Source organism: Paramisgurnus dabryanus, chromosome 20 (assembly GCF_030506205.2).
Source record: "Paramisgurnus dabryanus chromosome 20, PD_genome_1.1, whole genome shotgun sequence".
Lineage (NCBI taxonomy): Eukaryota > Metazoa > Chordata > Actinopteri > Cypriniformes > Cobitidae > Paramisgurnus > Paramisgurnus dabryanus.
In genome coordinates this window covers 31600640-31744818 of record NC_133356.1, presented here as the reverse complement: position 1 = coordinate 31744818, position 144179 = coordinate 31600640, and the positions used below count along the sequence as shown (strand labels likewise).

Sequence of the window (144179 nt, the reverse complement as noted above, 5' to 3'; positions counted from 1 at the left end):
GGCTACACATGCTTCGTTCTTCCATAAACGAAATTGGCTGGCTCTGCCTAGGTTATTTGCATAAGGCAATCTGATTGGCTGACGCACGCGTTGCCGCTTGAAAAGTTGAGAAATGTTCAACTTCTGCCGCGAGCAACGGCACTGACGCGGCGCCGACAGATCCCCAAATTCAGTTCGGCAACGCATGACATCGCCCATTAAAAGTGAATGGGAAGCGTAAACGCTGACGCCCCGTGTGAATGCGCCGTTAGTTCCTGCATTCATTGGTGTAGCTTGACATTTGAGTCTGGGGGCAGACTGATCTTTCTTTCTTTCTTCTTTATGCCATTCCAGCCTCTATGGCTATATTCATGGTGAGAACTACATACACAAGTTAATCCAGACACAGGTTGGGGGAGGGACAATTTGGCATCTCCAATTTGCCTAACTTGCATGTTTTTGGCATGTGGGAGTAAACCGGAGTAAACCCACGCTGGCACAGGGATAACATGCATATCATAGTATCTACACCGGTACATGTGCTATGATTTTTACCACAAACTAGAAACATTTTGATTGATTACATTAAAATAACCTGAATGTTAGATACAAAACATGATAATGGGTTTCTGTTTGCGCTGCCATCTCAGTTAGAGCTTTGTAACCGGTCACACATAACGAAGGATAAAAGAGTTACGACTCAGACATGATCTGGCGTTTAGCCTGCACACCCACACAAGAGAGCAGACATTTTATTAATGATTGCACACCTGTGTAAGTTAACTCCGCCCACTTCATGAGAATAAATCACAGTCAATTTAGAGAACATATCATTTACATAAATCAACACCCCCACTTGTTGACAGAATATAACACAGTGCATCACATACATTTCCAAATCACAGTTAATCCATCACACTCCAAATAAAAAACACATACATTTATCCATTTTTGCTTTAGACACAGATTTTGTTAAAATGTCTGCCACCATATGTAAATGATATGTTCTATAATTGACTGTGATTTATTCTCATGAAGTGGGCGGAGTTAACTTACACAGGTGTGCAATCATTAATAAAATGGCCGCTGCTCTCTTGTGTGGGTACAACAATAATGAAGTGTTATTTTGCCATCATTTAATGCAGATCGAACAAAATGATACCTTATGTCGATATGCTTACACCTTTGTCGACAGACCGGATTCTTTGAAAGTGCAATGGCACCCTGATTGTCCTCAAAAATAGTCACTGGTGCATATTTAAGTACATTGTCCAATTCATTGATTCAATTGGTCAGATACAAGCTTTCTTGTGCAGTAGCTGATAAAGCCATATATTCAGCTTCACATGTGGATAAAGCAACAGTTTGTTGTTTCTTAGTCTTCCAAGAAATAACAGACCCATTTCTAGACAAACTGAAACAGTAGCCAGTAATACTATGCCTGTCATTCAAGTCTTTGTCCCAGTCTGCATCGCTATAAGCCACAAGTTTAAGATTTACATCACTTCTCTTATAGCATAGTTCCCAGTCTGCCAATCACTTCTCGATACCTGTTTAGATCAACAGGTTCACATCACTGTCAAATTTCACTTTGATTTCACATGGGGTTGATCTTGGTTTGCAGTGAGTCATATCAGATCTCTCCAAAATTTTTAAAATTTGTCTTTCCTGATTCATTTTAACTTTACCATGTTCTTGCGTAAAGTCAATGCCTAAGAAATGTCGAAGTTTTCCCAGATCTTTTACCTTGTATTTCATTCCCAACATTTCCTTCGCATCACAGAGTATTTTGATACATCAAGATCATCAACCCAAATAATCAGTATGACTCTTTCTTTGTCAGTTTGTTTACTGGAAACACAATAATCTGCTGAGTTTTGAACAAAATCATTTTCAATTAAGAAATCATGCAACATCTTGTTCCAATTTCGTCCTGATTGTTTCAGACCATACAGTGATTTATTGAGCTTACACACTCGTTCTTCTCCTGTTTTTGACTCAACTTCAAATCCTTCAGGTTGCTTCATATAAATTTCACATTCTATAGGAGCATGCAGATATGCAGTTTTAACATCCATCTGATGTAACTTCAAATCATATTGTGCTGCAAGCTGCATTAGAACACGTACTGAAGTTATATTGGCAGTAGGTGAAAATGTCTCATTATAAATCAATACCTGCCACTTGACTATAACCCTTTGCCACATACCTGGCCTTATATATTCTCCCATCAGGATTTTCCTTCACAGCATAAACCCATCTCCCCCCCACTGCCTGTTTATCTTCTGGTAGAGTTGTTAATGTGAAAGTATTATTCTCTTTCAGAGAGTTCATCTCATCCTTCATGGCTTCAACCCACTGCTCTGATTTTGAAGAGCTTAAGGCTTCATTCAGTGTCTGGAGAACATCACATGCAACACGATAGCAATAGTCAATGGCTGTTCTGCATCATCTTTGATCTCAAATTCGGAATCTGCAAAGTACTGAGGGGGTCTTCCTTCCCTTTTTGGATATCTAGTACCTTAACTGCTCTCATTTTCACCCTTTGTGCTGACTTTACACTCAACTTTTATATCTTGTGGAATTACTTTAGTCCTGTTCAGTTTTGGTACTAAGGTTTCAACCTCCTTCCTGTATTCCACATATTCATCCACATCCTCCACTGTCTGAGTATCCCTTTCATTTGTACTTTTTTGTGACAAACTTCACCAGTCTACTCTTAAGTACTCTAGAAAAGCAGGGCTATTTTTGTCATAACCAACAAATATACCCTTTTCACATCGCGCATCCAACTTTTTCTTGTCATACTTGTATGCACAACACTCTAACCCAAACACTCTCATTTTGGATAGATCAGGCTTTTTTCCAGTTATCAGATAGTATGGAGTTTGTCCCAGACGTCTATTATAACATCTGTTTCTGATTATAGCAGCGGTTTCTACCGCATATGTCCACAACTCCTTTGGTAATTTACTCTCAATTACTGTAGCATACATCTTTCCATTTCAAACAAAGTCCTCCAAGCTCTTTCAGCTGTCCCATTTTGATGAGGTGAATAAGGAGCTAAGGTTTCATGTCTAATGGCATTTTTGCGGAGCAATGCCTGAAATACAGAGGATGTAAACTCTGTTCCATTATCTGGTTGTATACATTTACACCTTTCTGAAGAGATGTCAACTCCATATACAAACTTATCACACGTGGCTTCCCCTTACCAGCGTAATGATCTCTCAAAATATGTAATGCCTTCATGCCATCATCCGCGGCCTCTAATCACAAGCGACAGACTTTTATCGTCTAATAGTTGCGGATCAGGACTGCGTATGCCTCTTCATTTTTACTGTCGTCGTCTTCCTCCTCCGCACCTTCATCATCCACAGCTGATGCTTCACCCAATATGGTGGATTTCAATCCCAGAAGACGCAAATGTGCAAGGAACTTTGCTTCCCATAGTTCGTCATTTTTTCCTCTCCGTCTAAATATAATCAATTCCATCGGTTTCCAAGTCTTTACTGGGCCCATAACTTGTTATCTCAGTTAGAGCTTTGTAACCGGTCACACATAACGAAGGATAAAAGAGTTACGACTCAGAGAAGGATAAAAGAGTTACGACTCAGACATTATCTGGAGTTTAGCCTGCACACCCACACAAGAGAGCAGCGGCCATTTTATTAATGATTGCACACCTGTGTAAGTTAACTCCGCCCACTTAATGAGAATAATGCTGCGTTCCAGGCAACCTGTAACCCGTAACTCACGACTTAAAAACCACGACTCACGACTCTGAACTGGGAGTACATTGATCCAGTACGAGTTCACGGGTGGGAAGTCACGGGTTTGACTGCCGTTCCAGTGCACTTTCACCGGTAGAAGGTTGTAAAAACACGAGTTACAGGCTGCCTAGAACGCAAAGGGTCGTGAGTCGTGGTTTTGAAGTCGTAACTCACGGGTTTAAAAACCTGCCTGGAACACAGCATAAATCACAGTCAATTTAGAGAACATATCATTTACATAAATCAACAGTTTCTCTTTCCCTGCAAAAAAAAAACGAGTTTTGGTTTTTAGATCCACTAAGTGGCGCTCTTACACAACCTATAACACACTTACTTTGTGAAAATCATAAAAATTTAAAAGTAAAGAATGATGACAATTATTTGTACGTTTTTATTTATAATATGAATACTCTAATCAGTGAAATGACTCCCACTGTATTTAGAAACTGTTTTTCTTATAAAAAGTGATCAAATATTGAAGCAAAATCATAATAAATTACAGTTTATAAACAAGATTTATATTAAAGTTAACATAGCTTACCCAAAAAAAATTACAGGGTTAAATTTTGGACATTTTCTTCACTTCTAAAACACAACAAAATTCAATGCCTAATTTAATATACAAGTTAAAACTAAACGGAAAATGTATATGCAGTGAACAGTACATTAGCCAATTAATTTCTATAATCTTGTGAGGATAAATAAACTCCACCGAAGCCTCACACGCCAGGCGCTGTTCTAAAAATGACCGCTTGAGGGCGCTTTAGAGGCGCTTATGTGCGTTGGTTGCTATTATTCAAACCTCCGCGGAAGTACTGTTTTATGAGTATCAGATTTTGCAGATAATTTGTTTAATCAATGCCTACCTATATTAAGTGTAGCACGGACTGTTATATGTTGTAATCGACAAGATATATTAACTTTTATGTTTTTCAGTAGTAGAGGAAGGATGTTTCCGATTGGTCGATGTACTATTTGTCCCGCCTCTCTTCCATTGTGATTGGACAAAATCGATTTACAGCGCGCCACTTTTGATAAATACACACTATTAGCAGAATAACAATTGTTTTACGAAGCATCTTAAAAAACGTTTTAAAATGTATAATGTAAAATTAATATGTATATTTGTTGTGGAATATCATTTATTTTATAAAAATAATTTTAGCCAATGAGGGGCCTGCTTCACTGCAAGCTCCGCCTATGCCTGCATTGAGCTCATTTTCTATCTTTAGATATTTAACAACAACAAATTGTACCTGCCTTAAAATGTTTAACACATGTGGTTTTGCATAATTTCTAATTACATTTTAACATAAGTGCTGTTATATCATCATATAGATATTTAACAAAATATCACTAAAATCATGAAGTCATCTTCAGGTCATAATGGAGTCAATCTGTCTGATAGGACTAAACTTTTCCTGCTGGTTTTGTCCGCCTCGGTTTGATTTCTTCTTGGAAATCTGAGCACTCTTAGGATGAATTGTAAGTACTGTTACTCATGAACAACATCCTGAATTACAATACTAACAAACAGACCTGTGTAGTCTGTGTACATGCATGGACACCAAAAGTGGTTTGAGCACCTCGAGAGAAATGCGTTTTATTTTACAACACTGATATGCATGTAAATGAGAAGTGACGTGTTTATTAAAAATAGAGAGCATGACCTTTCATTTGATATTTTCTCCAAGTTATTTGGCACATTTTGTGTGTGGGTTTTAAGATTCAAATCTTTTAATTTCCTCTTATTTTTAGTGTCAGATCCTGACAGAGAACTGATGGAAAACTACAGCAGAAATCAAGAGCGTCTCTCTCCTTATTATGGTAGGATTTTACTTTTAGACGACTACATATTAACAATGTTCCTATATATGTAACATGATGCATACAGTATCAGTTTGTGATCATAACTGTATTTAATACCTTAAAACACAAGTTATTTTAATAATTTCTTTGTTTTCATTTAATTAATAGATACTCTAGGTTAACTGATTTAACTATTTGCTACTTGTGTTTTATTCCCTTGGGCATTTATGAATTCTGCTTAAATGTAAAAAATTATGCATCAATATTTTTTCCACTTTAAACAAGACAATCTTTTAAGACTACTTCTGCCTGCACCATACACATCAAATATTAATGTTAACCCTTTATATGCCAGTTTGTTTACATTAACCCATTTTTCTTAACATAAAAAACAAAACACTAAATATTTTCAAAAAAATATATAATTTTGAACTACCATTTGATTATTATTATGATGGGTCAAAGATTGGTAGCAACATAGATTTTGATGCATTGTTATTTTTTGAGCAGGGCAGATTTTATTCCCCCTTACCCCTCAGACACATTTTTTTTTACACACACGCCATTTTTCACATCAAATGCTTATCTTTTCAGTAGCAATGCACCCGCAGAATTTTTTTAAATGTGATGCATGGATGGAATGGTAAAAAGTAGCGCCACCTGGTGGACAAGTATAAAAAGGCCAGTAGTTCAAAATATTTATCTTGACATAAAGATATGCATTAGTTTATGTTAAAATAAATGGGGGGGTCAAAATGGTAATTATAATGGTTTTCAATGGGGCATTTTTTGGCCCTAGGATCACATGTGCTTTAGCCATTTTAAGCTAATTTGAAAAACTGAAATCAAAAACGTATCAAAAATGATTAACCTCTGCCAATTTAAGATGAGCATCGCAGACATTCTCTATTCAATCATCACAGTCAAGATGGTTTAAAAGTAAAAATCAGAATGGCACAAAATGTCTCTATAGGATCTTTTAAGGGGTTAAACTGATACTGATGAGTTGCTGCATTACTTTCCTGTTTTGGAATTAATATTTTTCTAAAATGTTACATTATTTACATTGAAAAGCTATTTGACTCAGTTGCATAATAAATTAAGAATATTTATTTTTTTGCACTTTCATAAAAGTGTAGTTTTCCATCTCAGATTCATTAAATTAAGCTCTAAGTGTAATATTATTAAGTATTAATTAATTATTATTTTTATAAAGTTTCATTCTCTTTGCTACCTCCATTTGCATGGATAACAGCTCTGAGTGTTGTATTATTCAATCCAATTTTATTTATATGGCACGTTTTACAATTGTTCAATTGTTTTAAAGCAGCTTTACATTTATTAAAGCAGGAAAAAACAGGATGAAAAAAGTAGCAGAGTACAGCGGCTAATATTAAACCGTACTTTTGTAATGTCTGATGAGGTTGAAGATTTCATGTCAAGTGATCTTAGATTATTCCTCCATACAGAATTTATCCAGACGTTTCATATGTTGTTGCTCTCCACTCTTCAGTTGACTTTAGTTATCTTCTGCATGGTTCAGGTCAGGGAACTGGGATGGCTGTGGCAGAACCTTGATTTTATAGTCACCCATTTTTTGTTGATTTTGATGTTTGTCTTGATGAAAGATTGAACCAAAACCCATAATAAGATTTCTAGCAGTGTCAGGGTTTTGGTTAGCCTGGGTGCCAGCCGATCTTAGCCCCGCCCACCACATTTTGAACCTGAAGGAAGTGAATGTAAGGGGGTAAAAATATGTCCCCATCCATCCGTTGGCCCAATGGCGGCAACCAACGGCATGGTCTTAGGATTCTAGCGCGTTCAGTCTTTTCCGGTAGCCTGGTAATACCATCCTCTGCTATTTTGCTTCACTTCATAGACAGAATCTGGCTGGGCATAATTGACAATCATTTTCCTTCTCATGGGAGGGGCTTGTCTGAAGTTTAAAATCATTGGTCTAAACGTAAGCCAATCACATAACGTTTGGATATGATGTGCGTTCTGCGCCGGCTCAGCCGCATCGAATTTCTTCTGTAAAACACACTTATGATGTGAAAACAAACCCATCGAGCGAAATACCGGTAACATGGCTATGAACGACTTTTGCAGATTATGTAAAGTAAATCGGGCCAGAGCTAGTTGAACACTATCCTAAAGGTGTCTTTCCACTCACGTGGAGGAATGCCCCTCTCTCCTCTCAAACTCTTCCACCAGACAGCCATAACCAAATGTCAATTAAATCTTCCTGCCTTATTTTCTGGTTAATCAGGAACGTCACCAAAGAATGTTTGCCCACGCCTTCCTCCACCATTAACTGTGAACAATGAAATTCCCTTCCATGATTTCTCGATCGTTGTGCACGTCAAGCTGTGCTGCACACAGTTTCTCGCTGACGATCGGTAATAGTTGATAAATTAAACTTTTCCCAAAACCTGTCAGGAGTAGGGCAACAACATAATCTCCATTCAAAATGTTTAACAAACACTTTTCTGGTTCGGGCTTCACAACAGAGCAAATAGCTTTCTGTGCCTCCATGTCAACTACAAACTAACCGTACATTCGGCGCTTAGCGTCTACGTCACGGCTCTCAGCCCGCCCTCTGTTCGTCTTCTTCTTCTTCTTTTCCAGTTTATTGGCAACCGCACTTAACAGTGCATTACTGCCATCTTCAGGTAGCATGGAGCTTGGACCAGAAACCTTTCTTTCTCTTAACCTTTCTAACCCCCTCCCAAGTAAATTAATAAAAAAAAAAAAAAAAAAACACAACAACAACACTTTACTTTCCCTGATTCTCTCTATACTTCATCCACTACTTAATTCTATAATCCTATCCATATTTAATCCTACACTCTTTTCATTAACCCAGTACTATTCAAAAACTGAAACAACACATCAACCGTACTACTTCCTATACCTAGATCTAATATATTCTTTACTGTTAATTCTTTCTTCATTGTTCCACACTCCTTCTCTTAACACTTTTCTTTCTTCATCATATCCATTACAACTCATAATCACATGTTCTACTGTTTCACTCTGTCCACATTTCTCACACAAACCTGTTGGGTGCTTAGCTATTAAATGCAATGTTTTATTCAAACCTGTATGCCCCACTTTCAATCTCGTAAATATACTTTCCTCTCTTCTATTTCTTCCTCTTTTTCTACCTTTTCCCACTTTCTCTTGTATTGCATATAAATGTCTTCCTCTACTCTCATTATCCCAATATTGTTGCCACTTTTCAATCACTTTCTCTTTTATTACTGATTTTATTTCTTTTATACTATGTGGTAACTCAATTTCTATCCTCTCATCATCTGCTTGCTTAGCTAACTTATCTGCTTCTTCATTACCTTTAATTCCTACATTTGCTGGCACCCACATAAACTGTACTTCTATCTTGCTTTGCCTCAACTCATAAAGATTTTGAAAAATTTCAATGATTAAATCTGGCCTTGATTCTGATTTTTTATTTTCAATGCTGACTATTGCTGAATATGAATCTGAGCATATTACTGCATTTTTTATTTCCCTTTCCTTAACTACTTGCACTGCTAACAGCATAGCCATTAGCTCACCTGTATATACTGAAATTTGGTCACTAATTCTGACTTTTTTCCTCACCATTAACTTTGGCACATTGACTGCCACTCCTACTCTTCTTCCTTTCTTGGATGCATCTGTGTATATCTGTACATTGTCCTCATACGTACTACTCAAATACTCTTTTGCTCTTATTACTTCCGTCTCATAATCTCTTTCGCTTTGTCTTATCTTCAGTAATGTTAAATCTACTACTGGCTGAGGGAGAATCCATATTGGGATATGTGGATATATCACTCTGGGTACACATCTATAATTGTTAATCCCCATCTCCTTAATGTCATTTTCTACCACCCATCCAAAACTCTTATATTTCTTCATTCCTTTTTCCCAACATACCCCCAAAATTTTCCTTGTTGGGTGTACCTCGTTTTGACAATTCAGATTTGTCCAATACACAGCCATTAACTGTTGTCTTCTCATATTAAGCGGCATTTCATTTGTTTCTACTTGCATTGCTGCAATAGGTGTTGTTGGATAAGCTCCACAACAGATTCTCAATGCCTGCGCTTGAATTCTATCCAATTTCTCTAACTGTGTTTTTGCCGCCATCCCATATGCTATACTTCCATAATCTAGTACAGATCTTATCATTGCTATATATACTGTTTGGAGCGCCCCTCTATCTGCTCCCCACTCTTGTCCTGCCATACATTTCATTACATTTAAGACTCTTTTGCACCTGCTCACTATCTTATCAATATGATTTTTCCATGTAAGTCTAGTATCAAACCACATTCCCAAGAATCTAACTAATGTTACTCGATCCATTACCTTGTTATATATCCTTATCTTCAACTCATTGGGTACTTTCTTGTTTGAAAATATAATTACCTGCGACTTCTCCACAGATAACTTAAATCCCCATTTATATGACCAATTCATTACCTCATCCACAGCCTTCTGCATTTTCCCTATAATGAACTTATTATTTCTTCCTCTGAACCACAAAGCTCCATCATCTGCAAACAGTGATCTACCAACACTCCTATCCACCTTACTAAATATATCATTTATCATTACTATAAAAAGCACTGGGCTTATTACACTTCCCTGAGGAGTGCCATTTCCTATTATTCCTTGAGAAGATATAGAACCTCCTACTCTCTGTCATGACTGCTGGGTGATCGATGGCTGTGTGATCTGTGTGTGTGTGTTGTTTACCTGTGGTGCCGGTTCCTCGTGTGTTCACTAACTCCGCCCCCTTGTTTCAGTGATTGTTCACCGGTGGTGTCTCGTTTACCTTTCCCTTTATATTGCACGTAGTCCTGTCCTTCGTTGCGCGCTCATTGTTTTTTTTCACAGTCCTGCTGCCCTGCCTTGTCTTGTCAGTCGCTCTCTGTCTTCTCCTCTGTTACCCCAGGTTTGGTTTCGGCGTTCGGAGACGCGTCTTCACCCGGACCGCTCGCTTGTGGAGCATTGGATTATACTGACTTTGTTTGTCTCTCGATACAGCTGGTTCGCTTCGTTTCTAGGCGGTATACCAGCATTCTCTCTCTCTCCGGTTTGCATCATCACCCGTGAGTGGAGTACACCCATTTTTACCTTGTGGATTATATTGACTCTATCGACTGTTGTTTCTCGGAACCGCTGGTTCGCTTCGTTTTTAGGCGGTGACCAGTGGTTTCCGGGTGGTCCTTCTACATCTGGATTACACAGTGGATTACCCGTCTGAGAACTTGGACTTCCATCTCCGCCTGTCATCCACCTTCAGGGCGGCGTGTTTCATCCCTCTGTTGCGTGTGGTGACGGTGCTGGCGTTCTCGACGGAGCGCGTGGGTGGCTCTCTCTCTTCCTTTGGATCTGTACTGGATTATTGTGTTGTACGCCGTGTGTGGATCTACCAGTGACTTTGCTCTCCTGTTTTCTATTTTTTCTAAATAAACTATTTAACTTGCACTTGACTCTGAGTCCGTTTTCCTGACAGATGAGCGCGCCAAAAATGGAGTCAGCAAGTTTTGAAAGTCTGGAGGTGCAGACCGCCCTTCACCAGCAGGGGGCGGCCATCGACCAACATTCGTCGTTATTATCTGCTGCTGCCAGAGGTTTCAGCACCCTGTCTGAGCAACTGAAAGAGCTCAGCAATCGCTTGGACCAAGTGACTCCTCACCATGAAGCCCCAACCTCATCCGGAGGAGCCGCTTCATTTGAACGGGAGCCACACACGGCTACACCCCCCACCTACAGTGGCGATCCCAACACCTGCAGATCCTTTTTACAGCAGTGCTCTCTCGTCTTCGCGCTCCAGCCCCGTCGATTTTCTTCATCCACTTCCAAGGTGGCCTATGTCCTGACTTTACTCACTGGAGGGGCGAGAGACTGGGGTATGGCAGCCTGGGGGGCTAAAGCTCCTTTTACTTTTTCATTTGAGGCTCTCGAGGAGGAGATGTTAAAATTGTTTGACCGCTCTCTCAAGGGAGACATGGCAGCGGCTGAGTTGGTGAGATTACGGCAACGTAATGACTCTGTGACAGATTTTGCCATACAATTTAAGACGCTCGCTATTTGCTGCAACTGGAATGACGCGGCATTAAGAACACAGTTCCTCGAGGGTCTCACGCCAGGTATTCAAGATGAGATTGCTCTGAGGGAGCCACCCACGTCCCTGGAAGCTGCCATCGATCTGGCTCTGAGGGTCGAGTCTCGCCATCGGCAGAGAGATCTGCGTCGCTCATTTCGCCAGCTGATGTCGGAACCAGGGGAGACCGCTTCAGAGACGCCCCCCGAGGAGCCTATGCAGCTGGGCAAGTTCCGGATTTCTGCTGGAGAGAAGAATCGTCGGCTGTCTAATGGCCTCTGTTTGTATTGTGGCAAGCCGGGGCATCTGGCGGCCACATGTTCCGGTAAAAGCTCACGCCCACCGATGAACCTGGGAGTCTCGGTGGGCGCATCGTCATTTAAATCTCCCGTAAGCAGCACCACACTACCTGTCATGATTAACTCTTTCTCGTCACAGGCGTTGCTGGATTCCGGTGCGGAGGCGTGTCTTTTGGATGCTGGGTTGGCCAAGTCCTGGGGTATTCCATTCATCCCTCTCTCCTCTCCTTTGTCTGCCTGGACATTGAAGGGCCAGCATATGGCTGTGATCACGCACCGCACACCCCCTGTGAGTTTGTTTGTTTCTGGCAATCATCGTGAGGAAATTGAATTTTACATCTTAGAGGATTCACAATCGCCAGTCATTTTAGGTCATGACTGGCTATCCAAACATAATCCTCACGTTGATTGGCAGAACAATGTTGTGTTATCGTGGAAGTCTTCGTGTTATGTTTCTTGTCTTGGTCCTGCTCCCTCTCTTGTCTCTTGTTCTGTCTCGCAGGTCCCGGCTATCGATCTCTCAGGGGTCCCGGCGGAGTACTCGGATCTGTATCAGGTTTTCAGTAAGTCCCGGGCTACTTCTCTGCCTCCTCATCGGTCGTATGATTGCGAGATCAAACTACTTCCCAACACTTCTCCGCCTAAGGGTCGTATATTTTCCCTAGCTAAACCAGAAAGAGAGGCTATGGATAAATACATTAATGACGCTCTTAAAGCTGGTCTCATTCGCCGCTCCTCGTCTCCAGCTGGTGCTGGATTTTTCTTTGTAAAAAAGAAAGACGGGTCTCTTCGTCCGTGCATTGATTATCGAGGGCTGAATGACATTACTGTTAAGAATAAGTACCCCTTGCCTTTAATGTCATCAGCATTCGAGTTATTACAGGGAGCGCGCGTATTTACCAAGTTAGATCTGCGCAACGCTTATCACTTGGTACGTATTAGAGAGGGCGATGAGTGGAAGACAGCCTTTAATACACCTTCTGGACACTGGGAATATTCCGTTCTGCCGTTCGGTCTTTGTAACGCTCCAGCTGTCTTCCAGACCATGGTCAATGAAGTGCTGGGTGACATGATTAACAGATTTGTCTTTGTGTATCTCGATGACATTCTCATCTTTTCTCCCTCCATGCAGATACACACTCAGCACGTTCGCATGGTTTTACAACGGCTATTAGAGAATCAGCTATTCGTTAAGGCGGAGAAGTGCGAGTTCCACAAGAAGTCGGTTTCGTTTCTGGGTTTTGTCATTGCCGAGGGAGAAATTCGTCCCGATCCCGCTAAGGTTAAGACGGTTGCCGATTGGCCAGTACCCGACACTCGGAAGGAGCTTCAGCGATTTCTGGGGTTCGCCAATTTTTATCGGCGTTTCATCAGAAATTTTGGTCAGATCGCTAAGCCTCTCACCGCTCTCACTTCACCTAATGTATGTTTCCGTTGGAGTAGAGAGGCTCAGGAGGCCTTTGATGTGTTAAAATCCCGGTTCATCTCTGCGCCTGTCCTCTCTATTCCCGATCCGGCTAAACAATTTATAGTGGAAGTGGATGCATCTGATGTCGGGGTAGGCGCCGTTTTATCACAGCGATCGTCTATTGATGGGAAAGTACATCCGTGTGCTTTTTTCTCTCACCGGTTAAACCCAGCAGAACGTAATTACGACATAAGGAATCGGGAGCTGTTGGCGGTTAGACTCGCTTTGGGTGAATGGCGTCACTGGTTGGAGGGAACCTCGGAGCCCTTTCTGGTCTGGACGGATCATAAGAATCTTGAATATATCCGTTCGGCCAGAAGACTAACATCTAGGCAGGCTCGTTGGGCACTCTTCTTTGATCGTTTCAACTTCACCCTCTCGTACCGGCCTGGCTCGAAAAATACCAAACCTGATGCTCTCTCCCGTCTGTTCGAAAAGTCCGATTCGGAGAGGACGGAGACCATTCTCCCGGAGGGGAGGGTGGTCGGCGCCCTCGTGTGGGGAATCGAACAGCGGGTGAGAGAGGCCGGCCGGGAGGGGGAAGTTCCGGAGGGGTGTCTAGCGGGTCGCCTATGGGTTCCTGAGCGGTTACGTTCCGATGTCATCCGGTGGGGTCACGAGTCCAAATTTGTCGGCCATCCAGGTATTCGGAGAACGTTGGCTGCCGTCCGTCAGCGTTTTTGGTGGCCTTCTATGTCCACTGACGTCAGACAGTTTGTATTAGCCTGTTCGGTTTGTGCTCGTAATAAAGCATCTAATTTACCACCCGCTGGTCTGCTTAAATCTTTGCCCGTGCCCTCCCGCCCCTGGTCTCATATAGCCCTTGATTTTGTCACCGGCTTACCGGCATCTAATGGTAACACTGTTGTTCTAACTGTGGTGGATCGTTTTTCGAAGGCGGTTCATTTCATTCCCCTGCCCAAGCTACCTTCTGCAAAAGAGATGGCTCAGGTTTGATTAATCACGTTTTTCGGTTACATGGTATTCCGACTGACGTAGTATCAGATAGGGGTCCTCAGTTCATCTCTCGTTTTTGGCAGGAGTTTTGTAGACAAATTGGCGCCACGGCCAGCTTGTCTTCTGGTTATCACCCGCAGACCAATGGGCAATGCGAACGGGCTAATCAGGATCTCGGTAGAACGCTCCGCTGTCTGTCGTCACAATATCCGAATTCCTGGTGCGATCAGCTCCCGTGGGTTGAGTATTCTCATAATTCTCTTCCCGTTACGTCTACCAATTTGTCCCCGTTTGAACTTTCCATCGGTTATCAACCTCCCCTGTTTCCATCACAGGAGCCCGAGGCAGCGGTTCCGTCTGCGTTAGCTTTCGTACGCAGGTGCAGACGCACCTGGAGGAGAGCTAAGACACTGTTATTATCTAATTCCAGACGAACCAAAGCTGCAGCTGATCGTCATCGGCGACCTCCACCCCGTTACGTTTGTGGTCAAAAGGTATGGCTTTCTACCAAGGATCTGTCTCTCCGTGAGCCTTCTCGTAAGCTGGCTCCGAGATTCATTGGGCCATACAGTATTTCTAAGGTCATTAATCCGGTGACGATTAAGCTTAAGTTACCTCTTTCTCTTGGTCGGGTTCACCCTGTTTTTCATGTATCCAAGGTTAAACCTGTGATGTTTGCTCGCTATAACCCCCCTGTCTCTGCCCCCAATCCCCCCGCCCCTCGTCTAGTGGATGGTGCCCCTGTCTACACTGTTAAGAGGTTACTAGACTCCCGCCGCAGGGGCAGAGGATTTCAGTATTTAGTGGATTGGGAAGGATACGGTCCTGATGAGAGGAGCTGGGTTCCGGGTCGGGATTTGCTGGATCCTGGGCTGATCGAGGACCTCCGTCGGCGACAGGGTGAGTCTCCCGGTCCGTCTGGTGCCGGTCGTGGAGGGGGGGCTACTGTCATGACTGCTGGGTGATCGATGGCTGTGTGATCTGTGTGTGTGTGTTGTTTACCTGTGGTGCCGGTTCCTCGTGTGTTCACTAACTCCGCCCCCTTGTTTCAGTGATTGTTCACCGGTGGTGTCTCGTTTACCTTTCCCTTTATATTGCACGTAGTCCTGTCCTTCGTTGCGCGCTCATTGTTTTTTTTCACAGTCCTGCTGCCCTGCCTTGTCTTTTCAGTCGCTCTCTGTCTTCTCCTCTGTTACCCCAGGTTTGGTTTCGGCGTTCGGAGACGCGTCTTCACCCGGACCGCTCGCTTGTGGAGCATTGGATTATACTGACTTTGTTTGTCTCTCGATACAGCTGGTTCGCTTCGTTTCTAGGCGGTATACCAGCTGTCTCTCTCTCTCCGGTTTGCATCATCACCCGTGAGTGGAGTACACCCATTTTTACCTTGTGGATTATATTGACTCTATCGACTGTTGTTTCTCGGAACCGCTGGTTCGCTTCGTTTTTAGGCGGTGACCAGTGGTTTCCGGGTGGTCCTTCTACATCTGGATTACACAGTGGATTACCCGTCTGAGAACTTGGACTTCCATCTCCGCCTGTCATCCACCTTCAGGGCGGCGTGTTTCATCCCTCTGTTGCGTGTGGTGACGGTGCTGGCGTTCTCGACGGAGCGCGTGGGTGGCTCTCTCTCTTCCTTTGGATCTGTACTGGATTATTGTGTTGTACGCCGTGTGTGGATCTACCAGTGACTTTGCTCTCCTGTTTTCTATTTTTTCTAAATAAACTATTTAACTTGCACTTGACTCTGAGTCCGTTTTCCTGACACTCTCACTCTTATTACTCTTTGCCTGAGGAAATCATTGATCCAATTAAACATTCTTCCCCCTACCCCCATCTCTTCCAACTTAATCATCAGCCCCTCCCTCCATAACATATCATAGGCTTTTTCAATATCAAGAAACACAGCCACTACTGACTCTTTATTTGACAGTGCTTTCTTTATTTCCGCTTCTAAACACATAACTGGATCCATAGTTCCTCTTCCTATTCTGAATCCACTTTGATAATGTGTTAATTTCCCTTCTTTTTCTAAAAAGTATACTAATCTATCAGTTATCATTCTTTCCATCACTTTCCCTAGATGAGATGTAAGGGCTATTGGTCTATAACTAGCCGGTTTACTTGGGTCCTTCCCTGGTTTCCTTATTGGCAATATCAATGCCTCCTTCCAACTATTCGGTAGCACCCCCATTTCCCACACTTTATTATAGAACTCTAATATTACTCTCAATGATTCCTCACTTAACTGCTTGATCATATAATAGCTAATTTCATCTTGTCCCGGACTACTTTCTCTCATTCTCCTCAGTGCACGTTTTAGTTCTGCCATTCCAAACGGGATATCCATTATATTATCACTTTCCTGTCTCTTTTCCAGCAGATAAGGATGCTCACGTAATGTTTCCTCCCTTTCTCTCTTAAACTCTTCTGTAAGATTTTCCATACTACTTACTTTTATAAATGAATTACAAAACATTTCTGCTTTATCACTGTTTCCAATTGCTATTACTTCCCCTTCAATTAAAACAGGATATTCCATATCCTTCCTTATTCCATTCATCCTTCTAATCATGCTCCATACCTCTCCTATTGGTGTACTTCTCCCTATTCTATCACAATAATCTCTCCAATATTGCCTTTTTGCCCTTCTTACCACCAATTTTACTTTCGCTTGTTCTCTCTTATATTCAATTAAATCTGGATAACTATGCATTCTTCTTACCTTCTTATATGCTCTCCTTTTCCTTCTAATAGCTTCATCACATTCCTTATTCCACCATGGTACCATCTTTGTCTTTCTACTACCTTTACTCTTAGGGATGTTACTCACTGCTCCATTTTTCATGACTCTTACAATTTCCTGATTTATATTTTCTATATCATCTGCACTTCTTACTTCATTTATGTGTAATTCCTCCTCCACCCTTTTCACAAATTCAGTCCAATTAGCTTTTTCGTACTTCCATCTCCCTTCTCTTCTCTCACTTCTTTCTACATAGTTATTCATACACATTTCAATCAATACAGGGAAGTGATCACTACCTATGGTACACTTCCTTAATACCTTCCATTGAATTATTCCCCCTAACCTACTTTTTGCCAAAGTTAAATCCAGCACCGCTTCTTGACCTGTTCTCATGTCTACTCGTGTACCTCCCCTATCATTCAAACAAATTAAATTCTTCTCATCCATTAAATCTTCAACCACCTTCCCATTTCTGTCAGTTACGCTTCCACCCCACACACTACTATGAGCATTAAAATCCCCACACCATATCACCCGCTCTCTACTTTGCCCTTCTATCTGCAACATATCTTCCAATGCCATTTGTTTACATGGATTATAAAAATTTATTATTACAACACTCTTTTCATCCTTCCATACCTCCACCACCACATACTCCATTCCTCTTCCTTTCCCCAACATTCTATACTGCATTCCAGACTTGATGAAAGTAACACACCCACCCCCATTACCCTCTTTCCGATCTCTTCTCATAGATACATACCCTTTAATTACAAAATCAAAACTAGGTTTCAGCCAAGACTCTTGTACACATATCACATCTGGTTTTACCTCTATACTATTTAGATAACCCTTAAACTCCAATCCATTAGCCACCAGGCTCCTAGCATTCCATTGCAATATTACTAACATCATTATTATGAACCATCCCATATTTCTTGACTAGGCTGTACTTCTAAAGTTAGACCATCTCTAACCATTTCCCATGTCAGCCCTTTGATATCCAGGAACCTCTCTGCTGCTCTCACTATTATCTGAATCTTTTCTGTTCTTCTTTCAGTCTGTGCTGAACAATTTATGACCTCTGCAATAAATAACACAAAACTCTTTTTACTTACTATCATTGCATCTTCCGATTTGTTTCCTTCCTTTACTTCATTACTGTTTCGATCTTTCCCCTCCTCCTCACTTTCTCTCATTTTTTTCCTTGAGTCCACTTTGTTCACTGCCTCCGCATATGACAATTTATTTCCATCTCTCTCCTTCTGGATTTCTACTGCTCTCTTTCTCACTTCACACCCACCAAATGCTACATTATGGGCCCCTCCACAATTACAACACTTTGCTTCCACCCCTCTTCCACATTTTCCATACTCATGTTCTTCCCCACAGTGTGCACATCTCTTTTTGGACTTGCACACACTCGCAATATGACCATATCTCTGGCAGTTATAGCATCTCAGCGGAGCACGAACATATTCTCTCACCCGAAAGCTAACATATCCAACCATCACTTTACTTGGTAGCATTCCTCCACTTTCAAATCGCAACATTATAGAAAGACTTTCTTCCTTGTTACCTTCCCTATTCCTTTGCAATCGTTTTGCTTCAATTACATTTCCTCCTTTAATATTTCCCACCACCTCTTTCATATTAACCTCCAATGGTACCCCTGTAATTACTCCACATACCCATGAATTTCCCCCAATTTGATTACAACTTGAAATCACTTGTTTACACACCACCTTCATTTTCATTACTTTATCCCTCTGCTCCTTATTATCACATATAACCATCAATGCTCCATCTTGAAGCACTCTTGCACCACTTATCTCTCCTAACTGTATCTTCAATTCATTTGTTAATTCAATGGGATTTACTCCTTTTACTCCCTGTCCTTCTTTAAATCTTACAATCATTTTAATTTCCTCTCTCCTTTCACTTATTACTTCTCTTTCACTGTCCTCTTCTGTGCTTACTGAATCCTCTTTCTTTCTCTTATTATTTCCTTTTTCCCCACTTTTTATTCTCCCTCCTTCCCTTTGAGTCAAATCCATCTCATATTCCTCTTCAATCTCTGATTCATCTAATCTAGAGCTTGTTTCTGGTCCTAATTTTTCTTTTTTCTTTTTCTTCAATTTCCCCATCGTCTTCTTCTTAAATCAACTTATTATAATATACTCAATAGTACTCAAGTATATATATTGAACTCAAACTTCTCCGTTACTCCTTTCTGCACGCTGCTTTCTACTCCGATCCAGACGCCGCGCTCGGATATGACGTCGTCCTCTCCCGTCTTCACCACAACTCCTCCTCCGTTGCGGTTCGCTCCGCCCTCTGTTCGTTGATTGGGCCGTCGGTCTTAAAGCCGGGGGACAATGGTTAGAATTGGAGGTATCTCAGACTGAGTACAGAAGCGTAATGAAATTTAGCGGAAGTACAAAGTCTGATGTAGTCAGGCTACTCTTTCCCCGCCACTGATGAGTTATCTTATAGGAAGGATGTGCCTGTAAAAGCGATTTACAGAGGGTCACTTTTGATAAATACACATTATGTTTTACAAGCATCTTAAAAATTAACATTTTAAAATGTATAAGAAGCAAAATTAATATGTATATTTTATATATTTATGTGGAATATAATTTATTTTATAAAAATCCTTTTAGCCAATGGGGGGCCTTCTCCACCGCAAGCTCCGCCTATGCCTGCATTGAGCTGCAAGTATTCAAATGTCGTAATTTTTTATCTCTATGATAAATGTTGCTGATTTTACTTAAAAAGATGCATCTGGCAAATACAAGAAAAAGTTAATCTGTGAAAAATAATTCATTGCAGTTCAGTGATGACTATAATGACATTGTGCATTTAAATCATGAATATTTAATAATAGGCGGTCTTTTATATTTACAGTATACAGTATAAAATACACTGTAATCTTTTGTGACCCATGCTGGCAAAATGAAGTTGATAGAGTCACCAAAGTCAAAGTTGAGTTAAAGATTGAAGGTTTGAAAACAAAATTACTCTATAAATACCTTAAAATCACTGGTAAGATATTATAAATATATTTTTATGATATTATAAAAATATTAATGTGTGTTCAACTTTTTTCTTTCTTTTATTGTTTGATTGACATCGACACAGACAGCTTAAATATCTGTAATGCAAGGATCTAATATAAATTATATTAGATATATTAGATCAAATGTCACAGGTCGGGGCGAACCCCTTCCAAGTTCCCACCTCGAGGAGGTCCCAAAGCCACCCCAATGACCAGACACACGACAGAAAAGTTATAATTAAAAATAATATTTATTTTATACTGTACAAACTGTTATATTCTATTCCCCTAACCTACCCCAATCCCTAACCCCAATGTCACAAAAACCTGTTGCCAGTCTTTAATCTATGAAAAACTACCATTTAGTATGTTTTTTTAGCGTTTCAGTTTATGGGGACACTTCCTGTGTCCCCATAAACCATGGTAATAGCATAGTTAACATGTCATTATACACTATTCATGTCCCTGTAAACCACATTTGCAACCCCCCCCCCACACACACACTCTCTCACTCTCCCCCTTCTCTCTGTTTGTCCCTCTTTCAATTTGTTTTGCCTATTTCTCTTTGCATTCTTTCTTTTCTTCAATATGGCATCTTCAGGTTTTGACCAGTTATGCCAGGAAGCTGCAACTATTTCAAAGCATCTTCACATGAAAGCTGACAATGCTGAACTTGAAGCAGCTACCAGGGAGCCTAAAGAAATTCTACAAATGTTCAATCCTCCACTGGTAAAGTTAATTACATTTCAGTTTTCTTCTTCATTTGGTTATTTTTTTATTTACACTTAAGTTACTTTAATAAATGTATATTTTTATCTGTTCATAGATTTCCAAGTCCTTACTTTCAATCACTTTTAGCATTTTATTTTAACATGTTTATTTTCAATTTTTTTTCACCTGAAAAAGAAGACCAAACGAGCCAAACTTTGCACTGCATTTCAAAGGTAATATTGGTTATATAAAATATCCGTATATCCACAGAAATGGACTCAGGTAGTGCAATAATATAGTTTTATAAAATTGATTGTTGTCTGTTGTTACATCTGTAGCCAGCTCCTCAGCCGCAAACCCGAGAACCAAAGTTGAGGTCAATGTACTGCTAAGAAAAGTGCAAGATCTGTTTAACCAAAAATATAGTAAGCATATGTTCAAACACTTTTTAAGTCTTGATAACCTAATATACCTTCATGTTTTCATGGCATTATTATCAAATCAATAACTTATTTGTGTCCATCAACCATAAGATTATGACACATTACCAAAATGACTGTTTACAGCTGATACACTGGCTGTGTTACAATGTGTAACATGTACATGCGTTTGCCGTGTCTTTCAGAGGATGCCGGAGGTACTGGAAGGCTCCCCTGGTAAATCAAGGCATGACAGTTAAAGTTGCAGGACTGCCCAACAGCCTCAAAACGCCATCCTATTATGGAAGGAACCGGTTGGAGGCCATTTTGCAAGCGGCTGAGGAGATTTCATTTGAAATCAATAAGTGAGATTAACAGTGGTTTTGTTTCTCCAGCTGAGTTTCGGCAGATCATTTGGCTCTATGCAAAGTGGGAAAAATAAGTTAACTAAACAATTATACGGGCCTACATGTGAGTCTTTGTATAATGAAGCACTGGTTGGGTTAATTTTTGACCCATAACGAGTAAATATTGAATAGATCAAATGCTGGATTGTTGTTATGCAACCATGGGGTATAATAACCCAGCAGTTGGGTTAAAACAACCCAGCATTGGGTCAATGTTAACCCAGTAGTGTGTTCTGTCCAATATTTACACAACATGCGTAAAAAAATAACCCAGATATTTTTAGAGTGTGGGCCACTGTATTTCTCCATGTCCCCTCACCCCAACCAGTCGAGGCAACTGAAATGGCTACCCATTCTGAACCATGGTTCTGCTCGAGGTTGCTGCATATTAAAAGGAAGTTGCCACTGCGCTCTCAGAAAAAAAAGGTATAAAAGTTTTGTCACTGGTACACTATCTTTTAAAAAGGTCCTAAAATGTACCATTTAGGTACAGATATGTACCTATGAGGTACCAGCATGTAGCTTGGCGGTACCAATGTAAACCTTTTAGGTACAAAAGTGTACTTTTTGAAAAGGTACTGCCCCAATGTCAACTTTTTTATCTTCATGTACCTTTTTTCTGAGAGTTTGTAGCCTAATAATATAAAGAGTACAGTATGGCCTAGACCTACTCTGTTTGAAAAGTGCTGTGAGGTAACTTTGTTATGAATTGGCACTTTAAAAATTCAATGTAATTCAATTGAAACAGATTCAGGTTATAGATTCTGTATGTGTCTATGGCAGTTTGTAAGGGATGTAACACTATTTCTCAGTTGCAGTTTCCTCATTACAGTGGACACATTTTCTAAAAAGGCACCTCTCCAGAATATCCTATAGCTGTTTAGTTGAATTTGACTAGTGATTGTGATGGCCCTTTGCAACAGTTGAATTTTATCTATAAAATTATATTTCTTCATTAAAACTGCTGTGTGATGCAGAAAGACCAGTTATTTGTTATGCTTCTTAGTGATTTTTTTCCCTATACATTAATTAGATGCAGCACAATGCAACTCCACTGACAAAGCAGAAGGAATGTCAGAGGCGATGGACGCAGAAGGTACGCTGAGATGTTTTCATTTTATCTTTAAATAAATGTATAACATTAAACTTAAGAAGCATAGTTTACTAGATATGTAATTGTGGTCATTACACTGTACATTTCACCACTGTACACATTATTAAAACAATAATCAAATCAGAAGATGAAATCTGTGTGTGATAGTTTAACATCTTCAAATCAACAGATACATGCAGATGTTGCCCAGAAATTTTAGAGGCTATGTGTGAAAATGGTATTTCTTTTCATTGTAATACATTTTGAATGGTATTGCTTAAGTTCAAGCTTAATTTAAAACTACTCTTCTGAAAAGTCTGCCACTGACATTGGACACAAAGAGAAAAGCTCACTTGTATGAAAATTACAATTTAGATATACAATATTTATTCAGGTGACATTTTACATCTTTTATAGACCATTTTGCAAGATGTAAACAACACTGGTCCAGAAGCACTTCCCGTATCAGTTTTTTAACACAACATAAACGTTGGGATAAAAACAACCAACAGGACATATAAAACTTAATCAAAAAGTTAAAGAAACATTTTTAAGATGTATGTGTGAAATAAAAAAAACAGTTACAAAGTGAAACAGGAAGTGTTTCTGGACCAGTGTTGTTTACATCTTGCTAAATGGTCTATATGGTTGGTATTCTGATCATTTTACACTTTGAATTGGCTGTTGATATTTAGATGCAAATAATGAATGGTACTGTATCTGTATTTAACCTACAATCTACATTATGAATTTGTAATTTAGATTCAAACATTGTATTAAGAAAGTTGTTATTATGTTTTATGTTCTACAGAGCTGGAAGAACAGTCCTCAGAAACAGCCACTACTGTAGCTATCGTGATGACGGCAGATTATAAATTGTGCTGATTTTTATGTCCCATTGAGAATAATAAGCTCTTCCTCATAGTAGACCAGGCCAAGTAGACCTGGTTTGGTAGTTTCAACAGATTACAATACTTTAACAAGAACAGATATTGGAACAGAACCATAGACCAATCCACTACACAGTGACACATTGTGACAAATCAGCCTCCAATTGTTTCATTTAGGATCTGACAGCATTAAACTAGATTCACTTTGTAAGTCTTTCAACGGGCAGTTTCCAGGCAGAACGTGCAGAATACATAAACAGAGTTCTGTACATACATTTGGGACCTAATGTATAAAAACATCTTAAAGGGTGTTGTCCAGGACATTGTCTTAAATTACAAACAGAGATAGAAGGTGAGCACACCAACAATTGCTTTTAAAATGATAATGTTCCCATGTACAACAGGCCAACCTACGACTGTATGAGTTATGGCATTACAGTTAGTAATGCTAAAAAGTGGTGGTGAGATTTTTTAGAATTGAGTTACACTTCTGAATCATGTTTGATTTACATACATTTCTGAAATGGAGAACCCAGAGTTTTCCTTGTTTCCGCTTTCTGAAATGTGCCCCAGGAATTCTTCTTTGTTGACCTGTTTGTATCTTATGATTGAGTGTCAGCAATACCCACATTTTAATTTGACAATACTTACAAATGAATAAACTGCCTTTGAAATGTTACTTAAAATATGCTCATGAGTATTAATTTCAACTAACTGGCTTGACTTAAATATATTTGTTTTGATAGATGGAGGCCATTTGTGCTGTGTCTGCCGCATCCTTTTCGATGACAGGAAGAAGAATGCTTCAGAGAAGTGGCGTTAATCGTCACAGTGCACAGTGTGCCAATCATGTTCACACACTGCATGTCAAGACACCATGCAAACAGCCTGTAGCGCTGCATCAGTGATAGGAAACATGCTAGTTACACAAGATGTTTTATGTTTTAACTTTGAGCTGTTTTTACTTTGTTCATGACCCCATCCCTACAAACACACACATATTTTTTATTTTTATGTATTAGGTGCCATTTAATCTTTTTCATGCAAATGTATTGTAATGATTACACTTATAAGAATAAAACAGATTTTTAATTCACTCACTTAATTTGTATTAATTGTTGTCATTTGTTGGCACCATAAGTGTGGTCCCTCTACCTGGGACATGTGGGGACCAATTAATATCTATTGTACTGAATTTAGGCCACAGGTTGTAAATGATAAGTACCCTATTGTTTCATCTTTTATCAATGCTTCGGTATGGTTGGGTGTTGGCAAGGACCTCACCATACTTTTCAATACAGTGAGTCAAAGATCGATTTCACGTTATGATTAAATTCTTTACATAACTTTCACTTCTTTTTCGCAGTCTTGCTGTCACTGAGAGGTATTTGGCAAATTTGATATCGAAAAGTTGGTTTATGTCAGACCAGTAGTGATACTTGTGGATACTTTGATATACAACTGAACAGTACAATTTAAACAACTTTAAATATAATGATGAGGATGATGATGTTATGTGTATCTGCTTTATCAAAGTGATTTTCCTCCATCATACAGATGAAGTTGAAGCAAATCTCTATTACCACATTTAATATTATGAAAAGAACCATCATGACAGAAATTTATATTTATATATGAATTGAAAGTAATACAAAAAAATTAGACCAGAAACCCATCATGAGTTAAAAAACTGGCTATGCTCAGTCGTAAGGAATTTCTTGGAATGATTAAGTAATTTCACATTATGTGTCATTTTGTGTTTTAAATTAAAGTGACAACACAAGTTTACAAAATTTGGTGTTCCAATAATAAAACTGATTGTGTTGTTTTAACACATCTGTTTTTAAATTGTATTTATTACTCTACAGTATGCTGTAGCATTCATTAACAAAGTTTTAAATAATATATACTGCATACTACACTTTACTATAGTATTGGTATTTACTATAAATTACTTTAGTACTTTTTATGTGTGCAGAATTTTTATGACTGGACACACCTGATCCACATACATTCACGATATAGTTTGCATACTGCTCAGGCCTGTCTTTCTGCTTAGAAAGAAGGAACATGAAACAATACATAGGCTTCCTATACTGTATTTGGCACACATAGCTGAAATGTTTCTCAAAGTGACAGGTTTGAAAGGAGGGGAATGGTACTCTAATGGATAAACTAAGTAGGCCTGTTTGCCATTTTTAGTTGAGCTCAAAAGAAAACATTTAAACAAAAATAAATAGGCTACAAAAGATGCAAGAGAGCATACATTATGTACATTATGTAGCAAACATTGTGTATAATGTTTGCTAATCTGGGTTTTGACAACCAATAGGCCTAATAATCATCTACTAGCCTACAATCGGAGATGACTACCCATCAGACTATGGTCTTATTTATTAATGGTATGTTTTTAATTTAATTATCATAGCAGCATTAACATAAATAGATAGTCTATGCATATAAGCCCAAACAGAAATGCACAGTTTGTGTGTGTGGCCAACACCAGGTATTCATCAAGGTGTGGGGTCTGTTTACACAGCCAGAAACAAACCAACAGCTTTATTTTATCTAACCCTAACCTTATTGAGCCTTCAAAGTGCTCTCTGAAACTATACCTGAGATGGCTTGTGTACTTGAAATGAGAACATGAAAAATTTGTTGTAGAGCTAAGCCAAATACATCGTTAGAAAGGTCTTGACCTGCAGAATAACATATGTCAGTATAAAGAATCTACATGGCTCCTGCTTTGAAATACAGACCTTTGAAACATCACCTTGGTGCATTTTTGAAGGCTTATAATTAGGCAACAAAAGGGGCTATAGACATGGGACAAACTCTTAATGAGAGCTCTTGGCCTCAGTTATAATGTCAATATAGTCAACAACTTGGGACACTGTCAAATATGGTTAAAATTAATTTAAACCTATTTAACAATTAAATATTAAAAATCTGATTGTATAAGTGTGTTAACAATCCCCCTAAACACCTTACTGTACTCTCAACTCACTATTTACAACCTCCAATTATAAGAAAAACACAAATGTTTAAAAAAAAAAACTACAATTCCCTACATGTGTGTAATGCAGCTTGATACAAATTAGCACTAAAATTGTAGTTTTTCTGGTTTTCAAAGTGGGGCTGTATATCTACTGAATATATACACACCTAGTTCAGACAAACTATTAATTATGCTGCATCTAGATTATCTACGTTAAGAAAATGTAAAAAAGGATAGGATTAGGATAATAACAGCGCTCATCCGCGAGATTTTGCTGTTGCTGTATCCCTTCTAGCCACAACGTCGAAACAGCAGAACACGCAAACCCCGCCTTCAACACAATGCACTTCCGTAACCTTCTGCTACCAAAAAACTAATTTCTCAAAATCGAGAATGAGAAATTGTTCAAAATGATCATATTGTTGAGTTATCAAATTTTGTTTTCTGTAGGAAAATGCATGTAATTTAAAAAGAAAACACGTCATGCAAGCTACGTGGTTTCAGTGATAGCAGCCTCATAGCAACCACCATAGCAACGAACTATATAATACTAAATGTAATATAATGGGAAGAAAAAAGTATTAATCCACATCAACTTAGTTCGGGAGAATTTCAAGCCAATATAATGGTTATGTAAGAACCTACTGTAGTATGTGGCAGTCTGTCTTGTGGATTATGACTGTAAAATCATTGTATAAGTCATTTATTAAGTTAATCACTATTCATTGACCTCTAAAGTGTGCTGTGACAATAGCTGAAATCATGACTATAACTCATTGTGGAAAACTTTAACAGTATTTGTTTCAAAGGATTCAAGATTCAATACTTTGTCATTTTAACTTAGCTCACAAAAACAAAACACCTTACACACATTGACCACATTTGTACATTACAGTAAATAAGTAACACCACAATGGTAAACACACAATTTTGTCCTCACACAGACTAGTGTGAATATGTGTGCTTAAAAACAGTACCTACGCTTTAAAATAAATCAGATTTAGTAAAACATCATGTTTGCACAAGTAAGGCGAACATTATATTACACCACCAAGGTTTCTATGATATGCTGCAACATATACTATACATTTACATCATTCTTTTTACAGAATACAATATCAGACTAGAAATTAAAAAAATATGTAGTGCTAGTTATCATATTTATCCACATTGTCATAATTATCACTCTTATCATTGTATACCAGTGTCTGTATGCTTGGCATGGGGAGGGCCTGACACAAGTGGGTGTTGTCTGCAGGAACAAAGTCTGATACATGTGGGTGAAACATCACCAATGGCTTGATGTAGTTTTCTTTCCAGCTGTTGGAGGTGTTGAATGAGAGCAGCTTTTGCACCAGGCTGCTCAGTGTCTTTGATGTTATAGCACAGATGTTAGAGGCCTGCTCCTGATGGGGTGTTTAGTTAGACTTTTCATTTCTTGGTAAAGCATGTGCTTTCCTCAGCTGCCCGAGTCTTCATATGTAAGGCATCAATCCCTCGCCTTTTTAGACTTCTCGAAACATCATCTTCTTCAATCTAGAAGACAAAAGAAAACGAAATGCTATGTTATGTAACCAGGTGGTTTCTAATATGATTTGCAGGTAGTTAGTTTGTCAGATGGTTACTAGTCTACACACGAGTGACTGCTGTGTGGTTACTAGGTTAAGTAACTATACTTACAGTGTCATCAAAGCAGAAGTAGACATGCCAAGAGGGATCACATGATTCCTGAAAATCAATTGTCGCAAGAAAGAAGCTCATCGGCGGTGACCATTGAATGCTGTTGTATTCTTATATTGCCTGTCTCAGTCTATTGTTGGAGCTGGCTACCTGCTTGGAGAGTCTAATGGCAATGTCCTGCCCATCTGAAGCAAAGCTAGGAAACACGCATGCAGAAAAATGAATGTATTAGTTTGTATTATAGTCCTTTTAAGTTCAAACCTAATGTCATATTGTATCTACTTATCCACTTATAGCACTATACCTGGATATATTCTTCTCAGGTGGAGGAGGACTGCTCTCTCTCCCTTGATTCAGTTCTAGCCTTGCAGTTGGACTCTGAGCTCACGGCCCACATCTTTAAGGGTAGACTGGAAGTTTGAATCAGACTCTTGCCATCTTCTCCCAATACGGTATTCTTCCTTAATGTTCAGCAGAGTCCTCAATTCTACAATGGTCAGCAAATAATTAGTATTAAACGTTGTGTACACACTTGATCAGAGAACAGTAACAGACAGATTACTGCTTACTCTCTTTCACCCTTTTTGTGTGACTCACGAGTCCCATATCTACACATATCTAACATTACAGCACAAAAGTTCAGTAGCTAGCAAGCAGAAAGCATTACCGTGGTACACCTGACCAAACATATGTTACCAGTAAGGCCTTGGTGGTAATAGATTACTAATTACACCACATGAAGATTTGCAATAATGCTGCAATACTTTAATTTATAACCACTGGTGACAGTTTCCTTCAAAACTATGCCATTACTATAATCACACGTTGAAGCACATCAGCAAGGCACTTAAAGGAAAACACCACCGTTTTTCAATATTTTACTACAGGGCTATTCAGATCTTACCCTGGAGGGCCAGAGCACTGCATAGTTAAGCTCCAACCCTGATCAAACACACCTGAGCAAGCTAATCAAGGTCTTCATGATCACTAGAAAATCACAGGTGGTTAATGGTACATAAACTCTCCAGTGTAAGATTTGAATAGCCCTGTTTTACTTTGTTCTTACCTCAACTTATAAGAATTAATACATAACTATCTTTTTTCAATGCGTGCACTTTTAATCTTTGTACAGTGCCTTGTGAATGTATTAGCGTTTAGCCTAGCCCCATTCATTCATATGGCTCCAAACAGGGATGAATTTAGAAGTCACCAAACACTTTCAGGTATTTAAACGAGTAAGTATAGTGGCACAAAATAAAACTTTTGTTTGGAGCCATAGGAATGAATGGGGCTAGGTAGGCTAAATGCCAACACATTCACGAAGTGCTTAACAAAGACTAAAAGTGCATGCATTGAATAAAGATAGGTATGTATTAATTCATCTAAGTTGAGCTAAGAACATAGTAAAATATTGAAAAACGGTGGTGTTTTCCTTTAAAGACGTCTGTAATACCATAGTCTTACATAAAAACATTAAACTCTTACTTGAACTTGTAGAACTGAATCAGTCTGATGATGTAGTCCCTTTTCCATCTACAGACAGTGTCTGAAGAAAAGACAACATTACTACCACTCTAATAAAGTAATTCATTTCATGTTACTTCTTAACATGAGTATATTTTATTACTGTACACGGAAAGGTAAGTATTACATTGGCAATATTCTTTGTTAATAGTATTCATGACATTCTTACAGTATTTAAGACTTTAACTTCAGTTCCTTACTTATTGGTTTCTGTTGGGCTAGCTTTTTTCCATCTCGCCATGTCTCCTTCAGAAATCAACACTATACAACAACAATAACAGAAAACAAGACACCCATCAATCCTAAATACTCTTGTGCAAAATGCACTTATAAATGGAATGTAATATTCTCCCATCTACAACTAATTGTTACCTTCTTCTTATATGCATTGTTTACCTGGTGCCTCTCTGAAGACATGAGATATCTTCTTGAGCAAGAATCAATATTTTCTCTGCTTTGTCTACTCTTTGCAGGAGCTGCACCTCTGAAAAGACAGTTTAATCTACTTATAGTATGCTTACCATTTTGTGTGTGATCGGCTTCACTCCAGAAAATATAAAATGTATAAACAGTGAACCACCAGCACAGAATTTTCGAAAGGTTATACAGCAGTAGACACACCTAGGTCAGTTGATTTCCACCGTCCATAATGCAAAAGGGCATCAGTCAGTAAGTCAAGGCGATGAGATGGAGTCATCTCCTTTGTGACTCTGGCAAATCTTTGGAGGAAAGACCACAGCCTTTCCATTCCTTCCCCATCTGTGAGCCCAAACCCAACAAGCCATCTGGTACTGTACTTGATCTATGATTAAAGCAAAGTGGTAAAATATCACATACTGTACACAAAGCATGACCCTACTGCTTATAGTGATCTTATGTTATTTTATCTTTTAATTTGTAAAATTAGCAAAGCTATTCTTTTTATTACTTTATATTAATGTAATTATTATACAAATTAGGTAATCTGCATAAAAAGAAACCAATTTGGTTATAACAATCCTCTGCTTATAGTGATTAGTTTGACCCAGACAGATTTGAGATAAATGGTTTCCACTGGATTGTCTTACACATTGCATCTCTGAAACAAGTTTAGACAAACGTCAGGTTGGAAAAATTTTAGATTAAAGATTATTTTAGGCATTTCTGGCTAATTTGAGCTTTGCAGTGCATAGACAGGAAAAATTAAGGCCAAACAGGGAGTGAATGATGTGTGTTATATTGTCCTGATATCCCTATAAAGTCAATGAATTACCTGGCAGGGCAATTTGTGTCCATCAACATGAAATGCTGGTACGGGCAAGGCAATGTTGTGTGGTATGCCCTCCCCTGATTTCTGATTAAACATAGTATGACATAAATAAGTTAAAGGTCTTTTCTTAAAAACAATAATTCAGTTTTACACAGAAAAAAGGGTACTTACCTGCAAATGTGAGGCAATAACACAGGCAATGTAACAGACTACTCGCAGGTGTATGTTCTTTTCCTCACATCTTTGAAGCAGCGCATCGATGACATACAGGGGATAGGCTAATCTATTTCAACACAAAAATGTGAATGATAAAACACTTTATACTGAGGAAAAGTGAAAAATAATTATACAATCTCCAGCATCACATTCAATACCTAAATACTCAAATCTAAATTGATCTATGCCCAGCCCATAATTTTGCCCACTGATCATCAAATTTTACTTTTGGGGCTTCCAAGTTTTTTCTTTTGTATAATCTTTACTCCACTGTATTTGTAGGTTTTGGAGGCACTGCCAATTTCTTTGTAGCAAACACTATGGCGTGTTCTGGATCCAGGTGCCATGTGTGTGTCAGTAAGGTGAGTGGGTGAGTGAGTGAGTGAGTGAGTGAGTGAGTGAGTGAGTGAGTGAGTGAGTGAGTGAGTGAGTGAGTTGGAGAGTGAGTGAGTAAGTTGGAGAGCTTTTGCAAGTGATGGCTATTAAAAGAGCCGTTGGTTTAAATGTTGTGGAGCGTGTAGATGGAGCAGTATGAGATGTATGTGAAGAAACTGCAAGACAAAAAAAATTGTGAATTACAAACTTTGGATATTTTTTAAATTCTTTATTTACTAAACATTGTGTGTATAACTATTTACAACAAACCCCAAGATCCGCCCACTATCATAAGACTATATAATAAGCTAAATAAAACGGCAATAGAATAAAACTGACCAAAAAAGAAGGATCTGAATGTCTAAAGATTTCTGAATTGTACATCAAATGTATTAAAAGCATGGTGTTGTTGTTACTGTTTTTACTATGTATAAAAAGGCTGAACTACTGTGGTAAAAGCATAAGGTTTGCTGTTACTGTACTACAAAATACCACAGTAGAAGTAAACTAACTGCGGTAGAAACATGGTACGATTTGTGTACTATAAACACAAAATACCACAGTAGAAGTACATTGGTAGTTAATTCCAAAAATATGAATATAATAAAATGATCGAGGATCTGTCACGTTATGTTAATGGTGACTAACATAACTTGACTTTTAATCACGCGCTAATCACTATTTTGAACAAAAAGAATGTAATATAGATGACCAATACAATTCAGACAACATTTAGAAGCCGATCTGGATTAATAAAAAACATATAATGAATTTAATATCGAACAAACAGAAATTTAATGATATACTCACAAAGATGTGGCGACTGGCGACGTTTGTAAATTGATGATAAACATCGCGATGATGTGCGAACGAGATTTGGGTCACGGCAGGGGCGTAGCCACGGGTGTGCGGGAGCCACCCACAGTGGCACACCTAAAATGGATGCAGAATATTTATTTATAGTTTCAATAAAAAAATGTTTACTAAACCTGGGCTGTTGTTTACTTAGAATATATATATTTTTTAAATCAACCATTTCACGCATAAGTTAAAAATATTTAACTTTAAATATCCGACCCCTTGTGTCCATGGCGACGGGTCATGATTGTCACGTGACACACCGCAACAACAATAATGTATGCTATTCGTCTTATTTCGTTTTTACTTTTTTTTTATTAAAAATATTAACTTGCTTACATGTCAACTATCTGATATTCCGACCCTTCGTTTAAAGATCTTTATAAATTATCTTGATCTATAACGAGATGAGTCCTGTCCACCGGATTTACAGCACCTGAATTCCTCAGCATTGCTGGTTATCTTGCCTGCCTGTGACACACACAGATTTTCTGATGCACACCCAGAGGTTTTTTCTGGCTACGGGTCACGCTTCTTGAATGCGATGAACAGTATCGTATGGTATAGTACGATTTAATCTATGCTTTGGATGTATATGTTCAGGACAAACGTAATAGCACTGCAATAAATTGGCTATATTAGGTTAAGGACCAACGCAATAGCACTGCTTATATGTTGGCATGTAACGTAATTGCGATTTGCAAAATAGTTTCCTCAGAACGTATTTCATGTGATAAAGGGTTGAATCGGACAGCATCACCAGATCCAGAGAAAATAACATTCTGCTTTACAGATGTTATAACTTATTTGATGACATTATTGTTTGTATTATCATGTTTATTTTGTAAAAATGAATAAACACATTTAATGTTATTAATGCTTTGTCAATGTTAGAACTTTTCATTGCCATATCAAAACAAAAGTCACCTCAAATAATTTTAGTATGATTCTTACATTAAAAATTACCAGAGAAATATTAGATGGTTTAATATAACTTTCCGTAGAAAGGAATCTTGACCGGTGAAATTCCTCCCAATGGCCAAGTGCAACGTCTGTCACATGTGCTTCATAATACATCTCTAGTCAGGTGGTGAAAAGGTTGAATGCCTAGGTGTCTTTCTGTGTTTGCAACTTAAATTTTGTGTGGATGTATTTACAGAAAAACAAACTCCGACACATTGTCATGGATGTGTAATATCCCTTTCAGTGCCTTTCTGAAAATAGGATATAAATCATAAATTTTTTTATGTATTATATAAAGCTTTAAACACGTGTTTCATCTTTACCCATTTACATTAAACTAAACTGAAAATAATAAACATCGTATACTTTCATCTTAATATAAATAACAAGTTTCAGTTCCATTGCTGTTTATTTATAAACATTTGGTATGCAAGCCAACACAGAGCATAAAAGTATACTTTCATTTTTTTTACAGATGGATCATAATAATACTACAGTCGGGTACTTTTGTAACTTTACATCCAATGTACAACACAAGTTGTTTAGACATGTGAGACTGTAAAAATATCAGCAGCAAAACTAATCTGCAACAATTCATTTTCACATGTTAAATACATCATAAAAATTAATCACACCAGCGAGAGATTTGGCTGAAGGTCATCAGTGTAGAAACAAACATCAGGATGTTTTTCTCCATCTGACAGGACTTCATTTGGGAAAAATCATTATCATATTCATACAAAAATATTGGAGCGAGCATCCCTTTATTAAAATAAAGATTTTCATCTGTTCTGCATTCATTAAACTCTGTTTCAGAGGCTGCTACAAAATATCTATGGCATGCAAATGTAATTAAATAAGCGAAATATATGCTTCATGGACCAGCTAGTACTTTTTAAAGAGAACTGATTTTCTAACAATGTTTCTTCAAGGTTGCCTTTAACCTCATCTAATAAAAGATTATCATGGATAACAATGTACAGTCTTGTTCAAAATAATAGCAGTACAATGTGACTAACCAGAATAATCAAGGTGGCAAACAAGTTACCAGTAGGTTCAGTAGATTCTCAGAAAACAAATGAGACCCAGCATTCATGATATGCACGCTCTTAAGGCTGTGCAATTGGGCAAGTAGTTGAATTAGTTGAAAGGGGTGTGTTCAAAAAAATAGCAGTGTGGCATTCAATCACTGAGGTCATCAATTTTGTGAAGAAACAGGTGTGAATCAGGTGGCCCCTATTTAAGGATGAAGCCAACACTTGTTGAACATGCATTTGAAAGCTGAGGAAAATGGGTCGTTCAAGACATTGTTCAGAAGAACAGCGTACTTTGATTAAAAAGTTGATTGGAGAGGGGAAAACCTATAAAGTGGTGCAAAAAATGATAGGCTGTTCAGCTAAAATGATCTCGAATGCCTTAAAATGGAGAGCAAAACCAGAGAGACGTGGAAGAAAACGGAAGACAACCATCAAAATGGATAGAAGAATAACCAGAATGGCAAAGGCTCAGCCAATGATCACCTCCAGGATGATCAAAGACAGTCTGGAGTTACCTGTACCTTGCACAGCCTTAAGAGCGTGCATATCATGAATGCTGGGTCTTGTTTGTTTTCTGAGAATCTACTAAACCTACTGGTAACTTGTTTGCCACGTAGCAATAAAAATATACTAAAAACCTTGATTATTCTGGTTAGTCACATTGTACTGCTATTATTTTGAACAAGACTGTATATATTACATGTATTTCCTAAAGTAATGTACTTTTAATCAGCTCTTAACTTTACAACAAAAATAATAGCCAACAGTGATAACAGAAATAGCTGCAGAGTAGCAGTTTAATTTATGCATGATTGGTGAAATGTTCAAATCCACAGATTTAAATAAAATAAGTTAATCAAAATGTCTCGATGATTGAGAGAAATCATGCAAATTAAACTAAAACACAGAGTACTGAAGGGTATATGTTAAGGTTTAGGTATTTATTTGGGTTAAAACAGCATCAGGTTTAACATTGTTAACATTGTGATTTACTACGTTAACTCCCAGAATTTTATACCAAGGTCAAGGGTTTGATATTGCATATGAAAAACATGTACATAAGTAACCCAAGTTAATCAGTTTGATCAAAGTAAAAAAAGCAAATTAAAACATCTGCTAAAGAAAAGTCTTCCATATTCAATTCAATTTTATTTATATACTGTAGCACTTTTCACAATTGTTTAATTATTTCAAAGCAGCTTTACATTAATAAACCTGACTCCCTAAACCCCTAGGAGAAAAACCCTATGAGCCAGACATAGCTGATTCTATAGAGCAGGGGTTCCCAACCTTTTTTGTGCCAGGGACCAGCATATTCATAAAAAAATTCCAGGGACCAGTTGTCAATTTGAATGCCTCTATTTTAAGATGCATCGTTTGAAACATATCACTGCGTAAAAACAGTAACAGCCTATCATTTAATTGCATATAATGATCTAGGTGGCAACACTTGTATGAATATACCAATCTTTTAAAACTTTCAGACCGGTTCACAAAATGTTTTGGATTAAATAACATTACATGTCATAGCATTTAAAAAAGACAATTATTATTATTATAAAAATATAATTTTGGGAATATTCAGGGAATATTTCAAGGCCCGGTCCTAACGGGTCCTCGGACCGGCACCGGTCCGGGGACCGGGGGTTGGGAATCACTGCTATAGAGGACATACTATATTAATTAGATAGTTTATTATACAACTTTAAAATATAAAAACATTAAGAATTAAAACATTTTTTTATGTGTTCAAGGATGAGACAGGATCTGCATCAGACATTCAGCCAGCGGTCTGTGGTCATGACGACTGAGGCTGAAATAAAACCTGAAGATGAGAAAGAAAGGAAATGTCAACATTTAATTATTAGTCATCATATTTATAGTATATCTAGAACCTTAACCCTCATAAGCCCCTATTTTCCTGTATACGTTAGAGTTCCGTGGGGGTAAAAATGACCCCAGAGATTAAAAGCGTGATTACAAAAAATATATACATTTTTTATGATACAAATAATATATCATTTTTTATGTTTACTTCCAGTCTATACATTAATGCTGTGTTTTGGGAGATATGAAGTACTTTTGTACCTGTTTACCACTCAATTCCTCAACTATACCATTAGCTTGCCTGTAAAATATAACATTTTTATGAAAAATTCACATAAATTATGATCTAAATTTGATTAAGTTTGTTTTTAGATATTGATCTAGATGTTATGTGTTATGTGAGAAAAAAACACTTTTATACAGTTTAGGAAATAAATCATTTTAACCAGCAGATGCCCATAGAGACCCATTCATTTTACTGTGTGTGGCCATATAAACATTAGAAAGGACATTAAAAATAAATATTATTTCAAAAAGTAGAATTTTTTGTAGTTTTTGATGCATTTTGAAATGTGTGTTTTTACAAAATGCCACAGAAATTTGACTAAATGTAAGGGTGTTTGTCTGTGTGTGTGTGTGTGTGTCTGTCTGTGTGTGTGTGTGTCCGTGTGTGTGTGTTTGTGTGTGTGCCTGTGTGCTCGCGTGCGTGTTTGTGACTTTGTCTTTTTGTGTGTGTAAGTTTCACTGTGTCTTTGTGTGTGTGTGTGTGTGTGTGTGTGTGTGTGTGTGTGTGTGTGTGTGTGTGTGTGTGTGTATGTGTGTGGGCATGCACACACCTGTGTGAGCATTTTACATCTTTGTTTTGCATCTGTGGCTGTTTTTTGACAAATTCTGTAAAAAATACTCTCTGTGGCAGTCATACCTTTGTGTGTTTGTGTGTGATTGAGCATGTCTTTTCTATATTGCATTTGTTCTCCAGTACCAGGCCTACCTTTCTGTGTCAAAATGTTCAGATTTATTCTGGATGCATTGATTTTATTTGATGAATAACAAGAAAAATTTTTTTTTTTTTGCATTTCCCATTCATTTCAATTGGGGTCTTTTGGTGATTTTTTTTACACCTCTTTAGAACGACCGAATCAAGCCCAATTTTTTTATATGAATCTTGACAGATATTCTGGAAAAGTCACAAAATCTTATTCCACTGAGATGAAGGGAACCATGTTTTTTAACTAAATAAAAGTGGCTTGGGGTTAAGATTGACTTATTAGGGTTAAAGCCACAATATCAGTGGCGGCTCGTGACTGCTCATCCGAGGGGCGCTACTTCAAAATAAGTGTTCGGAGTGTCATATGTGTTGCTTGCGTTTTAAAAATATTTGTTTGTTGTGTCATGTGAACCATGTGCATCACGTGTTTGTCAAAATAAGTGCCTGCTGCACACGCCTCAAAACTCACGTTCACAAAATACACCCAAGACACTCCTTTAACAGTAAACTTTGATTACGCTTGAGATTATGCGAGTATCTGGCAGAGGCAAGTGTCTCTTTTATCATAAACCCTTTAGACGCGTCTGCAGCAGGCACTTATTTTGACCATACATGTGATGCATCAAGAGCCTTCGGAAAAAAGAAGTCACCGGCCGCCAGTGCACAATATGTATGATTTTTGTAATAAAATATACAAAGATAAATGCAGTTGTGTACTTACATTATGCAGAAAGTGTGCAAAAATGTGTTACTCCTGAGAAATTGTGGCCCTTTTAATGTCTGTGCTATTCTCGCTTTCTGGTTATAGAAACTAGAGAGACACAAGAGGACAAATGCAGAAGTGTTGGTTAAACAACATCTAACACACGGCTGTTAACTTATTCATTATAATGCCATAAAGTATTAATTTATTACCTTATTTATCCGTAAACATGATTAGCAAACTCCATATGTCTCAGGATGATGAAAACAACATCTCCAATCATTCCCCTCTTCTTCAGTCATTCAGCTTCATCCTTTTTATTTTCTGTGGATAGTGCCCTGTAGTGATGAAAATGTACATTTAAAACAATCTTACTATACAACTAACTACAGAAAATAAAAAGCATGTAATCTGCAAAATGTAGTTTCCTAATTGGTCTGTTACCTCATTTTGTATACGAGTAGCTCTTCTTCGTCAGACTCAGTTTTAAACCAGTCATGATCTAAGATCTGCTTGAGCGTCGGACGATCACTTGGATTCAGGGCCAGGCAACCACTTAACAGATCACAGATTTCTGTACAAGTTTTAGGAGAGAGCTGGTTAGTCATCATGACACACAAATGGCAATAATGATCATGGCATAAAGAGACGCTTTTGTTGTCATTTAATAATACTGCAAAAAAAGTCTGTCTGTCTATCATCTAAAGCAGGGGTGTCAAACTCAAGGCCCGCGGGCCAAATCCGGCCCGCCCCCTCATTTCATCTGGCCCGCGAGAGTTTACAAATTATGTTAATTATGTGGCCCGCAAGAGTTTACAGATTATTTTAATGTTATTATAAGTTTTATTTTTTGCAGGTTATTTCCTACATTGATTTTATTAGCAGCCACCAAAACTAATTTTTGTCCCGTCAAAGTCTTTTTGTAATGTAATTATAGTGATAATGTTGATGATTGCATGATAGAGAATGAGCAGTGCCCCGCACGCACGCACTACTAGAGTGGGCGTGTCTGAATGCGAACGCTGCAGCCTCCGGAAGTCGCATATCCAGGCTGCATACGTCATCAAGACTGTCTTGTTTCAGAATATTAACAATTATAAAGTAAAATATTATTCTTTGTTTATAGTAAATTGTTGTAATATGCGTATGACTTGCGAATGTAATGGTGAGTTAACTTGAATAAACCAGGCTTGATGACGCTGCATATGCGACCTCCGCAGGCTGCAGCCTTTGGAAACGGACAGTATCTGCTCGTTCTTTCTCTCCCTCTCTCGCGCACCCTCACGCGGATCCAGCGAGAAAATGTGTTCCGTCTCGTGTACAGAAATGTTTCGCGATGTCCAGCTGGGATTAGTTTACAACGCGTCTATTCCCGCTAAATACGCGAACTAATGACTCATCTGAACCGATTACGTTTAATAAACGATTGAAACTATTGATCTGTAGCCTACAACACTGAACTCATGAGACGTCAGTCAATCAGTCAGACACTCAAAGCCAGGTACAAAATCACAGCTTTTTTGTAAAGAGGGCAAGAAATGACAAGCCAGAGTATATGTGTCTAATAAATGCATAGGCCTATTGTGGTGGAGATTGTAAAACTCTTTATTAGTATCTTAAAATGCCACTCATTTTCTTACCTGCACAATGAAGGATAACAGAACATTTTGAGTGCACTCACATACATACTACATGTGTTTTTGTTACCACAATTATTTTTTAAATAATCTATTCTGTACTCTATACACTTTGTCATTATTTGCCTGGGCTTCTAAGCTAGATATTAATTGAGGTATTTAAAAAAACCAATAGTAAGCAAATGCAGAGAAAACTATGCAATGTACAGTAATAAAAGAGTTGATACATTCATATAGTCATTCAAATACAACCGGCCCTTTGAGATTAACCGTAATGCTGATGTGGCCCGGGATGAAATTGAGTTTGACACCCCTGATCTAAAGGGACCCTGGTCACAGACAGACAGTACCTCAGGTTAAGATGATGGCACAGTGATGTAATAAATTGGCGAGCCACTAAATGACTGTTTAGCTAAACACAATCAAACTAACATCTTGCCAGACAGACCGTATCCTCTGATAATATTTATTGTGGACTTGATCAGAGGCTTTGTGTGTGCATGTTGATCAGTCATTTTCACTCACCCTTTGATAAATCCTTTTCAATTGTCTTCAGATTCCTGGAATTCAATTCGTATAAAGCACTGGGGAAAGATGCAAGCACCATGAAGTACAGCACAGAACCTAAGGCCCAGACGTTTGCTGGCACGGCGTGGAATTTCTCAACCATGTAGATCTCAGGCGGGGTGCAACATCGAGCTCCTGTACACAAAACATCATGTTGAGTCATTTTGTAAAAGAAACAGCAGGTTTCAATACTCCTCTATATGACAAAAAATTCAGCTCACCCATAAAGTCACGGGAATCATATGCCTCATGCGTCAGATAATGTCCAACCCCAAAGTCAATTAACTTCAGGCTCATTGTTGATTGCTGCACCAAGAAGTTTCCGGGATGGATGTCAGTATGGAAAACTCCACAATCCAGACAGTGTTGCACTGCCAGTACCGCCTGACGCATGAGATGTCTTGCGGTATTTTCACTTAGTCTTCCATGATTTATAACAAAATGCAACAAGGATTCGCTGTGCAGTGGGTACTCCAACACGAGCGTGCAAAAGTATTTAGTCTCGTACCAGTCATACATCTGTATGACATTGGTGCATGAGGGCGCATCTCCTAACTTAAGCATCAGCGCCACTTCTGTAATAAGTGGTTTGGGGGATCCAGGCTGGAGAAAAAATGGTCAACAAATTACAATTAGATAAAACAAATATCTTGTATTGGTGCGTAATCGCTATACTGTCTATTTTCTGTTTAGTTCACTTCATCAAATTTTATGACAACTTACAATCTGAAGAGTCCTTTCATTCTTTCGTTTGCTTATTTGCTTGATGGCAACCTGTAAAGAGAAAAACAACAAAAGTTAATTTCTCTTGAGCTGACTGAAGCGGCTCACCTGACACTGCACACATAACTTTAAGGTTTGAGAATCTACAAACTTTAAAGGAACAGTATGTAGGATTGTGGCCAAAACTGGTATTGCAATCACAAAACTTGTGGCTAAAACTGGTACTGCAATCACACAGCTGGTGGCCAATTTACCAAACGACAACATAAACATCAGTTGAGGGCTGCAACTCCACTTTTTAAATGACAATATCCTGGCTGGACCGCTGTTGTGAGTGATATAAGTATTTGAAATGAAAATGATTTCTTAATGTCTAGTGACATTTCAGGGCCATTTAATGATTTATTGATATAAATTTCTTACATACTGTTCCTTTAAAACATGGTTTAGATCAAGTGGACATACAAATTTCAGCAAACATTGTGTTTGATATAAATACGAGTGCATTACCTCACTGCCATCCGATTTACGGATCCCTTTGTACACTTTGCCCCAGCCACCGGACCCAAGCACTTCATCCTTCAAGAGTTGATATTTACAATATAAAGGCTCTGAAAAACACACAGAAAAATGATGAGGTGACAGTACATGTTAACACTCATATACTCACAGATGAAAGGTACAGCATACATTTCCAGGTACAGAAGAATATGTTGAAGAAACCATTTCACATATTGGTGCAACCCACCATAGGAGTAATGAAGTCAGTACACTCACCTTTAGGCACTGAGGGATCAGCTGGTTTCTTCTCGCTTGACGGTTCAGAAGCTTGTTGAACAACATTTATAACTTTTGGCCTGACAACTTTATCATCTTCTGGCGAGGGATGTCTTGGATTTTCAAAAGCTTTTGGGCTGACAACTTTATCATCTTCTGGCAAGGGAATTTCAAGGGCTTTTGCCCCAGGATCTCCTTCTTCTTTTGGTCCAGGAATTTTAGTTATTTTTGCTTTAAAAAACCAAGGAAGTCTGAGATTTCTAAAAGCTTTTGGCCTGGGATTTTTACCACCTTTTGCCTCAGGATTTCCATCATCTTTTGACCCAGGATTTTTAGCTTTATTTGGGTCGGGATTTCCGCCACCTTTTAACCCAATATTCTCTGGAATGGCACCTATCTTCTGTAGCCTCCCATTAGCTGCAGTGATGCCACCAAAACTGGCCAGATCAGCACCATCCATGGCATCAGGAATAGCTGCATCTGCATCTTTTTTCACTTTACTCTTCCCTTTTTTTCTCCAAGGGTTGTGAAATGAGCGGCTCTTTGATGCCTTTTGTTTGTGTTTCTTTAAGCCAACACTCTTCGATTGACAATCTGCCAGATCAACAACTTCCCTGGCATCAGGGATAGCTGTATCGGCCTCAATCTGTGAAGTCGGCATTGACTCCACTTTGCCCCTCCGGAAGCATCCAAGGAAGCGTTGCTTCAATGTCTTGCGTTTATCCGGACGAATCTTTGGTTTTGATTGGGGGCAGGCCAGATCAGGAACATCCATGCCAACAGGAATATCTGAAATGGCCTTGGGCTGTTGAGTTGGCACAACAGTCACTTTTTCTCCCTGGAGGTTAGATTTGCGGCTCTTTGAAGCCTTTTGTTTCTGTTTCTTCGGACCAACATTTGTCTTTGACTGTGATGCAAGATCAACAACTTCCCTAACATCAGGGATAGCTGGATCCGCTTTAAGCTGTGGAGTCGGCACTGACTCCACCTTGCCCCTCCAGAGACAGTCAAAGAATGCCATTCGTTTGTCCGGTTTGATCTTAGTGTTTAATTCAGAGCTGGCCAGAACAGCATCATCCTTTAGATTAGGATTTGTTGAATCAGCATTAAGCTGTGAGGAAGACCAGAGGTGGGTCAGACAGACAGACAGACAGACAGACAGATAAATGTTTCCAGCCATGTTTAGAAGCCATGTTTCCATCCAAGGCTTTTTAGCAAAAAATGCTTTAGTGCATAAACGCAATGTCAATACCTCAAAAAAAAAAATTTTTGGAAACACTTTGAGGCTGTTTACACTTGGCATTAACATGCGTTTTCGTTGATCGGATCACAAGTGGACGACGTTAATGCCAGGTAAACGTTTTGAACGCGTCCACTTTCGACCACTTTCAACCACATCCAGAGGTAGTCGAAACCACTTTCGATCGGATCGCTTTGGAGTTGCGGAACGCAAATGTGGTTGAATGTGTTCGAACAGCCACACGCGACCGCCTTCTCTCCGCTCATTTATCTAATCTGAGGTATTAATCACAAGTTTTACGTCTTTTCTGACTTCTGGCGTGAACATACGGTGAACAGCGCTATTTTTAGCCTTTCATTGATAAAACTACTGCGGGTGTTCTCTGTAGTTTTGTTTTGAAAGCGTGAAAGTTGCGCGATCCTATTTCATTAATTGCGCTGAAAATTCAGAGAAAGCTCTAACATACACACGTACAAAACACTGTGCAGCATGTATACTTGCTAAGCAAGCAGCGGACTCCGACATAATATTAGTTTGCGTCCATATAAACTCATCATTACTCCCGCTCGCGTTTGAATGACAGCAGAGAGACTCGCCCACCGTCTCACAGACCACCCCCTCACAATATTCACAGACAGATGCGGTCGAAAGTGGACAAAAGAGACGGATTTAAATACCAGGTGTAAACGTAATGTGTCTCTCTCGTCCACTTGTGATCCGATCGATGAAAACACATCTTAAAACCAAGTGTAAACAGCCCCTTTGTCAAATAATAGCTTTAACGCAAATAAATGTGATGTCACATGATAGATCTTCATCACACGCAACCTCTGAAGGGCATGACAGAAAACAATAGGCGCTCTTATTGCAGCCTGAGACTTTCTGTTTTGATTTGCAGAGTCGATCCTCCCTATACACAGAGGCAAGCTGCACTGAACTTAAACTTAAACCGCTCTCACTTCATAAAAATATTAAATTTTTTCTCCTCATAATCGGGTCCCTTAGGTGAAAGCAAATTTATTTTAAATTACCAGAAATGTTTGAGATTTGTACGGTCCAGTGCGCTAATAGGATTCTACAGGACCCTTTACATGTCTTGCACTCAGAATATACATTGATGAACTCTGGCCGGAGATATAGGGTCCCATTGTGCAGGCATAATCGATACAAACATTCATTTGTCCCACTGTCAGTCAAATTGATTAATAAGCAACTGCAATAGAATGGGTTCTTAGGAATTAATGAGTTTATGTAATGAGTATAGCCACATATGCTGGTTGATAATATGTGAACCACCGGGTTCTTACCAGGAATATAGCTACAGGCCGGTTGTTAACCTGTGTGTGAACTGGAAGCTTTTGCTATGACGCCAAACTATGCAGTTGCTGGTACAACTGGCTTCTTTCTTTTACCTATTTTGTTTTTAGATAATTTATTGTTATATTGTGATGTCTGTTTGTTATTGTGTTGTGAGTACGCTGCAGCGGTTCTCTTGTCTGAGACAAATTTCTCCCAAGGGAGACAATAAAAAACTACCTACCTAAATTACCGAGACCACAAACATCAGACTCGACCTGGCTAAGCTTTCATTGTAAGAGCATTAGAGAAATTAGGTAGATTATTTGCTCATGGTGAGATTTTTTGCAATACAATTTAGGTGACAATTCGCTTTCATCATTCGTGACATCACCACAGACACCATTTTAGCTCCATTTGAATAGAAAACCTTTTTTACGCATTTTCACTTGGTCAATAACAAAACCTGGATGGAAACATGTTTATAAATGGACAGATAGTTGTAGTAAATGTAATGATGTAACAAACCTCTGAAGGAATCAGTGTTTCAACTTTATCATTATTCAGGAATGGGTGCTTTACATTCTCCCATGCCTTCTTTAATGATTTAAAGAATGTATTCTTGCATTTTTCTACACCAAAAAACAAAAACAAATGATAAACTATTAGAAAATTCATTATGACAAAAGAAAATGACAAAGAACCGTTGTCAGTAATAATACTTAATAAACACATTTAACAAACTGTCCACCCAGATACTATTTTATCAAACATGTATATGTAATTTAGTATCTAATTCTTTATAATAAATTCCTAAAAATACAGCAATGATTATTGCATTAATAATGCTGTTAAAATATGAGTTTAAAACACACTAGAAAAATGGTCTAAACTTAATTTCTTATTGTAAGATGCTTTATTTTACTGAGTTTAATGTAATAAGATATCAGTATCTGCAAGGGCCAACAAAACTATTGAGGAACAAACATGATACAGATTTAAAGATTGTCAAGAACACAAAATTTCCATCTGACCTGTGGGGCTGTTCGCCTCCTCAAATGCAGGAGTAAACTCCTTTACTCCTCCTCGTGGATGTGAACTCCCGGCATGTCTGTCTAACAAATGTCCGTTGTTTGGGACATTGTCAGGGACGGCACTCGGAAGCACAAAATCCATTCCACCATCATCACATTTCCATCCCAACACTGCAATTCAATAAATAATGTTATGAAATGAATGCTTTAACTGAAGTGATCAATATGTGTCTAAAACTTGTCACTTATTTAAATGTATTATTTATTCAACTGTAGAAAATAAATACCACATTTGCAATCATGCTGATATATATAAGACCTCATACGGTGGCAATTCTTATTTTTAATTTGGGGACAATTTATGTTAATGTCTTGTTATGAAGCTGTTGTCAGGGCATTTTAGATACATGTATTTAAAATCTGATTTTTAGTTAAGTACTTTTGCATTTTCAAAATACAGAAAATATCTTCGACAGCAGAAACGATAAACATCACACAGTAACATACAGGGATGCAAACAATGACATGATGTTGTGTATTGTGTTATTGTAAATCAGATGAGACAATAACATTAACAAAGCTGTTTTAGCATACTAAACATAAGATAAAGCGAAAATGGTAAAAAATAGCAAAAAATTTTAGAAACCAATAAATAAAACGACAAAAAAGATGCACCGTTTAGGTGAATGGGAAGGACTGGCTTATCATATGCACGCCAAAGTGGAATTTGGCATATGTATTGCACGAGTTTTACACTTCGTGCTATTTATACGCATCTTCAGGAGACTGGGCTGGTGTAGCTAATAATTTCATATAGACTAATAAATAAATAACGATTGGGGCGGTTTCCTGGACAGGGATTAGACTAGTCTGAGATTTAAATTAATTTAAAAGCTGTCCAAACTGATAAGAACTTGCACTGACATATCTTAAAATACATAAGTGCCCTTTGTTTTGCCTATAAATGCACACAAGTAATGTTTTTAGTAAGGCATGTTTGTTAAAACTAGTTATTTTCCTAAATAAATTAAGGCCTAGTCCTAGTTTAAGACAATCTTTTCCCGGGAAACCACCCCATAATGTGCGTGAATTTAGGGACCATCTTTAATGTAATAACGTTAACGTTTCTATTTTCAATTGTATTTGACAGTTTATATTAATAAAAAAAATAAAAGTGTACATTATAGCTGAAAACCATATGAACACAGTTGGGTTTGTAACTGTTTGTTGACTAAAAGTCATTTCATTTAAATGCTATAAAAAGTAGAAACGTGTATATTAAGGAGTAACTTTACAGACGGTCCCTAAATTCACCACTATCAACTTCCCAGCTACATACTGACGAATCAATTTCATCTTAAGCGAATCCCTGATCCAAGTAAAAAGTAATTTGTTCATCCCCTTATTTACCAAAATATACCTCTGCTGTCTTCAAACAATACAACCCGTTCATATATATATATATATATATATATATATATATATATATATATATATATATATATATATATATATATATATATATATATATATATATATATATATACAAACAATAAAACTTTTGTTAACTTGAGATAACGAGAAATTAAATTGTGATCATGAGAAAACAAGCAAGCCAAAATAAAAATAGTACAACCTCGGCTTCCGTAAATGAACAAAACATTTGCAGTCTGAATAACAACAGTCGTATGCACTGCTAAGTATTTATTATGTTATACATCACTTATGAAAATTAAACATGGTTTTACTACAGTTACATCTAACAAAACATGGTTTACGGTACTGTAGTAAAACCATTGTTACCACAACATAACCATGGTTTTCTTTTGCTAATAGTACTCAATACACCAATAAACATGGTTACTACACTTTTTTCGTGAGGGATATTAAAAAACAAGGCCTCATACGGCGTAATTCTTATCTTAAATTGCGGGGATGTATTATTAATTTTGGTCGCTTTTTAATTAATGGAGTCAGAATTTGTCTGCGTATTCTGCCGGTCAAGAAAAACGGCGGGTGAAATGTCAAGTTCACGAGCACCACCTGGTGTGTCTACATGTACGTGCATTAACAACACAATAACTGTATGTAAACTTATCAACAGACTTTTTGATTTAACTTGCATCTTACCTCTTTGGCGTTTCGCCTCAGTACGTGTTGGATAAACATCCACCATCTCCTCCTCATCATCCTCCTCTCCTCCACATGGATTTAAACCACCGGCAGCGCGCCCGAATTTTGACGAAAGTCCGATATCAAGGACATAGTCAAAGTTCGGCACAGCATTCGGCAAAAAAAAATCCATGTTCTCGACATCTGTTCTTTCCGTGTCCTTGTCGGACAATGGTGTTACAGGACGAAACATGATGTCAGAAAATAACTGCAGACTTAACTGTGCTTAGACTCGGTTCACAGAGGGTTGAAATCTAAGTAAACTGTCCTCCGTACACAGTGCGTCAAGCAGTTTAAAGTTGCGAACTTTTTGAAAGTCTGCAAATTCACTTGGTAATCTGTACAGTAGCGTTCAGATCAGTCAAATGATACCGGTTTCTTCTGGTTCAGTGTTTTATAGGCACCGAGTGTGATGTCATAATGGTTCCATGACAACGACGCGTTCTACAGTATGGTTGTCATGGAGTTTAATGACTCTGTTCTGTTTACGGTTCAACTGTGATGAGTATATATATTAGTGTGTCTCTTGTGTTGTTTAAATAAAAAAATTTACAACTTTTGGACTTTTTATTGTAGATATATATGAATATCCCATCAAAACTCTTTAATATGTCTTACTTAATGCTTATTACTACTTTTTTAAAATGTATTTTACAGTATGTATAGATGCTATTTTGTATTAATATATTTAGACCTATCGTGTTATTCATTTACAACCACTAGATGGCACTATGTTATTTACCAGTAATGTTAAAAGAAAAAGAGTATTAGTCGAGAGCAAAACACAGACAAGCTCAGATTGTATGGAGATTTTATTTAAATCATCAAAAGCATCAGAGGTCATATATTTTAATGCATGATACATACAAAAGGTTTTTTAATTGCTCAAAATCCTTCACGCATATCAAATAGTTAAACACCGGCAGTCAGTCAAAAACAGACATTAAGTAAGATTATAATCCCTCATCCCTTACAGCAGTTAAAGCATCAACAGAGTTATATATTGCTGGATTTACTGCAGGGTTAAATTCACTAAACACTGTAATTCCCAAAAACATTAAAGGACATTTGACATGTTGACTCATGAAGAACCACCACAGAGACTAAAGGGTCATGGTGTTGGACAAAATACTGAATGAGATGAGAGGAAAAGATCTTAAAAAATGTTTCCACTACCAAAATATTTTTTTCTGCCCCAAACCAATTTTATGCAACAATCTCCTATCTTTGGTCAGATAACATGAAGCCTAAATTAACCTCCTAAGACCGAGCTTTGGTTTGTCTTTTATTTTCAGATTTCTACCAGCTATTTTGGGGATCCAATAAATATAATAATCAAATATTTTTCTTTGAACATGAAGCAGTGTATTTGTCCATGTTTGTGTATAACAGGTTCCAGTTACACAGAATTAAGTATTATGGTGCAAACAACAAAAACATTGATGTCCACATATGTGACATCCAGGTCTTAGGAGGTTAAATGTGGCATAATACAACTATAAATAGAGATATACCATTAATCTATATAAAGCACTGTACCATACCACCAAAAATATGTTGAAGTCATACTTTCTATTAATGTTATTCATTTTTATCACCAGCAGGTGGCGACTGTAGATCAAACATGCAGTCACTGTTTCATTTCTCTGCAAAGGTTTGAGTGAAGATGAGCACGTGGACCTGTGTGATAATAATAAGAGATTATTCAAAGACATATCACAATGATGATAACTTTAGTATATGGATGAATATCCCTACTGAAAAACAGCTAAAACCAACCTAAGCTAGTTGACCTGGTCTCCCAGTTTGGTTTTAGCTGGTGTAGCAGGCTGGTTTTGGAGAGGTTTTTAGAGTCCACTTATAGCTGTTCAGATCGAAAAACCAGCTTTACCAGGCTGAAAGCTTAGAAGAGTGGTCTTAGCTGGTTTACGCTGGTGCTGCACGCCTGGCAAAGCTGCATACATCTGGTTTTAGTTTCTGTGAGCTTTTATCCAAACAAAAAATGTGCACCTGGAGAATCCAAATAGACACATGATAACATAAGAAAGAGCACTACATACTACATGACTATCAATACAAAACTTATCTGCACACAAAAGCACAAAACTATTTCAGAAAAAAAAAAACATTTGTACATTATAACAATATACTTGTTATGTTGAATGTGCTCGCTCGGGATTGGACTCCAGACTCCAGTCATTATCTGTGTCAGTTGAAGGCCTATAAAAAACAATTACTAACATCTCCTTGGCTATGTATATTGTGTTGGACTTGATGAGACAATTTCCAGTGCACTTATGTATTGCTGTTCTTGTGTTGCCATAATTGCTTCTATAGACATCGCTAAGACACGTGACAAACTGGGCGGCAACGTCATCAGAACGCAAAGAATTATGGGTATGTTTGGCCATTTACATGGACTGGCATAGCAGGCTAGTGTTCTGGCATGAAAATAAATGAAAAATTAGCGTGAAAAACAGAATATAATCCTTCAAAATGCAGCAGGCTAAAGAAAACATTGTTCACACCATGCCGCCTAAAACTAAATCCTAATACAAAGACGAGATATGTGAGTGAGAGAGAGAGAGAGTAGCAAGAAGATTCATGGTTCGAGCCCCGGCTATGGCAGGTGGCCTTTCTGTGTGGAGTTTCTGCATGTTCTCCCTGTGTCAGCGTGGGTTTACTCCGGGTACTCCGGTTTCCTCCCACAGGCCAAAAACACGCAAGTTAGGCAAATTAGAGATAACAAATTGTCCCTCCACCAACTTGTGTATGAATCAACTTGTCTGAATAAAACTTGTGTATGGATTACCTGGTTCTCGCCATGAATATAGCCGTACATGCTGGAATGGTGTTAGGAAATAAAGGAAGAATAAGAAGTGTGTGTGTGTGTGTGTGTGTGTGAGTGTGATAGAGAGAGAGAGAGAGAGAGAGAGAGAGAGAGAGAGAGAGAGAGAGAGAGAGAGAGAGAGAGAGAGAGGCGCGATCGAACAGGAAAACATACTCCATCATTTTGGTTATACAGGACATCATTCAAACTGCAAAGTGTTTACACATATTTGTACACTCAACACCAGTGTTGGTCAAGTTACTTGGAAATAGTAATTAGTTACTGATTACTTCCCTAAGAAAGTAATCCTGTTACTTTACTGATTACTTATTTTCAAAAGTAATTAGTTACTTTACTAGTTACTTTACTAATTACTTTTCAAAAACATGATGCACGACCTGAATATGCTATAGTATGCAACAGGGCCCGGTTGCATAAAGCACCTTAAGTGTAATTTTCCCTTAAATTCACCCTTATGTTTCATTTAAACTTAAGGGTGTTGCAAAAAAACCTTAAGCTTTTTCTGTTGCATCTCCATGGCAACAATAGTATTTTATAAACCTGGGTCGCTGTCGTGAAACATTTAACGATTACCCTTACCTAAGAGAACCATTTAAGGCTTAAAAGGGATTATACGGTATGCAACACACTTAAATTATTATCTTACTGTAGGTAAGGGGAATTTACCCCTTAAGTGTCATACTTAAGGGAAAAACTTAAGGTGCTTTATGCAACCGGGCCAAGACCTTTCAGACTAATTCTATTCTGTCTGCATATTCCATCATCTGAAATTGAATCAAATGAAACATTATCTGTTTTAACCTCTAGACGCGCACTAATTCGTGGGCGTGATATGGCGTCGGGTTTTTTAAGCCTGCTAACAATATCTATATTAGCATACTGTCTCCAAACATTAATATTAATATCAACATTACTATACATCGTTTAAAAGGTCTAACGTTACGGGTTTAGCATCAGTGTGGTGAGGGTCTCTGTTTTGAGATACATGCTCTAGCATCATAAATGTAGTATTTTGTTACAGAAGTCCAGAGACAACATGCAGAATCTAAACGGGACTTCTTACCTTATAACGATCGCGAGTCGAATCCGGTCTGTTTCACATCAACAACTTTGGTAAGATAACGTTATATCTTTTTGAGTCTTCTTAGCACGCTAAGAGTGAACGTTATCGGGGAACCCGGCCCAGATCATTTCGGACGAATCCAAGAAACACCAGAACATTGCAACGTATAAGGGTTCACCCTTTAAGACGCATCCCACATTTTAATCCAAAACAACTAAAAAACTAAGAAAAAAATCCTGAAAGATCCGCGCTTCCGGTTAGTATGATTGATCATGTTTATTTTCAAAAAATATCGATTCTTAGCACAAGTCACGTCTTTCTGAATCTTCCGAGCAAAACTACGCCTTATGTTTCTGTTTTGTCCAATCAGATAAGGTTTGAGAACTTAAAGGTACAGGAAGCGTAGATTGGCTAAGTGAGGTATCATTTTGCACACCTTAGTTTTTGACTGGATGAAGTCAAAATGAAGCCAGCCAATGCCTATTCAGCAACGTTTTGATTGATGGGGTAGTAACCAATCACGAAACAATTACAGGGATTCAATTTGCGTCTGTAAAATGCGCAGATCTGATGGCCAAATGAAGCGTTTCGAAGCATTATTGCTTTCCGATACAATTGTGCCGAAATTGCTCAGATGGTGGAAATGCTGAAGAAGACAAAACTTCAGACTGATCGATCTGCTCTCAGTTCTGCTGGACCTGAAGATGTGGAGTGTGACGTCTGTACTGAGAGAAAACACAAAGCTATCAAGTCCTGTCTGATGTGTCTTGAATCTTACTGTCAAACTCACTTTGAACAACATGAAGGATTTCATACAGGAAAGCGACACAAAATCTTCAGACAACATCACTAGCTACGTTTACATGGACACATTTTGCCTCCATCGGATTAAAATCCTTCCGATTAATAAATCCTATCATAGCGTTTACATGAACAATTTGTGATCAGATTGATGTGCGTGTTTATATGACACAAGATTTAAATCAGATTTGATCATTTGACATGCGCACATTGCACAAATATAGTTTCACGCTGTTTCAAGATTTGCTTTGTGCCTCACTGATTATAAAGCAGCAGCAAAAACACCCATTCACGTGTGCCCAAAAAGCTTATTTTACTTCACGCAGTGCTGCAGAGACCGTTCGCGAGAGCGAGTCCAAACACACGCGTTTGTGGATCAAAGTATAAATCAGGGGTCTCAAACTCAAATTGGCTTGGGGCCATTTCTGAGATTGACATTTAATCGGAGGGCCGCAGAGCTATTTTAAAGTTAAAAAAAGTACAATATTTCTGTAAATTGACTGTTAAAATTCTATTATTTAATGTATAATAAAAGCAGTGTTTTTTATCTTTTAAATATACATTATTTTATAAAAGTAAATCATTTCTTAACCTTCTCTTTAATAACTAAGGCCTATTAAAACCGTGCACTAATATATTTATAAACTATTATAAAAAATTACCATCAGTAAGTGTTTGTATTTTGATTTATTTTGGATTGTTTACAGTATTGACTTTATTATGTTGCATCTTTGTTATTCCACAGTTTTAATGAATTTGCTATTATATGCGGAAAAATATGAATAAGGTGAAAGTGATCCTAAAACTTCTGAATGGGTAGTCAATGTTACATAAGCTAGTTAAACAGAAAAAAAATATAATACTGCTAGGTGTAATTGCATAGCAAGCTACATAATAATATATTATACTTCATTAATATATAGCAGTATACATACTTGTATCCTCTGTATGTTTCTCCTCATCGTTCCTCTTTTAACCTGGGCACTTTGATGGCAATTTTTCTTATCTGTGGTTTATATGTTGCATTACATCTACGGCTCTGCCTCATATTATGCGGTGTCTCCATTAGAAGCTGTGACTTGTTGATGTGAGCCCCACCGCAGCTCTTCTCTGAGTTAAGGGCGATTTATAGTCGTGCGTAGGTCCTACGGCGTAGCTACGGCGTAGGCTATCCGTAGCCTATTTCCGTTTGAGACGGTGAAAACAAAGATGAGCCAAGTTGAGGAGTGATTTAACTCAAACTGAAACATAAGTCGCTGTTTATTTACTTCCATCATTGCTGGTCTTCTCAAATTATACACAACAAGTTGCTATTTCTTCTTCGTTTGTGGGTTTACTAGCTTAGCTTCTTCTTCTGTGACGACTTCTGCTGCTACTGTGGTTACACGCGTGATTACTGCCAACCAGCGGTTTCGCGTGTGTTTGCACGTCGACGCGGATGGCGACGCACAAGTATAAATGAAAACCGACGCGGAACCTACGCCGTCGCTGCTACGCCGTAGGACTTACGCACGACTACAAATCGCCCTTAACAGCTGATATTCACCCGGAAGTAACAAATCTTCTCTGGACAAACACTACAAAGTCCCGACCAGATTAACTGATCGCATGGTGACAATGATATGATTGACGCGAGGTTCAGATGAGGAAATAAAGTCCGATCACGCATTCCGTTATCCTCGCAATCACAGAGAAGCCCCTGTCTGCAGCCTGCAGATTTGGGCGGGTATGCACCTGGGACGGTGCTGCACGTGCAGGCCCGCCCACACTGCTTCTCATTGGTTAGTGGCGTGAAGTCATGACGTCGATTATAGCAAGTTTTCATTTCCGATGTTTATCGCTGCATGGTGAGTACAAACTCCTGTTTTTGTTCTATTTTATTTACAATTTTTAATTTTGAAGTGGCGTTTAGTGTGATGTTAAAATAACTAGGACCGCGCGTGACGCACGCGCGTGCGGTTTGGTGAGATTATGATTAAAACAAAGCAAAACTGAACCAAAAGAAGAAATATAGGATTTAAGAGTTAATAGTAACAACAACAAAGTTATATTCTAGGACTTTTTTCTATGAATACATTTTTAAATGTAAACTATTTTGATATGTTATTGATAAGTATACATTTATTTATTGATCAGGAAACTGAGCTTTCTGACAGTAGGGACCTTTGATTTTACAGAGGTTAGTGAAATAGCCTATACAATAGAAACCCCCCATATAATTAAAAGTAAACTAACTCAGTATTAATTTTTAACTTAGCCTGTCATACATCAGGGTCTGCTGCTTTTGGAGAATTCCCCCTTTGATGTTTGTTTGTTTGTTTGTTTGTTTTCTTCTTTTTTTATACATACTGTTCATTGAAGCTTCAATTACCAAATGCTTTCATTTAGCATTTTAAAATAAATGTTTTTAACTATAGATAAATTCATTTCATGTATCAATCTAAACAAGTGGATTTCAATTATGGTCCTAAGGGATGTCATTAAGAACAAACTGTTTTTATGAGACTTTATATTTTAAACTTTTGAAGGTCAGAGATGCTGAAAGAGCAACTCCAGTAAAAGAGGAGCGTAGAGAGCAGGTGTTGGTTCCCATTTCAAATCTTGAACCTAAATAACAGGGATTTAAAAATGATGCTACTCTTGTTCTTACTCTCCAATTTAGAGGTGATGAAATCCCCCGGCCTGTGGATTATTTGACCAAGGTAAGTGCATTATAAACTCCTGTCAATTTTTCAGTTACACTTTTAATAAGTTGTATGTAAAGTTACATTTTGGACTGACTGTTTGCTACTTTAAACATATGCCACCTGACCTTACATCCTCTGGCAGATCCTGATGGGAGTCGCTACAAATAGGACAATATGGCTTTATGGTGACTTTCACTGACATGCAAGGTTTTCAGAGACGTTTTCAGCAAGCCCAAGTTCAGAGAAAAGGTCCCCTTTGTATGTCCAAACAGTAAGTTTTTTAAATCTAAATTGTGAGTACTTTAAAAGATACTTGAGAAAATCTGTCTGTCTGTCTGTCTGTCCATCTATTTCTGTTTGTTTGTTTGTGCAATCTATCTATCTGTCTGTTCTTCCTATCTATCTGTCTGTCTATCTATCTCTACCTATCTGTCATGTCTATCCGTCCATCTGTCTGTTTGTCTGTGTCTGATAGACTGTATTGCCTTCAAAACTTTCAGCTTGAAAACTACTTTGCTGCAAACTGAAATTCTTTAAACTTCTATTTCAAACTTTTAGGATAGGCTTTCTCAAGTTAAGCTTGTGTTGCTTGTGTTAACAAACTATTTTAACTGGTTTATGTTGTTCATAAACAACAAGTGAGTCTCTTAGGTACTTTAAAGACAAAGCCAATAACACTCAAGTATATTTTGTCTAACATTTTCCTGTATTATGTGTAACATATACATAAAAAAATTCCTTGCATGACTCTTTACTATGTTTATGCCTATTTCCAATTTGCCAATTTCTTCAAAATGATTCAATATTGTTTGTTCTGTATTTTATCTAAATTAGGTGTTGTGAACTGGAGTGCATTTTCCAGACAATATGGGCAAGAGCTCCGGGTGCCTTACTCGTTGACTTTGAAATATACAAGGACTGCCCACCTGGATATGTAGGTGATGGCAGAAGGGGAGTCCTGAATGGGTTTTATTCCGACAAGGAGGTTCAGTGCTATTGCTCATTTGATTGTTTTTTTCAATGATGGAGGGGAACTTCAGGCTGTGTAGATTGTGTGTGTACGGTTAATGTACGTGATTATCTGTATGTGTGTATTATGTCTTTTAAACAATTATTTTTGTTTTGAAATAAAAGTTATCACTGGTATGGGTTTGGTGTTTTTGAGTGGCATGCATACTATGGGATACAGAGATTGACAATGTACTGTATGTAGTTTAACTTCATACTACTTTAGGCATAAATGTTTAGTAATAGCCTATATTAAGCACAAAAATAAACAAGAACTATTAGAGGAGTGATTAAAATACGAAATATATAAGGTGCCATTAATGTTTACGGCAATTTTGTAATTACACAATTAAGTGCAACATAATGTGAAAAACGTTTTAAATCTACACAGATATTACACAATACTCTGAAATTCCTTAAAAGTTCACATTAGATCAGGCATAATTGAAACTATATGCTCTACTCCATTATTACTTTATACTTTTCTTTAATAATAAATCGTTTTATTAAAGTATTTCATAACGTCAGCGCGATGTAACGCACATTTTAAAGTTCGCACAGTTTTCAACCGCATTTCCTTTTTACCGTGGCGTCGACGTCATTACTGTGCTACTAACCAATGATACGCGTTATGGGAGGGGCTGCCTGTTCAGGTCCTCCCTAAGGTCATACACGCCCCGATCTGCAAGCTGCAGTCAGGTGCATAGATATGTATATAAAGGCTAGATGGCTCGTCCGCGCTGATGGCCATTTGAGTGGAACGTCCGCATTTTGGCGGCCATCTTAGGACAGGGCGCTCGCTCACTCGTAGCATTGAGTTTTAATGATGCAGGTACTTTTAAATGACCATAACTTGCTTAATTTTTTACCGATTTTCAAACGGATTGGTTTGTTATAAACGTCAAAGATGTACCTATGACACTGAATACGTATACTAAAAATAAATAAAAAATTCATGAAACATGTTAAAAAATCCAGAATTATAGCCACGTTAATAACGTTTGTAAAAAACCAAACCGTTTGTAAATCCGTCAAGAATTCAGCAAGTTACGAGCATTTTAGTTGGCGTATGTCACTCACCTTCCGTCCACAGCAGCAGGGAGCAGCACTATGGCAGCACTGACCTAAGATGGCCGCCAAGTGACGACACAGCTGACTCCGCCTTGAGCCATCTAGCCTTTATATACATATCTATGGTCAGGTGTACTTGCAATCACAGAGCGCGCGCGGCTCATGGCTGCGTAGCAACGGGTGACGCGACCCACGCCACGGAACGCAACTTCCGCTCCCGAGCACTTCAGAAAAGGCTTGTTTGAGATGCAGCTTGCCTTGCCTGAAATATAGGCGAGAGTAGCCGGCTGCAGTGAGGGGAGGAGTGAAAAAAGTGTAGGCAAGCCGGACGATTCATGAATCTCGCTGTGTTGTTGACTGCAAACGTCAGCAATGGAAGAGATCGCGTTCGCGTATTTTATCGCGGATTAAATAGATGCAACTGAAATACCAACAAATGCATTTACATTAAGATGTTTATAAGGAGAATCAACAAAGCTGAACTGTTCATTATTGGAAAAGGCTTCTTAGTAAATGTTATCTAAGTCTAGACGTAATCCAAATTCGTTTCTGTGTGAAATATAAACAGCACACAGTACAAATAATACAACACCAATACAAAAGTTTAAAGGAATTTATTAATAATATAAATGTCATAAGTCAAGAACAAGTTGAATAAATATAAAAACTACTACAGGAAGTGTAGTTTTTAGAATTAAAAAGTCATCAGCTGACATTCCCGGGCAAATGAGCATTAAGCTGTGTCGTCAGCAAGTCTTTTCCCATCGTGCTTTTCGTCAACGCAGTCGGTGGAGAGCAACTGCGCTCGGCTGTAGAATCCGACGAGCCCGCCTCTCCATCGCGAGAGTTATTTTGTACACGTCAGCGTGACATCAGAGCAAGTCGGACGTAAGTCGGACACTTTTCTAACCGGAATGCATCTTGCGCTGATCACCGGTGATCGATTCTGCGCAGAATTTGCTCATCTCAAACAAGCCTAAAGTAAGAAACGCCTTGACTCGTTTTAACGCACGTTGTTAGACGCGACATGTGAACGAACCCTTAAACGTTATAATAAAAAATGAAATGAATATGAAACAAAGTGAATAAAAATCTTTCTGCGTGCCAGATTATGTTATATTTTTGAAAGGTGCCGCGGGCTGCAGAGAGGGGGAGGGCGGGCCGCAAATGGCCCGCGGGCCGGGAGTTTGAGACCACTGGTATAAATCATGCACTGACCGGACAACGCTGTCTTGTATCACTTTATGGGGAATTGGAAGGATAATAGAAACAAGATTAACAAGACAATCACTTCTTGTGACTTCCTTCAACAAAATAAACTCGAGTTATTTGCGTCACATGTCATTACACCAATTCTACGTCATTGCACGTGTGCATAATGCTCTTATCAAAATTTATGGATATTGATGAAAAATGTTCATTTTGCTCAGATGAGCCAGAAAGAACTTTACATCTTTTTTTTGAATGTTGTCACTCCAAAAAATTCTGGGAAGATTTATCTATACACTTTCAACAGAAGTCTGGTTATAATTGTGAATTAACATCCAAAGATGTTATCTTGTATTTTGAATCAAATAATCCATCTGTTAAATTTATGATGAATATTATGATTTTATTTGGAAAATTTCATATTCACAAAAGTAGAAGAAATAATTTAAAACCTTGCTTGAAAGTTTTCATGATTGACTTTGATGTATATATTGAGTCTATCCAATGTATTGATAACAAAAAATGTAGAGATACATTGTTATATGCCAAAGAATTGAAGTTAATTGAAAATTGAACTATGCTGTCTCATTTTATTTTTGTAATAGTATTATTTACTTATTTTATTTATTTATTTATTTATTTTTTCTTTGTGTATTGTAAACCCAAATTCCTTAACATTTTATCTCTTTGGATGTCTTGTCATGTTGTATGTTTGTTCAATAAAAAAAATAAAAAAAACGTGTGCATATGCTCCACACTCCCGTCCTGTAGGTGGCGGAAATGCACCTTTCAGTGGGTTTGCCAACCGCCATTAAAAAAAGAAAAAAGATAGCACATGCGCAGACCATCCCAGTTTTTAGTTATCCATCCGATCAAGTGTATACGCGTCCTTTTGAGCGGATTACAAAAGGTATAAACCACCCCTAACAAGCGGATTAGATTTTTAATCAGATTGGCACTTTTTAGTCCGATTGAGGTGTTTACATGGGATATTTTTATTCAGATTGATCATTTAAACGGATTACAAATGTCCATGTAAACGCAGCTACTGTCGCTTGTCTTCTCTCTTTTGATGATGTGATTAAATCTGTCACTAAACTGAACGAAAAGATGGAGGATTTCTGTAAAGAAGAGATTGAAAAGATATCTGAGAAAGGTAAAGAAACATCTCAAACTAAGACTGTGATTTACTCTCATCAAATATAACAGAAGAAATACATTGCAGATTAAAATGAGGATGATTTTACATGAGATTTAATCTGATGATGTCACTTTTAGTTTCATTCACTGACATTTTTCACAATGAGCCCAAGATCAGAGCGGAGTTCCTACAATGTAAGACACATTTTATTATTCATTACATTGAGAATATATAATACACTATAACACATTATGTAAGGAATAATTGACGGCAGGCTGCATCATCATAGAAACATGCAAACAAATATTATAAACTAATGTAACGTTACATTAAAATATGATGTTTTTATCTTCCTCAGATTTCAGTCTCTTCTCTCTGGATCCAAACACAGCACACAGATGGATCTGTCTGTCTGAGGAGAACAGAGCGGCTGCTTGCACTGACACAGATCAGCCGTATCCTGATCATCCAGACAGATTTGATGGTTGTCTTCAGGTGTTGTGTAGTGAGAGTGTGAGTGGACGCTGTTACTGGGAGATTGAATGGAGTGGTTATGGTGTGTTTATATCAGTGTCATATAAGAACATCAGCAGGAAGGGAAAAGGTCTTGGGTCTTTATTTGGACGCAATGATCAGTCCTGGAGTTTGTTCTGTTGTCCCTCTGGATGTTCATTCTCTCACAATAATATAAACACAGATCTCCCAGTAGTGTCCAGTAAAATAGGAGTTTATGTGGATCACAGTGCAGGATCTCTGTCCTTCTACAGCGTCTCTGACACAACGACCCTCATCCACAGAGTCAACACCACATTCACTAAACCTCTCTATCCTGGGTTTTACTTATATAACAGCTCAACAGTGAAACTATGTCATCTAACATTATAAATGATTCATGTTCACTAGTATATATATATATATATATATTAGTATATAAGTGTCACCTAAACCAGTTTATATAATTTAACAAATCAAAAGACAAATGATCATTTAAAGTCTATACATATATATTGTTTCATTCTTATAGCTTTGATATTTTTCTGTCTAGATTGTCTGTCTACTTTCAAACGCATTGAAATGCAAAATCTTAGACACGTCTTAGACAAATTTCGGTGCTTTTGGGTATAAATCATCAGTCCTTCTTAGACAAATTTACACAGAATTTCTATTTCTACTTTTTCTTCTATTTCTACTCTTTTCTTGGTGTTTTTGGTCTAAAAACTAGACTTATTTTCTTAGGTCATTTTGCTCATCAAGAAAAAGCATCTTAATTTAAGAATTTTTTGATATTTTTACTGAAAACTAGACAAAAATACTTAGATTTTTTTGCAGTGTACGACTGTTTTTTTGGTGCAGGGACACATATGTTGCGTTGTGTGTTTATGATGTGTTTTCTTTTACATATGTAATGAATTTCATTGTAATCATTGACTTAACATGCTGCTGTTTTCTACAGTATGGTGCTTTGGCACTGTTCGGTTCAGCTGGTGTTGCAGGGACTGTTATATGTGTGCAGTTGACATTGTTGAGGGTTTTATGCTGAGTATTTAGTATTTGAGTATTTTTACACATTTTTGATGCGCCGTTTTTCAATATTTTTCCCGTCCTGCTGTAATGTTTTTTCATCTGATCTTTTGTCCCCACCACTTTTCAACACAAACTGACGCCCCTGGATAATCCAAAATATTGATTAGAATTATCCTCGTTTACAACATACATTGAATACATTCAGTTGTGTAGTTTTATCACCTGGATATGCGCATATTGCACGGATACTCATTCTTTCACTTCATAACGGTTAAGAATGTTGCTCAACAGAGCGTATGCATAGACGTCACTTTTCCACGTGACCACGCCGGAGCACGCAATGTTAAGTGGCAAACATTCAACAAAACGGCTGCTTTTCCAATAACAAATCTATTCGAGCACTATTTTTAAAGGACATTGTTACCAAATCTTGCTCTACTGCCTATTGGGCTAAGTTTGTTAATGACCTTGATTGGAAAAATTTTTGGTTATTACCTCATAAATTCTTTGTAAGGTCAAAGAAATCTCTTTTTTACGTTAATACACAAATTTTACCCTGTCAAGCATTTTCTAAGTAATTTTAGGAAGGACATTGATGTAAGCCAGGTGTTCTTTTTGCTCTTTACACTTGGAAACGGTACCCCATATTTTTTGGCACTGTAGTCATGTGAAAAAGTTATGGCATGAGATGTCGTTGTTTATTAAGGAAAAGGTACTTTTTAATTTTGTTTTGCTTTTTGAAAATGTAGTTTTTGGTTATTCAAAATATGAAAATTGTGTGATAAAGGAGGCTTTTGTAATCAATCTTTTAATATTATTAGTCAAATTTCATATTCATAAGTGTAAGTTTTCTAACAAAAAGCCACTTTTTTCTGTATTCCTGAAAGAATTTAAAAATAATTTTTCCACAATTCAATCTAGTACTAATAGAAAATCTATGAAGACTGTTCATTTATGTACTGTCTGTAAAATCTTTGACTGATGTAATGGTCTTGTAGTTTATTTTATTATTTTTTTGTGTGTGTATGTTTTATTTGCTCCCCTGGCTCTAAAGTTGTATACTGTATCATTCTGTTGTTTAAAGCAATAAAAAAATGGCTGGTTTTCATTGCGAAATTGCTGCGAAATCACCAGTAAAACAGACTATTATCAGCTTAAATATAATTTAGTTGGACTTCACTTGATAGCAGAGGTGGACAATACTAAGTTACATTTTCCTAGCATCTGTGCTTTATTAGGGTCTTGGGAAAAAATTACTTCACTACATTCTAAAGCATAGAATCATACTGTGTATTCTTTGATATTGCATTTAAAAATGTATTTAATATCTAACTACATTAAAATTATGCACTTTTACGTGAGTGAAAGTAAGTAAATGTAAATATTAAATGTAAAACAAAAACTTGTATTTATGAAATGTAATAAAGTAAAAAATATGATAATATGCTTTGGAATGTATGTTTTTCAAAGAAAAACACGGATAAAATACAAATACTTGAAAAAACACTTTTAAGTAGAAAGTAAAATACATATTTTTATGATTAGTTGACAAAATGTTAAGAATTAAACATGTATCTATCACTTAAACTTACTTGGAGCTAATGTGCTTTGCATAGGCATATTTTGCCATAAAGGACTCGGGAAGTCAAGAGAAATTGAGGCTGTTAAAAGATTTAATGAGCTGGACATTTGTTCAAATATCTAAAGAAGGTACAGTAGTATTTCAAAAAGAGTGTCAGTCCATGTGTGACAACCTAGGCTGCAAAGAAATAATCACCTTTTGTTATCTTTAGCAGATCAGCTCTCATTTCAGCTGTTGTAGGGAAAATGTTGAAAAAAGTGATGTTGTAATTTTGCACTATTGCTGTTTGTATGGTGCCTTACTATGGCCAGCTGGACAATGTGCAGAGCTCCAACTCCATGTCCATTGTAAAGGTTTGTCCTGATGTGGAGGATTTTACCTGAAATATCTTCTCTCCAACCTAACAGCGACATGAAGACATAAAATAGACATACTGAATGTTTCTAAGAATTCAAAGGAAAGACTTGCATTCTTGTAGAGAATGATCTTGCCAGGCTTTGAAGAACAAACTCAGAAGAACACAAAACACGTCATGAGTTGCACTGTCATCTTGTTCCTCAACTGACCATCTTAGTACACTTTAAGTAATCGGACAGCATCACCAGATCCAGAAAAATAACATTCTGCTTAACAGATGTTATAACTTATTTGATGACATTATTGTTTGTATTATCATGTTTATTTTGTAAAAATGAATAAACACATTTAATGTTATTAATGCTTTGTCAATGTTAGTACTTTTTATTGCCATATCAAAACAAGTTCACCTCAAATAATTTTAGTATGATTCTTACATTAAAAATTACCAGAGAAATATTAGATGGTTTAATATAACTTTCTGTAGAAAGGAATCTTGACTGGTGAAATTCCTCCCAATGGCCAAGTGCAACGTCTGTCACATGTGCTTCATAATACATCTCTAGTCAGGTGGTGAAAAGGTTGAATGCCTAGGTGTCTTTCTGTGTTTGCAACTTAAATTTTGTGAGGATGTATTTACAGAAAAACAAACTCCGACACATTGTCATGGATGTGTAATATCCCTTTCAGTGCCTTTCTGAAAACAGGATATAAATCATAATTTTTTATGTATTATATAAAGCTTTAAACACGTGTTTCATCTTTACCCATTTACATTAAACTAAACTGAAAATAATAAACATCGTATACTTTCATCTTAATATAAATAACAAGTTTCAGTTTTTGTAGCAATTGCTGTTTATTTACAAACATTTGGTATGCAAGCCAACACAGAGCATAAAAGTAAATAATTTTTTTTACAGATGGATCATAATAATACTACAGTCGGGTACTTTTGTAACTTTACACCCAATGTACAACACAAGTTGTTTAGACATGTGAGACTGTAAAAATATCAGCAGCAAAACTAATCTGCAACAATTCATTTTCACATGTTAAATACATCATAAAAATTAATCACACCAGCGAGAGATTTGGCTGAAGGTCATCAGCGTAGAAACAAACATCAGGATGTTTTTCTCCGTCTGACAGGACTTCATTTGGGAAAAATCATTATCATATTCATACAAAAATATTGGAGCGAGCATCCCTTTATTAAAATAAAGATTTTCATCTGTTCTGCATTCATTAAACTCTGTTTCAGAGGCTGCTACAAAATATCTATGGCATGCAAATGTAATAAGTGAAATATATGCTTCATGGACCAGCTAGTACTTTTTAAAGAGAACTGATTTTCTAACAATGTTTCTTCAAGGTTGCCTTTAACCTCATCTAATAAAAGATTATCATGGATAACAATGTAGGTCTAATATACTATGTAGACATAATAGATGACCTCTGTATGTAAAGCATTTGGTGTTTTCCAGACTAATGTATATACAAACAGGTAATACATTATGGGTTAAACTCTAAATACAATCTCCATTGAATACTGTCTTTTATCATTAAAAGTCTCCATTGTATTTATCATCATTTGTATAATCTATAGTGCAAAGGTGTGGTACTTGTTTTGGTTTTGTGTTTTTCAATAAAGGTCACTTTAAACAATAAATAAATAAATAAACACATAACCAATTAAATAAACAAATATATAAATAAATAGAAATACGGATAAACATGCATGTCAACAAATAAATAAATAAACCCTTAACAGAAGATGAAAAAAAAATCATAAACTTACAAATGAAAGCTTGTTTTTTGTTTTGTTAAAAAATAGTCCTCACATAAACAGCAATCAATTCAACCAAACGACAACAAACAGCCAAATAATGTTCAAGATGTTTGTTGTGCTTTTAGCAGGTCAGAGACGTCTTAAACAATCTGTTTAATAAAAATGTACTGTACATGGCATGCATGTCTGAAAGATCCTAATAATGCTGGCATAAAAGTGCAGCACCTTCGCCATAATAAACAAAAAATTATCTGAGCTACTAACTTCTAGGGCTGGCATGAATGCTGCTTTTCTTAAGTCCACCGTCAGCGAGTCAATGAAACCCATGTCCAAATAAATCATCACATCCGTATCAGTCTGTAGATCAACTAGAGACAGTGAGTCTGCACGTCAAGTTCCAAAGTCTCTTGACAGATTTACTTCATTCTGGCTGTATCAAAATTTTACAAATGTCTGCTTTTCAGGAGCCTTTAAAGTCCATCCCAATGTGAGTTTGTTTATAACATGCTTTGTGAACCTTTTCACATTCTGCCAATTCTGAATAATAATATTCCAACTTTAGTGCAACTAAAGTAACCTGATCCACACCTAATCGACACAGGCCCAAATGATAAACTAACCGACATAGTCTGTACAACCCCTGCTAACTTCTACATGGCTCTAAGTTAAATGTGACTTTAATGAATGGCTGTCATTCCAGCTGACTGCACGCAGTTTGCGAACAAATAACTGTGATGTACCGTTAAAAATAATAAGCACTTTATCATGATTCAGAAACAGCTACAAGCCCTGACAGCTGGGATGTCTCAATCTTTTAACATCAGCCGATACACTTGTTCAGCCATCAGTCCAGTACTCCAACAACAACGGTCGGTCAGATTCTTTCACTTTACTCCAGATGCTCTGCTGGTCCTGGTGTCCTGTCCAAAGCCTGGACATTGTGACGCGTCTCTAAAGTTACAGAGCCTGCTGTGTCTATAGATGAGTGGATGTGAGTCTCTTCATGCCTCTTCTCTGAGCAAGACCTGAAGAGAGAACTGGCTCCAGTTTTGGGGCTTGTGGTGATCGATTCAAAGCAGAGTATGTTGCAGCCATCGCCCCCTGAAGAATGATGTCATAGGTTGATTTAGCATATCATACATTATAATGTGTTGAATGATTATTGCATTGACATTGTCAAGTCAATTTTATTCATATAGCGCTTTTCACAATTGTTTAATTGTTTCAAAGCTTTACTTAATAAAAGCAGGAGAAAACACAGAAAAATCGGTACAACGAGTACAGCGGCTAAGATTAAACCGTTATGAACATTGTATGAATACATTTCTTTGGCCAAAAATATGTTTTAAAAATATGCATATTACATTTTGCAGAAATTAAAGCTTAAATATATTTTTTAAATTGAAAATATATTTAGTTTTAACCTTCATATATTAACATATATTATAAAATGTATTTCGTGGCAACAAATACATTTCTAATTTTACAACCCCTATGGCAAAAAAATATATTTTTCCTGGCCAAAATATAAAAGTTTGTTTAAAATTTATAAATTGTGAGCATAACATGTATATATTATATAGTATATGTTTGCAGTTTAAAATATATATACAGGTTTGTAATATACAAAGTTTCTTTTCCAATGTGAAGTAAATGCTTTAAAATATATTTATTGCAAAATATACAAAAATGGTCAAAAAATATATTTTTTAAAACATATTTCAAAATATATTTCAGTATTTTTGGAATTTTTTTAGTTTTAAATATATTTAAAATATATATTTTTGCCGTATGTGATGCTTCATTCTATAATGAACTGTTTGATTATCATTTACCATTATCATTTTATTGCATAAAAGTTTGGATTCATTTTCCTTTAATAGAAAGAATATGAATTTTAATGTGCATCAAAGCAAACAGTCTTTAAAAGTTTCCAAAGTAGCATTTTTTCAGCTAGACACTAGGTGGCGATGTTGGACTTTGTTAATAAAACTAGCATCTGAGAAAAAGCCTTTTTCTTCACATTCAGAAAAAACTTTCTTATCTGTTTGCTTATCTTGAATGTTTTTTTTATTATTATAACAAATGTCAAAAATAAACATTTGTCACAGTACATAATGTGTACATCTATCATTATGTTTGCAGACAGATGTCATGAATGACAGATGCATTACCTTCACCAGTTGCACATCTTGTCTGATCAGCTGACTCTGAGATAACTCTTCTCGATTGACTATCCACGGATGACGGAGAACCAGAGGTGCTGTGAGCCGCTGGTGAGGATCCACGTGTAGCATTTTAGTGACAATGTCCTGTTTAAACATAAACAGGAAAAATTAGAGGCTAAGATGCAATATTACAGATTGATTGAGATGCTGTTAGGTTAGTAAAAAAGCATCTGTCTCAAAAATATCTGATAGGGACTATTACAGTTAGGGTACAGTAATATTTACAATACTGTATATCTGTGAACACAATGCACTTTTTGATTTTAATCTATTTTGATCCATCCATCCATCTATCTATTTATAGACAGAAGAAACCTGACTTTGGCTACATCCGACACTGTGTCCCAATTGCCTCCTGTCAAGGCAAATTTCCCACTTCCAATGCGGGCCAAGATCTCCTCTGGTGTGTCGTCAGGTCCATTAGCGAAGGGTGTGAATCTGTGGGACAGAACGAGTGCTGAGTGGGTAAAAGAACTTTAAAATGTGTGCCCTTTTGGGTGAGAACAGAAAGTCAAAGAGCAGCTTTTTTCACAATACCCCCATTTCCACCAGTTATTTTTAGACTACACATATGGCCATGTCTGGATGGGAATTTTTTTTTTTTTTAATTACAAAGAGGTTTAAAGCTCAATCCATTTCCAGGAACATTAAATTAAGAGTGCTGCTTGGCTTGTGAAAGCTTTGGCGTTGTGTACCACACAATTACTCTGTGTCTAGTGTTGAACTGACCCAGCTTACTTACAATAATAATCCCTTCACTCGGCTCTCTGAGTGCCCTTATCAGTGCAATGAGAGAAATGATGCTCTAAACAGTGTTTTGTTTGTTTACATTAATGTCAGATAGGCCACACGTAATTCTGTAGGAAATTAGAAACATTAAAGGGACACTAAACTTTTGGAAAAGATGCTCATTTTTCATTTTCCTAGGAACTATACTCTCATTCTGGATTAATAATCAAGTACTTTGCTGCCGTAACATGGCTACAGGAGGCGCAATGATATCACACAGTGCCCGAAAATAGTCCCCTTGGTAACTTTCAAAAGCAGGGGACTATTTACGGGCAGTGTGTAATATCATTGCGCCTGTTACGGCATGTTACGACAGCAAAGTCGTTGATTATTAGTCCAGAATGAGAGTATAGTCCTAGCCATATCGGCCTAGAAAATTACAACTTTTAATTTTCCGTCGGTCTTAGTACACGATGTAACTACAGAAGAGTCAAATTTTAAATAGGACAAATATTGAAACTCTTTGGTTATTTTTAGCGTGATGCTAATGGTCTAATCAGATTCAATGAATTATGCTAAGCTATGCTAAAAGTGCTAGCGCCAGACCCAGAGATCAGCTGAATGGATTCCAAAACGGTAAAAATCAAATGTTTCACTCTAGGGGAGATGGAAAATGAGCATATTTTCAATAAATAAATAAATAAATAAATAAAATAAATATATATATATATATAAATAAATAATAATATATATATATATATATATATATATATATATATATATATATATATATATATATATATATACACTATATTAGACAATTGTATTGTGACACATGTAATGAATACCTAAACGTGCTTCTCTGTTCCAGTAATTCCAATCAAAACAAAATTTAACATTTTAAATAATGTAGTTTCCATCTTTGTTTCAAGAGTTTTGCTTTTAAAAAGGCTGCATCCCTGTGTGCAACAAGTCATGGATCACCACCTGCAAGTCATAACAAAAGTGTCCAGCTGGGTTCAGGACTAGGCAAGTCCCTAGTCTGAATCAAACGTTTCTTTACTTTGTGCATAAGAGCATTATCATATTAGAATAGAAAAAGGCTCTGACTGTTGCTATATAGATGAACACAAAATCATTATATGCAGGAGCATTAAGATTTGTGCTTATGGAAATAAAGTACTCAAGTAGTCAAACCTGTTCATTAGCAGGAGTGCCCAAACACTTTTGTTCATATACTGTGAAAACATTTCATCTTACCCTGCCAGCATGGTGTACATTAAGATCCCAAGACTCCAGATGTCACAGGCGGCATCATAACCCTGTTTCTTTAAGACCTGCATGAATCACAGGTTAACATGAGACTATAATCATTTAAAGTGTAAATGCACTTATATTCTCACATTATATATTAATGCACTAAGATGCGATGTTGCTTAGTAACTGTAAAGTGAGCATGCTGTAAGAATAACTTATTCCAATAAAAAAAATCAATAAATTCTTGCCTTTTATCATACGGCTATGGCCACTATTTTGTAAAACCAGTACATTATGTTGATTTAACCATGGTTTGAATTGCTATGAACAACCCTTACAGTGTTCATGACTTTATGACATTAAATGACCAACATTTTTTTGCCAGTAGTTGTTTTAGATTAGTTAAAGGGACACTTCACTCATTTGCATAAAGCTTTGTATAGTTTGAACCCCAGTCATGTTTTTGAATGGTCATGCATAATTTCCTCAGTTGCCACTGAGACAGGAGAAATACAGATTTCAGTGTTGCACTTCCTTCTTTCAATGATGTAAAAATCATCATTTTGCATCATTGAAAGAAGGAAGTCCAATATCTTTGTTGAGGGGGTGAGACTACAAACACCCCTTTTCAAATAGGCACCAAATTCTTAATATATGTTACATTTCGACTACAAATATGACACACTTTCAATAAAGATTAATGTTTCTACGGGTGAAATGCTCCTTTAAAGGTATAGCGGAAGATCTTTTTCCGGTTGGATCATCTAGACATCTATTGGTCATCCCAGTTGTCAATCATTCTGATGATATGTTTACGTAAAGCCGTCGTACGTGCTCGTCCCTAGGTTCGCTTTCTGCACATGCGCACTTTCAAATATGTGTGGTGGGCTACGGTTTCAACCATTCATTGAAGCTCGCGTTCTCACCGTATTTTTCAAAATGTTTGAGGGTCGCAAGAGAAAAAGTGTCTACGAATTGTAGGACTATGAAGAAAGAAACAAGACCAGAATGTTTTTGGGAGACTATTTCACACGCTGGCGTGCGATAAAAAGCACAGGTTGGGCTTCCCACGTGAAGTTTTTATTCGACAGGTAAAGTTTGGAATGCTATTTGGAGAAATCCATTTAACATCACTGCTAGTAAAAGTTGATTAGCGATGCTAGCCCTGGCACAAGTCATGCACCGCACATACAAGCTAAACATGCCGACAGCAACTTGTAAACAGAGCAAAGAGAATAACCAGGCTCCTGCATGCTCTCTCTCGGGCACGCGTTTAATAGGCATGTGCTGCGCATGTGCATTTTTTTTTAAGTGGAGGGGTGGTTCTTTTAAAAAATTCGTAAAAATTTTCCGCTATTCCTTTAATAATAATAGTAACACCAAAAAGTACCTCTGGTGCCACAAAGTTAGCAGTGTAGCAGGGCGTCATGAGAAGACCGTTTTCTGCTCTCAACTGTTTGGCGAAACCAAAATCACAAATTCTGATGGATTCTGGGTCGCCTGTCTCATCCACATACAGGATGTTACTGGGCTTTAGGTCTCGATGCACAACCTGGGCAGAAGCAGACACAGTGACTTAAACACATGACTTAAATCACCAAACACTTATGATTCATGTTGTGGCTCATTTATGGATAAGGCACTAATTAAGATTTGAATAATTCTTCATGACTAAAATGTTCTTAGTATGCAACCAATACAATATATTCATGTATATTTCTTATATTAAAAAAATAATTTGTAAGCATTATCAAATTGCATTGTATAATGTTATTAAAGAAAGATATTATATGACTCAAAATCAGGGCTTTGAACTAGATTTTTCCCCAATTGGTTTGTTCTGAACAGAAATCGATGTTCCTGAACAGGTTAGAACAAAAAAAATCAAGTTCTCAAACCGGTTAATAACGTTCCATGTCAGCTGTGGGACATACAAATAAGTAGGCTGATCATTAGGACATTAAACTTAAATTATTAGTCTACATTAGTCTCTATCTTGTCATCAAACAATACAGTAAAAAAAGGCTACATTATGAAAGCGGCATAACTGTAATTCTGACATGCCTACATTTGTTGAGTGCACTTAAACACGCGCACACACACAGATGGAGGACGAATTCCAAACCTTAATTCCACCCTAATGGGTGCTTCAGTTTCTTAATTTTTACATTTTTCAATAACCTTTTTTATTGCCATTAAAGTGAAATTACTGAACCCAAACATAAGAGCCTGATAAAAAAAATGCTTGTCAGATGTACTTAGAGGATTTTGCATCTGAACTCTTCATATAGCCTAGTATTTTTCATATACAGTAGTACATCTGTTTGATATGATACAAAGCAATGTTTATTTACTCTGTTTGTATTGAACTTGGATTAGTCAGTGTATGGTAGATACAATTTCATGGTATGTCTCTTAATAACGTAAAGATTATAATATTAAATCAACAACGAGACAAGGACAATTTCTGCCATGTTGTTTAACAACTTAAACAAATGTTTTTATTAGAATAAGAATACTGTGGTATTTCGAGAACCTTTCGAGTCCTGTCAAGAACAGAAAGATTGTTCGCTTGCTTTTTGAAATGCGTCTCTCCATGTATGCACTTTTGAATGCAAATAAAAACACGAGCGCACACACAAAGACGGAGGACGAATTCCAAACGGTGCTTCAGGAAGAAGATGCAGCATAAACAGTCGTTTCACATAAAGTGAAAATGACGTTGTTTTTCAGTGCTTTATTCACTAAATGTATTTTAATGGACTACAGTATGAGACACAGTAGTGCAACTCTCTCTTAAGTTTATACATCAAGAGTTCTGATCTTTGAAGGGCATAGGGATGATCACGTTTGATTGGAGTTGGAACGGACACATTCAACCGCATGCTTCTGTACGTACAGAAAATTGCTCACTTTCGCACCTTTTTGCGGTTAAATTGCCTAAAATCACTTAAGTGTTAACATTAGCAAGCCTTTGAAACACGTGCAAATGATCAACTTTCACCCTATTTAAATTTGCATTTTAATCCGAGAATCGCATGCGAGCCGAACCGTGGGCCGTGATCTGTACAGATCATGGATCAACTGCGATCCGTTACACCACTAATTAGTATTAATAAACAAACATCTTGAGATAATTGGTAGCCTTTCTCCAATGAGTTAACGATGACTGGAAGTGAACTTCACCAAGATATATAGCACAGAAATCTTGTTAAAGCAACACTATGTAGTTTCCATGTAAAAATGACTTAAGCTCCCCCAGGCAGGGGGAGGGGCAGGCTGTGTTTCCTACCCTCCACCGCCACTTTCAGAGTGTGCTTGTAGCAGCTAGGAAGGCTGCTCAGGTTGCAGCAACAGTACAATTTGTCCAGTTAAAAGTTGTTCTATCACTGACATTATTAAAGGTAAAAAAAACTACATAGTGTTGCTTTAAAGAGCCAAAAAAATAACATTATTAACTGGTTACCATTATTTTAAATAAACGATTCTGTTCCAGAACATATATTTTTTTTAAGTTTCTGGTTTCGTTTCTGTTCCTTGCGAAACATCAAAAGTTTCTGGTTTTCGTTTTCATTCCGTAAACCGGTTGAAAGCCTTGCCCAAAATACTATGACAATCCACAATGTGTCTTCTGCACACTGACCCCCTGTGAATGCAGATACTCCACAGTCTTGGTTATGGTACAGAGTACAGCTGAAGCCTCTCGCTCTGAGAAGCACTTCTGCCTCAGGATCCGGTCCAGCAGCTCTCCTCCTCTCATCAGCTCCATCACCAGATACACATACTTCCCATCATCATACACCTGCAGCACAGAGCACAGTCATCCATCAGTCGCTCGCTCTCACCAGGGGCCTCATTTAGAAAATGCTGTGTAGAGACCGTCCTAAATATGGTCTTGGCATTATTTCTCAAAAGCATGTATATGTGTTTTGACATAGACCGAACGTGTGCATCTACGGTAAGCAGTTTTAGATCTCCGCCTTTAAACAAATCCTAGTTAATGTTATTGACCTATAAATGAGTGCTTGTCAATGTTTCTGATACAACCGTGCTTACTTCTGCTCAGACCCTGATGTGGCACTAAGCACTTCCACGTTAAAGACCACTTTCATAAATATGAACGTTTCTGTGGATTTGCGCGCGCGCGCACGCACGCACGCACGCACACACACAAAGATTAAATCTGTTTTGTAAATGAGGCCCCAGGAGTCCATACGGGCTTATGCAAGCAGAACTTATGAAACTGGCTCATTGATAATGCAGGTTAAGATGGTAAGACCGCTGAGGATAAAAACCGTCTCAGATGATATCACACATTATATTTGTTCGGTGTGCTCACATTATACTCTTGGTGTGATTCAGACTATAGGTCCCACTTGCAGAAACTGTCATTTTGCAACAACTTGTGGTGATAATGTGATAATGCTCAATTGCATGTGAAAATACGCGCATAACAACTTTCAGCAAGTGACCAAATATTTTTCACATGGATCATGCAGGACATAATTGTAATGATGCACCGTGAGGCTGAGGATCCATTTGCAGTCTTTATTATCTCTCAACAGAAAGCAGAACAGGTTACACACCAACAGTTCAATAAGGGACAGGCAAACTCGTAGTCTTAATACAGGCAGGAGATCGGGGCAGGCAGCAATCACTCGTAATAATGGGATAAACAGATCAAAGTCACAAACCAGAATATGAACAGACAGGGAAAACGCTCAGAAATGACAGCCGTGGCAAATCAAGACTTCGCACTGAATGAAAGTCCTAGTGGAGTTTAAATGGGGTTCAAGATGAGGTACAGGTGGAGTGTAATCAGTCCCGGTATGTGGAATCATGGGAAATGCAGTCCAAGAAGAGCATTAAAACTCAGGGGATGGCTCCCTCTGGTGGCGATCGGAGGACGAGGCGGGCGCCTCGTTCATCACAGAGCCCCCCCCCCTGCGAGCGGCTCCCGAAGCGAGGATGCGTGCGACGCCGAGGTCTTCCACGAGGTCGAGGAGCTGGCTTGTCTGGGTGATTCCGATGGAACTCGTCGGTGAGTGAAGGGTCAAGGATGTCCCTCGCCCTTACCCAAGAGCGTTCCTCTGGACCATACCCTTCCCAGTCGACCAGATATTCTAGGGAGCCCCCTCGGCGTCTGGAATCGAGGATGTCATGGACTTGGTACGCCTCCTCGCCGCCGACCAGCAGGGGCGGTGGACCCGATGGACCGGCTGCCTCGTCCTGATCTCCTCTCGGACCACCAGCGGGTTTTAACAGAGAAACATGGAAAGTGGGAGAGATTCGGTAAGTAGAAGGCAAATCCAATCGATATGAAACAGGGTTTATTTGTCTAATAATTTTGAATGGACCCACATACCTGGGACTGAGTTTCTTGCAGGGTAGACGGAGGCGGATATCACGGGTGGACAGCCAGACCCACTGACCGGGTTGATATTCAGGATGAGCTCTGCGGCGTCGGTCAGCTTGGAGTTTTTGCTTGCGAATAGCTCTCTGTAAATGATGATAAGCTTCATTCCACGTCTCTTCACATCTCTGAACCCAGTCATTGACGGCCGGCAGATCTGAGGGATTTCCTGACCATGGGAAGAGTGGAGGTTGATAGCCAAGGATACACATGAAAGGAGAGATACCTGTAGCTGGTTTGACGAGTGAGTTCTGAGCATATTCCGCCCACATGAGGTACCGACTCCAGTCTGCTTGATTTTGATGACAGAATGAACGGAGGAAGCGAGTGATTTCTTGATTCAACCTTTCTGTCTGACCATTGGCTTGTGGATGGTAACCAAAAGTAAGACTGATATTGATGTTGAGTTGTTTGAAGAATGCTGACCAGACTCTGGATGTGAATTGAGGACCTCGATCTGAAACAATGTCTTCAGGTAGACCATAGAATCTAAAGACTTGGTTACATAAGGTTTCGGCTGTTTCAAACGCAGTGGGGAGTTTAGGAAGTGGTATCAAACGGCATGCTTTAGAGAAACGGTCAACGACAGTGAGAATTACAGTGTTGTTGTTGGATTTGGGTAGATCAGTGATGAAATCTATGGCTATGTGCGACCAGGGTCTTTGTGGAATTGGAAGGGGTTGTAAGAGTCCTGCTGGAGCTTGGTGGGAGGTTTTGGAAATGTTGCAAATGTTACAGTTCTTTACAAATTCACAGACATCGTGACTTAATGTAGGCCACCAGAACGTTTCTTGTGTGAGATGAATGGTACCTGTGATGCCAGGATGACCGGTGCTGGGTGAAGAGTGAATCTGTTCAATAAGGGTTGGTCGGAGACCCTCGGGAACGTACGTTTTCGCTGGAGGACAATCGTCAGGAGGAGGAGAGAGAGCATTAGCGTGGTTGATTTCGGTGATGATATCCCACTGAATTGGAGCAATGATATGGGTTTCAGGAATGATAGGTTCTGTGACGGTATGTTCACTGGGTTCAGGATAAAGACGAGATAGGGCGTCTGCCTTGGTATTTTTGGAGCCTGGTCTGTAAGTGACGGTGAATTGAAATCGTGTAAAGAACATTGCCCACCTGGCCTGTCGGGTGTTCATACATTTGGCGGAGCGCAGATATTCTAAGTTTTTGTGATCTGTGAGTACTGTAAAAGGATGTTGTGCGCCCTCCAACCAATGTCGCCATTCCTCGAAGGCTGCTTTCATGGCTAGTAACTCTCGATCCCCTACGTCGTAGTTTCGTTCTGCTGGAGACAATTTGCGTGAGAAGTAAGCACATGGAAACATTTTATTACTTGGACCCTGACGTTGAGACAGAACAGCTCCGATTCCTGTGTTGGATGCATCAATTTCCACAGTAAAAGGTTGAGTGGGATCAGGGTGGTGGAGTATAGGTGCTGTGGTGAAACATTCTTTGAGTCGTTGAAAAGCCATTAGAGCCGTGGGAGACCAGGACAGGCGGGTAGACCCTTTTTTCGTCATGGAGGTTAAAGGTGCGGCAATGGTACTGAAGTCTCTGATGAATCGTCGATAAAAGTTTGCAAAGCCAAGGAAACGTTGGAGCTCCTTAATGGTTTTGGGTTGAGGCCAGGTGAGAACGGCGCGCACTTTCGTGTCATCCATAGCTACCCCTTCTGCAGAGATGATGTATCCTAAAAAGGAAGTAGATGTTTGGTGGAACTCACATTTCTCAGCCTTGGCGTAGAGTTGATATTGGATCAGACGTTTCAAAACTGCCCTCACATGTTTAATGTGTTCTTCAAGGGTTTCCGAATGGATGAGAATGTCGTCGATATACACAATGACCCAGCGATCCAGCATATCCCGGAAAACATCGTTTATGAAGGATTGAAACACTGACGGACTGTTAGATAACCCGAAGGGCATCACCAAGTATTCATAGTGTCCAGACTGTGTAGAGAAAGCCGTCTTCCACTCATCGCCCTCCTTGATGCGAATAAGATTGTAAGCGTTTCGAAGATCTAATTTGGTGAAGTATCTCGCCTTTCTGAGTTGCTCCAGCGCTGATGGTACAAGAGGTAAAGGATATCGAAACTTGACTGTAATTTCGTTCAAAGCCCGGTAATCAATGCACGGACGTAGTCCACCGTCCTTCTTCTTTACAAAAAAGAAGCCAGATGAAGCAGGTGAAACAGAGTGTCGAATAAATACCTTCTCCAGCTCCTCCTCGATGTATTTTTTCATAGCTTCGGATTCTGGTTGTGATAAGGGAAAAATTCGACCCTTGGGCGGCGTGGTGTTGGGCAGAAGTTCGATGGAGCAGTCATTAGGACGATGTGGTGGTAAACTGGTAGCTTTAGCTTTGCTGAACGCTTCAGATAGATCATGATAAACTTCAGGGAGACCAGGTACTTCAGAAGGCTGTGGAGGCGTTATGGTGGAAAATACTTGGAGTGGTACCTCAGTGGATTGACAGTGTAGAGAGCAGGAACTATCCCAGTGAACAATCTGATGATCCTTCCAGGAGATTACAGGATTGTGAAGCTGTAGCCAGGGCAGACCCAGAATGAGGGAGTGATGTGGAGAGGAGATAATATGGAATCGTATTACTTCTTGGTGATCCGAACCAATCTGTAAGCTGATGTCATCCGTGGTGAACTGAACTCTCCCCTCTCCTAAGGGGCGACCGTCTATCGCCTCCACTGCCAAGTGAGAGAGACATTCGGTTAATGGAACATCATGCAGTTTAGCGAACTTTTCAGACATGAAGTTTCCTGCTGCACCCGAGTCAATGAGAGCCAAAGTCTCAATCGTTCTCCCCTGTGTTATTAATTGGACATGGATTTGCACGGTATTTTGAGAACGTGAAGTGAAAATGTTGGAACTCACCAAAGTATTTCGTTTGTTGGGTGGTCGGGTGGGGCAGGTGGATAGCAGATGTCCAGGTTTACCACAGTACAGGCAGAGTTGGTTGTGAATACGGCGCTCTCTCTTTTCAGGTGTTAGATGAGTATACCCAAGTTGCATAGGTTCAGTAGATTCTGTCGGTTGGGACTGTACTGGTGAACGACGGGTTCTGAGTAAATTATCAATCTGAATGGACAGGTCAATAAATGCAGATAAATCTCTCCCCTCATCACGGCAAGCCAGCTCTGATTGTAACTCACGGTTAAGTCCTTTGCGATAAATCAACTTCAGTGGTTTCTCATCCCAGCCTGCTTGAGCCGCGAGTGTGCGGAAAGCTAATGCGTAGTCTGCTGCAGAACGATTTCCTTGAGAAATTTGTAGTAAGCGCTCCTCTGCGCTCTCTCCTCCAATGCTGTGTTCGAAAACGCTGCGAAACTGAGCAAGGAAATGGTTAAATGAGGGAAACATTGATCCATCTTCCTTCCAAACAGCGGTAGCCCAATCCAACGCCTTACCGGTGAGTAATGAACAAACAAAAGCAATTCGACTGCTATCAGTGGGATAGAGTGATTGTTGTTGTGTGACAAAGAGAGAGCATTGCATCAAAAAACCCTTACATTTTCCGGGGTCGCCATTAAACTTGTCCGGGAGAGCCAAGCGTGGATTAGCATTCATGGTGGTTGTGGTGAGAGGAGGCGGAGCTGGAGTGGCAGCGGTAGGATTAGCAGTGGTGGAAATACCTCTTAGATTCTGCAAAGCAGCGACTAATTCCTCCGTGATGTTGGTAAGTCGTGCCAGTTGTTGTTGATGGCCTGCTAACTGTTGCGCTTGTGCAGAGAGTTCCATGGTAAGCTGAGAGACAGACGCTGGATCACTGTTTGGCGAAGTCTTCTGTAATGATGCACCGTGAGGCTGAGGATCCATTTGCAGTCTTTATTATCTCTCAACAGAAAGCAGAACAAGTTACACACCAACAGTTCAATAAGGGACAGGCAAACTCGTAGTCTTAATACAGGCAGGAGATCGGGGCAGGCAGCAATCACTCGTAATAATGGGATAAACAGATCAAAGTCACAAACCAGAATATGAACAGACAGGGAAAACGCTCAGAAATGACAGCCGTGGCAAATCAAGACTTCGCACTGAATGAAAGTCCTAGTGGAGTTTAAATGGGGTTCAAGATGAGGTACAGGTGGAGTGTAATCAGTCCCGGTATGTGGAATCATGGGAAATGCAGTCCAAGAAGAGCATTAAAACTCAGGGGATGGCTCCCTCTGGTGGCGATCGGAGGACGAGGCGGGCGCCTCGTTCATCACAATAATATTTCTATACCATGTATATATCAGTTGAGTTGCTGTAAAATCCAACAGAGAAAATCTAAGTCAGCTAATTTAAAAAGTAATATCACACCTCAAAAAGCACAATATATCAATCAGGAAGCTGCAATGTTACACAAATATTGACAAAACATCTTTATGGTAAAACAATACATACTGTTCATCTGGGCATATCTAAAGCCTGTGGTTTATAAATCATTAAAAAAAAAACTTTGTATAATGTACACAGTACTTTGCAAGTCTTAGGGGGTGTGCACACCATGGCGTTTATGCCAGCATGTGTTTTCAATTGTTTCCAATGGAAGTGCCACACTTCTCAAAAATGCCAACAGCTGGTGGGTTGTGTCCCCGCCGAGCGTTGAAAAATGTTTAACTTTGGGTAAAATGACTCGCTCGTCTTATGCCCTCTCCCAAATGGCACACTCAAGACTTGTGACATCATGTAGTGTAGATTGACAGATGGGACAACCTACAGACTTGTAGACTAAGCGCAATTTAAGGCCACGAGACCGAAAGTCCACATAAGGACAGGGCCAATGTCACTTCTCACTCGGCCATCCAGCCATAAAGCTGGCAGTTTTAAAGATAATCTGTATTTAATTTTTTTCAAGATCTGGAGCAGCATGATCATGTAATTCAACCAATCAGCCGAAGAGTTCTCTATATCGTCATCCCTCATTTCTGTCCCATGACAGTTTTTGCTACATCTCTCCTTCATCCCATCGCCTCACTCTCTGCTTGTACATCTATCACAGTTACAGAGTACTCTGGGTTCGGGCTAAGATTTCAAGTTTGGGGACCTTCCCTTGGATAGCATGTTTAATATGTTCTACCTTTTTCCCCTTTTGATTAAATGATAATGCGAACCTTTGAACTCTTAAACACAAAAAATACAGCTGGTTTTAGTGGCGACAACATCAACAAACAGCTTTTGTTGCCCAAACTTAACTTCTGGTAAAGTTCCACATAAAATCAAAAACAACAGAGTCCCTCTACAGTAGATTATTTCTGATAACAAGCAAAATAAATAACAATTAAATTACCTTAGTTACTGAGCTAATGTATGAATGCATAAAATGTTAATTACAGATCTTTACATTTTTGCCTTGCAGCGGAGATCCACGTTCACTGTCTCCCCTTGTCTTTTGGAAACCGAAACATTTTTATTTTCCACAAGGTATTTATGACCACTTGACATCAATATCTAAAACTGAACTCAGATTCGATCTTGAAGGGCAGCTCCACAACACTAAATGTAGCACTTTGTTAAGTTTTGTTCATGCAATGACTCACATCTTTCAGAGTAATGATGTTTGGGTGCTGGCCGTATCTCAGCAGAATCTCGATCTCTTCAGACGGGTCCTTCTTGGCTCTGTCAATAATCTGAAATGAAGTGGGCCAGTCGAAATGTTAGACACAGGCAGGGGCGAAAATCTCATCTAAATGTTGGGGGGGACAATAAACATAAAATTTTTCAAGAACAATTTTTGAAGGGGACACCAATAATACAGGCAAAATTGTACTTGCAAGGAAATGGGTACAGATAGAAAACGTTTCTCTTTCTCTATGAACGGACGCAAATTTAATTTTAATACATATGAATGCAGAGGTGAAAAGAGTAATACAATTTTCTACTTAAGTAATAGTAAAGTTACTTTAATAATATGTTACTTAAGTAAAAGTAAAGTTACTTTAATAATATTTTACTTAAGTAAAAGTAAAGTTACTGGTCTAAAAATCTACTCAAGTAAAAAGTCATTTTAATTTTAAGAGTTACTTTTTTACAGCGGGGAGAGGTTTCTAGTATAGTTCACAAAGGAAGGATATATACATCTCAAACTATGTTTTTAATTGTAAACATCTCTACAATTAAAGTGCAATAACAAATGTTAATAAAATAAAAAGCTTTTTATAACTAAGAAACATTTATGGAATTATTTAATGATTTTTACAGGTGAGTTATGCACTTTTGAAGCAAAAATAATATGAGGTCAGCAGCTAGTAAATACAATCATTATATGAAGGTTGTAATTGATGTATTGCTGGTAACATACATTGTTATTAAACTATATACATAAATGAACATATAATGAGATGAGTGCCATGGCTATACACTATACATCCTTTACACGTTTATTAGCTCCCAGACCTGTGTACCTGATGTCTTTCAATCTATCTCTCTCGCGCTCTCTCTCTCTCTGCAATGTCTAATGATCTGCGCATTCTCGAGGACGTTCTCAAGTTGTTTGACTTGACGCGAAGCTGCTAGACCTCGGAAGATAATGCGCATGTATTAAAAATGCATCGTGCAAATTAGCGGTTAAACACGGTCGGCAATTCTCAAACTCCGTACTCAAGAGCATGAACCCTACCTGAATGAAACAATCGCTTTGCGTCAATGGCCAGGGGTTTCTTTCGTAAGAATTGAATTGAGGGTCTGCATTAGCCTGCGCCTGTCTCGTCCCTCTCCATGGTTCTTTTTGCGCGTTCCCCCGCCCATCAATCAATCATCCGACCGTGGCGCGTCTTTATCACCTTACTTTTTTATTTATTTTTACTCAGTAACGGATATGATTTAACATGTAGCGAAGTAACCAACAATACTTTAAACATACTTAAGTAAAAGTAAAGTACAGATTTTAAAAACTACTCAAAGTAAAAGTACACAAAAAACTCAGTTACAGCAAGGTGAGTAAATGTAATTTGTTACTTTCAGCTCTGCCTCACCTCTGCATGAATGCATAAAAATGTTTTCTTGATCGTTTATCTGCTTCTGTTCTCAGAAAACGAAATATGTTCATGTTTATATGTCAAAATAGTCCAGTTTTAAAACATATGAGGATAAACTGATAAGTGATGGGAAACGTTGTATTGTATATAGCTTATTAACGCGTCGGCTCCGTACACTTCTCTACCACCGGAATGTGTGGTGGTGAGGTAAAAGGGGCGTGGGCAGTGGACCAAACCACTGTGAGGCAAGGGAGGGGGAATCCAAATATTTAAAACGTTTTTTTGTTGTTGCTCCGTTTGCATTTGTATTGTTTCACTTCTTACACAACTAGTTTAAGTATTATAAATCATTAAATTATTTTCAATACACATATTCTAATGATAATTTAGGGGGGACAACCCTCAGATAGGGGGGGTCCTGTCCCCCCCGACCCCCCCGGGATTTCCGCCCATGGACACAGGTAACACTGACAGTGAGCGATGTCGTCCTCTGCTGCAATACATCTTGTGAAGCAGACACTGCCTGTCTCATAAATTACACTTAATGAAACAAAACACATTTATTTATTCCCATTGCTTTTCCTAGATTACTCACTTTAACAGCGTATTCAACACTGGTGATCCTGTGGACGCAACGCTTACAGACCGAATACGCTCCTATGCCGATATCTTCCTTTAACTCATAACCATCAGTAAAATGAATGTTGTTGCCATGAAGTTGCTGCAAATAAAACACAGACATACATACAGATTCACTCATTTGTCATTTGATAGATGTTTAACATCAGTTCTTTTCAATTTCACACAGGTGTTTAAGCAGAGTAAGCACAAGTGACGTTCATCACATTAACTATGCATATGTTCTGCTTATAATGTGCGTTTTAACCTCCCAAGACCTGAGCTTGGGTTTGTCTTTTTTTTCAGATTTCTTCCTGCTATTTTGTGGTTAGGAAAAACCAATAAATATAATAACCAATTTTTTTCTTTGAACATGAAGCAGTGTATTTGTCCTTTTTTGTTTACAACAGGTTCCAGTTACAGAATTAAGTATTATGGTGCAAAAATAAAAAAAGTGAATGGACATCCAGGTCTTAGGAGGTTAAATAAACTTGGCTTAGTTTGTTTAATTTTTAGTTGTTAAAATTTTTGTGAAGGACTTTTGATAGAGATCAGATGCAGAGCGATCTTTAAAACATACACGGACATACAGCTGTTTGCCCTAGGGCAATACTTCTGGTTTTTATAAGTTGCCACCTGGTGGATACTAGCGGTATTGCAGATTGACGAGATAACTCGTCAATGGCGGGGAAAGAATTAAAGACATAACCTTATAATTCCCAGCCCGGATCTTTAAACACAGGCCTACAGGACATCATTTACATGAAAATGATGCCATTTTAACATCATACACACTAATATGAAACAGAAATAGCCATCAGTGTCTTCAGGTGAATGAAATGTCTCACAGATCACTGCACAGGTTTAGCTCCACAAATAGCTGCACTCATGCATGTTCATGAGAGCTATCATTGCAAGTTAATCGTATGCCGTACAGCCGCCGCATTAGATTAGCATCTCTAGACAACAGCACTTCAGAGGATATCTGCTAGTGTCAGGTACACCTGCACGCTCATCGATCAACACCATCTGTTTGCTGCCATCGGATCTCAGATACTTCAATAAAACCTTTCTTCAGGTAGCAAACCTCTGGCAGAATCAGTTCAGCTCATGTAATGCTTTTGTTTCTTTTTGCTTTTTGTGCTGTGAGCAAATGTTTCTCTGAAGGAAAATCCAGACTGAGCTTAACTGAATCCAGAACATTATTCAGGCTAGGTTAACTAAAGACTGCAATGGTTTAGTTTATGTTAGTGACTTTCACATAAAAGAGCTTATAAACATGTATTTATTTATACTATTAAATAATGACATAATTTTAAAGAGCACCTATTACTTTGCTAAAAACAATGTTATTTTGTATTTTTGGTGTAACACAATGTGTTCGAGTAGTTTATGGTTAAAAAAACATTATTTTCCACATACCATACATTAATGTTGCTCCTCTATGCCTCTCTGAAAAGCGTTGATTTTGTATTTTGTACCAAGCTCATCGACATCGTTCTGAAAAGTGCAGTGAAAGAAGTTAATATCGTCTATTTTTATACCTAAATACGAGCCGAATCTGATCCAGAAAATGCAGATGACCAAGCTTATCGATCAACGTTACCCGCACAGCTTAAGCAGGACATAACAGATAAGGTAAGGATGTTAAAACATTAAAACCATGTCTGCATTTGATCGTAGAAACGACAAAAAACAACTCTGCACTGCTCAAAACTTGTGTTTCATGGTTATGATGGTTTAACCAGTAGTTAATTTCTTAAATATGAAAAATAAACCACTTACAGGCTGTGAGTCAGAAGCGGGCGGAGTTATTATAATGACCGTCGTGTCCACATCAACAGGCTCAGGAAGTAAACTGTCGCATACAATCCGTGTGTTTGTTACAAATCCAAGAAAAGAGATTCAAGTTGGAAACGATAACTTGCGTCATCATTTACTTTGGGGTTTGTACATTTTGAATATCATTAATATGTACTAATACACACTTACACACCAAAGGAAATGTAAAATCTAAATCGGATAATTGGTGCTCTCTTTAAATTATTAAATTAGATGTAATAAAATTGCTTTGTAAGTATGTTTGCGTCATAAAGTTAACAAAAAATGTGTGTGGTTGCCAGATGTTTGCATTGAGGTTGATAAGAGTTTTGTATTGGGGGATATCTAGGCATGTTTGTTTTTTTACAGTTTTTAAAGTTTTCATAAGTTTAATATTATATTTTAATCCATTAATATAGTAGTCAGACTAAAACCTTATACTCACTTTACTATTCTTACTTACCCATTAACCATAAATGTACATCTTATCTATATTTTATGGTAGGTTTGTCATGTACATCCTGGCTTAATTTTTAAAAAAATGCTTAAATGTGTTTACTGCAATATGATTAATATGATACCTTGTTGTCAACGAATGTCATTATTGCTTAGTTAGTCTGTGACATCACATTCTCCCGCACAATCGTCTGACTGCGTGAACACGCATCCACTTCATACATCGCGAACTGTGCACTTATGATTAAAGTCAGGTGCTGTTTCTTCATACAATGTTTCTTCATTTTGCATGCTCAAAATCAGCCACTTCTTCTCACCGCACGACCAGCATGGTTAAAACAAAGCAGCGTTGCCAGGTCCACGGCGCTGCCAAGTCTGCGGCCTTTCGGCGGAGATCTAATATGGACTTATTTTAAACTGTGTCCACAGGCTGATGATATTCTGTGGGTTAGCTCCCTAAGGATTTGGTTCATTAGTTGCTGGTATATGCTTTTGGACTAATTTTAAATTTTGGCAAACCTGACAGGGTGCAGAAGCAAAAGCGCAAAAGAATGATTAATCTCTAGTCGGAGCCCTGCTTTTAACTCTTTCCCTGCCATTGATGAGTTAACTCGTCAATTAAGAGAAAACGCTTCCCTGCCAATGATGAGATTTTCCGTCAATCCGTATTTCCGCTATTGTCCATCAGGTGGCGCTCTTACCAACGTATAAAACCCAGAAGTATTACCGTAGGGCAAACAGTTCAAACTCTGTGTGTGTTTTGATCATCGCTCTGAATCTGATCTCTATCAAAAGTCCTTCATAAAAACCCAGTTATGGTATTTTTTTAAGAAACCTTCCCATATTTGAGATGAAGGTAGGATTAAACTTTTTTCTTTGTTTGAAAGCAGAGGGTCTGTTTTTTATTTGATATATTGTATGTTTATAATTTGAAAAATAACATTTTCTGGAAGGAATTAAACTTTTGTAAAAAATGCTGGTGCTGGCTACCTTTTTAAAAACGCTAGCGGGGAAAGAGTTAATATACATTTTTTGAAATGCACATTTTTTTAGCACTACAACTTTATTCAAAATATAGCAATGTTTCAGCGTCTCAAGTATTGTACTGTTAGTACTGCTAACATATACTTATCTTATTAAAAACTGAATTCACCATCATGTTTGATAGAGCAATAAAATGGTCTGATTTGATCTGTTTTTTTTTTGCAATTTATACGGCTTATGTACTTGTATTTCGTAAGAATACCAGATATCCTATATAACGTAATATGCTGTATATTTCATAAGCTGCTTTGCTAGAATGCAATATTGTGAAAAGCAATACAGAATTAGTTTTTTAATTGAATTCAATTAGTATTTAGTGTTAAACATAATGATGCTTAAACTTGCAACCCTTTAACTGATCAACTCAGATCTTAACCACCTCAGTTTTCAGAGTCCTCTTTACCTGTACAATGGGATTAACCGAATTTTGCTTGGTCTCTGTCATAGGCGGTTCTTGACCCAGGTTAGAGGCCACAAAGCTGAAGCCACGGAAGAGCTGATGGGCGTTTGCACTGGCCGGTACGCCAGGCGAGTCTGTAGACACACAGAGACACAAATCTATTTAGAAAGGCAGCAAAGTCTCTCTATGAATGGAAACTCACAATCGATCCTATTCCAGCAGAATGAATTGACTTTACCCTCCATGTGGCTGTGCCTCTGGGCTCCTTGTAAACAGGTTTTGTAATGACAGTTCAGTCTAATTTGTTTTTGCTCTCTCTGTGTGCGCTTGCTGGACACACACTGTTATGTAAGCCCACTCTCACATTGACTCTTATTGTGCATGATGCACAAAAGCGGTCTATTCAAAAGTTACAATTTTTAACGTACTTCAAAAATAAAAACGTATGAGCATCACGTGTGCAATCTGAAACCCAACTTAAATTCAACGTTTAAAGGCACCTGTTGGTGTGCGTGATGTAAACTCTGGATCAAAATGAAAGGTGTCCTCTGGTCGGCCCACTGCTGGTTTAAACGGAGGCTTGATTTCTCGTCTGTACAACTTCTGTTAACCAATAAGACAGAAACATAAAAAAATGAGAGTCAATTTAAACATTTTAAAAGATGCATTTAGGAAAGAATTGCTCGAAATATACTGGAGCAATAATTCTTATTGTTTAATTGTTTTTCCTCTGTCAAAAATGAATGGGATTGCAGCTGATATTTGCTAAAAATGTGTAGTGTATGGTGTATACATTGCACAGAATTAAACTGAATAATTGACTTGCTAAATTTGACAAAATGTGCAGCAACTATAGCACACAACATTGTACCACACAATGCAATGTGCTCAACTTGACATCCCAACAAACAATAGCCGCCATTTCACCGTCTAGGTTAACTACACTGTCAGAAATAAAGGTACCAAAGCTGTCACTGGGACAGTGCCCTTTAATATGTACCATTCAGGTACAGATATGTATCTTTGAAGTACCAATATCTACTTTTGAGGTACTGATTTCTATTCTTTAGGTACAAAGGTGTACCTTTTATAGGGTATCACCCCAGTAAAAACTTTGTACCTTTATTACTAAGAGTATAGACCCGATATAGTCCAGCTATGTGTAATGCACTTCTAGCTAAAATAAACTTGACTTGAATGTCATTTTTGCAAAAATAACTTGTATGATGTATGATATACCATCATGTAAAGTGGTGACAACAGTGATGACAAGATGCTAATTTAATTTAATTTAATTTAATTTAATATTTAATTTAATTTAATTTAATTTTTTGGCTATGGTTAGACGTCTATTACATTTCATTTCAATATTTACTTATTATGTACATTTTACATGGCGACAGTGAAGCGATTACAGTAGTTCTGTATCTTGTCTTGTAAGAATTTCTATTTAGCTTAATATTAAATGCAGGTTACCAGGCTAAATATTCATGTCTGATTAAAAACATCAACGTAACATGAAGCACTGAAATGAAATGCAACTCACATTCCAGTCTATTGTTGCAAAAAATATATGGCGTTTAATTTCTTCTACTCCATCAGGTCCTGCACCTAGAGAACGACCAGAGTACAAACATCACATTTAATGTTTTGCAAGGACATAATTCTTTCATTCTGTACAGGATAAATAAATCATCTAAAAAAAGAAATCATCTGTCACATGAAACTTCATCATCTGTCACTTGTTTAAAGAATGATATCTCAAATGAAACTTCAATCTGCCAGTGAGTCTAACATCCTTTGACACTCTGTGTGCCATCATGTAGCTAAACTTTTAAACTTACTATAAGCAGCTTTGGTTTTCCAGAAAGTATTTTCTGATTTACATACATAAATCCTTTAAAAAAATCCTTTTCACACTCTGAACCAAAACCAGACAGCTCCAAATCATCTTTAACATAAAAAAACTTTGATTTGAAGCGAAAGGATTTTTCCTTGAAGTAATAAAATAATCAATAATAATTAACAAAATATATTTGAAATTTAAAATATAAAAAAAATATTTCAACCTTTTTGTGAAATTGTAAACAAAAATAGACAGCTTGTCATTAACTGAAGTAAGACTCGATGACATCATTCACAATGCCTCATAAGAGTGGACGATCACTTCTCTGTCCAGACGCCACAGTAAGAGCAGCTGTCATGATTGGTTGTGTTGTGTTAAAAATTATAGGTAGTAAAGTTCTTCACCTGGAAAATTAAACACGCTCCCTGCCTCCGAAATTGTGACAGTAATGTGTCAGTATGTAACGAATTAAATTAATTAAATGATTTATATTGTATAATATGCTCATGTATAGCTCTTTGGTAGAGCTTTGCGTTAGCAGCTCAAAAGGTCATGGGTTTGACCCAGGTGACAAACACAGTGATATTGACATTGTATACCTTGTAATTCACACATATTTAGGACATGTACTACCTGTATTATGTTTTGTCATTGTCATTTGTGGTCACCTCTGACATACAGCAATGGTGAAAATACTTTACTTAGGTTTTAAAGGAACATTATAAATGTATATCAAAATGGCCCTCATATGTCACTAGACATTAAGAAATCATTTTCATTTCAAATACTTATATCACTGACAACAGTGGTCTGGCCAGGATATTGTCATTTAAAAAATTGGAGTTGCAGCCCTCAACTGATGAACTGTTTGCCCTAAGCGAATATTTCCAGGTTTATAAGCTGAGTAAGAGCGCCACCTGGTGGATAGTAGCGAAAATACAGATTGCCAGAAAAACTCGTCATTGGCAGGGAAAGAGTTAAGAACAAGACACATTTTTGATGTAATTTGAAAAAAAGACACTTTAATGTATTAACATTTTGAATTTCTCAGCTCCTGAGGCATCTTGGGATTGGATCGTGTCCATCCGATACATACTGAGACATATTGTTGGTTAGTGTTAAAAAGTATTCTTAAAAATCAATCTTTCCACTGAGAAAATGAATTAGATTTTTATATCCAGAACCCTGCTGTTACGCTCTATTGCCCAACCACAACAGCATGTCTGAAACACGCTGCTCTTTCACTTTAGCATTCTCAGTATGATAGGACTCATAAGATGACTGTGCTAGAATGTTTAGAGCTAATCTGGGACAGAGAGATATTAAACCGCAGTCAACAGAAGGTCTCGGAGGCATTTATAAATTATGGATAAAATGATGGCTCCAGCTAAATTCAATCTCAGCTTTGACAAACATTTAGTAGCAGCGGCTGAAAGCCTGACTGCACTCAGGAAATCATCGACTCTGACTTAAATGAGATTCATCCCTGCCACTACTCTCAGGAGAACAATGTAAAATTGCTTTATACATTATTCAGCTAAAAGAGGTATCACTGTCACTGAATAAACCCTTCCTTTGCTGAGCATTTATATTGTTCATTCTACCTCTACCAAAAAAGACATCTTTACCAAGAGTAAGTGATTTGCAGGTCTTGTTTTTCACTAGTCGGGCAGGTATATACCTCTTGAAAATCAGCTTGGTCAGACTGATAGACCAGCAAGACCTCCTGAAACCAACTTGGTGAAACTAAGAGAGACAAGATATACCACCTGAAAATCAGATTGATCAGACTGGGAGACCAGCTAGACTTGCTAAAAACCAGCTTGGTCAAACTAAGAGATTAGCTAGACCTGCTAGAAATCAGCTTGGTCGGACTAACAGATCAGCTAGACCTGCTAAAAACCAGCTTGGTCAGACTGAGAGATCGGCAAGACCTCCTGAAAATCAGCTTTGTCAGAGTAAGAGACCAGCTCGACCTCCAGAATATCAGGTTGGTCAGACCGAGAGACCAGCTAGACTTGCTTAAAACCAGCTTGGTCAGATTGAGAGGCCAACTAGACCTTCTGAAAAACAACTGAAAAGTCTAGCTGATCTCCAGCTTGGTTTCCAGCTAGGTCAGATGGAGAAACCAGCCAGATTTGCTGAAAACCAGCTTGGTCAGATGTAGAGACCAGCTTAAAACTAACATGGTAAGACTGATAGACCAGCAAGTCCTTCAGAATATCAGCTTTGTCAGAGTGAGAGACCAGCGAAACCAGCTGAAAACCAGCTTGGTCAGATTAAGAGACCAGCTAGACCTTGGGAAGGACGTCACCTCTGTGAAATGTAGTGTATAAGTAATGTGATCCTGTAGCCTACCTAATCTATTGGTGGGGTTTCTTTTAAAGAGAGCCCGCAATAAACTCTGAACTTCTGGGCTCAGGAACTGAGGCATGCCTAGTTTTGCCCTGTGAAAGACAAAAGAATTCATTAAATCTGTTATTAAATTCAGAAAACAAATCAGATTGGGATTCAAAGCAACAAATATCACAAATCATCTTGACAGATCCATTTGTTAGAACAATTTTCAAAAAAAAAAAATCTTTAATTCAAAAGAGAATGATCCTGTCGAAAAATGCACAAATACAAAAACATATATAACAAAAACTAGTAATACTTACTTGAGAATAAGTGCCATGGTCTCTTTTCGGTCTTTGCCTTGAAATGGCAGCGATCCAGTCAGCATTTCAAACTGGGAACAGGAATAGAAACATCAGGCTTTGGTCTACCAAGTTTATTTAGGAATTTAGGAAAGAGGTATGTTAAGCACCTCTTCACAGTAACAGCACATGCTGAAACACCAAATGTATGAGTGAATTCATTTTAAGGATGGGTAATGCTGTGGCAACATTTGGCTTTGATTTGGTTAAAATCGTTGTTGATTTAATATTATAATCTTTACGTTATTAAGAGACACACCATGAAATTGTATTTACCATACACTGACTCAGTGACTTTAATACAAACAGAGTAAATGTACTACTGTATATGAAAAATACAAGGCTATATGAAGCATATATAATAAGCATTTTTTTATCAGGCTCTTATGTTTGGGTTCAGTAATTTCACTTTAATGGCAATAACAAACGTTATTGAAAAATGAAAAAATTTAGAAAACTGAAGCACCCATTAGGGTGGAATTAAGGTTTGGAATTCGTCCTCCATCTGTGTGTGTGCGCGTGTTTAAGTGCACTCAACAAATGTAGGCATGTCAGAATTACAGTTATGCCGCTTACATAATGTAGCCTTTTTTAATGTTTGATGACAAAATAGAGACTAATGTAGACTAATAATTTAAGTTTAATGTCCTAATGATCAGCCTTCTTATTTAGTCCCACAGCTCACATGGAACGTTATTAACTGGTTCTGGAACTTAATTTTTTGTTCTAACCGGTTCAGGAACATCAATTTTAGGGTTGAACCGAAAACCAGAAATGTTCAAATACTGTTTCTGTTTGGAACCAACTGGGAAAAAATCTGGTTCAAAGCCCTGCTTACAATGGACCCAATTTAAATCCAGCTCATATGCACACTGTCATCCAATTCTTCTTCCATGAACTTAGAGGACTTTGCTGAAAACTCTATGTGGTGTTTAGTGGATTCTGCCAACAAAGCGCTATTTCAAGCAAGTTCTAAATCACCCCTAAATCTAAGCGATTATGAAGCAAAAGTATTCAATGAATGTATAATATGTATCAAGAGAATTCGGTCAGTGACATTGACAGAGGTGGGTTTTGCATCTGAACATGTGCTTGTGCTTGGGAAGGCACCTTTGGCAAACAATAGTACTGCAATACTTTAAGACTCTGAGCTCTGAGCCCTAGCCTGGTAGAACCATCCTCTGCTATTTTGCTTCGCTTCATAGACAGAGTCTGGCTGGGCATAATTGACAATCGTTTTCCTTCTCATGGGAGGGGCTTGTCTGAAGTTTAAAATCATTGGTCTAAACGTAAGCCAATCACATAACGTTTGGATATGATGTGCGTTATGCGCCAGCTCAGCCGCATCAAATTTCTGCTGTAAAACACACGCATGATGTGAAAACAAACCCATCGAGCGAAATACCGGTAACATGGCTATGAACGACTTCTGCAGATTATGTAAAGTAAATCGGGCCAGAGCTAGTTGAACACTATCCTTACAGTGTCTTTCCACTCACGTCTAAGTGGAGGAACGCCCCTCTCTCCTCTCAAACTCTTCCACCAGACGGCCATAACCATATGTAAATTAAATCTTCCTACCTTTTTTCTGGTTAATCAGGAACGTCACCAAAGAATGTTTGCCCACGCGTCCTCCACCATTAACTGTGAACAATGAAATTTCCTTCCATGATATCTCAATTGTTGTGCACGTCAAGCTGTGCTGCACACAGTTTCTCGCTGACGATCGATAATAGTTGATAAATTAAACTTTTCCCAAAACCTGTCGGGAGTAGGGCAACAACATAATCTCCATTCAAAATGTTTAACAAACACTTTTCTTGTTCGGGATTAAGTTGGCAAGTGCCGGTTCTCCACAACAGAGCAAATAGCTTTCTGTGCCTCCATGTCCACTACAAACTACAACCGTACATTCGGCGCTTAGCGTCTACGTCACGGCTCTCAGCCCGCCCTCTGTTCATTGATTCGCCGGTTGTTTTGAGACCTGAGGAAAACGGTTTGAATGGGAGGTATCTCAGACTGAGTACAGAAGCGTAATGAAATTTAGCGGAAGTACAAAGTCTGACGTAGTCAGGCTATCTGAGCCCTCCCCTTAGACAGTACGCCAAATTATTAATTACATTTTAATGCAAACTTCTTCCTATAATAATATCAATATTTAAATATAAATTCTTCAATTAATAGCTCAGACAAAATGATAAGTGGCTCTGGTCTCCCACCATCTCCAACTATGCATCTGATCTCTTCAAATAGTACTCTTGACCCATAAGCCAGAAATCTGTGAGATCCGCATACAATGCATGTGACGCATATTTCGTCATCAGAATAGTACGCACACTACTATGATTTTTGTAAAGGTCATACATGCGTGTACAGGAGAATGTAGCCCAGGAGATGCATTCAGTTTCGTCGCAATGTGCATACGACGAATGTCTGTGTACAAGTACGAGTCAAATAAGCTATACTTTGCAAGCCTATGTGTGTGTTCGGCCGTGCACGTACATTTACATCAAAACAGACTATACTACGGGCTTTAACCACACCCCTCAATCGAACATCACTGGGGTGAAAGCAGATCTTGCGAAGACAGATTTATTCTAATTAACCACCTCGTAAAATACACACGAATTGCCGTGAGAAAACATTAATTAACTATTAATTATTAAAATATTTTTTTCCAACATACAAACATTTCTTTCAGTGACAAAAACAGGCAACGTTTTCCAGATGTAGCAGCTATTTCACTGTTCCACATCAATCACAAACACTTTAAAGTTAGATGTAGTTTGGGTTGACCACTTCATACTTATAAGGGAGAATATCTTCAAAAGTTATTTGCTCCAACAATAGCGCTGGTCTGGGCAAAACACTTCTGTGGAAATGGGTACTCTCAAAGGACGTACCCTCATCTAAAAGTCATTACCAAACACAGCTTACGGCCATAATAAAAAAGCTGATATTTTCAAAATGAATAGAAAATCTTTGGCGGCAAGAAGATGCTAACTGTTCTCTTCCATCTTGTGAGAAAATGTCAAGTCAATAAATCACTTTAAGACCTTAGTGTATACTTTGTGTAATGATTGTTGTATGTAATGATGTACTTCTTGTACATCTTTGTTTCTGCCGTGTATCTCTGATTTTCGACTAAAAATGCGTTCCATTTCCTGACACTTAGAAGATGATGCATGAGCGAACAAAATGACACTGCTGCTCAGGCAGTTATTGGATTATCAATGATGTTTCCTGGGAGCCAAATTCTGACAGAAAAAATTATGTTATGCAATGCTAACATATCTTCAGAAATACAATTATAACCAGAGCATCATTTGTCTCGATTAAAATATATGCTGAACAGGTTTAGGTTTCTTTGGGTAATGCAGAGACTAACTAATGCATTTTATTTACTTAAGTGAACGTTTATCATAATAACTAAACGCAACCGAGTTTGCATGACATAATACGTTTACATATAGCGTCGCCCAAATTTCTGTGGGGTTCTATTGCTTCTAAATTCCAGTATTGCAGTAAATTCCAACACTCCGGGATATGTGGAGCACAGGATAAGCAAGGGTTATTCAGAAACATTAAAGACATCCCACAGCCTAATGTGAGTGAAATGTGCTCCATCATTTTACACAAAAATGGATTTAGAGAATCCTGCAGAGCTACAACCGCATTATCTTGCAACCCCATAGGCAAGGGTCTGTATGCACTTACAATGCTAAAGCCCTTCAGCGCTCACGTAACCGACTGTAATCTCCAAGGACACTTACCATTAGGACTCCAAAAGACCACCAGTCAGCGCTTTGAGTGTGACCTCGTCTATTGACCACCTCTGGGGCCATGTACTCGATGGTCCCGCAGAACGAGTACGCTCGCTTGTCGTGGTCTATCGCCTCTTTGCTCAAGCCGAAATCTGAAAAATTCAGCACACATTGATGGCAACTGTGGAGAGATATATTGCTGTAGCTATAAGCCGAAAGCAAATGAAAAAAATAAATTCTGCTCACCTGTGATTTTTATATGACCTTCTTCATCGAGGAGAATGCTGGGAAAACAAAAACATTTAAACTATAAATATTTGCATGTTCTCAGTGGCAATACTGCCCAATGTAACAAATTTGTGACCCTGTCTGTGAAATCCAGGTTAAAGTCTCATAATGCAGTGATGACATTTGGAGCATCAAAGTTTGATTTCATTCATTGTTTTACATTGCTCAGTCAATATTAAAGATATCAAGGTTATATTTTCACTATAGGGCTGTCAATAGATTAAAATATTTAATCTAGATTAATCACATGATTTCAGGAGTTAACTGGCGATTAATCGCAAATTAATCTCACATTTTTATCTGTTCTAAATTTACCTAAATGTAACACTTTTTAAGTTTTTAACGCTCTGATCAACATGGATTTGGACAAATATATATGCTATATGCAAATGTATGTTTACAACAGCCTGTTTACATTTTCAACAGAACCATTAGCCATAGTTTTATATATGATTTTCCCTTTAGAAGACCTTGTTCTTTCTCCATTTCTGTTTGCTGCTGCATCATTTGTGACCTGTGCTGGCAAAATCAGTTGGAATGAGCAAATTTTCAAAAAATAGTTTATTATTTATATTTTAACATTCTCTATTAAAAAATGTCAAAATAATGCATGATTTGTTGGAATCTGACAAAACATGATAGAACTACACCTGCTTACGCAAAGCAAAAACAATATTAATGTATGTTAAATATATGTTTTTCTTTTATTGTTTAATTTTGACACTGAGACAGAACCGCTTTAAGATACTGTAGGCTAATGCAAGGGTTGAATATAATGATACACAACAGATACTTTTCCTCAACAGTTAACCAAACATTCACTTCAGATATAACAGATTATAGGTCATACCTGCATGAATTCTTGTCAAAACAGATGTTTTTAAAACTGTAATTTTGTGTAGATGTCCCTATATATCGGGGTCGCGCACTTGTGCGTTTGTGTGCATGCGCTTCAGACGTCAGTGTCAGGAAGATCACTTTTGAGTCTTGTCACTCTTAATAACTCTTTTAACATTAATCAGGTCCCGAACTTTATCTCTCTTAATAATTATTTTAACATCAAGAAAGTCCTGCAGTCTATTTTCTATCATTTCTGCATGCTTTAAAAACCAAACCAAAAATGAATGAAGATGCATCTTTGCTTTAGATCAGTGGTTCTCAATCCTGGTCCTGGAGCCCCACTGCTCTGCACATTTTGTATATCTCCCTTGTTTAACACAGCTGATTCAAATCATCAGCTCATTAGCAAAGATCTTATTGTCCATCAGATAAGAGAGACATACAAAATGTGCAGAGCAGTGGGGCTCCAGGACCAGGATTGAGAACCACTGCTTTAGATTATGGATTTAGGACGGTACACCTCTCAGGAAACATACAGATAAAGATCATTTTAGATGTTTAATGACCATTTACAGCATTAGATTCGCTAGACGAGAGCTTAAAGTTCTTATTTTTATGAAAACCTCTGATTCATCTAGAAAGCGCGGGTCACTTGCTGCATCTCAACTCATTCAGCTGTGGGCTAGACCAAGGGTCAAACAAAAATTGCGTGTTGCGTTAATCGTGCGTTAATTAAATTAGTGGCATTAAAATGAATCTGACAGCCCTAATTTTCACACAATGTTCTTTGCAGGATGGTTTCATGGAGAAATCAGTAAATTAAAGTGATTTTAGCTAGGTTATTACAGGTAGGCTCACATTAGTTGTCTACTGTACAGATGCTAAGCAACTGTTGCATTAACCTCTGGCCACATGTGTGAGAATATCATCTATTTTACAAAGACTTCAAATCATCCAATCAGAAAATAGTCTGAACAAGTCTTTTATTTTTAGCAGGCATTATCTGTCGATTTAACTTGCACCCCTATTTAAATCTATTGATTATCCAAAAAAAATAAACATTTCAACAACGTTTTTGAAATATTAAACAATGAGAATTGGTAACACTGAGTCTACTAGGGGTGTCCTCGACTAAGGATTTACATATTCGAATCAGAATTTTCGAATCTTTCCATAGTCGACCAATAGTCGAATCATCTATGTTTGTGTGCATGGGTTGGGAGGGGGCCAGACCACGTACAAATTGGTAACTTTTATTTTCTTTCACAAGCAGCACACATAAACAACTGTCTGATAAAGTGACCAAAACTTTTTTTAAGTAATAAACGAAGACAAAACTGAGGATGCATTTATATATATATTTTTTAAGGTAAAATGTAAGGCAACATTTGTTTAATTATTCCTCATAAAATTTTAAAGCCACGATCTACAGAACATCACACAAAAATACATTTTGATAACTAAACCTAAAAAAAATAACAAAGGTGATCCTGCCTTGGAAACTCCGGCTACAATTAAGTGTTTTTATTTAATATGGAGATAGCGCGTCAAAGCAGTCATGACCAAAAAAAACCCGACAAATGAGAAATGACAAATAATTTGTGATTGTGACTGTAAATGATAAAAACTAATCTTTATATACAATTCATTAAACTTTAATTTATAACAAGAAAAACACTGAAATTAATGATTTTATAGACACTACGCGTTATTATTTAGCACAGAAATACCTGCTTGCTTGCTTTGACTTTGATCATCTCTGTATTCACTTTAGATACAGAAAGACCGGATGATATTATTTATTTCAGGAATCTCTTTGCTATCATTTGAAAGTGAACACCGACTGACCATAATATTAAATCACAAGAAAGACATTCGTGTCAGGCAGAAATAGATTAGAAATAGAAATAGAAATAGGTTCGGTGCAGATAGTTTCCGTTTTATCACCGAAATAAAAAAAACGGCTTACCTGTTTTGTAGTTTAACTTTAAGATAGACAATATAACCACTATGTGTTTTAAATACATTTTAAAAACTTATACTCGTAGAAAAACATCCGTTTTTTAATGTTTAGTTTGATGAACTCCTAAATATGAGACGCAGAGCAACCCGTTCGGCTAAATTACATGCGCAAGCATGGCCAGCACGCAATAGCGCAACATCGATACAACGAAAAACTATCCAAAATGTACATACTTAAATTAGATCAGAATTTACGTTTATAATAAATACAATTTTTTTAATAAAATAAGGTCAGAAGTAACAAAGTGCAGAACAAATATGCAAAATGCCTCAAGTGCACGGAAACAAAACACAAGCCAAATAGATAAATCAGATAGCCCAGAGTGATTTATAAATAAAAAAAATATATAGAAATTATGTAAAGAACGAAAGTCATAGTTTAATTTGCCAGCGTTGTCTTTTAAATGTCGAAACAAAGAGGCAAGGCTTTATTAACATAGAGACCTTATGCACGTGAAGCCCGGTTTATTAAAGGAGACATATCATGCTAAATCCACTTTCTTGGCTCTTAAATGCATTTTGTTGTATATTTGTAGTGTTTATAAGTACATAAAAGTTGAAATTAGTCTCTTCAGGTGCTTTGTTGATATCTTTATATTCTGTTTTGGTCATATTTTCCAACCGGTTCTGATTTTTCTATTATCTATTACGTTTTTTGAACAATTACGTCACAGTATTTGCAGCGGAACTGCTAAATAAGGACATCGACTTCCAGCCCAACACTACGAGCAATCCGCCATTTTATATTTCTCGCTGCGATATTGTAGTCCAAGCTCAAGGATGCAGAAGTTACGAGAGCGTAAGAAATGTACTCACATCTGTGGGTAAAGTCATTTTTCTGTGCCCGAGGCACTTTAAGGATAACTACTTCACCAATCTCCGCCAGTATAAAGAAGGATTTGCCGATAGACTTCTTCTGATTGAGGGGTCAATTACTTCTTTCTTTGGAGACGACGAGCAGAGCACTTCGGTAAGCAGTTTATAACTTAAAGTAAAAAAGTAAAGTACACGGTGGTCATGGTTTAGCAGTGCTGTTTCTCACTCCGAAGGCTGCAGCCTGCGGAGATCGCTTTTGGGCATCAAGCCTGGTTTAAGTTAACTGAGCATCACATTTGCAAGTCATGAGCACATTACAACAACTTACGATTAACTAAGAATAATAGTAAACTTTATAATTGTTAATATTCTGAAATAAGACCGTCTTGATGTCGTATGCAGCCTAGATATGCGACCTCCGGAGGCTGCAGCCTCAGACCATTGCGATACCTCCATATGAAGACGTTGTTCTGCAGGTTCGTCGTCTTCATTTTCCTCTCAGTCCGTTTCCGACTCTGGCGCGAACATATAAGGCTGGATGGACAAGTCTTCCGTTGTTGACATTTTGTGAATAACAAGTAAATAAAAAGTTTCTGTGCAGCTAGATAATCGTATCTCTGCTATAAAACTACAAAAATGGCCGAACGGGGTGGAGTTTAACCGAGTGTCACCTCTGCAACCTGGAGAGGGGGCAGGGTATGACGTGCATTTAAAAAGACAGTACCAAAATGAGTTGCTCTCAGATGCACATCAGAAAAGGGGTAGAAAGGGGGCCTGTGGGGCTATAATAATGAGGAATTCAGACCCAAGCATTGCAGTTTCGCTTTACATAGACCACAAATAGATGATTTATATGTAAAAAGGACAGATTTAAAAGCATGATATGTCTGCTTTAAGGCATTTTAAAAATATTAATTGGAAGCTGCTACTTCACATCATTTGCAGCATTATCATAATATGCAGTATATTAATATATTGTGAGAAAGCTGTTATATGTGAAATCAGATAATGTGTGCACCCATATACGGCCAAAATTGAATGATCCTCATTTCATAACACATCTGCGACGATTCGACTATGAGATTGGTAGTCGAATCAGGCTTCTCCTATCGATGCATCGAATCTTCGACTATTCGGGGTCACCCCTAGAGTCTACTTTAGATATTTTACAAACTCTACTGTATGTGAACTATACAGTATGAACTATAGAAATGAAGTGTAACCTGATATGTCATTTATGTTTAAAATACCCATAGAATAGTAAATACAATTATTGTGAGAACATTAAAAAAAGCATTGGTCATATAACACATCCTTTTACAATGCTTTTACAGAGTAAACAGGGCTGATCAAGATTGAGGATATTTTTTCCTAATGAAGGGACTGCCACATTGTCCTATGTGTTGCATTTGCCATCAATCATGTACGTCAGGAAATAGCAGAGAGTTTTTATAAGATATGGAGCACTCCACTGAGACCTGCTCTCACAGCACCTCCATTTACATCATCTATCACAAAGACACACTCTCTCTCTCTCTCTCAGTGAATGGATGAGTCTGCCTTCGGTCTATTGTTTAAATAAGATGTATTACAATAAGTGGGAGTACAGTATGGGAAGGATTATATAAAGGGGATTGTAATCGTAAAAGGATTCCTTCTTGGGTGCACCTGCACTTAATGCGCGCGTCTTGGACTCTAACATCTGAAATAAATCCAGCGTGTCATAAGCAGCTGCGCTTCTCTCTGTCTTACGTGCACGCGCTCTCGCATCTGTCCAAACCCTAAACAAACTAAAATAGTAATCATTACGTATTTGTTCAGTTTTATGCATTTCATGCGATCCCTCGTGTTTAAAATATAAATATCTGAGAGGTTTTTTCCCTCGCTTGGCAAGCCGACCGGACGTGACATGGGGGCGTGGCAGCATCGACGATCCAATTTTTTAATTCGAAGTTCGATGTCGTGACTTAATTTCGATTTAAAATCGAAATCGTGACACCCTTAATTATCACATAATTTACTTATCTGTATAGCGCTGTTTTCACTGTCCTAAAACAGGCTGATGTCTCCCTTGTTCTATGAGGTCCCTCCTTCAGAGATACGTATTGAGTTCTGATTGTGTAGTTTGTTTAGTGTGCTGTGATTCGATAGCAGCTTAGCTTGCCGTTAGCTTAGCTGGGGACTGACGTAATCCTGTGGGTGGAGTTTAGTCAAAAAACTGTTCTACTGACATCATTAAACCAGGAAGTAGAGGACTGTAGTCCAAACCGGCCGTTCGCTGCTTTGAAAGGCGAATTCTGTTAAAGTTAAAACTGTATATTGCCTGGCAGTGAATTTTGAGCTTTTCATTTTACAGGTATTATTTATGCTTTTATAGCAACACTAACTAGGGTTTTAAAAATAGGACCTATAAGTGAAGTCAAGTCACATTTATCTGTATAGCGTTTTATTAGCGCAATGTTTCTTGGCTTCAAAGCAGCTTTACAAGAAAGACTTGTGGGGAAATAAGAGAAATGATTAAATGTCAGGATCCTGTCTGCCATGTATTTGTTTAGTCTTGTTTCTAGTGACAGGATCCTGACAGCCATATTGTTGTCTTGTGTTTGTTGTCCGTGTGCCTCATGCTCTCCTGTCTCTAGTCTTGACCCTGCCCACTTGTTCCCTTGTTAATTATTTATTATCAGTTAACGCCGTACACCTGTCTGCCCTCGTTCCCTAGTTTATTTCTTCCCTATTAAATGGTTTTGTGTCTGATGTCTTGTGCTGGATTGTTGTGCATCTTTTGATGCCAATGTGTGCTCTTGTCTTGTCCTGCCCCGCTGGACAAGTGTCATATGTTATATCATTTGAATTATTGCCTTTGTTGCCATATTTCTGTTATTTAATAAAGTATTTTGTTAAGAGCTGTCTGCAATTTGATTCTTTCCTTCCTCACACATGACAATTAAATATATAATATTATATCTGCATTTGCAATAATACCCTGAACAGCAGTGTACAAAGCATAGGGAAATTATGAAGTGCACCACACACCTACAAAAATGTAAATAATGACGTCTTTAAAATTGTAGCCAGACCACTACAATAAAAGCTATATTAACTAAATTTACTAAAGCCGCAGTCTAACAAGGCAACTGGCAAGCAATGGAAACTCAAACAACCTTGTAAAGAAAAATTCTTATCTAGGTTAGCCAGCTAAAAAAACATTGAAACAAAACGAGGAACTATGCATCAAGCCTCTCACAATGGACCTGTGCCGTACGCCTGCTCTTATTGTTGAGCCCGGTACATACTTCAGTCTAACGTTGAGGAACAAAGTCTTTGACAAGCACTTTGAAACCAGCAGAGGGACACAAAACAGATGCTGTGGTAAGACACGAGGTGCTCGGCGGTGTTGCATCACCCTGTTTGAACCTCTGAATTTTGACTGCAATTACATGAGAGTTTCACTGAGTTCTTTCAGCTCTAATCCAGATGTGGATTATATTGATGCTTGAATACAGGACTTAAGCCCTCCTGAACAGAACGTCCAATCAACGTCCTACAGAGGTTATCAACGCAAGGTCATTTCTGTAACTGTACAGGCTGAAGGGAACATAACATAACTATTTTGGATGCCTAAGTAGGATAGAGTATAAATAAGTGGCTGGAAATGACAATCGCTGTAGCTTTAGCGGGAGTTTATACTTACTTCTCTGGTTTGAGATCACGGTAGATGATGCCCAGACTATGAAGATGATCCAATGCCAAGGCCAGCTCAGCCAAATAAAATTTCACATCCTCTTCAGTGAACATCACCTAGAGTCAGAAACATATCATAAAATAACATTTTATTTGGCTGACATTTTAAACCAATCATAACATACTTGAAACTTACGAGATAGTCTGCAATAAATCAAAATATTAATATGGCTGTAATAATATAGTATGTTCAAATGCTACATTCAGTGGTCCATGATCATCACTGTTAAGAAACTTAACTCATTCCCCGGCAGCCATTTTTTTTAAAGTTGCACGCCATAATTTTTTGTAAACATACAAATATGTCAAATAAAAGAACAGACCAACAAACAAACAATAAACAAACAAACCACTTAAATATCTCTTTGATTAAATGTGGGTATTTTTCTTTAAAAAAAAAATGCAAAAAGCAAAAAGCTGAAATAATTTTTTATTTGCATTTTTAAATGCATTTTTTGTGATGGAATGTTGTTAGAGATCAGATTTAGAACGACTATCAAAACATACACAGAGTTTAAAATTAGTAAATATTCAGTTTTTCATAAATTGGGTAAGTGTCATCTAGTGGATAATCGCGGTATTGCAGATTAACATAAACATTCATCAGGAACACGTTTTTTTTTTAATGCAAATGTTTTCTCTTAACCCTCAAATGCTCCTCGTTTTCTGTTTACACTTCTGGCCCTTGGGGTCTATATGACCCCAAAATTGAAAGCATAATTGTAAGAAAAATATACATTTTCCATAATACAATTAATATATCTTTTTTTGTTTGTTTACTTCTCATATATACAATAAAGCTGTGTTTTGAGTGATTTTCAGTATTTTTGTACCTGTTTACCACTAAATTCCTCAACTACACCATTGGCTTGCCTGAAAAATATCAATTTTTTATGAACATTCACATAAATTATGATCTTAATTTGATTTAAATTGTTTTTAGATATTGATATAGGTTTTAGGTGTGGAATTCAGCCATCAGTTTTTGGAAAAAAAATAATAAAAGAATTACTGTTTAGCACGAGGGTATGCCAGGATTTACAATGTGGGTGAGCCCAGAGAAAATCAGGTGGGCTTAGCCGAAAATGCATCTGTTATCAAAATATACAAACACACAACTACACTAGCTTCAATTTATCACTGTTTAATAAGAAAAAAAGCCTGTATGAGCCCTATTTTAACAAAATCTAAGCACAATGTGCAATAAACCAATAAGAGTCTCATTAAAAACCAGTTGCGCTGCACTCTATTTTCTAATTCCTGCATGTTTTAAAACCAGAACCAAAATGTCAGACGCGCATTTGGATGGACACACATAATTGTATTAGATTAAGCCTTTTGGACAGTACTCCTCTCAGAAATGTTTAATGACTATTTAGATCATTGAGATCATTAAGACAAGGCCTTAATGTGCATATTTTTATTAAAACCTTAATTATGACCTAAATCAACATTTATACTTTCTTTACCTCTAGCTCAAAATCAAATGGTGCACATTCCAACTTATTTTGCCAGCACGGGTCACATTTAGTAAATTAAAATGCTAAATCACAAGTGTCATATTAAACTAGTAATGTCTTTTGATCTTACATGGAAATGGCCCTTAAAAGAAAAATTACCTGATAGCAAGAGTTTTTTATTACATAAAGAATTTGCAACATTACCATGAACAGCAGTGCAAAACATCATAAAGTGCACATCAGCACCATACACTTACAAATGTGAAATAGTGATGTCTTAGGATTGTAGCCGGACCATTATAATAAAAGCTACAGTATATTACCAGAATGTACTAAACCTTAAACTAATCTAATCTAATCAGCAGTCTCCCAGTTAAGCAAGTCAACACAGCGACAGCAGGAACAAATAGTCAAACATAGTTGGTTAATCTGGCCAGAGGCTGATATTCAATAAAACTACAGGTTTGCCAGTTCAAAACATAAAAATCCCCAAAAAATGCTCTTTTCACATTTAATTTGAAACACTAGGAGATTATTTAGCCTGTGTAGTGAGCATCAGAGGACAGGCCGTGCCATATTGAGGGAAGCAGATTGGTGTAACAAGTTCCAGAGGAGAGCAACAGCTGCTGCGGAGAGATGAGAGATCTGAGCACCGGCGGTAATTAATTTACATCTCAAGCACGGATCTGCACAGAAAATCACCATTACATCAAGAGTCCAAATCTATCAATAAACTTCTCAATCTCATGAGTGAGCTATGATAACAGTAATACAGTATGCAGTTGTTAGTTCTTTTGGACAATGCGATTGTACAGTAAGTGGTTGTCAAGTTTAAACATTTGTTGTTTTTAATCAATGTTTATTGGTTTTAAGATGAGAACTTGAATATACAGGTGTACTCCCTAACATTTGACAATTTATACATTTAAAATGTACATCTAATCTTACATGCAAATATTTTGTCCAATAAAAACTCTCTAGAATCAGAATGCCCCTCCCACTACAGCATCTGCCTCTGAATAGTAGCACTGTGACTGAAAGAAATACACTGTAAAAAAATTCCGTAGAAATTGCAGCTGGGTTGCCGGTAATTTACCGTGGATTTAAATTTATGTTTTTTACTGGCAACATTTCGTTCAAAGTTAAATGAACATTAAACATTTACAAGTCTTGGTATTTACAGAGTAAAACTAAAAAAACAGCATCAAGCTAAACATTCTGGGAAACAAAATCTGAAGCAAAAAACAGAATAAGGTTGATGATGATTTCTGGTTCCCAGAATGCTTTGCATGAGGCTGTTATTGCATAGTTTTTATTCTTTAAAGATAAAGACTTGTTAATATTTAAAATTTATTTAACTTTGAACAAACTCTTGCCAGTAAATAACATAAATGTTAATTTACGGTAAATTACCGGCAACCCAGCTGCAATAACATTGTAATTTCTACGGATTTTTTTACAGTGTATGTTTTTTTTAAATGTATTTTTAGATATATTTAATAATATAATACAGTGTTTCCCGCATCCATCGGAAAATGCATACGTTCAAAATATAGATCGGGAAAACCATTTTACTCCAAATGCAATCCAGTCAACTTGTTATGGGAAATGACTTGGGTAATTTGAACTTTCTAAGTATTAATCAACTTCTAAATAATTGAAATAAATTAAACAACTTCTGAATAGTTAAAAGAGCCATGGGTGCTACGATACTGCCCTCCCTCCCTCACACACAAAAGAAAAAATATATAATTATTTTGTAAATTATATAAATGTATTAGTGCTGGGAAAAGATTAATCGTGATTAATCGCATACAAAATAAAAGTGATTTTTAGCATAATATACAAGTGTGTGCTGTGTGTAATTATTATGTATATATAAATACACACACATTCATGTATGTATTTAAGAAACATTTACATGTGTTTATATATTTATTTATATTTTGATATATTCTGTATTGTGTACAAATAAAAAAATACATATATAAATAAAAATTTTCTTAAATGTATATATGTATGTGAGTGTGTTTAATATACATAATAATTACACACAGCACACACACATATATTATGCAAAAATAAACTTTTATTTTGTATGCGATTAATCGCGATTAATCTTTTCCCAGCACTAAAATTTATATTTGTATGATGTGACATGATAGAAATCCATCTGTGCATAATATTTGCTTCGCCCATATGTTCCTGTCTGCAAATCTCAAGTTCAGCTGTGGGGCAATCGAGAAATTGCCCAAAGGAGGCGGGTCTTTGTAAAAGTTTAACCAATATTCAAGAAATAAAAACATATATCAAATTTAACCAATTAACCAATTAGCATCCTCAAATCTGATCAGAGATGTGCAATTTCTCTGCTGCCCCAAACCGCTAAATCCAGGACTGAAAAATAGGAGAGCAATTTTCACTAAATGACGCAGACTTACTGCACGTTCACACCAGCCGTGGGTGAGGCGGCAAAAAGTTGAACATGAATGCTTGAACATTTTAAGTTTACTCGCATGTGAAAGACGCACGTGAAATTCTAATCATTCGAGACATGACGTAAATTTGCCTCATGGGAGGGGCTTCAGCGACTCCGCTCGCTCCCTGTAATCACATCACTACTAGGTTAATGCGGCACGAATATCCACCAAATTCAGATTTTTCAACTCACGCATTTCCCACAGCTGTCTGCACGTTCCACGGCATTCACATGTCTGCCTATTTGCGTCTTTGCATTGACTTAACATGTATTCAACTGTGTGAATGCCACATTATTCTTGGCAATCTCCTTCAATGTCTAACTAAACATCTGTCAAAAAATATGTTATGCCCCTCCCCCAAAAAACTATTTAGCACCAGCCGCCGTTGCATTGGAGGTAAAGTGATTTCAACAATTTATCTTATAGATTTACATAATCTTGTTATCCTAATGTAAAATGGCCTGTATGATCTACAATGAAACACACAGGTTCACCTGTAATTAATAAGCCAATCCATCTCTATACAACCAGAGTAGAGACTGAACAATGTTAGCAATGAAGACTGACATAAGCAATAAAAGTCTGGATGGCTGAATAAAATGGGTTATTTAGCTGAGCGAATGAGCGTGCCCAATGAGTTACATTAATCAATGTCTCAAGAAAAGTCTGCTCCAGATACAGTAAGTCTGTTCTCAACAGAGCGCACAGATATCTCAACTCCCTTTACGCAGCGTGCTGGAGCTCCCTTGAGTTTCTGAAACATAGGCAACCGAACTAAACTCAAGCAACACATCATGCAGGAATTTCTGTATATGTGTAAACATCGTCTAAATGAAAAGCAAAATGCTTGATAGCACGCACTATATATTATTATTAAGGACTGACTGTGGTGAGACAGTGATGCTTGATTGTGCAACACTTGCAGCCAATGTGTTGCTATGTGGTTGCTAAGTGTTTTAAGTGAGTTTTTGAGCACTGTGGTGCGGTTGCTATGGTGTTCTGAGTGGTTGCCACAGCATTACTATTTACTATTTGTTTAGTTCTTAGCATTTTTTGAAGTGCTGCTAGGTAGTCCCATACAGCAAAAATAAAATCTTTGGCCAAAAATATATATTTTTTAAGTATATATGAAATACATTTTGTAGAAAGTAAAGCTGAATTAAATATATTTTATTTTATGTTTAGTTTTAACTTTCATATATTAAAGTGTACCGAGCCCCTAAGGTGACAATGGAGTAAAAAAAATCTAAAGTTTAGTTTCATGTGCTCACCTGAAACTTTCATGTGCTCACGCAAAACTTTCATGTTCACGCGAAACCTTCATGTGCAGAATTTTTTAGTTTGAAACGACAAACGAAAAACATGTGGTTTCTTGTTATTTTGTTTTTTGATTTAAACGAAAAAACAAACTATCAAAACGTACACGGACCATTGTCATACTTACGGCATCTTTACATGTAACCATATTCTAGCCAGTTTAACAATATAATCCACATTTGACCAAAATTGAGTTTAAATGGACATACGTGCATATTTTACAGTAACGGTGGTCGATACGTGTTCTTCCGATCGTTACTTAGAATGGCCAAGTCGCGTTTTATATTGACAGATGAATACGCTCAGTTTATTAAATAGCCTACGTCTTAGTTTATTAAATACGCTTAGTTTATTTAATATTAATTATACATTTATTAAATGTCTCTTGCAAACTATGAATGGACAATGAATCAATACACTGACATGGTAATGCTAGACAGATACTTTGTTTGCACAGTCCTACCGTAATTTTGTCACTCCTAGATGTACGTCTGGCGTAAGGGGGGAAACGTTTACCTCGATGAAGGAAAGTTATTGTCTCAACAGGCTATGTTTATTCGGCTATCCAGTGCTGAGCTTCAACTTCACGAGACCGGCGAGATGCTTCCACAGGGCGGGAGATACGTGGCATGATTGACAGCTTTGACACCAAATGGATATACGACAAAATCAGATGACATGATTTCACAACTTTTCATTGGCCATTTAGATATGTGAAGCATTCTGTATACGGAAATGAACCTGGACATTCAATAAGTCGAAAAATGTCAAAAACGGCAAAATGGACATACGTGGTTTTCATCGGACAGCGACGATATACATTTTCCTGGCCAAAATATAAAGGTTTGTATAAAATTTAAGTATAAACTGTATGGGGCAGTTTCACGGACAGGGCTTATCGTAGTCCCAGACTAAAATGCATGTTTGAGCTGCTTTAATTTAAAAACACTGTCCTGACTAATTTTAACATATATCAATTACTTTTTTGTGTCAAGATGCACACATGTTGTGTTTTTGTAAGGTATGTTTGTAAGATCTTCTTAAATGGGACATTTCACAAGACTTTTTAAAGATGTCAAAAAAATATTTGGTGTCCCCAGAGTATGTATGTGAAGTTTTAGCTCAAAATGTCATCTAAATCAGTGGTTCCCAAACTTTTTCAGCGTGTGGCCCCCTTTGTGTACGGTGCATTCCTTCATGGCCCCCCCAAAGAAAATTTTTGATAAATTTTTTTTCTAAAACTCAACATTTTAATAAAAAAAAAACACATTACATGATACAAAAAAGTAGTGCTTTTGGTTAGTAGCCTTATTTTTTAGGTTTAATTAAACAGAATTCATGATAAATTAACCTAAACCCTGTTCGGGAAACTGCCTCTAAAAGTATGTATAAAATAAAAAATATATTTTTATAACTATATTTATATGTTAGTTGAAAATATATTTAATTTTTATCTTTTCAAACCTGTTTTGTTTACATACAAGTTTTTCTTCCAATGCAATATGAACATAAATGCTTTCAAATATATTTCAATACAAAATAAAATGGTCAATTTCAGCACATTTTTTGGTCATTGTTGTATATTTTGAAAACATATTTTAAATTATGTTTATTTTTTTGCGGTTTAGGGTGGGCAGCAATCATCTCTGTGAAAATCATTCTACTGTGGCCCATCAACATTTTGAATTACTAAACTTTGAGGCAGTTTACTCAGACAGGGTTTAGATTAATCCAGGATTAGGCCTTAGTTTTTATAAACATACCTTACAAATAAACAATATTGGTGTTGATCTTGACACAAAACAAAAGCACTGATGTATGTTAAGATATGTCAGTGCAAGATGTCATGATTCTCACACAAGAATGGGACCCAGGTGCAGGGTAATGCAAACTTTGGTGAAAAAGTAGTACACTTCCAGAGTATACTTAAAGTGCTTTATTTTCGCTCACTAATTTTGTACTTAATATACAAAAAAAAATTTATTTAGTACTTCTTAAGATGTTCTTAAGATTATCTAAGTGTACTTCACTGTGCTATTTTGAGACACCATAAATATGAAGTTATTGTATTCTATAGTGCTAAAAGCTATGTTTATAAGCATTGCATTAAAATAAATATACTTTATTGATTATTAAAATACCCGACATGACTGGAAGAACACAGATATACCAATAATCATACATTTACATTAAGGCTGTACTCTGCTCATCAGTGTTGTTGCATTATGAGTTTAAATACAAGAGGTAGTTTTATTGTGTATCGCGTATAGCGCAGACAGTTTGATGCAAATTCATAAATATGAGAGAATACACGGTTGCTGTTACTACAGAACACGTGCACAGGCATACTGCATCAGGAGAGAGCTCGGACACAGACTCACGTGTGGTAATGCTAACCTTTTGTTAAGTCACTCATGATGAATTTGATCAGCCGTCTTCTCTGCAGTGACATCCGTGACTGTTGACGTTTACGCGAAAAAGAAAGTACACGAAGGAACGCGGAGTAAAAATACTTTTCATTGTTATGTGCACGCAACGAGAGAGGGAGGAGGGAGGCACGCGGAGCGCTCGCTACAATTAATAAATAGTAAAATTAAAATGTAAATGGGAATCATGAAATAGGTTCCAGTTCTGTGTCCCCTCACCCTGGGCCCGGGACAACAGACCCGTTTGTCCCCCCCGTCGGCGGGGTGCTTGTAGCAATAAAGATAAAAGTCATATAAAATCAAAAGACATACTTAAGTGTAAAAAATGCAGAACACAATCTTTCATTTTACATTATGTCACATCTTTAAATCTCAATATTATGCCAAACTTTAGATCAGACTGCAGAGTCAGACTGCATCAGACACCACAGCAACAAAGTTATTTTTGGCCAGTGTTCCCTTTATAGATTTACTGTAAACCTCTCACTTACTGTATGAACATCACAGCATGTAATTACCTTCATTACCTCAGTACATATTTCATATAAAAAAATTCAATTTTAAGTTCTCTGAATGACAAATTAGTTTTTCAAAACGATTATATTTTTATTTACGTATATAATTAAGTTTGGACCGTTAACTGTATAATTTAGTGTAAACGATTAAAATTGACTCCTGCCACAAGGACGCAGGTGCAGAATTCAGAGTGTTGTCAAATCCCATTGTTAAAAATCTTCTTTAGATGTAGTGTTTAAGTAATTAATGTGACACTTTGGGATATTTATAGTGTTGATTAAGTGTAGGTTAGTGATATTTGTAAATTAATTCTGAAAGACAAGGTTAGAACTTTCTTTTGTTCTTTATGGCCTACTATTTTACCTTGTACTAATATCTGGCAACACTGGTGACCAGCAGGGGCGTCATGAACCAATTTTTTTTAAGGGGGCACAGTGTTTACAGCTTACAGAAATGTGTGCATACATAGTGATGGTCGTTTTCGAAGCACTGCTTCATGAGGCTTCGAAAGTAACATTTACGAATCTTTTGTTTCGAAGCAGTGGTTCGGAGTGTGTATCAAACTGGCCGAAGTCACGTGATTTTAGCAAACGAGGATTCATTACGTCATAACAGTTTCGAAAATCCGATGGTTTACCACTAGGGGGAGTTGATCACAAATGACCAGTGTCTAATATGTTTAGGTGAACTCGGGTCAGTTTTATTATGCAAGTTCATAAAACATTTATCCTTCTGACTAATAACACTGCCATTTTGACTACTTTTTGTTTATAAACAGATTTAATGACAAAAATGTGCATAATTAAAAGGGTAGTTAGTTTTAATGATTTGTTTGCCCCAAATAAAACTAAAAACACATAATACACTTTTAACTATGTCTTAATTAATTTAAATATTTTTTTTAACATATTTTAATACAAATCTTCCTATTATTTTGTAAAAAAAGTGAAAATGTTTGGACATATCTGCTTTTACACTCTTTTGACCAGCAGGGGTCGCCAGCGTCGAACTGCTTTGAAAAACTGAATCAATTTCGAATTAATTAATTCAATTGATTCAAAGCTTTTCGTTTCTCCCATCAACACGGACATCAAACGAAATATTAGGGAGATCTAGGGAGATAAATAACTTTAGACCAATCTCAAATCTCCCTTTTCTTTCCAAAATATTAGAAAAAGTAGTGGCAAGCCAGCTACGTACATTCTTAGCAAATAATAGTACATATGAAAAGTTCCAATCAGGATTCAGGCCCCACCATAGCACAGAGACAGCGCTGCTTAGAGTTACAAATGACCTTCTCCTAACATCCGATCGTGGCGAAATATCACTCCTTATATTATTAGACCTTAGTGCAGCCTTTGACACAATAGATCACACAATCTTACTTAATAGGCTAGAAAACTATGTTGGCATCAGTGGTCAAGCGCTAGCCTGTTCAGATCTTATCTAACCAATCGCTATCACTTTGTTTATGTAAATGAGGAGTAGTCACATCACTCCCAGGTTAAATACGGCGTACCGCAGGGATCAGTTTTAGGTCCTATCCTGTTCTCGTTATATTTGTTACCTCTAGGAGATATTATCAGGAATCATAACATACAGTTTCACTGCTACGCAGATGACACACAGCTTTACATCTCCTCACATCCTAGCGAAACACACAATTTGTCTAAGCTATCAGACTGCATCAGCGATATTAGTGACTGGATGGCACATAACTTTCTTATGCTAAACTCCAATAAGACAGAGATACTTGTTATCGAACCGAATCGCTACAAATATAATATGACAGACTACAAGTTGCCCATAGATGGCTGCACTGTGGTGCCAAACTCCACGGTTAAGAATTTAGGTGTGATGTTCGACAGAAATTTATCCTTCGACAGCCATATCTCCAATGTCTGCCGCACAGCATTCTTCCACCTTAGAAATATCTCAAAAATAACCCATATGTTGTCTGCATCAGATGCAGAGAAGCTTATCCACGCTTTTAAGACCTCTAGAATAGACTATTGTAACTCGCTACTCGGAGGATGCCATGTAAATCAGGTAAACAAGCTTCAGCTAGTTCAAAACGCTTCTGCGAGAGTTCTTACTCGATCTAAGAAGTATGACCACATAAGCCCAACTCTGGCATCTTTACACTGGCTACCAGTTAAATATCGTATACAATTTAAAATATTACTAATCACCTACAAAGCCTTAAATGGCCTAGCACCCTCATATCTTAGAGAATTATTATCAGAATACAATCCATCACGTGCATTGCGGTCACAAAATTCTGGCCTCTTAATAATCCCTAAAATATCAAAAGTGTCTAAAGGTGGCAGATCCTTTTCCTACTTAGCCCCTAAGCTATGGAATGATTTACCAACCGACGTCCGAAAATCAGAGACAGTAGATAACTTTAAATCTAGACTTAAAACTTTTCTCTTTAACAAGGCATTCGCATAGTTTGTTTTAGCAATAGTACTTATCTCCCAATAGCTAGCTTGTACAACCTAATAAATAAAAAAATTAATGAATAAACTAAAACCTTTTTTCGTCAACATTCCAAAACATGGTAAATGTCATTAATACTCTTTAGTAATATGCTGAAACTTTGCATTGGTTGTCGATTGAGTCTTAATTGCCAAATATGGTCGGTTTGCAATTTTTGGCCTTTTCCCATGGCCTTAAAAATAGTATGTCATACAGAACCGCTTGCCACTGTACGTTAGTATTAACGACGGCAGTGGGGCCTCTGGCCTTAGTCAAACGAGTTCTGTTTCTGTTTCTAAAATCATCAACTATATGTAATACACTTAACCAGCAATAGTTAGCCTGCCCGGAACCGAGCTGACTAAAACCACATTACTGTGTGACACTTGCTTTTTATGTGAACGGCCCCTACGCTAATAAGATTTTGTTTCTCTCTCCCTGTCTCGTCCTCAATCCCGAGGACAATAAGACAAACAGATCCAGATCCAGTTCCGGTAAATGTGAAAGTCGGCACACCTCTGATCTACTGGCTGTTCTTCAACGTGATGTTCAGCTGATGCCTGTCCAAAGACCACCGGCAGAACCCGCTTAATCTCCGCTTAATCTCCTTCCGTTTCAATGTGTATATATATATATATCTCCCAAGGGTTTTTTCCTCCTAGGACTTTTTTTACTTCCCCGGCTAAAATTCCTGGGTTTTTTTCTCCTAGGGGGTTTTTCAACCCGGGAAGGCAGCCTTTTTGGGCTTAACTTCTATACGTTACATTAGTAATACGTTTGCTTATAATGTTGATTTATAGCCGCAGCAAATTTAGCTGCTTGTGCTATCGTGTATAATGTTACGCTACACTGTAAAACTTTTCTGTAAATTTACAGCGAATTTCTAACAGTATTGTACTGTATTTTCAAAAAACAGTGTTAGACTGTATATTTACAAAATATTTACAGAATGTCTGTAAATGTACAGAATTGTCCTGTTTTCAGCATGCAAAATTCATAATACAGAATAATACTGTAAAAGCATTGCATTGTGGGATTGATTTCCTTCGCGCTCAATATTTGAATGTAAGCAGAGCTAGTGCTTCGGAAGTTCGGACGCCCTTTATTTGTTAGGATTGGTTATTCATATAAACAACGACGATATGAAGACAACGCGTTCAACTTTTAATCTATAGCTGCCTGTGATGTGAAAATGTACACGGAACAATTAAAAGTTGCACGACGACGCGGCAGAAATGAGAGGATTATGCAGCAAGAAGATGGGGAGAATACAATGTGTCTGTGATGAAGATAAACAAAGATTGACTGAATGTGCATCATTGACACGGTAAGACACTGTTGTTTTATTCGATTGCATTTCTGAACGGTTTGCACGAGTGGGCTATTTTTAGGAGCTGCGTTGTTGTCACTCCAGTTACGCTTACTTGCTAAATTCTTAAACGACACGTTGATAAAGATGTTTTTGTAACTTATCTGTCTGTTAATTCTTTCGTTTTCGACGACTAAACATGATAATGTGAATTGCCCTAAAACAACACAATGTTGCTGTCTGTCGGTGCGTTGTGATTTAGCTTAAGTTAGCTTAGCTTGTAATACACTTAAAAAACTAAACATTACACCTTGTTCTCAAATATACACCAAGTTAAGTTACTTTGATATGAAAACGTTGTGGTTGTAGCCTACATTCGTCACAAATATAGTTTTATTTGTATTTTAAAGTTGTTATTATAAGTGAAATGATGTCAGACTTATCTCAGATATTAAAGTTTAGTTAAATTGTAACCCCCACCTCCATTACTTCGTTGTCACGTCTTTTAAAAGTGTTTGATTAACATATTTTTGCAATTATCACTCAAATTTGGTGATTTATAGTATATGTATGTAATATACTTCTATATACAGTACCACTCAAAAGTTTGAACTTACTTCCCATGTCCAAACTTTGGCCTGGTACTGTATACAGTACCAGTACAATATACTGTAGTATTTGTATTGTCCTGTAATATAGACATTTTAACCTAATATCTGTATTTGCATCGGTTGAGCTCAAGTTATGTTTAATAGTTATATTTGTAAATGGCTAAATAACATCACAAAAACAGAAACAAATTTTATTTTAAATATTTTCCTTTTTTGTTTTGGTTGATTTCAGGTCCGTCTCTAAGCAACCAGCGCTGGATGTTGAGCATGGACGGTCAGGTTGTGTGTGAAGGAGAGCAGCGCAACTTTGTCTCTGGTCTTGCAACGCTGATTGCCTCATTCTACAATTTTAACCTCCAGGATCTGGAAGCGGTGGCATGCACCCTTGGGTTTGTTCAGAGGTTAGATACACATTTCCCATTCATTTGTTAAAATTTTTTTTTTTACATATTGTGAAGGTCTGCATCAAGATGCAAAGCGTAAAACTGAAACTTCATATTTACAATAAATAAGTAAGTATGAACTGTATTCATCTGACCTCAGTTTTTCTCCGCTTACACTTTTGGCATGGTTTTTATGCTGAAATACTGCCAAAAGCATTGCAAGTTTGCAAACACAATTTTATGAACAACAAATACAAATTAATTGCGCAGAATCTGTCTCGGTGTGTAAAATAAACCACTTTTAAATGTTTAAATGACTTGTTGCATACAGAGGGACGTGTCCGGCGGAACTGGCACAAATGGCCACCCTAACAGAGGGTAAAACTATTTCCTGAAATAACCTGACATTAACAGTTTTGTCATAATTCTCTCACTCATTTGAGCTTGCTAGCGCGTGTGGAAAGGCGTGGCTATCAAATGAGGCTTTTAATGACTCGTTGTTTTCTCTTTTATGATTGGTTGAATAACGGCAGTAGTTGTCTCAGTATCCGGTAGCCCAGTAGATATTGAGTTATTTCAGGAAATTGTTTTATAAAAACTGGTTTATTTTACACACGAAGACAGATTCTGTGTGATTCATTTGTGTTTACTGTTCATAAAACTGTATTTTTGAAAGAATGCCACTGTTTGCACACTTGCAATGCTTTTTGCAGTATTTCAGCCCAAAAATCCATGCCAAACGTGTAAATGCAGAAAAACTGAGGTCAGATGAATACAGTTTATATTTATTTCGCCTAAATATGAAGTTTTACAAGACATGAATTACGCTTAAGATTAAAAGTTCAATGTTGCCAAACTTTTTTCTTATGCCTGCAACTTGATTTACACCTTTACAAAACAATGTCATCTTTATGCTTGCAATGTCACATTTCCATTTTGACCAGTGATTTGTTGTTTTTAACAGAACATTGAACTTCCTCCATTACTTCTGTTTAAACCAAATAATTCAATTAAATTGCACAATTATTAATACAGATTTATTTGTTGTTTTTTAATTACTGTGTAAAATAAGAAGACTTATTAAATTTTTTTTATCAACATAATAATAATTGTTCTTGTTTGTTTTCTGCCTTGCAGATGATTTCTCTACATCAACCTGGAACGTGGATCAAAGATGAAGAAAGGGAAAAAGAACACTACAGTGAATCCACAGGTTTCCACTCTTCTTAGAAAACTTACAGACTTTAAATGCAATTTTGTTTAGACACTTCCACTATCCAGTGTAGTTGAATTAAAAGGAAATAAAGTTTCCTACATTGTTAATGATGTGCTGTTAATTGAAATACAAACGTACAGCTGGCATTTCATCCAATATGCTTATGTTAAAGAATTAATCCACTTTTAAAATGATGCAAAAAAAGAAAGTCAGGAGGGAAAATACAGTAAAGGATTAGTCCACTTTCTTAAAGGAGTAGTCCACTTTAAATATGGGGTCCATTGATTTTCATAGTAGGAAAAAAGTAAGTCAATGGGCCCCATCTTTAAAGTGGACTACTCCTTTAATAAAAAATCCTGATAATTTACTTACCCCTAAGTCATCCAAAACGTTTATGTGTTTCTTTGTTCAGTCAAAAAGAAATTAATTTTTTTGTTTGTTTGTTTTTTTGAGTAACACATTCCAGAATGTTTCTCCATATAGTGGACTTTAATGGACCTCAACAGTTTACAGTTTAAATGCAGTTTAAAAGGGTGCATACAGCTTCAAAGGGCTCTAAACTAGGGCTGCATGATAAATAGCATGTGATTGTCATTGCGCATCTTGTCAGTAAAGCCGGTTCCTTGATTAGTAAATCGCTATCACCTGCTTTTAGATGGAGCAGCATGTACTACACAAAGCCATAGATCACTGACAATCAGGGCAAAATTTGCATTAATAATATGTATGCGATATGGCCCTGCTTGTCAGTGAACTACGTCTCTGTCTAGTAAAAGCTTCTATCGCATGTGATTTATCGTGCAGCCCTACTCTAAACTATCCAAACTGATGCATAAGGGTCTTAACCAGCTAAAATCATAACTTTCGGCAAAAAAAAAAAAAAATGCACTTTTAATCCACAACTTGCACTAGCCGTGTGATGCGCCAACGTGACGTCATGTAATGCATAGGCATGTCGAAAGGTCACGCATCATAAATGTGAAACACACACTTGCAGACCATTTTAAACAACAAACTGACATAAAGACATTAATTGTTATCATTCCACATACAATAACGTCTGAACGTTCCTCTTTCTCCACGCTTGTAAACACTGGGGCGGTCGTTTTGCATGCATCACGTGTGACTTTTCAACATGCTTAAGCATTACGTTAGATTGCGCTGGTGGGACACAAGGCTAGTGCAAGATGGGAAGTTATGGATTTATAGTACTTATTTTTTATTTTTCTCAATAAAAATTATGATGGTTTGCTAGATAAGATCCTTATGCCTTGGTTGGGATCGTTTAGAGCCCTTTAAAGCTGCATCAAAACAGCTAATTTTAAACTGCATTTAATCTGTAAACTATTGAGGTCCAATAAAGTCTTTAAAATTGAGAAAAAGCATGGAGTGTTTTCCCTAAAAAACTTAATTTCTTATTGACTGAACAAAAAAAGACATCAACATTTTGGATGACACGTGGGTGAGTAAATTATCCGGATTTTTTATTAAGAAAGTAGAGTAATCCTTTAATGTATTTTCCCTCCTGACTTTCTTTTTTTGCATCATTTAAAATATTTTGAAACATTTCCATTCTTTGAAAGTTAACAAGACCACTTGATTGTTAATGTTCTGATAATTCATAACTGTTCTGTCAACTGTTTATTAATTGTAATGCATACAGCTGACATTTCAGCAAACATGTTTATGTAAATTTTATGGCCTTTGCTTTTAAAAAATAAAGTTTTATATTCTAAGAATTTTGTATTTGTGTATTATGTATTTAATTTCCATTTGAGATTATTGTTACTGTTACACATATAATATAAATTCCCAATTTAAAAGTGGCATATCAGTAAAATACAGAATGGGTTATAGTTCTGTAAAAATACAGTAATTTGCTGGCAATATAGCTGCCTGTATGTAAATTTACAGTGTAAAGTTTTACAGTGTATACTGTAAAAATAAATAAATTACAGCGTTATACTGTATCTGACAATTACAGTGCAAGACTGTAAATGTTGTTTACAGTAGTGGTTCTGTAAAAATACAGTAAACGGCTGGCAACCCAGCTGCCAGTATTTTACTGTAAATTTACAGTGAAAAGTTTTACAGTGTATCTGTCGATTTTCTGTGCTTTTCACTACATCTATTATGTAAAGCTGCTTTGATACAATTACCAAATTGTGAAAAGCGCTATATAAATAAAATTGAATTGAATTGAATTGAAATTGAATATTATAGTGTTGACTAACTTTAATATCAAATACTATTCAATCAGAATAATGACATATTGGCATCATATTTACATCTGGAACGGCATGTTTTGTTTATTTACGTTTTGTTTAATGACTTGTTTAATTGTGTCAATGCATTTTGCACAACAACTGCATAATCCTATAAAATTAATGTAATTTTAAATCCATAAAGTTTATAAACAACGAAAAATTACATAAGCTATAGCCACGTGATTGAGTTTAATGTTCAAATATGATTCAAAAAATGTTTAGATAAAAATTATTAGAGGAACGGATTTTTGCATTCAACTTTACCTCATATATGAGCATGTTTGATTCCGCGTCCCCGTGAACTCTGGCGAACTTTAGCGTTGTACCAAGAAGATGAATCTAGAAATCTCTACTAATATAACGTTGAGACGGTCACATTTTAAACCATACATTTTCTACACAGAGGAGGTTAACTGCACATTACCGTACTGGGGTTTGGAAATGTTGTGAGCGTTTCTAACACGTTTTAATTCCTCAGATAGCAAAATGCAGCAGAAGCAGTAAAGAGCTCGTGAGCGCGCTCAGACGTTGATGACGTCAGCGACTGCGCTGAATGCGCCGCGCCTGCCGCCAGAAATAATGTAACACGATCAAAACTGCGAAAATCTCCGAAAAGTGACAAGGATGCACCACAGAATTAATAATATTGTGCATAGTAAACAGATTAAAAGACAAATAACAGATTAATGGGCTCTTCTTTGATTTTGAGGCTCAAAAAACCAAGGGGGCAACTGCCCCCTCAGTTTGAATGGGCATGACGCCTCTGGTGACCAGCACCTAAACTGAGAGTTATCGAATAAGGCACAGCATTCAGCACGGGAAGGTTATTGCTGACATGATACTACATTCGGTAAGAATACCCAAGCGTAAAACAATAAAGCTAATCTCAACAGAACATAAGCATTAAGATTTAATATTATATTTAATATAATATTGAATAAGATAATTTGCTATTTAAACAATGTGATATGGACTTAAAAAAAATTAAATTATGCATCAGAATCAAAATAGCAAAAACACGTTAACACTGATAAGGCAAAAAGGTTAAAAAAGACTACATTAGATCCCAGGTAAAACTAAAGTATACTTGAATGTACAAAAACTACACTTAAATATAGCAAGTACATTTGTAAGTTACGTAAAGTTTTAAAGTTATGCTACAAAAATACTAATTAAAATTAAAGTTTTTCTTCAGTCCACCTGAAAAAGTATCATATTTAAATAGAGTTTAAAGTATTTTGAAATAAATGGTGTCTCAAAATAAAACACTTGTGTACATTTGTTCTTAGCTTAATGTTAAGAATTACTAAAGACAAATTTGGTGGTATATGTATATCAGCTACAAAATAAGTGTGCAAAATAGTACACTTTATGTGTACTTAAAAAAGTCTATTTTAATGCACAGCACCCCACCCTGGACATCACTAACTTTCACACTCTGGCTACGGCCATGCACAAAGTATCGTCTTTTACCCTAAAATCAAAGGAAATGACAAATGTATATTATTTTTCCTAATGACAAAACTGCTCAAAATTTCATTTTTAGGTGATCTATTCCTTTAACTTTCATGAAAATAATGCCACAATGCAATAAAAATAAATAATATGAAATGAATATGGAAATATAAATGTAACTAAAAGCTTTATTAAAAATATATACAACTTTTTATTTGTATATGTGATCTGATCCTGTTTTTGTGTTAAAAAAACACAGCAGACAGAGGTACTGTATCTGTTACAAAGCTCCACATACAACAGCCAGAGCCAAACTGTGCTGCTCAATGACCAACACAATGTAAAACCACTTATTTTCCCTTAATCCATATTAATGTCTAACCACTATTGTATTTCCTAACAATGATACTGATTATTTTCTACTGCTGTTCAATGTGCGATTCACAGCTCTGAATGCTCATTATAGCGATCACCGCTATCAAAAGATCAATACTCAGATTTGTTCCCCATGTGATCTTCAAATGAGGCTTTTATTGACCCAGACTGATATAAAGATAAGTGATGTGATCAAGAAAACCAAAGGCTCCATTAGAGAGAGTTTAAATGAGGGGTGGAGGAGATCGATTACACCATCCATATTACAACAATTATAGTTTTACGTGTGACTCTGGATCTGTTATTACAAGTAGAAGTCTTGACAATTATTATATGATCAAATGCTTACAAGCAACCATTAAGTAATTGTGAGTGATAGTGAGCTGAGACAGACTGTCTACAATATAACTGTATGACCGCTGTATCAATCAAACAGTATACATCAAAACAATGATACCAAAATTGATTAAGAATATGACTTTAAACTCTATTTATATGCAGTTTAAATAACAATGATTGAGGTAAATAAACCCTGGTCAAGAATAGAAGAAAGTGTTATGGGTTTGAAATGACATTAGGGACAGAGTGCCCTATTTTAACAATGCTCTGAGAAGCCCATGGCACAGGTGCACTTAGGGAGTGTCTGAATCCACTTTTGTAAATACAGAAACAAACAAAACAAAAAAAAGTTTGCAAATGATTCCGAAGGGTTGTACAAATTCTCTTAACTCTTCCCTGCCAGCTTTTTCTTTAAAATAATTTTTTTATGATTTCCCAAAAGTTTAATGCCTTTCAGAAATTTATTTTTCTTTAAATGTATAAACATAAAATATATCAAATGAAAGAACAGACCCTCTGCTTTCAAACAAAAAAGTTTCATCCTATCTTCATTTGTTCTCTATTTTCACCTCTCGAATATGGGTGGGTTTCTTTAAAGAAACCAAATTTTGGGTAAAAAGCTGAAATAATTGCATAGTTGTAAAGGACTTTTGTTAGAGATCAGATTTAGAACGATGATCAAAACATACACTGAGTTTTAAATGTTATTAGCTAAGTGAATGCTTTAAAAATAAGATTTATTTTTTCTTAAATGCTTAATTTAAGCAAAATTGTCTCACCCCATTGGCAGATATTTTTGCTTTTTTTTAAGCACAAATTCACTTAAATTGCATAGATTTTGTCTAAAAACGTCATTTTGCTCATCAAAATACATCTTGATTTAAGAATTTTTACATATTTCTACTGAAAACAAAACAAAAATACTAAGAAAGAAATTCACATTTTCAAGAAAAAAATTCTTAGTATTTTTGTCTTGTTTTCAGTAAAAATATCTAAAAATTGTTAAATTAAGATGCTTTTTCTTGATGAGCAAAAATCTAGTTTTTAAACCAAAAATATCAAATTTAACTGATTTTGTGCATAAAATACGCTAAAAAAATCTGCCAATGGGGTAAGCAATTTTTTCTTGAATTTTTCTTGAATTTAGTGTTTAAGAAAAATGTTCAAGGTTTCTTTTATTACCCCATTGGCAGATTTTTTTGCTTGTTTTATGCACAAAATCACTTACATTTGATATTTTTGGTCTAAAAACTAGACTTATTTTCTTAGATCATTTTGCTCATCAAGAAAGAGCATCTTAATTTAAGAATTTTTAGATATTTTTCCTGAAAACAAGACAAAAATACAAAGAAAATTTTCAAGAAAAAAATTCTTAGTATTTTTGTCTTGTTTTCAGTAAAAATATCTAAAAATTGTTAAATTAAGATGCTTTTTCTTGATGAGCAAAAATCTAGTTTTTAAACCAAAAATATCAAATTTAACTGATTTTGTGCATAAAATACGCTAAAAAAATCTGCCAATGGGGTAAGCAATTTTTTCTTGAATTTTTCTTGAATTTAGTGTTTAAGAAAAATGTTCAAGGTTTCTTTTATTACCCCATTGGCAGATTTTTTTGCTTGTTTTATGCACAAAATCACTTACATTTGATATTTTTGGTCTAAAAACTAGACTTATTTTCTTAGATCATTTTGCTCATCAAGAAAGAGCATCTTAATTTAAGAATTTTTAGATATTTTTCCTGAAAACAAGACAAAAATACAAAGAAAATTTTTCCTGAAAATCATTTTTTGCAGTGTTCGACTGGTTTTGTGGTCCAGGGTCACATATGTTGCGTTGTGTGTTTATGATGTGTTTTCTTTTTCACATGTTATGAATTTCATTGTAATCATTGACTTAACATGCTGCTGTTTTCTACAGTATGGTGCTTTGGCACTGTTCGGTTGAGCTGGTGTTGCAGGGACTGTTATATGTGCAGTCGACATTGTTGAGGGTTTTATGCTGAGTATTTTTGTGTTGACCGGCCTACACATTTTTGATGCACCGTTATTCAATATTTTTCCCATCCTGCTGTAATGTTTTTTCATCTGATCTTTTGTCACCACCACTTTTCAACACAAACTGTGTAACTGTTTTCAGCTGACTCAAAATATTTGCCAACAATGCACCTGAACACCTCGTTTTCAGATGAGCAGGCTGATGGGTGAACAGATGTCCGCAAGTGCATTTGCTATTTAAACCAGGTGGCCCTGGACGTGAAACTGATAACTGCGCTGGGCTGAAACTAGCAAGAAACACTTGCACCGCACCTGGAGTAGCATTGCGACGGGTGAATGATAGGGCCCAGAGATTCAAGGCACGTTTACAACTAAACACATTTTGCTCACTGGTCAAAGCAAAAAATTTTTTTGACAAGAGATGTTTCAATAAAACTGACCTCTTTGGAGAGACGTGTGAAAAGATCTCCCCCTCTGAGAAAGTCCAATATAAGGTACAGCTTCCCTTCTGTCTGAAAGGCTACAGGAAAAAGCAACAAAGGTCACATTTAATAAGCAGTGTTTTCTCTTGTGGAAAACAACACAACAGCCTATGTGCTTTTAATGTTAACATACCCACTTTAATTCCAATTTACATTTTTGCCAGTGGCAAACACTTTTATCCAAGTGAATTCAAGGTACACGCTTTATCTGGGAATTGAAGCCGTGACCTTTGATATGCTAACACTATGCTCTACCAGCTGAGCTACATGAACAATTTAGTATGTAGAGAAAATTATAAGTAAGAAGTTAATTCCTCAAAAAGTATCAATGCTGTGACTCTGTGATGCTAACAGACCAGTGCTGTTTGTTATCCTCTGCGGCCTAAAACAATGATGTAAATTTAAAGTGGGGCTATCTGTTAATACAGCCAATAATTAACAACCAGTTATAACCAGGCCTATATCCAAACACTTAGGGGTGGTTTCCTGGAAAGGGGATTATCTTAAACCGGGACTAGGCCTTAGTTTAATAATAAATATAACTAGTTTTAACAAATATGCCTCACTTAAAACATTACTGATGTGCATTTTGAGGCAAAACAAAGGGCACTGATATATTTTAAGATATGTCTAAGGTAACATAGTCGATTACACTGTAAAGCAATGCTGTACAGTCCCAGCCAGAGGTCGCATAAACTGAATATTTTCCATCAGCTTTTCAATTCATCAATTTTTCCATTGATTTTATTAACAGTGTGTGAAAAAAATCTGGAGATTAGCCATCATTGTGACAGATTACACTTATGGTGCGATTATACCAGATGCGAATAAAGTGTCAATCGCAAAGACGCGATAGACATCCTACATCATGAATGAAGCGATTCGCGCAAATTGAGCGTTTCGGGGCATCTGATGCATTAACCAATCAGAAGATTAACCAATTGCTCTTGTATTAACGTAGCGAGCAAAATCATTTTCGTTGTATGTGTGCACTTGAAGCTGAATGACATACTGTATCTTTGTACTTTTATAGAAACAAGAATAAAAAAGGATATGAGTGAGGAGGTCGGATAATCTGGTAAATTGTAAAAAATGCTACATACATATTGAGACTACAAGCTATAGCTAGCAAATTAAATATATTCGTGTCTGAATTTTATGCGCAAATTACGCTAATTTAACGTGCAAATAAAGTGGGTTAACTTAAAATGTTCAGGTGCCCAAGTAGTGTTCAACAGGTGTTCAACAACTCACCATAGTGGAGTTTGACAATGAAAGGATGATTGACTTCTGCGAGTATGTCTCTCTCCATTTTGGACCTCACTCTGTCTCGCACTTAGAAAGAGACAAAGAACAGAAGTCAGACACTAAACCCAAGATATAAGCTAACCAAAATTTCATTTTATCAACAAGGTAACCGTCTAAAGCTGCATTTACAGTGGCAAGCCATAATATCAAGAAATGCAGATCACACTTTGCCTAACCGTGATGTGTTTTTTCATTCACAAGTACATGAAGAACTTGCTCAACATTAACCACTGAGCGCTAAGACTTTGGGAAATATCTCTGTAACCATGGTAACACTCATAGAACAAGTTATGTGGGTTGTGAACAGGTTGTAATAGATAACCACTCAAAACAGAGAGAAACATGATTCGGAGCAATAACTGCGATTATGCTCGGATTGGTGCTGATTTCTGTGTATTGTGTCAAAACAAAGCAATAAATTGCCAAACTGAATGTGTAATGAGGAAAGTCAGTCCGATACGAGCATTGTTTGAGATTAAATCAGTTTCTTTGTCGCTGTGGATTTGTATCCTGATGAAAAATAGTTACTCTAAAAATTGCCTGGGTGTCTGAGTGGGACATTTTCCCTAAGTTAGACAATTTGATGATCCGGATGCATCTTGAAAATCAATCACAGAACGCAGCATCCCCTCGAGTGGCTCAGTTAGTCACATCACATGCTGCGCTCAAACTAGAAGCGTAGCTTTTGGATCCGGATTTCAGATTAGGACAGACAAATGCAAGATTTATGCAAAAATGTGTTGCAAAAATCATTCAGGTCACTGAAAGTTTACTGTTGGAGTGCCAAGGCATCAGTTTTACCTTTAAGTGTTGCCTTTTTTAACACCTTCATGGCATAGAGTTGTCCTTTGTCTGAACCTTTGATTTTTCTCACCAGGAACACCTGAAATGAAGGAAGGAAACCGGAAAGTCAAGACCCCCAAAATATTCACAAAAAAGTCATAAATGATAGTGGCCTGATTTGTGTTCTAATAAAAATAGCTTTTTTTAAATGGCTTAATTTTATTTACAGTTTACAAATGTAGTTCAGCACATTCATTTTCATCTTACACTATTTACAAATCCTTTACTCTGCAGATTCTTTGGTTTCTAGTGATTAAAAACAACAGTCGGTTTGATGTCAACATTGTTTCTTCACACAAAGCTATTGTACGGCCTTGAATGCCTTGTAATTTAGTGCATGGACTTATGCTGCGTTCCAGGCAACCTGTAACCCGTAACTCACGACTTCAAAACCACGACTCACGACTTTGAACTGGGAGTACATCGATCTAGTACGAGTTCACGGGTGGGAAGTCACGGGTTTGACTGCCGTTCCAGTGCACTTTCACCGGTAGAAGGTTGTAAAAACACGAGTTACAGGCTGCCTGGAACGCATAGGGTCGTGAGTCGTGGTTTTGAAGTCGTAACTCACGGGTTTAAAAACCTGCCTGGAACGCACCATTATTAACTGAAGATTGTTTTCCTTTGCATTTATGAAGCATTTCACATACACAAGACAACACTGACAAAAGATCTGCATTTACACAAATCTGACAAGATGACTAAATCTGCTGTATTATGTGTGCCAGGCCATTAGATGGCGATATTACTTTGTAAAGAAACACTAGAAGCCTGCGCAAATACACTTTCTTCTACAGAGCGATAAATAGAAAAAGAAAAATGTTTGTGAACTTTGTCTTGAGCAGCACAAACACAGTCCTGTAGGCCGCCATTGTTGTTTTGGTTATACTCACGCATGCCTATAGACTAAATTGATGCATGTAAATGCTTTCGCTGTTATCACATATTTGCGTTTAGGTAGTTTACACTGAGATGACAAGGCGTTGTTATTAAAACTTGCACTTTGAAACCTGTCTTCAAACAGCCAAAATACATAAAAACTTTCTTGTTTACAGCTAAAATTGTTGTTGTGTAAACTGTAAAAAGTTAAACTTAAAAAATGACTACAATTCGTAACACCTAAAAAAGTTTTTTCAACCAATATGTTTTAGTAAAAAATACTTGATCCAACTTTCACTTTTTACAGTATAGATAACTCACAAAGTGTACAAACTCTGCCTGAAAAGCACATTTGACACTGGGGGTGAAGTCGAAGATTCGATAGGACAAGAACCATAGATATGTATATAAAGGCTAGATGGCTCAAGGCGGAGTCAGCTGTGTCGTCACTTGGCGGCCATCTTAGGTCAGTGCTGCCATAGTGCTGCTCCCTGCTGCTGTGGACGGAAGGTGAGTGACATACGCCAACTAAAATGCTCGTAACTTGCTGAATTCTTGACGGATTTACAAACGGTTTGGTTTTTTACAAACGTTATTAACGTGTCTATAATTATGGATGCTTTAACATGTTTCATGAATTTTTTATTTATTTTTAGTATACGTATTCAGTGTCATAGGTACATCTTTGACGTTTATAACAAACCAATCCGTTTGAAAATTGGTAAAAAATTAAGCAAGTTATGGTCATTTAAAAGTACCTGCATCATTAAAACTCAATGCTACGAGTGAGCGAGCGCCCTGTCCTAAGATGGCCGCCAAAATGCGGACGTTCCACTCAATTGGCCATCAGCGCGGACGAGCCATCTAGCCTTTATATACATATCTATGACAAGAACTGTCACAGATATGTTATGAAATAAGGATCATTCAGTTTTGCAACTGTCAACGCGAAGCGGAGTGCCTAAAACCCCCTTAGCTGTCAAAACAAACACATTGCTTATATAACTACATAACAATACTACCTTCACATTTTGATGTGATATATAAATATTGTAAAAAAAAAATACGTTTCTTGACTATAAATTAAGAAAAATCACAGCTCTTTGCCTCTAACTCAATGTATTTCTAGGAACTAACTGAAATCTCCGTGAATCACGTGACGGGCGAGCTTCTGGACTTCCAGTGGCACAACTCTGTTTTTCTATGGCTCTGCCCTTTCCCCGGTTTTTTTTTAAGTTGCCACCCAGTTTTAGTTGAATTCCTTGCAAAAAAATTATCTTCTTTAAATAAGCATAAAGTATCAAATGAAACAGACCATCCGCATTCAAACAACAGCAAAAAAAAAAAAAAAAAAAAAAAACGTTTCATCCTACCTTCATTTGATTTGTTCTCTTATCAGTTATCACATCTCAACTTTTCAGCTAAAAGCGGAGATAATTCCATTTTTGTGAAGAACCTTTGTAAGAGATCAGATTCAGAGCCATCAAAACGTACACGTCACGCTAAATCCACCACAACGCTGTTGTGTCGAGTGAATGCGTCAGTGTTTAAGTTGAGTAAGATTGCCATCTAGTGGATAATAGCGGAAATATCAATTGAAGACAAAAACAACTCAGAGAACGTTTTCTCTTTATTGACGAAATAACTTAACAATATCTATGACATTTATCTGGATATCGCCATAATTGTGCCAATGTAGAAAAATAAAAATATGATTAAAGACTGTGGTGTTTATTTCATAATTCAGTACGCAGCAACAGTGGCGCAGTGATACTTCTGTAATGCAGACTGAACCGTGGGTTTACCGGGGTATTTTATCACGGCAAAACGCGTTTCAACCAATCAGAATGAAGAACCAGAACAGAACGAGCCGTTTTTAATATCTGATTTCACATATAACAGCTTTCTCTTACTATATTTATATACAACCTATTATTATTATGATAATACTATAATATGTAAAAAAAGTAGCTTTCAATAAATATTTTTAACGTGCGTAAATAAATCCAAAAACCTCTGTGACAGGGCTTAAATTTCCATATGGGAGGAAGTTTCCAGGTAAATAAGCCATTGCAAAACAGTGGTCTCTTTGTTGCTAAAAAGACAAAGTTGACAAATCTGGATATACTTTCATTATTTTCATAATTTATTTATTTAAATTTTATTTATAGATCACTCAGGGTTATCTGATTTAACTTGTTCCCCTGCACTTTAGTCACATTTGTTCTGATTCTGACTTTTTATTTTTTATTTATTATAAAGGTAAATTGTGATCTAATTAAAATTTTGCATTGCTTTTCATTGTATTTTTTACGCTGTTGTGTGCTGGCATATGCTATTTAGCCAAATTCGCTTGGTGCTCTGCGTGTCATATTTAAGATCATAGGAGTTCATCCAACTAAACATCAAAAAAACTAATTTGTTCCAATTTTCAAGTTTTATAATTTATTTAAAACAGTGTGGTTATCTTGTCAAAAGTTGAGATATATACTGTAAAAAAACTATGCTGCATTTTTGTCAAATAACAAATGAAGAGTTTTGGTTCCAAAATGACATGTCAAAACATTTTTATCATCATGTTATCATGTTTTTATTGTGTTTTGTTTTGCTACTTAGCTGTATTTTTTTACAGCACAATGCAGCGCAATGTCTTTTGCTAGTTTCAACCTGGCGCAATGATCATTTTCAAGTTTAGCGCCACATTGTTTAAATAGCAAATGCATTTGCGCCCAATTTTGCGCCCATTTGCGCTGTCCAAGTGCTGAAACAACTCATCGCACGTTTATAAATACTTTATCTCTTGTTTGTTACAAATAAAGTATTTTTAGAGTACAAACCTTTTCTTGCATAATAAAATAATTATTTTATGAGATTACAATGATTATGTAGGATATCAATACATTTACAGCAAATAAAAGCCTGCTAATTTTACCTCCATGACTTAAAGCAAATGTATTTTAAAGATTTTATTAAAAAAACAAAACAAATGAAAACAACAACATTTTTAACATTATTTTTAAACTGGTGGTCTTTTTCTTGTACATAAAGCTGTAACGTGATGTGGTGGAGGACGAAGGAGATGAGGTGAATCTCAAATTTAAATAAGATTGCTGAACTGTATCCGGGGCTTCCCAGGCAGGATCACATTAGTTATTTTGGAGGTTTAGTTTAGGTTTAGTTGAAAGTTTTTGTTATATCTTTGTGTGATGTTCTCTACATCGTGGCTTTGAAATGTTATGAGGAATCATTAAATGAATGTTTATACACATTGCCTTTCATTTTAACTTAAAAAAGAAAAAAAATGCATTTTCAATTACGTCTTCAGTAATCTCTTGAAAGGCAGATTTGATCACTTAATCAGAAAGTTGTTTCTGTGTGCTGCTTGTGAAAGAAAATTAAGTTTAACCATTTGTTGACTACCTGGTCTGGTCCCTCTCCCAACCCATGCACACACACATAGATGATTCAACTATTAGTCGACTATAGGCAAGAGAGCAAACTTCAGGTAAAATGGTAACTTTTTAATAATATTTTATTAATTCTTTTCAGTATAATGTAGGAGTATAATTACAATCGCTAGTCTCATCTTATCCTCCATCTTGGATGGATTTTTTCGCTTAGCTTGTTGCACTGCATTATGGGATTGTCTTTTCTACAGCAAAAATGTCATTCGGTTTTTGGAACAGCAAATTTTAATATTTAGGACAATTTAAAATTACCCAACATAAACCCTGCAACAACTGATCCATAAAACCTTTCCCATCCCAAAATAATCACAACACAAGCAGGGTCAAAACAGGGCCACAAAAATTAAGTGTGTTTACTTTTAAATTACACCCATTAACCCAAACCTGCACTCCGTCTGCATTAACAAAATTGCATTCAGCCAGCTGCTGTTTATGATTCTGTATTATGGGAGTAAGACGAGAGTGTTTGATGCTTACCTTCCCATAAGAGCCCTGTCCCAACACCTTCAGCAGCTCAAACTGTGACGGGTCTGCTTTCTCGAAACCTTCTTTCACGTGATGGCTGATATCAAACTCCTTTAAGATGCTGTCATCCTGCAAAGGCAACAGATGGCACATGCACAGCTCAGAGGGAAATAAATAAGTGCTTTTGCCATAAAGCTGTTTTAAAGCATATTCTGAGATATGATGCCAGCTTGGATGCTGAGTAAGAGTAGTAAACAGATCCAGCAGAAGGGGTATGATTATAATTTCATCTACTATGATTTTTACCTCACCAGATGTACTGTAAGTTCTCAAAAAAGCTACCGACAAATACCAAAAATATGTAACAATTGCAGATAACAATAAAAATGAGGGATTTGAATTGCTATTAAAAAATTCATAAGTTAGTCAATATCAAACTGTGATGAAAAAGATGCTTGCATCTAAAATTATTGTCATGACGCAAATTAGAGATGTTTGTCTTTGACTAACATAATAATGAGATTTTCTAGCTTCAAAACTTTCAGTACCTTTTGTAACCCTCACACGTATATGCAGTTTACATTGTTTACTATTATTGGCTGTGTGGGTGTTGCAATCAAAAATCATTTCATGCTTTACTATCCTTTAACGGACCATTTGGATTAAGCACACTCACACTTAATTGTAATTTGTTTAGTTAACAGAAGTGTTACAACTATTAACCATTATAAATACATTAACCATTTTTAAGCCATGGGCCCAGGCTTACCAGTCATATTTTAGCAACTGTTGCCATGCATCATTCTGGGGCACCATTGACTTCTGTAGAAAAAAATGAATGCTATGGAATTCAATGGTGCCCCCAAATCTGCTCTGATACAAACATTCTTGTAAATATCTTCTTTTGTGTTTAGCAAATCAAAGGCATGTATACAGGTTTGAAACAACTTAAGGGTGAGCAAACGATCACAGATTTTTTTTCAGTGAACTATTCCTTTAAAATGCTTAAAATGCCATCCTCCATAATAAATGTGCACATTTACTAAAAACAAGAATTCATTGCACCCCCCCCCCCCTCTCTCTTTCATCTACAGCCGTCACATTACTGTGCTTGTTGCCATGCTGTGGATATGTGCCTTTGATCTCAAATGCTGACTACAGCGAATGATGCACACTGGGGCTGACACAGCTCACAGCTTCCTAAACCGGCTTATGTCACACCCCGCACAAAAAGAAATCAATGTGCTCCTGTATTACATAATCCTAAATGTCCAGTGCGGGACACTCCAATGTAGTGATCATGAAAATCATGAGTATATTATTGCTCAACATCAGCACTTATTAACAATTATAACAGTCCTTCCTTGGCGAGCTGAATATAAAAGCTAAGCTAAGGAAAATGGTCATGTGAATATACTTCAACATCTTAAAGATTATTCACTAGAAATTTGATATTATATTCCCCTTACATAATGAATGAAAAACTTAATTGTAATGCTTAATATCTAATATATAATAATTAAATAACCCCTTTATTATTTAGCAGTGTTAGTGTATTGCTTTGCTGCACCATATTTTAATTAAGACGATGACTATTATTACTATTTTTTTTATTATTATTATTATACAATAGCATAAATGTTAACATTGATGAGCAGAACAGCTTATATAAGCATTATAAGGTAAGTGTGCTCATTTGATAGGCTTTTTTAACATTTTCTAACAATACACATTGCGTGTCACACTGACAGGAAAGGTGTATTAAAATCAAGACTACTATTTAGCCCATAACAGTAAACAGGAATTACCATAGATGCTAGTAAGCACTAACAGCCAGCCTTATCTATCAGAATCTGGTTAGCAGTTAGCTACTATGCTAAGTTGGTCCAATTAGCATTAAAGCAACTCTATTAACAAGCAATCAATTTTGTCCGTCCAATATGATAAAAGTATTTTAATCCATACATGTTAAAAGAATAGGCCTTCACTAAACACATAATGCAAAGCTGGTAACTACAATGAAAGAGCAGTTAAAGCCACTTTGATAATAAAAATTGATGCTAGATTAAACATAGGCTACAATGTGTCACAAGGCATTACATAGCAGGCAGCTAAAGGTCAATAATCACTTGTTAATCCATATGTTTACATATACTACAAAGCTATTGAATGCTTCATTTTGATTGGTTTACAAACGTCCTAGGGTTTGCATTATTTTTTAGTAAATGCACACCTATGAAGTAGTTCCAGGTCTGTTGAACACATTACAGTTCCATCTCACTATTTAATTCAACATATAAAGCATAAATATATAAAAATTCAAAAGAATGAATAAAATATTTAAAAAAAGAAGGAAATAAATACATAAATAAACACAGATTGCCTGCTTGATCAGTTTAGTTTTTGCTTCCTTCTTGATAATATAAAAATAAATCAAGTTAGTACATAAATACTGAAGACACTTGATACGCATCTTGGGTGTGCATTATTTTAGAATTATTCAATAGCCTGTTGTCAATTATTCCTTATTTTATATTTATTATATACAATATTTATAGCCAGTAATCATTTATTTAAAATCTGTTTTGGGTTCTAAGCACACACTTGCATGTAACCTTGGATCAATTTAAACATGTCTGTAGTTAATACTGTACATTCAATGCATTTGCTTTTCTTAAATTATAAATGACATACACAATTATTACTTTAGTGAAATGCTAGTCAGACAGACAGCAAATTATATAAAAAGTTAATGAGACTATTCCTCCTAGAAATTCCCCCAATGGTTGTCAAGAATTACATTCAGGCTCATTTTAATCGTTATCTCATCTGCAACGATGGAGTCTTCACTTCACTGAAGCTTCTGCTTGTGTGTGAGAGTCTCTGATCTGACACAGTGAATCTGAACGAGGAAGATAATCCCACAGCACCAGCAATATAATGACATCAAACTACTCTACCACATAAAAACACACTTCTCATCAAATTACTGCAGAAATGAACCACAGAGTATTTCCACGTGTTCTTTGATTCATAACCATAAGCAAATATAGCACTGCTTACGACATAGGTGAAGTTTGGGGGGGGGGGGGTGTTCCGTGACGTGTATGGAGGAAGACAACAGACAAGGAATATTTCAAATCCAACAAACTCATAAGACTGGTATGAACACTCACATTTAACAACTTCAAGGATAAACAAATAATAAAGGAAACAAGAGAGCTTAAGTACTATAGTTGATGATGGTGATAGCAGGTGAAGATGATTGGAAATACGGGACAGGTTAAAGAACATGGAGGATCTATTAATCGTGGGGGGGGGGGGGTATTAATAAATATGCAACCCAGTATCACAAAATTACGTACCTATAGTCATGTAAATTTGTGAGTCTTTTGAGTGACACTGACAAGGTTTTCCGCCTTTTTGCGTGAACATGTCACGCATTTCTGTTTACGTGTCACTGTCACGTATTTGTTACTCAACTATTTTGTCCTATTTTATTTCCATTGTCGCTTTGGTTTAGGGTTAGATTTACATAAAATGACATCTTTACCCAAAACCAACTCTAACCCTTACGCCAGGCGACAATGGTTTAAAAATCATAACATATAAAAAATAAATAATGAGAAAAAGGTATAAACCAAGTGACATCCTAACGCAAACACCAAATCTAACCCTAAACCGAAGTGTCAATGGTTTTGAAATAGGACAAAACAGTTGAGTAACAAATACACTCACCTAAAGGATTATTAGGAACACCATACTAATACTGTGTTTGACCCCCTTTCGCCTTCAGTACTGCCTAAATTCTACGTGGTATTGATTCAACAAGGTGCTGAAAGCATTCTTTAGAAATGTTGGCCCATATTGATAGGATAGCATCTTGCAGTTGATGGAGATTTGTGGGATGCACATCCAGGGCTCCCGTTTCACCACATCCCAAAGATGCTCTATTGGGTTGAGATCTGGAAAAATGCTTTGCTGCATACCTCGGTTGTAACGAGTGGTTATTTCAGTCAAAGTTGCTCTTCTATCAGCTTGAATCAGTCGGCCCATTCTCCTCTGACCTCTAGCATCAACAAGGCATTTTTGCCCACAGGACTGCCACATACTGGATGTTTTTCCCTTTTCACACCATTCTTTGTAAACGCTACCCTAGAAATGGTTGTGCGTGAAAATCCCAGTAACTGAGCAGATTGTGAAATACTCAGACCGTCCCTTCTGGCACCAACAACCATGCCACGCTCAAAATTGCTTAAATCACCTTTCTTTTCCATTCTGACATTCAGTTTGGAGTTCATGAGATTTTCTTGACCAGGACCACACCCCTAGATGAATTGAAGCAACTGCCATGTGATTGGTTGATTTGATAATTGCATTAATGAGAAATTGAACAGCTGTTCCTAATAATCCTTTAGTTAAATATATGTGACAGTGACACATAAGCAGAAATGCGTGACATGTTAACGCAAAAGGCGGAAAACCGTGTATAGGTACATAATTTTGTGATACAGGGTTGAAATATGAGAATTTAGTTTTATTTGTCTAATCTTAACATTTTAAAGGGTAGACTGAGTCATTTTAATTGCCATACTCTGTGACTAATTTCAAAGTAGAGATATTTTTAATGTATGGATTTATTAAAGAAATAACTTTCTGCCATTTGTAATTAGATTATAATCTATAGGATCTGAAAATCTGCCACGTGACAGCCTGGCTAGGGTTATGTAACTGGATATGACACTGATCTGTTAGATCCTTTAATAGAAATAAAAGACTGGACATTAGTTTAGATATGAGCTATTGCATAACTAGATTAGCCATATAATGAATAGTTAGTGATCTTAACATGCATGAATCGCTATGTAAAATCTAATTAATCACATTAATATATAGTTAACACAACACTAATAAAGACCTGCTGCTATAAAAAAAATTCTGTGTTACTCTGTACTATACAAGTGCACAGTATGAACCTTTATGTTGTCTTGACAACAATACTGCATACTTATATTTTAAATCTTAGCATGGAATAACGCCTACTGTTTCTCTTGCTTTAAATAGTATGCATCATATAATAGTATACAGAGTTTAAATTCAACATATAAAATTAACATGAAACAGCTCAATCTAATATACATGTGTAGTATAAAAAAATTAGGAGTTAAAAATCCAGCGTCTTTAAATGACAACATAATCAAACTAAACAATGAATAACATATTTCCCATCTCAGGTAACTCTTTGAGTTCAATAAATGGTGGACTTATTGTTTAGTAAACTATAGACGTGTTTTACTACAGATGAATATTTTGATAAAGTATCTATTTAGCATAACCATAATATTCCGTAGCCTATGATCATAACAATGACATCCAGTGGCGTGTTTACCCACCACGCAAACCACGCAATTGCTTGGGGCCCCACGGGCTTGGGGGGCCCCCTACTGTCCACAAGCGGTTAACTTATTTAATGATTTTTTATTTAATGATTGCAGAGTTATAAAAAGTCTGCGTGGTAAGCATTCTTTTATTCGCTTTCGCTTATTTCTTTTTTTTTTTTTTTTAAGATCACACACTGAAGTTGGAGTACTGTATTAATTACATCATTTTAAATACATCCTATAAGGAATTTGCCAGCAAAGGATATATCTGAGATAGGCTTAAAAATATATTTCTGTACAAAAGGGAGGCCTTTTGGAAAAAGTTTGGAAACCACTGCGGTAAAATCAAGACCTTTATGTTTTTGACAGATAATGATTCTTTATTCTTTTGAATAAGACAATGGGCACTATTTGTATTTTTAAACCAAGAATTTTTTTCTTAATGTTGGGGCATGGGGGGCCCCAGGTCCTTGGACTTTGCTTAGGGCCCCCAAAATGGTAAACACGCCACTGATGACATCTCTCATGTCCCTTACCTGCCATACTGCCTAATAAAACACATGTAGAGAAATCAAGCTGGATGCATTTTAGTAAATCTTTGGGTTTATTTTCCTGTCTTCCATTATACGTATATCAATGTCCACTTGCTCCCTGTGGCATTTTTAATGCTCTTTAGACTGGGCACACATCACTATCATTAACACCAGAATGAACCTCTTCTCAATTGCTCAGGATCCCCTCAGGTGTCATAAAACTTAAATCTCTCATAGATTTAAGATGATAGGCAAGATATCACTGGCTAAAATCCATTTTACTGATATGTGGGAGCACATATACTTGTGTTTGTTATATTGTATAATATAAATCCTGACTGCTCAACATATTCCACATCTAGAGTTTAAATAATCACAGCTAGTGAAAAACTATACTACTTTTGTGTTGCTTAGATGTTACGCTCTTGCTTAAAAGTATGTCAGCATTAAAGCAACACTAAAGAATTATTGCTCTTTGCTCCCCCTACAGGTTAGAAGCGTAATTGTTCATTAGCACTGTAGTAAATACTGCAGCATAGCTGGCTCTGATTGGATTGTAGGTCTGCCGTAAAGCAAGTTTTTGTAGTTTTCACTCGAACTACAGGACCACTACCCGACGTTTGGAAACTTCTTTAGTGCGGTTTTGACCGATAGAGGGCTGCAAAGCGAATGTGAAAGTGCCATTCACCCTGTTTTGAGTGGATGAACCACTGAAACTTTTTTGGAAACGTTATTTTAAGGTAAAAAAAAAACTCTTTGGTGTTGCTTTAAGCGGCATCAAATTAATTAATAACGATTTACATTTAGCATGTTTGTCTGGTTAACCTGTCGAGTCTCTGCAGGTACACCTGTCATACACCAGCCAAAAAGCATCTGTCAATCGCTGATGTTTTCCCTGACATCACACTTGTTGTCCTTTATATTTGCTGCTGACTCTACAGGAACGCAGAGATTATTTAAAGGTAAAAGTCTAAATAAAGAGCGATTGATCAATTGTTATATAACAAATGAGATCTGAAAACCCAAATGTTCATTGATTTGATAGCTACAGTCTACAAAACTGTTTCAACTATCTGAACTGAAGTTTAAGTCACTTTGTAATAAAGTGTTTGCTAATATATAAATGTTTATGCTTGTTAAGCTGCTTGTTTAGGTATTGCTGAAATATTTTGCAGGCTGAGATGTTAGCAATGACTGGGATCACAGACTACCATCATAAACTGACCTTATACTTCCTGCAATGTGCAGTGTTAATTACTGAAATCACATTTCATTTATCAGTGTTATGAGTTAAAGACTATCTGCTGATCAAAGGGGGTTCATCTTATTGTTCTACAAAGCAATAGCTGTCGCAAAACCCAATGGTTATATTGGCCGTCACTAATTCGCTCCAGTCAATTCATTTCAAAACATGTAGATATTGACTACTTTTTACTCTTGTTTAAAAATAAATGAGCCCTCCAGGGCAATCTGACTGCAGACAGCTTGATCTGCGGTAAAGGTTACCAGAACCTCCTGAATACAATGAGATTGAGAGCCTGAGCTTTTAATGTCAAAGTCACTGCTCAAAATTGCTGACATTTCAAATTGAGAAATAAGACACACATTTATTATAGTGGTGTCGTTAAAACACAGCAGGGTTTATTTTACAACATGTGCAATATAACCAGGAGCAATAATAATAACTGAGGATTTCTACAGTATTTTTTTTATTTTTTTCAAATGAACCTGTTAGTGTGAAAGCTTATTGTTTCTTGCCTGTTGGACAAAACAAACCATCATTGGACTGTAGACTGTAGTATGCAGTACACTGTTAGCCAAGTATTTCACGTCTGTTTTAATAGATGTATATCATGTCAATACAGATCAACAGGAGTATTTTAGCATAACACTGCTTCTAAGACAAACAAACTGCTGACCGTCCAATGTGACATTAAAGTTGTTTACTTTAATTGTTAAAACTTACTTATTAAATCACTTTTATTCAACTCTTTTTCATTGTAAGGTTTTAAATTTGACCCTTTACCTGTACACCACATGGCCATTCAAATAAGTACAGATGTTAAACCGTGACCAGATAGAGGGTACTAAGATACACTTTCCCTTATGTAAACTTTACCTGTTGTTTAAATATTCACAAGGTCATGAACATGCTTTATGTCAACTACATTTATATAGTGCAGTGCAGTGGAGTGTTCGAATTGAGGGGGCTGGGGTGGTCCCGGACCTTCTATAAGCATCTATAAAGTACAAAAATACAAATTAGGGGGTCCCCCTGGTTTTTATTAAAATTAAAAGGCTATATCAATTTTTAAATTCTTGTGCTATGCTGCCACAAAGCGATACTGCCAATTACAGTATTTGTTGCAATTTTGCAATAAACAAATCCAAAATATTTCTGTCAGCAATAAATGTACACTCTCAAGTGCGCTGCTATTGTAAAAATTAAAAAATTGTTAAATATAAGATTGGGTTAGGGGCTTTTCAAAATTCTTCTTTAACTATTATTTCACATTATTTTAATTTCATGTGTAAAAATGTTATGAGATAATTTGGGGTTTCGTTTTTTATTATAACGTTAATCCAGAACCAACAAAAAATTTTGATAAAGGATTACATATTTTTTTCACGGCGAGCGTATAATTCAGATGGGGGTGGATCTTAGCTAGGGGATTCGGTAATCTTTGAAATAATTTGAACACTGGTGCAGTGGTAACAGAGAAATTTTAATTGGTTCCCTTTTCAATCTTTCATTAAGGGCACAGATGCTTCATAAAAAAGTTTTCTTACAGAAGCCATTTGAGGTCTTAACTATTAATACTGAGAGACAGGTATGTCAGGTGACATTATCTTTGCCAACAAACATTTAGGGGTTCAGGGAAAACAACACATGACAAGACGTCTACGGATGAAAACTAACCAGAGCACATTGTGTGACTGTTGGTGTCTCTTCAACTCATTATAACATTACATAGTTTGATATTGATTGATTTATTGAACTGTACAGTCATTATTTCACAAGTGAATGTTCTACATATTCAGTGTTTATCTCTGGGTTCTTATAAAGATCAGAGAATCAAAAAATCTGTTTTCTGCAGAGCTTGTACCTGTAGCTGGTTTGACTTTGTTTTATATTTACTCAACATGTTCAAACTCAACCAGAATTCATGTACACTATTATATATATTGCTTTGCTATAATATTTGTATCACTGCTTGTTATTTTCCCTTTCTATTAATGTGAAGACATTTTTAAGAGTCTATATCGTATAATGTACCACTGTAGGTGACATGACATTATTATATGTGCAATTCACATCCACCACAACTAAAATAGTAATTTCTATCGTAATTTGAATTAATCCTTAAGGCCCCTGAATCAATTATAAACTCTAAACAGAATATCAGTTAGATCAGATGCATATTTTGAACATCACATTATTTATACGCATACTTTTTTGGGTGTTTATATAGCTTCTTTAACAGTCCCATGGCAAGGCATTACACCAATACAATTCAGGTTCTATAAGACAATAGAGATATAAGAATAAAAACATGATTGTGGGTAATTTTACAGTAGGATTTTGTTTAATGAAAATTTGGATTAAATTATGATCATTTAGGATTAATTTCTAACGATAGAAACGCCAAATTAAGATGATTTAAGCTATACAATTCACACTTTTTCAAATTAAGATCTATGGCAAATTTAGTTGCAGTAGCCTATATACAATATAAAAATGCAGTGTTGCACTTTTACTCTGGAATATGAGTGAAACAGCAGTAATCATTATTGTGTTGTGTTTCGCATGTGTCCATATGTTTAGCACTAAAATTGCACAGCAGCCCTTATCCATCACAACTTTACACCGCAGCAGATGCGGGCAGATTGCGGCATTGTTTACGCACACAGCAGCACACCTGTATTTCAACAAATGTCACAGTTGCTATACGAAACGAAACAAACAAAGTGATGGCCAAAGTGATACCCACCTCCAGTTTGCATAAACTCGAGCTTTTAGACCGCGACTTCCTGCGCAGGTAAACGGAAAACCATCTTCTCACTGTAAATTTGCGCATGTTCGTATCCATTGTCCCGGATCGCCTGCTATCCTCAAATGACAATTTACCTCCGTCCAGCCTTTAAATCCAGATCAGCGCACAATGGCAGGGATTTAGAGTCGCCTCCCACATTAATCCATAATGCTCAGCTATGAGGGGAGGGGTGGGGGGCAAACAAACATACAGGTTCAAGAAGCGTGCGCGCACACCGGGCTCAAGTCGTATGTGGCACGGCAGAGGTGACGGGAGCTGTCCTCAGCACCACATTCAGTCGCGTGCTGTACCGTAGCCTACACAATCCCTCCCGAGTCACCGAGCTCCTTAAAGGTAACGTGTGCCATTTGTTCTATGCTTAACTACTTCCTCAAATCTCAGTTTAATTATGCAAAGAGAATGATAGCCTAGCCATTATTAGCTTGATTTGAAGTGTAAACACGGAGACTCTGTGGAGCTGTTTGACGCAACCATTGGGGCTGAACTATATTTGTTTTCCTGACCAATTGAAGGCAGGGGGAGGGACCTCTTTTTTAGTTGCCTATTATAAACTTTACCTCAAAAATATTGAAATTCTGTTAATGTTTACATAAATACACAATTATATTTCCTCCCTCGATTGTTTCCCTCACTTTTGTAAGTAGCGTTGGATGTAAGTGCTAAATCAATGCGTAAATGTATTTTGACCTTACCTGACCATGCTTTGCCTGTTACTTTTATAAACCTCTCTGAACTAAAGTGTTGTAGCAGTTATTTATGGTGTACCACTGTGATTCCTGGAGGTTTTGAACACTTAATGCTAGATAAGTGCATGGGCGGAGTTTGGGGGGGGCAGGGGGGGGCAATGCCCCCCCAGACATGGCCAATTAATGCCTGCCTTTGCTTTGAAAAAATAAATAAAAAAATACAGAATTCATATTTTCTCATTTTATTTGTCTTATCTTCTATATTTTTTGAAGGAATAATGAGTAAATTAATGCTAAATTATTTTTAATTACTGTATTGGAAAAGCTAATTTTCACGTGATTGGCGGATCTCAAAGTATCGCGTTAACTTACGTGAGTAGACTCTCTTCCCGTTCTGTTCCCGCTTTAGTCTACATGGTAAATAAACAAAATGGACATTCATCGTTTTTTTAATAAACCCACTAGTAAGAGTGTGGAGTTTTCTAACTCTGAAGCTTCAACTAATTCCACTGCTGCTACAGACACAGCAATCGAGGCCGCATCTGAGAACAACGAAGCTGGCCTGAGATCCAGCAGCGCCGCCACCGTGTCACCGGAGTTACCCGCTCAAGTTCAACCTGCTGCATCTGGATCTGGATAGGCTGACCCTCGGGCCAGGCAGCCCATACTTTCTTCTTTCCCTAAGCGCCTCATTGGAAATGTTAATCGTGCCTTCTCATCACTTTACTATCACAAGTTCCCATGGTTGGAGTACTCAATTTCACGCGATTTGTTTTTTTCTCTTCAAATATTGCAAGATCAGACGCAGACGAACTATTTACGAAAGTGGGAGCTCGGAAATGGAAAAAAACTATCAGAGAAGCTGACGAAACACGCTTCGTCACAGGTACATTCAATAGTATCCCTTACGAAAATTAACCATGGTTTTATTGTGGTAAACGTGTAGTAACCATGTTTTTTTTTGTTTGTGTATTGTTAACTATCAGCAAAACCATGGTTTTACTACACTAACCATGGTTTAACTATGGTTTTTGAAAACCATGGTTGTCAAAACCATGGTTATTTTGTGGTTACCATGGTTTTACTACAGTAACCATGTTTTTTTTGGTTTTAACTGTAGTAAAACCATGGTTAATTTTCGTAAGGGATGAAGATATGGGAGAGCTAAAAACAGGCTGGTGCATCGGGATCTGCTGCTGCACAGCACAGCTGTCACACAGCCATCAAAGCAGAAACTGGCTCCGATTTGCAATGGCCCAGGACAGATTCTCGAATCTTTCCCTACTGCATAAAGAACGACTTGACTGCAAATTTATCAGAAGAGAAGATTGTGGACATGCAACTCGGAAAAAGAGGCGGCTTCTTCTGCATTAAGTAAGATATGTTTTTAATGCTATTGATTGTACAGCAGTCCTCGTTTGTTGTAAATGTATTTTAAATGTACAGTAGAAGGTATGTATATATATGAAATAGGCCTATTAATAGCCCCTATAAAAAAAAAAATCTAAACTCGTGGTCTGCCGATAGGTGCCCCCCCAGGCACAAAAATGAAACTCCGCCTATGGATAAGTGCTCTGACTGCAGGCGGCTCTTTTAAACAACAGGGGGTTTGTGTTAAGAGCAAATGTGAAATTGCAATGAAACTCCACTTTTACAGCTTGATTAGTTGAATAGAAGTATTTATCTTTTTACAATGCATTGACTTATGTCTTTAGCAGATAAATCCACTGTGTTTAATTGATTTGCATTTAATTATTATCAGCATTTAATTAATAAAAGATTCAAGAAGCATATTGTTTCATTATTTATTCTGATAGGCTAATGAGAAAGTGAGTCATCACTGTAGACAGACTTGGCTGGGCTCTATAAATAGAAAGGTCTGACCTCTCATATCTTGTTCTGATAGAAAGGCTGAGCGGAGACATCTTCAGACGCTCACAGGTACCTGCAGCTGCGTACTTTCAAATTTTACTGTAATTGTCAGATCAACTTTAACTTTATTGTCCTCGAAAGGCCTAGAAATAGTTGCATCTATTGCATTGCTATTACTTCTGTCATTGTTTATAATCCCCAATGTGCTTTTGTTTTTTTACTGTTTCTTCAAACTACAAATTGAAAAAAATTAAACTAACTTAGTTTATCATTCATTACGGCCCCTTCTTGGTCCCTTTATGACAGCAGACAACACAGGTGCTGGGTTCTTACAGAAGTCAATGTACAATTATTTTGTTGTAAAGGAATTATTTAAAAACTGTCACACGTAAGGAAAAATTAACGGCGGGCCGTTGAATTATTCGACAATAATGCACATGCAAGGTGGTAATGAGACACAACCGAGTCAATATTCCTCTTATTCCAAGGTTACCACAGACATTGCTCTGGTGGTAATTTTAAGACATTTGACAGGTCCGGTGTGCATTTATTAAAAAATAATACATAGCTTTGGAACATTTCTCAATCAATCAGAAAAAAGCATTCAACAGCCCTGTGGTAAAACAGTAGAATATTTCACAGTACAACCATTAACACTTAAATCTTTGGTATCTGTTGACCAAAAAGTGCAGGAACATACAAACATCCAGCTATGCAAGGCTATTGTTGTGTTTTGCTTCCCATAATATGTCAGACCATGATTCAAAACACGATGCAGCAAGAAGCACTATAGCAAAAATCAGCATGATCTCTCTTTTTCTTGTGTCAGTTTCCCCTTTCAGCTTAAGAGCAACAGTTTCAACAGATTCCTGCTGAGGAACATGTTTATATATAACCACCTATAAATAATAACACAAAGTCACTGCTGTACAGAGTACTGAGGTTTGTTCTGCCACAGAAAGAGGACACATGCTCATAGCAACCTTTCACTAGAGCCTGGCAATAGTATAGTGACCACTCACAACACCTTAGCATCAATGTAGCAAACCTTTAAACCTTAACAACACTGTAGAAACACTCACAACACCATAGCAGCCATATAGTAAAGCAAGCACTCACAACACCCTGACAACACTGTAGCAACCTCTCACAACACCTTAACAATCCTATAAAAACCACTGACAACACCCTAGCAAGCATATAGTATAGCAACCACTCACAACACCCTAGCACCCATATAGTTTAGTAACTATTCACCACGCCATATAATATAGTAAGCACTCACAACACCCTGACAACAATAGTATAGCAATCAGTTGCAATACCTTAGAAACAGTATGGCAACCACTCACAACATCTCATCCATTTAGTAACAACCACTCACAACACTATAGCAACAATATAACAACCACCTGTAACACCTTAGCAACCCTGTTAGCAACCCTATAGCATCTTTCATAACACCCTAGCAACCATATAGTATAGCAACCACTCACAACACCCTAGCAGCCCTATAGTAAAGCAACCACTCACAACAGTATAGCAGCCACTTACAACACCTTAACAACCCTATAGAAATCACTCACAACACCCTAGCAACCATATAGTATAGCAACAGTATAACAACCACTCACAACATCTCAGGCATTCAGTAACAACAACCCACAACACCATAGCAACAATATAACAACCACCCATAACACCTTAGCCACCCTATAGAATCTTTCACAACACCCTAGCAACCATTTAGTATAGCAACCACTCACAACACCCTAGCAGCCCTATAATAAAGTAACCACTCACAACACCCTAAAAACAGTATAGCAGCCACTTAGAACACCTTAACAACCCTATAGAAATCACTCACAACACCCTAGCAACCATATAGTATAGCAACCACTCCAACAACTTAGCAACAGTATAGCAACCACT

At 37.1% G+C, this 144179-nt stretch overlaps 2 protein-coding genes and 4 long non-coding RNA genes across 8 annotated transcripts; 3 read left to right on the top strand and 3 right to left on the bottom strand.

Moving 5' to 3' along the window:
• Positions 1–27565: 27565 nt before the first annotated feature.
• On the bottom strand, positions 27566–30682 carry LOC135788172 (uncharacterized). The gene is made up of 7 exons (XR_012335576.1): positions 30557–30682; positions 30332–30419; positions 30105–30196; positions 29897–29957; positions 28716–28898; positions 28412–28607; positions 27566–28267 (listed from the first exon to the last, which is right to left on the bottom strand). It is a non-coding gene; the product is annotated as an uncharacterized lncRNA (long non-coding RNA).
• Positions 30683–48441: 17759 nt separating this feature from the next.
• On the bottom strand, positions 48442–51917 carry LOC135732449 (uncharacterized). The gene is made up of 4 exons (XR_010526761.2): positions 51512–51917; positions 49748–49817; positions 49377–49607; positions 48442–49277 (listed from the first exon to the last, which is right to left on the bottom strand). It is a non-coding gene; the product is annotated as an uncharacterized lncRNA (long non-coding RNA).
• Positions 51918–54585: 2668 nt separating this feature from the next.
• Positions 54586–56171, top strand: LOC135730502 (uncharacterized). The gene is made up of 3 exons (XR_010525988.2): positions 54586–55014; positions 55142–55270; positions 55834–56171. It is a non-coding gene; the product is annotated as an uncharacterized lncRNA (long non-coding RNA).
• A 2971-nt stretch (positions 56172–59142) lies between these two features.
• On the top strand, positions 59143–63144 carry LOC135732391 (stonustoxin subunit beta-like). Of its 2 annotated transcripts, XM_065250403.1 has the most exons (3): positions 59143–59443; positions 59566–59622; positions 59787–63144. In XM_065250403.1, exons 1-3 carry the CDS (start codon positions 59398–59400, stop codon positions 60311–60313), a joined length of 630 nt encoding a protein of 209 aa, XP_065106475.1. In that variant the 5' UTR covers positions 59143–59397; the 3' UTR covers positions 60314–63144. The 2 variants fall into 2 exon arrangements, with proteins under 2 accessions (XP_065106475.1, XP_065106484.1); XM_065250412.1 differs by lacking the exon at positions 59566–59622.
• Positions 63145–63813: 669 nt separating this feature from the next.
• rps6ka2 (ribosomal protein S6 kinase, polypeptide 2) lies at positions 63814–140131 on the bottom strand. Of its 2 annotated transcripts, XM_065250425.1 has the most exons (21): positions 139627–140131; positions 129733–129849; positions 124868–124949; positions 124013–124093; positions 122717–122796; positions 101598–101704; positions 94187–94224; positions 93950–94092; positions 90138–90208; positions 89836–89924; positions 87178–87242; positions 86132–86234; positions 85635–85765; positions 81888–82013; positions 79856–79945; positions 72541–72699; positions 70288–70449; positions 68901–68977; positions 67232–67349; positions 66858–66995; positions 63814–65784 (listed from the first exon to the last, which is right to left on the bottom strand). In XM_065250425.1, exons 1-21 carry the CDS (start codon positions 139723–139725, stop codon positions 65659–65661), a joined length of 2202 nt encoding a protein of 733 aa, XP_065106497.1. In that variant the 5' UTR covers positions 139726–140131; the 3' UTR covers positions 63814–65658. The 2 variants fall into 2 exon arrangements, with proteins under 2 accessions (XP_065106497.1, XP_065106505.1); XM_065250433.1 differs by lacking the exon at positions 129733–129849.
• On the top strand, positions 113310–117585 carry LOC135730508 (uncharacterized). Its single transcript, XR_010525992.2, has 3 exons — positions 113310–113654; positions 114480–114648; positions 115768–117585. It is a non-coding gene; the product is annotated as an uncharacterized lncRNA (long non-coding RNA).
• Positions 140132–144179: the final 4048 nt, after the last annotated feature.

Coding starts and splice junctions, on each gene's coding strand:
- LOC135732391 (XM_065250403.1), top strand. CDS start 59,398: ATGGAGGATTTCTGTAAAGAAGAGATTGAAAAGATATCTGAGAAAG. Junction 59,444..59,565: donor TGAAAAGATATCTGAGAAAG/GTAAAGAAACAT, acceptor TGTCACTTTTAG/TTTCATTCACTGACATTTTT. Junction 59,623..59,786: donor CAGAGCGGAGTTCCTACAAT/GTAAGACACATT, acceptor TATCTTCCTCAG/ATTTCAGTCTCTTCTCTCTG.
- rps6ka2 (XM_065250425.1), bottom strand. CDS start 139,725: ATGGATACGAACATGCGCAAATTTACAGTGAGAAGATGGTTTTCCGTT. Junction 124,094..124,867: donor AAAAAAGGCAACACTTAAAG/GTAAAACTGATG, acceptor TCTCTTTCTAAG/TGCGAGACAGAGTGAGGTCC. Junction 70,450..72,540: donor AGTATCTGCATTCACAGGGG/GTCAGTGTGCAG, acceptor GCTTCTGCCCAG/GTTGTGCATCGAGACCTAAA.